The following is a 121,896-nucleotide window of genomic DNA, read 5'->3' as shown; positions in this document are numbered from 1 at the left end:
TTATTTTTTACTTTGTAGTGACATAGAAGTCGGTTTAATTTTTTTGTTAAAATTTTTTTTTCACCCTTTTTAGTGATGATATGCTAACGTTTGTATTAATATTATGTAAAATTGTATAAAGGTGATCATGAATAAAGGTAAGGTCTGAATTCATACGGATTGGACCCACCCGCTCGCAGGGCGCTGCCGCGCCCTTCTCGCTTAGTTTTATATTGTCTTATATGTTCCAACCTAACCTAACCAATTCAATACGAAACACTATAGGCGAGGCTTTATGAGATACTAATTATTGGCTAAGTTAGGTAGGAACAGATAAGTAAATAAATCAAACTAGGTGGTAAAACTCTGCGAGTGAACTGGTCCAATTTACATTAATTCAATAGTTAAGAAAAGAAAAAGGAGTGAAGGTCAAATTTTTCATCATATGTCTCTGTCTAGCAACTTCATTACAACAAATGTATATTCTATATACTTTACATGGGAGGCACGTCTGCATCATCAGGATTGAAGAATTGAAGGTCATATCTTCCATCATATGTCTCTACTCAAAGACCTCATCATATATTCGTAAGCTCCAAATGCCTAACTTGTATGATTGAGGCAGGAGGCACTTCTGCATTATCAGAGTTGAAGAGTAGAAGGTCAAATTTTCCATCATATATCTCTACCTATCAACCTTATTGAATATTCATAAGCATCAAATGGCTAACTTGTATGGTTGAGGCAGGAGGCACCTCTGCATTATCAGAGTTGAAGAGTAGAAGGTCAAATTTTCCATCATATATCTCAACTTATCGATTTTATTAAATATCCATAAGTTCCAAATGCCTAACTTGTATGGTTGAGGCAGGAGGCACTTCTGCATTACCAGGGTCGAAGAGTTGAAGGTCAAATTTTCCATCATATCATGTTAACCTAGATACTCAATGTTCATTTTAAGTTTCATGAGAATTGAGTGGGCAGAAGGTAAGTTGTCATAAAATATGTAAAAAGCAGGGGTAGTGATGATGAGTTCCACCCCATAACTTAAATTCTAATCATCAGAGCATACTAATGTTAAGATAGGAAAGTACCGCGACGAAACTCTCTTTCATATGAAAAAAAGAAAATTAAAATTGGTTAATAAATACTCGACTTATTCAAGTTTATATGAAATCGGGTTTTTCCAATTTTCCGGGAAAACTGGCGGATATTTTCAAACTTCCTCGAAATGGGACCCCCTGTGAAACTAGCCGCATATAATGGTGTATGAATCATATCGATCGGTCGCGGCATCGCGAAAAAATCGCCGAACAAACATAAAAAAAAAAAAAAAAAAATATATATACGGTCGAATTGAGTAACCTCCTCCTTTTTTTCGAAGTCGGTTAAAAAACACACTATATTTTATGTGATATTGATAGGTTAATGAAAATAGTTTATTTGTGCTGAGGGAGAAGGAAAAAGGCATCAAAATATTTATCTTTATTATAATGGTAAGTATTTGAACTTACTTTTATAATTTATTTAATTTGAATCATCCGGTTAATATACAAATATAAAGTAGGAAAACAATTTTTATAATATGAGTATATTACCAATGCATAAGTTTTTCAAATGGATATCACTTTTAAAATAGTAAAAAATAAGAGGCAGTGTGAAGCATTTCTAACTTATTTAAATATATCCGTATTCTTTATGATAACTTGAAACTATGATGGGTATATTTATCTGTCTTTTCTCTCATGGCCAATACTAGTTGCATTTAATGATTTTTATAGCACCTCAATACATTTTAATGAGTACTAGTTTATTATTATAAATAATAAATTATTATTATTATAAATAATTATAAATAATAAAAAATTAAAGATGTCACTCCAAATATTACGTAAAACAAATGGATATATTTTAAATTATGGGTATATACTAATATTTTCGTTTTAATAGTTTGCTGTACATTATCTTATGTATTCACATAGAAGATGACACGCAGACTAACGTAATTTATTTTTGATATTAACTTCAAAAACGATAACACCGATCATCACGCTCGTGTGTGATTTTTGTTGTGTCGATTTTGTTCATCAGAAGATACATACAACGATAGTTTACAAGTTTTTGGTAAATATTATCTCTACAGAGGTGAGAAAGACTTATACGATCCAAATTAGACATGTGGCTTTAAACATCTTATGGAACGCATTTTTCTCATGATGACTCTTTGCCGCTGTAAAGTGATTCTTTAATAATGTGCAATCTACCATTGTCCTGTAATCGATCGATCGATAATAATATCGATCAATTGTTATACCAAAATGAAGTGGAATACAGTTTAGAAAAATTGAAACATTAACGGTTTGGGAAATATTGATATCTCCCGTCAAATGAAAATGATGTCTAGCTATCCTTTAGGGACTTTATTTATTTTATGTTTTTAAGCTATGATGTAATTTTTGACTTAACAACATACTTAACTTAACTTATTTGACTATTGTCAAATATCTTTTTTTTCATAATATAATTCTAAAATGAATAAGTTTAACTATAGGGGAATATTTTTGTGACATGATCTATTTAAGTGTCGTGTACGCAGTTTTCTTATCACGTTTAATTCAGGTTCAGTATATATACATAAGCCTCCATACTAACAAAGTCCGGATTGATAGTATAGGTACATATACAATTCAGAATGTAGTAGAGATATACCAGCCATTCTTACGATATTTCACTTGACCCTTGAAGCAAAATATTAGTAAGAGGTTTAAATAAATTATTTACTGAACGTCAACTTTTTATGTTTTTACAGATTTTAAAACTTACTTACTTACATATGTGTATCGTTATAACTTTATTTGCATTCAGCACTGGGTATTAAATACTATCACAGTTAGTGGAAAAATATTACATTTTATTAGATAACATTTATAATTAACATTATCTGTAGAATGTGTTACTGTGCCAACAAACGAATGCTTGTCGTTGGATGTCGTTGCGTCGATTGTGCAATCGACTGTGTTGTTAATTAACTCTACTGTAACTTATTATTACTACTACTAAATTAATTCAATTCATATTTTCCATAATTTTAAGTCTTATATAAGAGTGACGAAAATATATAACATTTTACTCAAATGTACGGAAAAAATTAAAAAAAAAACATTACTCTCGCCCTTTCACTGTTTTCATTTTTATTTAACGACCTTAGAATTACATTGAAAGATATGCCTTTGATAGCACAAAATTACTTTCCTACTGAGATTCCTTTTAAAATGGGTAAAGTAGTCTCATATTAGCTCGTATAGTGAGATACAGACATATACATAAAAATATTAACAGCAGATGTTTTTGGCTTGTATTTTAATGTGTTGAATTTTTTTTTTGTGTTGGAGGATATGTATTCTACGCGTATATTAGGGAAAGTCAATTTTAAGTCGGCAAGGCAATTTTTGTAATGTGTATGTCAGATATTGATAAGCTTGACCGGGCATTGTACTCTGAACTAAGCGTCAATCTAAATAGCGACATAGTGACAAGGGTTATCATGTCGCCACATTGGAGACGTGTGATTTTTATTATTTTTAAAGTTAATATACTACAAGGTTGTATCTTTGACCAAACCCATAATTCAATTGTTTAACATAATAGTTAATATTATACGCGTTATTATGTTGTCGAGGTGTTAAGATCGTGATAAAAATCAACAACACCAGACGACGAAAAGTCAACATTAGTAAAATATTTAAGGATATCATACACGTTAAAGGCATTATTTAGGTTAATATTATTTAAGACAAATATTAACTTTCATTTTTATGGTGTTGAAACAAGAAATTACGATAAATTTGAGTACGAGTCACATCATAATCATTAGGACTTGAGATCATTTATCGATGCCATAGGCTACTACGAGTACTTAGCAATGTGGTAGCTTGTCTGACGCATATAGTTATTTTTATATCTTTAAGGTGGTATCTTACCACCTCTTACCACCACCACACCGATTTCTGCCTAATTACAGCAATGTTAAGCGTTGCTGTGTTGTGGTTTGAAGGATGTGGCAAGCGTCCAGCTTCGTCCTCAGGGGTAGCGGCGCATCTGTGGCGGATCTCAGGTAGGAATCCCATGTGGGGTTCATTACAGACGTTCATGGGCGGCAGTGGCCAATTACTATTAGGAGGACTGCATGCTCGTCTGCTACTTCTATATTGCAAAAAAAGTCTCCCGTTCAACCAAAAAGATCTACACTGAGTTCCTTTGAGAACCGCTGCATATCAAGAACACATTACACACAGAACTACACCCGTACATTTTAATTGATAACGTGTAAATAAATAACAGATGAACCTCAATTATGTTCCGGAATACATCTGTCATGTTTACAAAGTATTCAACGCCAAACGTTGAAGGTTAATACTCACAAGATCGTTGCTATATACATATATTATACAGATCTTCTTATTTAAGATGTAACACGTAGTCAATGATATGATAATTGTTTGGCGTTACGCGTTTCACGTTTGCTAGTCTCGAATGATCTCTCGACTTAGATACAACGTGATCTGGTGTTTTTTGTGTATTAAAACATGGTCTTTATATTTATAGAATAGAGGTGCGCAAAATATATCACTAAAGTGAAAAGAGAGAGATATATCTTTTGAACTCAGTGATATATATCATTCTTTTAGCTCAGTAACTCACTTTAGCTCAGTAGCTCTGTAACGTTAAAAGCGACATTTTATATCAGTATATCAGAGAATCAGATCAAAATGTTTTGACAACATTTTTGATTCCTATAATTAATACAAAACTGGCGAGAAATTATATATGAATTTCACAGCCAACGCTATTTGTATATCCCTGTTTTCATATTTCTAGCAAAGCAAAAAGATTTTAATTTAGTGTTTAATACGTAATGCATTTGACTCAAATCAGACTCTCTCAGTCAGTCGCTCATTTGACTCATCACTCACTCGCGAGCGAGTATAACACTGTTGAGTTGAAGAAGATCTTATATCCGGAATTGTATGAACTCAACCATGTGACATGGATATAAAGATATAATTCAAAATCGTCGGAGTTGATAACTGATTAGCTCTTTGGTGAAGATATATATCTTTTATATCACTCACTCGCGAGCTACTCAATTCTATTATAGAAGTATGTGATCAGTGATGTGAGAAGAATAGTGATTTTAAATAAGTAACTAATTACTATAATGGTAAGTAATATAATTAAAATTAAAAATTAAATGTCAATTACTAAGTTCCATTTCAATTTAAGTACATTAGAGTCATTGTAAAAAGTATAATAGAAAATATAGACATACTTCTTATATTAAACACATTATACGACACTAATAAGTGTTTTTTATCTATACTTATAATAAATCTGTAGAGAGGTCAATTCTGTACATGAAATATATTTCCAAAATAACTATCAGGCACCCCCTGATTAGGGATCGATACTGATGCCAAAAATGCAATCAGTAAAATTTTTGTCTGTCTGTCTGTCTGTCTGTCCGTATAACCGTTATAGAAACAAAAACTACTCGACGGATTTTAACGAAACTTGGCACAATTATTTTTCATACTCCTGAGCTGGTTATAGTATACTTTTCATCACGCTACAATCAATAGGAGCAAAGCAGTGATGGGAAATGTTGGGAAAACGGGTGAAGTTACTCCATTTTTTAAGCTTTCATCATCGTGTAAAACCTTAATGGTTAAAGCTACACAGAAATGATGTATGACGGAAATGTTCTCCTTAAAATTATATAAAAAATATCCCACGACAGCATATGTCTATCTTTTATGGTTGACTCACAATAACACGTGTAACTCCCGATTAGCAATTCGAAGCTTTCTGATTATATTTGACTACTCCTACGTTTATAGCACTCTCAGTCATCCCTAATTAAAAAAGTTGTGATAAAAAATAAGGGTTGTTCACCCTTAATTTATTTTATTTATATGGCAACACAACGTTTGCCGGGTCTTACTTATTAGACACAGAATCGGGGCTGTCTATAAACAAGTTTATATACCTTCATAATTATAATTCAATCAGTATTCCTATATATTGTACCTTTATGATACTAGCAAGAATGTATTTATTTATTCTACCTATATATCCTTATGGCCAATAACATAGGCACAGGGTTGGCTGTGTTTGAGTTCTCTATATTATAGTACCTACCTGTTTATATTTAAATACAAACAAAATAGTTATCTTGATTTATTATAGACAGACTTTATTTACTTGTCGAAGTATTACACTGACAGGCTACCATCACACTTATGTGTTCATTGCTACCGTATTTTTCACGTTCAATGCAAACTTCCATGTATTAGAAGAAACGTAAAATGTTAACTCAGTTGGGAATGTTGGGAATGAACTTCCCATCAAAATTAAGAAAGGCTCCTACGATCGCCAATTTCTCGTTAGTGGTTTTACTTGACACACATTTGAAAATATTCGCTATTTTCCTTATGGTGTTTCCATTCAGTATAATAACGTTATCTGTATTCCACCATATATTTGGTATTCTCAATTACTTAAATATCAAATTTTTCAAACATCTATTTGCAACGGAACACAGTAAAATCGTTAATTACTTACACTTGATCGAATTTTGGTCTAAAGTAGTAGACTTAACATAAATTTGACAAAATTACAAAGATCTATCCGAGTGTATTGCTTTATTATATACTTAACGTTAACTTTTAATTTTTGCAGGTTTACGTGGTACTTTTATTGTTTACGGGGCTCATATGTAGCGACGCAGCCAACGTTTTGGTTATCAATGCTTTTACCGCTAAGTCCCACTACATTTCAATCAGGCCGGTTGGACTAGAATTAGCTCGAAGAGGCCATAATGTTACTGTTATTACTGCAAATAAGGAAGATAATCCCCCGCCGAATTACCATCAGGTTATGGTCGATAACAAATTTCTTTGGGATGTCCTAGGTGAGTAATAAATTAAAAACGTTTAATTGTACATAATATATAATAGGACTCAAAAGATGAGCTCGAAAATGACAGTGTTTCTAAATATTGCAAATAAAAAACAACTATCTGCCCACTAAACTACTTTAAACTCATCAAAACCTTTTTTTAGGTACTGGAAGACCAAACATATTTTCCTTCGTCAATAAAACATACGAAGAATTCTTGACCGACGTTATGTGGACAGGCGGATACGTTTTTACCGAAGTTGTATTTAATTCTGCTTCAGTCAAAGAATTTCTTAAGAAAGATAACAAATTTGACTTAGTTATTAGTGAACAGTTTATCCTAGAAGCTTTAAATATTTTAGCTTATAAGTATAAAGCGCCACTAGTACTGGTGGCAACAGTCGGAAATTGTATGAAGCACAATCTAGTAATAGGCAATCCATTACAATTTAACACGGTTATACATGAGTATTTGGCATTGAAAAATTCTGCAAGTCTTTTGGGGAGATTAAGAAATATTTATGCCACGGTGTACGAATATGTATGGTGGAAGTATTGGTATTTGGGTAAACATGAAGCATTAATAAAGAAACATTTACCGGATTTAGAGGAACCGGTACCAAGTTTGTACGAAGTGCAAAAGAATGTTTCATTATTTTTAATAAACTCACACTTTAGTTTTGATACTCCCATGGCATTGTTGCCAAATCTTGTAGAAGTTGGGGGTATGCATCTTTCGCGAAGCGATGCCGATCTTCCAAAGGTAAATTTTACAATATATTATACATATTAACATTACTAATTTTAATACCATTGCGTAAATTAAGTATTCTTGCTTTTGAAAGGCAAAAGAGGATTTCAAAAATATTTTTATGTACTTTATGCTGCGTTGTGTAAAATATTTAGCTTCTCCATTAAATACTTTCAAGTTTCCCCAAAAAATTATAATATAACGAAGTCAAAAATAACTTACTTTTCCTTCAATCACAAGTTACTCAATTTGCATTAAAATTTGTAATAAAGCATTTTTAGTAAATGCATATGCACGTAATTCCAGCTTCATAAATGTTACTGAAATCTGCATTAACATTTGCAAACATTTTAGCAGTTTAGTGTCAAGCCAATATACTTAAAAATTCTAACATTTTTCCTCTATTTAAATAACAAAAAAAAATATCAGAACCCGACAGTGTATGTAAAACACAACTAATATATTAGGGGCTTTAAAGCTTGTAAATTACTCGTAAAACGTAAAATATTAAAATATAATTTATGGTTATTGAGTATTTAATAATATTTTAAATTATAATTCAATAGATATATTGATTCTAACATTCAAATAAAGGTTATCATTGTTTTGTTTTAAGGATCTGCAAGATATTCTTGATAAATCTAAACATGGAGTCATCTATATGAATTTTGGTTCCAATGTTGTAATTTCGGAGATGGACGAAGACAAAAAGATTGCTTTCTTCAATGTCTTTAGAAAACTTAAACAAACCATACTTATGAAATGGGAAGAAGATGTAATTGAAAATAAACCAGACAATGTTATTGTACGAAAATGGTTCCCACAAAAAGAGATATTTGGTACGTATTCAAGGACGTAAAACAATTTTACAAGGAAAATAGATTTTGTCGATATAAAGTACAGTTAATGTAGTCATGATACTCAAGATAAACAATTTATAAATAAACGATTAGATAGAGTCATATGAAATAAGTTTTATCTCTTTTATGGTTGACTTATCATGTTTCAAACACGTTAAATGGCCTCTAGGATGTATGTATTGAGTTTCACGTTGAATACAGGTTTAGATGATAAAATAAGAAAATGGTAGATGAATTGTTTTAGTATGGATCCAATTATATGATTCCCGGAGATGACTCCAAAATATTCTTATGAATTAGGTATATTTATACAGATTCATACCGAATTACAATTTAAATTGTAGTGGAATTATCTTCATTAGTTCATTTTCTAACTTTTCTTAATTTTCTGTAATGTTTCTCTAAATTACAGCACATCCCAACATCAAGGTGTTTATATCGCATGGTGGATTAATTGGAACTCAAGAAGCACTCTTCCATGGTATTCCAATTTTGGGAGTACCAGTTTTCGCCGATCAATACAACAATTTGGAATTGGCAGAACAAATTGGATTTGGCAAAATTTTAGAGTACAATGATATAAATGAAAAAACTCTCGGAAAATATTTAAATGAAATGCTGAATGATGATACTTACAAGTTGAAGGCTGAAGAGGTTTCACAGAGGTTTAAGGATAGACCAATGTCGTCATTAGATACAGCTATGTGGTGGATAGAATACGTCATACGCCACAAAGGAGCAGACTTTATGAAGAGTAAAACTAGAGATATGAGCTGGTTTAAGTACTTTATGTTAGATATTTATCTCGTAATCATAGTAACAATCGTAGCACTCATTAGTCTAATGGTAATTGTAGTGAAAACTTTCAGAAGACTTTTTAGAGTCCAGGTCACAAAAAAATTAAAGCAAAAATAATGTTGGTAGATTTTAATGTTAGCTTTACTAGTATAACTAGTAACAATTTAATAGACGCAAATAGGAAAACAATGTAATTCTAGTGTAATACCGGTAATCACCATGTTTATTTTCAAATAGGTGATATTTCAAGATGCATTATCAACAAGATGTTACCACCGTAGTAAGAATAATTTTGCTTTATTAAACAGTTTTCTATAAGTTCGTCTATGTACAAATGTGAAGAAAAGTATTATTGATTAACGCTGTATATTAATGTTATGTATATGTTTCTTCAATATGTTGTTGTCTGTTTGTTTGAAGACTGACAAATTTACAATAGTCCTTATTATTATTTTTTATATGTTTATTTGAGAATGGTTGCACAATATTCATATCGTATGTTATAATAGGTGTTTCAGCATTGTTTCTATATAATAACAATTTGGGTACAGTCATACTAATGAATATTTCATATTTTCCATCGACTTTTAATACATAATCCAATATCTGTTTTGCATATTATTCAATATCGATAGAAGAAACACCTGGTTCACATAAGAATACTTCTGGAAAACGAACATTAACATTTATAAATGTTTGTTCTCGACATTAAAATCTAGGTATTGTGTAGGACTATTACTTCCCTCGACATCAGTTAGGTACAGATCGTCGCCTATGTTGGCCACTAGCTTACTAGAGTATTTCGAGATTTTGTCACTGGCTTACTATGTGTTAGTCTAAGTATTAGCATACTGTGAGGGATACATAAAAAATATAGCTGTGTTTTGAGTGCCTTTTTTAAAATGGTAAGTAAAAATAAAAGTGTAATGAATAATATCGTTCCATAAAATATGAATAAATAATTAAACAATGCGGGTTATTTCGAGTTTCATTGTATTTTTATAAGATTGAGGTAGCTAACATTAATCTAGTTCATCTATTTGAAGGTGGTAGAACCCTTTGTGGTTCGACTCCGTAGGCACCACCGCCACATCTATTTCTGCCTCATAACACCAGTGTTAAGCGCTGCTGTGTTCTGGTTTGAAGGGTGTGGTAAGGGAGACATACTTTTCCGAGGCGTTCCAGCTTAGTCCTCGGGGGTAGGGGCGCATTTGTGGCCGACCTCCGGTACGAATAGCTAATCCTATCTGGAGTCGATTACAGATGTTCATGGGCGACAGTAGCCACTTACCATTAGGTGGACTGCACGCTCGTCTGCTACTCCATTTTATAAAAAAAAAGAAAAATCTTAAGGTAAGCGGTCAATACCGACTATGGACAATGGACATCTGTAATTAATTCCAAATACGTGGATTATGTAATTAATTCCAAATACGTGGACTATTTGGAGCTGATAACAGATGTATTGGAACTTATGCAAACTTATACTAAGATGATACCCTCAATCCTCAATTGATCAATTGGCATACATAGACACATCTGGAAAGTCCTTTCAGTGTGATTAAAAGTTCTATCCAAACCAGTTGTTACTATCCAAGTCTAAATATACAGTTGGTCTAAGCCCCTCTCAGTTAAAGAAGAAACCAATGTTATTTACCTATAATTCACTTAACTGTTTACTTCCATTATTGATAATTAACAATTTTTGCTTACGATAAATATCAATTTTCGATTTTGATCCACATTAATACTTAATAACAAGTGCTAAAGATTTTAATTTTAAAACACTTAATTAGTGTTTTGTAGATGCAGATGTGTTTCTTAATTATTATTAATAATTCGAATTTTGTTTGATTTAAAATTAGTAAGGTCGGTTATGATTTCAAAGAATCAAGTAAAGTTATTAAAATAAAATTAAATACTTATTCGTTTATTACTTAGTTAAATACCAACTAGTTTAATAAAATAATAATAAAATTGATTAAACCATATGTTTTAAAACGAAAACCTTTCACCAACCATGAAAAAAAAATTGCGCGACCTTAGGTACATATATACTTTGGCAACATTGTGCCATAATCAAATCTTAAATCGACGTTGTTAGTCACAATGTTAGTGGCTGTTGACTTGAAATAACAGCCTTTTCAATAAGTGTCGGCAATAAAAATTTAGTCGTTATTGTGAAAATTTGCAAATATTAAAAATGGTAAGTAAATATTCTGATATCAGACAATACTTTTACTAATAATTTAATAGCACTAGTCAATAATATATTTTGATTAATTTATATTTTGAAGATCTGTCTTATCTTATACTAGAAGTTGATATACGTAAATAAACAATATGAATAGATGAATAGTAACTGTAACCACGCATTATTGATTTGAATAAAATATATTAGCTATCGTAGTACTTATTTGGAAATATCGGTATGTATGTGTTTTGTTTTACTTTATTTTTAAATTATACATAATAAAAATAATCTGTGCCAATTTTAAGTGAATTAATTAAAACCAGGTAAAATACTTAAAAAATACTTTTCAAATTTGAAGTGTAATTTAAGTGTTCTTTTTAAATTATGCATTTGTTTCTTTTTCAGATTTATTTTCATCTTATTTTAATATTCACGATTATCGCAAAATATGCTGACGCTGCCAATATTTTAATAGTTACTCCCTTTTCGTCAAAGTCTCATTACATAATGCTTAGTCCAATTGGTTTGGAATTAGCAAAAAGAGGTCACAACGTCACAATCATAACATCAATCAAACAACTAAATCCTCCACCGAATTATCATCAAGTTATGGTGGAGAATAAGGAAATATGGGATGTTATGGGTAAGTTATTAGTATGTAGCATCTGTATGTATTTGGATATTAGTGATATTGTTGGTTTTATTTTTTTTAATTATATAGGAGTAGCAGACGAGCATGCCACATAAACCATGTATAACCTTCCAGATTCTCGTTATGCTGAATTATTGCTATACGAGCTTTTGCCCGCGGCTTGGCTCGCGTTACGAAGTAATATTTTCATCCCCTATTTTATCCCCTTGGGGGTAGAATTGATCAAAATCCTTTCTTAGCGGATGCCTACGTCATAACATCTATCTGCATGCCAAATTTCAGTCCGATCCTTGCAGTGGTTTGGGCTGTGCGTTGATAGATCACTACGTCAGTCAATCACCTTTAAGTTATATATATTTAGATTTACTTACTTGTTTTCTATCTATGTCTTTTTTGCGAAGGTCAATAACGTATACCATATACTAACTTTTTTTAGGCATACGCTAAAGTTGTTTAGTCAAGTTTAAAAATCAGAAGACCTTGACATTTATAATATGGGCAAAAAATATAAGGTGGACCATAAAATTGTTCACGAATTTAACATAGTACCACATACCACGAGTTTAACATAGTACATAGTAGTGAATTTAACATATTGTGTAATAATACATAAAGGATACTCATGATAAGTTATTGAAGGCCAATGTTTCGACCTAGTTATATAAATAACACTTTTAAAAAAAACTGCAGTCCATCTAGTTCCAATTTTAATGATACACACATAAATAACGTTTTCTACACTCACAGTCCCACACTAGGTTTCGGTGTATCGTGGGTGCCATGGACACACACAGATACAGATATAAAAACACCCAGACCCAGAAACAGAAACCTAAAATCATCATTTAGATTTCTGTCTGGCCGGGAATTGAACCCGGGACCCTTTGCGCGACAGACCGGTATGGCGACCGCTCCGCCTCGTGGGTCGTCAACTGGAAGTCAAACGATGTTTTGAAGGAGACTGGTGTCGTATTTTTCCTGAGGCTGACCAACATTATGTATAATAAGTAATAGTACAACAATTGGCACATATTTCACTAAACGTAGATTATTATTAATTACTTTCCGTGTTTGTGGTAATTTACCAATGTGTGAAATGGCTCTCGGGATTATTGTCACCAAAATCGTGACCAACATAGACTAGACTAAGCAGTTGTTTTAATTCTATACGATAAAAGTCGTCAAGTTAAACTATTTATGACTTCTAGTCTTGACTGAGACTTGGTTGTGTTTATATGTTTTATTCCAAACTGTTTATATTTTAGGTACGAAAAGGCCCGTTATCTTCGATATGACTCGGAAATCCTTTGAAGAATTCCTCAACGAGGTTCTGTGGAACGGTGGTTTGGGTTTTGCTGAAATGGCATTGAAGTCTACTCACTTACAGGAGTTCTTGAGGAAAAATAATACATTTGACTTAGTCATAAGCGAGCAATTTTACCAAGAGTCTTTGAATATACTGGCATACAAGTATAAAGCGCCCCTAGTACTCATCGCAACAACAGGCATTTGTATGAAACATAATTTAGTTGTAGGCAATCCCCTGCAGCTTAATACGATAATTTTCGAAGCTTTGGATTTAAAAGACCATACAAGTATTTGGGGAAGACTAAGAAATATTTATATCACGGCGTATGAATATGTGTGGTGGAAATATTGGTACTTAGGTAAACAAGAGGCTCTAATGAAAAAGTATATACCCGACCTAGAGGAACCCGTGCCTAGTTTGTTCGGAGTGCAGAAAAATACTTCTTTACTTTTAATCAATACTCACTTTAGTTTTGATCCTCCTATGGCCTTGTTGCCAAATATTGTCGAGATTGGTGGATTGCATCTTTCACGAAGTAATTCAAGTCTTCCAAAGGTAACGGTTTAATTTAATTTGATATTAAAAGGGCTGCTATATTCTATTATTTTCGTGATTTTATTGAAAATATGTATAGACAAGAGTAATCACTTACCACCAGGTGGACAAAATACACGTTACTTGATAATCCGAAAAAAAAAATATTTTCAGGACCTACAAGACATTTTGGATACTTCGAAGAACGGAGTAGTTTATATGAACTTTGGTTCCAATGTAGTAGTTTCAGAGATGGATCAGCAAAAATTAATGGCATTCTTCAACGTATTTAGAAAACTTAAACAGACCGTCCTTATGAAATGGGAAAAGGATACGGTGGAGAATAAACCAGATAATGTTGTGATACAGAAATGGTTTCCGCAGAGGGAGATTTTTGGTACGTTTCAATTCCGCAATTTATATTATAATATACATATATTACTATCTGACCTGGCAAACTTTGTACCGCCCCAAAATCTATTTATCAAATATATTTCACATAAAATATAGCCTATGTTACTCGTAGATTATGTAGCTTTCGAATGGTGAAAGATTTTTTTTAAATCGGTCCAGTAGTTTTAGAGCCTATTCATTACAACCAAACAAACAAATAAAGTTTTCGTCTTTATAATATTAGTGTAGATATGTCTTTACATACATTCATTATTTTTCCCTTCATAATGCAGAAAATTAAGATGAATGTCTCTAAATGCACCTTTGATCTGAATAAATCATCAATCATCTTTTTACATTCCAGAACATCCTAATATTAAGGTGTTTATATCTCATGGTGGATTAATTGGAACTCAAGAAGCGACTTTTAATGGAATCCCCATATTGGGAGTACCAATTTACGCTGATCAATACAATAATTTGGAGTTGGCGGAGAAACACGGGTTTGGAAAAATTTTAGAGTATCAAGATATAAGTGAGGTTACACTTGGAGAATCTCTAAATGAGATACTTAATGATGAATCTTATAAACGTAATGCAGAAGAAGTCGCAAAAAGATTCAAGGATAGACCGATGACTCCGTTGGAAACGACTATATGGTGGTTAGAGTACGTCATAAGGCACGAAGGAGCAACCTTTATGAAGAGTGAAGCTAGAAATATGAGTTGGTTTAAGTATTTCATGCTAGACATTTATGTTGTAGTAATAACAACAATGGTGGTAGTAACTTATCTAATGGTTTTTGCGGTAAAAAATATAACACGATTATTGGGATTCAATTTTAAAACGAATTCAAAGAAAAAACGATCCTAAATTTAATTTTAGATTTAAGTTTTTGGTGAAGATGCAAAGAAATCCCCTCCAAATCAAGGTATTTCCCAATATTTATTGGCGTCTTATAATACCAATTTTATACTTAATACTCATACTGTTCGCGATTTTCGTTATTTATAAATATTGTAATGGAACAAATATATGTTGATGCAGTAATTGAAATATGTATAATAAAATCTTTTCTATATGCATATACATACTTACGTATTTTTATATCACCAATCACCATGAACATTAAAATTAATTAGCAGTATAATTATACGAGTACAGTTATTATTATTAAAATTGTTAATTGGCGCTATAATAACATTTTGTGTAGGTATGATTTCGTAATTATTTTGTTTTGCAAGGAATATTTCCTTATAAATCAAATTTAACAACACAAATAGGTACATACTGTACCTACATACATACTGTACCTATTTGTGTTAATATACTGTAATAGCAATATTTGTCCATGTTTAATTAAATTACATATACCAAAAGCAATTATTAAATTAATAAATTAGCTAGTTTATCACTTTAAGGAAGGTAATTAAGGCAGTCATTATTGCCAGACTAAAATTCAGTAGCGAAGTTATAGGACTAGTGACTAGTGCGGAAGGAAATAAATATACGCTTAAAACTATTTTAATGTTCAAAACATTATTTTAATGCAAAAAAAAAAAACAACATATTTCGGTATTTTGATTATGTCTTTATTCCGAAAATAACTGTTGTAGAATATATTATGTATGTCATAATAATTATTCGTATATAAATTACTTAATCATAAAAAGTAAAATTTCGTAACTGAAGAATTATTTTAATAAATTCAAGACTATTTCATCAGAAACTAAATCAATAGGCCCGTTACTTCCAAATTAGCGGCATTATGCGTTCTGACATAAATATGTGCAACCCGGGAACAAGAAATTGCGCCACTGCAAACAGAAGGTAGCAGGTAGCAGTGTTATAGTCAGATCGAGTTCAGTGTAGTCAGAACTGCAATACCGGTCATTGTCGCCTTGTTTTAGTTTATCACTGGCGTAAATATAGTGTATATTTCATACAGATTGGTATAATATCTAAAAGTGCATTTTGAAATGGTGAGTGTTATTCAGATATTCATAATTTCACTTTATACTGAGTAATTGTATTTCACAGCTACAATAATAATGTAAATACCTAGATTACTTGAATTTATTGAATGTTCGTTTAAACTTAGTATTGTAAATAAGATATCGATATCGATAGATCAATATTTATCATGAATCGATATTTATGCTAACACAATATTGTCAATAAAAGTTCTATTATACAGCATAGACTTTTCAAATGTGCGTGAACAGCCAAATCCGAAAAAAAGAATAGCTAAGTGGTTAAAGAATTACGGGGTTAAAGAATTAAAAAAAAACCTGCACAATATATATTTTTTAAATAATCTATTTATAATTATATAATAAATCTATTCCCTAGCCTTTCGACTGGGGTAATAGATTTATTAAAAGGGTTTTTACCCTATCACTGCATTTTGAACATATACCAGTATACCTACAATTAATACATAGTTGTAATCTACGTTACAATTGTCAATCTAATGTGTCCACTGTTTACAAATCATGCTGTTATCGAGGAAAAAAGCACTTAAATACGTCGAAAGTTTTTTCACATTTCTGTTTTACTTATGTGGGTGAATTAGAATATATTTTACAGTGTAAATTACTCGTCTTTTATATGTGGTTCAAAGTTAAAATTTATGTAATATTGTGTTGTATAAAAATAAATGTATTGTTGACGTGTTTTACTTTATTTAAGGTTCCTATGGTCAAAGTTTATTGTGCACAATCAAGTTTAGTGTGTAAATTCACTAAATGTGTAGATTGAAGAAAATACATTAAATTTGATTGTTGATTGACTTTCAAAACTGATTGATGATTGATTGATGTACAATAAACTATAAACTAAATAAATCATAAACTATAATGTTTTAAATTTGTTTCAGGCTAATTTGCATCTTATTTTAATTTGTGTGATCGTCGCAAAGTTTGCCGAGTCTGCAAATATTTTGATGGTTATTCCTTTCACGTCAAAGTCTCATTATATAATGCTTAGTCCGATTGGCTTGGAATTAGCAAAAAGGGGTCACAACGTAACAGTCATTACAGCACTTCAAGAACGGAACCCCCCACCTAACTATCATCAGGTATTGGTTGAGAATAAAGAAATATGGGACGTTTTAGGTACGTTATTAATGTATCAGATAAGATTTATTATCTCCGTACGATATTATGACTAATATTAGTTTCAAAATGATCACCAAAGCCACTGAATTTAAATTTGTGAGGGCGATTGAAATGTCGAGCTCTCGATTGGAAATTTGCACAATGGTAAAAACCCTTTCGCCTATGGACAGCTGCAACTGATTCCTATAGAACAGGAGTTTTACATACAACCGATCACAAATGGGTTGCTACTCTTGAGCTAGTGTAACCATCTTAGTAGGTAGATGGTCGTCTTATATGTAAGTCATAATGGAAGTCAAATTGATTGTACAACACTTAGCGGTTATGACGTACATATTCCAGTATTACAAGTTTGCGGTAATTTGCACATTTCGTATGCTTTTCAAGATTGGTGTTATCAAACTCTTGACTGTCAGAGATAGCTGCCGATGATTTGACAATATTCATTCTAATATTATAATCCTGTTTATTTATTTTATTTTCAAGTGTTTATATTTTAGGTACGAAACGGCCTGTGATCTTCGATATGACTCAAAAATCCTTTGAAGAATTTCTCAACGAGGTTCTATGGAGGGGCGGCTTAGGTTTTGTTGAAGTGGCACTGAAGTCCCCTCACTTGCAAGAGTTCTTGAAGAAAAATAACACATTTGACTTGGTCATAAGTGAGCAATTTTACCAGGAGTCTTTGAATATACTGGCATACAAGTACAAAGCGCCTCTAGTACTCATCTCGACGTTAGGCAATTGTATGAAACACAATTTTGTTGTGGGCAATCCCTTGCAGCTTAATACTGTAATTTTTGAAGCTTTGCCTTTAAAAGACCATACAAGTATTTGGGGAAGACTAAGAAATATTTATATCACGGTGTATGAATATGTATGGTGGAAATATTGGTACTTAGGTAAACAAGAGGCTTTGATGAGAAAATACATACCAGACTTGGAAGAACCTGTGCCTAGTTTGTTTGAAATGCAGAAAAATGTTTCCTTACTTTTAATCAATACTCACTTCAGTTTTGATCCTCCTATGGCTTTGTTACCAAATATTGTAGAGATTGGTGGTATGCATCTTACAAAAAGCAATTCAAGTCTTCCGAAGGTAATCAAATTTAACATGATGACAAGTATTAGTGGGCTGATTAAAGCGCATTAATTATTATTTGCCTAATGTGGCACTATTGATAATAATACAGACCACTATGTCTGTATGGAGATTTTAATACAAAAATAGCGTTTATGGGCCACAGTAAACACATGGCTCACATGCTTTCTGTACAATAAATGTTTGATAAATAGAAATGTAAATAATTTATGAAATTGTTTTTAGGATCTACAAGCAATCCTTGATAATGCGATGGATGGATTCGTCTACATGAATTTTGGTTCCAATGTAGTCATTTCAGAGATGGAGGAAAAAAAATTAATGGCATTATTTAACGTATTTAGAAAACTTAAACAGACCGTGCTAATGAAATGGGAAAAGGACACGTTACCGAATAAGCCACAGAATATTGTCATGCGGAAGTGGTTCCCACAGAAAGAGATTTTTGGTATGTTTCAATTCCATAATATGTTATTTGTAACCGATACGCCTACATACATTACTATAATTCTATTTCTTCTTCCAAACAACGAAAGTTAAGATGAATGTTTCCGAAAAACGCTTTTGATTTAGAAAAATGTTATTAAACTATTTCTCATTACTGTTTTTTAAATTCCAGCTCATCCCAATATTAGGGTGTTTATATCACACGGTGGACTAATTGGAACTCAAGAAGCAACATTTAACGGAGTCCCAATCTTAGGGGTACCAATTTATGCTGATCAGTACAATAACTTGGATTTGGCGAAGAAAAACGGATTCGGAAAAATTTTAGAGTATGAAGATATAAATGAAGATAACCTTGAAGAAGCACTAAGCGAGATGCTCAATTATAAATCTTACAAACTGAATGCAGAGGAGATGGCAAAAAGGTTCCAGGACAGGCCAATGACACCATTGGAAACAACTCTATGGTGGTTAGAATATGTCATTAGGCACAAAGGGGCAACCTTTCTGAAGAGTGCAGCGGGAAACATGAGTTGGTTTAAATATTTTATGTTAGACGTTTACCTTGTAGTAATAACGACAATTGCAACACTAATCTGTCTTATACTTTTTGTGGTAAAAATTATAAGAAAATTACTGGGAATAAATATTAAAATTAATTTGAAGAAAAAACAGTCCTAATAAGAGTTCCTTATGTATGCAAAAATACTTAAGTCCCGCGATAGACATTTTATTTGTACTTTAAATAGAACGAGATAGAAAATTGAAAGACGCGATGGAGTCAAATTTAAAAATGATATATCAACATGTGACACCGTAAACTTCCATACCATGGAAATACTTCAAGGGCACTGACAGAAACTATTTCGAATCCTTCAAATCTCATTGTCTCTTCTTCTCTTATTATTTGTATTATAGTGTGATAAGCATCAATTTTCTCAAGCGTATAGAATAAAATTTAATAACGGGTAAACTTTGTGAAGAACTACATACATGTGAAAATGAGAAATATACTTACATAAATATAATTTTACAAATATATTCAAATTGTTTAATTATAGTATTATTTTAATTAATTTTTTTGTGTTATTTTTATAATAATAATAATAACATGGTGTGTTATTTTTATAATAATAAGTGCCCATTTATATAGTCACTGGCTAGTATGATTGTACGAGTTAGCATAAAAAGAAAAAATACGTGTGGCACTCGGAGACTGCCGCGGTAAAGCTATTACATAGCATTTTTTATGCTATGAAAACGCTCAGAAGGAATTCCAGAAATACAATACATTCTTCCATAATCATCAACATTTACATTAATACATCTTTATCCGCTATTTTATCACATCTCCATTATATAAGACATTGCAAATATCAGCTATAAAATATACTTCACGCAATTTTAAGATTTCCGCACGGATTATAAAAAAATGTGTATTACTGCCATCTGTGTTCAAGTTGACGAATCAAGGTTATCAAATAAAATAATAAGGAATGTAGAATAATACTTTATTCAATTATATCCATATTTTTCTATTGACAGTCAACAACTCGGTTGCCTGGGGACTTGATATCCATCAAAGGTGTTATTAATTTTCGTTACGAAATTTCTCGATTCGGTCGCCGCGCTCAAAGCCCGCGATAAAAGCTATGCAATAGCTTAAAAAAACGCTCTTGACGTTTGAGTTGTATTAAGCGCGGGAATAATAAACTTGTAAAATGGTTTAAGAAATAGTTTTATTCTATTACAAATAAATAAGTACATTTTTCAGGATATTTTTTAAGGTCATATATAAAATCAGGGAGTTATAAAATTAATAGCGATAAATGATAAATTGATCAATGCCGAAATTCAATTATATTCAATCTTGTTTTTGAAACATATAGTATTACACTTACGATTTATATTGCTGCGTCCTAATTTTTATCGAGTGCTCTGGGAGCAGTTTCTCTTAGAAATAACGGTAAGAGTTTTTTGCCATTTTAAGCATAGTAGTAAGTGTGCAAAGATTGCAAAATATTTTCTTAGTATAAAACACTTAACAAAGAGTTTCGATAACAAGCGACTTGGCTTACTTGAAACTGTTAGCCATTTTCTCTGTAGCCGAAAACTACAAATTTGGAGTAATTTATTTTTAATGATAATTATCATATAAAGTAGTTATTTGATTTCATGTTTTTTACTGTATTTTTTTTGTTAATTGTATGGTGTTATCGTTTGAAATAAAATGAAGGTAATAAATGTTTGTTTATTATTATTATATTATATATAAAATTCTCGTGTCACAATATTAGTTACCGTACTCCTCCGAAACGGCTTGGCCGATTTTTACCAAATTGTATATGCATATTCAGTTGGTCTGAGAATGGGCTATCTATTTTTCATACCTCTAAGTGATAAGGGTTGTTCACCCTTAACATTTTTTTATTTATATGGCAACACAACGTTTGCCGGGTCGCCTAGTTAACTATAAAATATCCCTCATGCCCTGATCAGTATATAAGTGTTAATGGGGGAGACTTGGATCGATGTATAGTGCATGCATGTCTCGTATAGATGTTCATGCATGTTTCAATAGAGAAACATTAATCAAAAATATCCAAAAATAGTCAAACTGTCCATATTTTCATTTGGCCATCATCATCAGTCCTTAGAAAATCACTGCTGAATTAAGGGTTTCATTATTATTTTTTAATTTTATCACCATATTTGTGCGTATGTTTGCTTAGCAAAGGATAGTGATAAATCCTATAAAAAGTTTAATTACCTTAAAAAAACAATTAACTTTAATAGATCAACCGCTTATTTGCAAATAAATTACTCTAATGCATTACAATTATCTAAATTAGTTTTATTGTTGGTGGCAATGAACTGAAATTTATTGGAATAAATAAATTAATTCCTAAAAGAGACCTAACATAACAAAAAACATGAATTTGAATAAATAAAATTGATAAGGTAATTGCCATTTGAACAGTTGAAATTGTTAAACTTCAAAGTATCTGTCGAATTATATGGATTACGAAAGCTGTCAATAGAATAGGCGCTATTTTTTACAAATAAATATTTTACAAAACATAGACTATGTCGGGTTGGTAATAAAAATGTATGTATTCTATGTATTATAATCTTACAAGAAAATTATTATTAAAAAAACTAGATGAGACAAAAAAAAACATAAATAAATAATATGGATTGGAATTAAATATACTGATAGGCATAGTTAACATTTAAATAATATAGATTTAAATAGAATTATGATTTAAATACAATATAATTTCCTTTGTTGATTAAATTGAAGAACGATTTATTAGTTTTTTCATACAAACTTGAACGACTCTTTCTGGTCTGGTAATCCTCTTGAATACAACATAAATATTGACTAATATTTTTAAATTATAATATCTGAAAAAAATACCATATAACGTATATTATTCACTTTCGCAATTACAAATAAAAACGCGTTAGAAGTACACTCATGAATCCGCACTAGGATTCCTTGTGTCAAGGTTCTCATGGACATTTACATAGATGAACAGAACAGAAATTTAAATCGGATATCTTGTCTAGCCGGGGATTGAACCTGGAACCCTTTGCGCGTCAGGCCCGTGTATTACCCGCTCCGCCACACAGTCAAACAGATAATCCGATGTCATGACGTATTTATATATAGTTCCATGACGCTGCAAATGTTTTGCACATGGAAATAAATAAGCACGTTGAACGATAATAGGTCTGGGAATGACCTGCTGGTTCAACGTAATAGCGCAAGTATGCTTGGAAGGTTTTGAGTTCCGTAGTAATAATTAGAATTTCTTTTGTGTTGTGCACTTTTTGTGATGGGTAAAAATGTAAAACTCGCGTCAGGACACGTGACCTGATCGGAAATTCGTAAGACTGTCATGTTTGTGTACGATAGTGCAATAAATGAATATTGTATTTTACCACATAAATGATAGTACTTTTTATACTACTAATTAAAGCAATTCGTGCAAAATTATTCCTTAACCATACCAAAATATAAAAAATGCAGAACGTTAATATTCAAGCTTTCACTTCTGCCGGCACTCCTGTACCCTTACCACGAGTTTTTACGTTTTGACCAATATGACTGTTTTGGTATTTGTTTACGTATTTGCCCGTACAATTTCTAATCAGCGCCCCTAGCGGATTGTGTCATAACTTGGAAATTGTATGGGCCAATACGTAAACAAATACTAAAACAGTCATATTTGTCAAAATGTAAAACCTCATGGTAAGGGTACTCGAGTGTAACCCGTTGATATTTTTCTCTTGTGTAAGGGCTCGAACACAAAACTGCGATGCGACGCGATGCGAATTCGCAACGCAGAAAATTGCGATGCGAATTGCTGCGATGCGATATCATGCGGCGTAGTGTCTCTCAGGGTGACCAACAACAACAACCACTGTGCGATGCGAATCAATTCGCAAGTTATTGCGATGCGTCGAGGGAGCTCGCAGATTTTTGCGATGCGACGTCGCATCGCAGTTTTGTGTACGAACCCTTAGCCAGTAGTAGTGTTTAAGTGTTAGGTAGTATTTATACGATTTATACGCCCAATGACACAGCTCAGCACGCAGGGGCCGGGTAAAGCGCTTGCCTAATTTTAGACGTTACACTTTTTACATTCCTATAAAAAATATGAAGCGTTCCGACTTAATATTTTTTCTATCAACAACATTATAGAGTTATCCTTATAATACATTATGGTATGTGAAATACTATTTGTATTAACAGAAAAAATATTAAAGTGGCTATGTAAATACAATTTAACAAACGGTACAGACCTTAGGAAAGAAACACATCTGTAGCCCACCTCATTGCCCCTGTAGTTCCGGGACCAGAATAGGGCCCTGTTTGTCGTAAGAGACAACTGAAAGAGAAGGGTTTCGGGCTTACGGACGGCAAGAGTGGGAGCTCGGTCCGTCCGGCAAGAGACCCCGGGAAGGACCGTGGTACGTGTGGTCGCATACCGTCGTACACATCGGATAGTGTGCTGAGCTTCAGGCTCACCTGCACGAGGCCAGGGCAACGTGCTCATAGGACTACGGTTGCGTTCCTTTCAAGATCCCAGAGTCCCCTATTTGGAGTACATTGCGCATAATGCACTATGCAGCGACCACTTACCCTCGGTTAAACTGCATGTCGATTTACTAACTTAAGAAAAAACAATGTAATATATCAATAATTATATATTACTAAATAATTCTACTGTGTATCCATCCCTAAGATGTCTGATATGTATTCTGTGGCGAAGCGGAACGTCTAAATTGATGGAACTCTGAAGGCCGTCTATACTACATTATATTTAGTTATTTCAAAGCAGTGACTTGATCACTTATAAACCAATCAGTTGTCCATGGTATCCGATCCGGTAACATCCAATATTTCTGTATCAGTTATGAAGGTTAATTAAAATAATATTTTGAGTTAAAAATATTTAAAAAAATATTAAAAATGGTAAGTATATCAAACTATATTATATTATATTATTTTCTTACATAACATTTGCTTGTAGAACAATTGTGTAATTTTATTTTATAAAGGAGAATGCCCATTCTTGGTACTGATTTTTCTCATGCGTCAAAATGAAAGTAATATTAAAATTATTTTTTGATTTTTTTACATAATTTGTCGATCAGAATAGTTTCTTTGAACAGGGGATTCCATTTAAGACAAAATAAGACGAAATGTTGATTGTTGTTCTTAAAAATTAAAATGGCGGAATTTTATACTCGGAATTCAATAAGATCTATTAGTGTTTTGACTAATGATTTTTCTCATGCATCAAAATGAAAGTAATATTAAAATTATATTTTGATTTTTTTACATAGTTTGTCGATCAGAATAATTTCTTTGAACAAGGAGGTTCCATTTAAGATAAAATAAGACGAAATGTTGATTGTTGTTCTTAAAAATTAAAATGGCGGTATTTTATACTCGGAATTCATTATTTTAGGTTTTTAGGATTATTTTAGGTTTTTTTACCTACTACCTTTAAAAGTAAATGGAATATGTTAATCGAACTACATTATAGGTACCTACTATCAGTTAAAACCGACCATCAATCTATCGTCGGATATTTTCGATTTTGAGGTTATGTAACATTTCGGTAAATAACTTCAGAACCCGGGTGCTGATCTAAAAAATAATTATTGGTGGTAGAATTTGGTTAATTATACATCGTCCACAACAAGATTCAATTTGATGCAACTCTGGACGGCGGTCCATACTTTCATGGGCATTGTCCTTTATAATTTTTTTAGAAGAAATATTAATATAATTTTTATAAAGAAATATTTCGTTTTAAATTAAATTGAAAATATTTAACTAAGCTCAAAAGAGATATATGCAATTTATTTTATTTCCTGTTTATTCATAAAAATAATTGAAAATAAATATTGAAGATATTTATTGTACGTAGAATTGCGTACAAAATTCAAATGTGATTATTTCACTTATTCATTATTGTCTTTAAATAAAGGAAAATAATATGTACAAACATAAACAGTCGAAAATATAAAGGCACGAAAGAAATTTTTTTCTGCGATTATATGTATTCATTTGAGTTTTGATTAATATTTTCTTCCTGAAAATAGTTAATTACTAATTACATTTGTCACTTTATAATGTGCAAATAAAATTATAATTACATGTCATAGCATAATTAAACTAATCCACTTAATGATATGATAATAATATGATAGTTAATAGTTAATTTAACACTGTTTTTGTTATGATTCATATTACAAATATAAATGATATACTTTAATTTGTTATGGCAATCAGTTAGTTGGTTTTGGGTTTGGTGGAGTTGATTTTATAATGAAAATATTATATTATAACTTATTTAGGCTTGTTAAAAAGATAAATTAAGGTTTTTAACCTTAGAGGCAGCAATTTATTAATACTTTGTATTTTCCCCAGACATTGATTGATTATCTCAAAGTAATTTTGAATGCAAGAATGATTTTTTGTTCTTTAATTTTAGGCGTGGATTTTCCTGATATTTTTATTAAGCTTAACAATTTCCTGTGAGGCATATAATATTTTATATATAGTACCGTTTACATCTAAATCTCATTATATAATGTTAAGGCCTTTAGGCCTAGAATTAGCAAGAAAGGGTCATAATGTCACCGTCATAACGGCGAACAAGGAAGCTAGCCCTCCGAGAAATTATAGAGAAGTTATGGTTGTTAATAAGGAAATTTGGGAAGTTATCGGTAAGTTTTTTTTAAATATTATAGATGTAGCAAGGTCCCATGCAGCCCATCTATTGGTAAGTGGAACTACCGTCCCGTACCTGGATACTTTTAATTGATAATTGATGTTGGATAGGATTAGACTCCTACTTGAGGTAGGCCACAGATCGTTGCTCCTAAATGATTAGGTAGGAATGCTTGAAAAAAATAAAATAAGATGTAATCATTATCATTTATTAACAGTCGTCCTTGATGGGGGAAGTTTAAAATTATTCGACAAGAATTGGTCATTAACCCGTACCTTCAACAACCGTCCCGTATTTGGATGCAATGTGTTTAATTGAAGGTAGTAGAACCCTTTGTGGTTCGACTCAGGGGTTGCAGCGCATCTGTGGCCGACCTCAGGTAGGAATATTTAATCCTATCTGGGGTTGATTACAGATGTCCATGGGCGGCAGTAGCCACTTACCATCAGGTGGGCTGCATGCTCGTCTGCCACTCTTATATTATAAAAAAAAATGTACTTCAGGCGATAAGATGAATGATGTTTCAAAGATATAATACTATTACGATCTGTGTGAAGAACCAATTACTATATTATTTAGGATTATATGTTTAATCAAATAGAAAAAGTTATAAACCAGTGATCAGAGTGTAGCTGCCTGTGTAAATATTTAATATATGCATATGAGGCTGAGCAAAAAGAAGACAAGAACTTTTTTGTAGAGATTTAATTTCCTACAAGATTATGAAAACGGAAATTAGAAAAAAAAATCTAGATGATTTCAACTGAAAAATTAAAAAAAAGTTTTTTTTTCAATGCATTTTAAATGGGAAAAGGGACTACCCATTCTCAATTTTTAAGATATCAAGCTCAAATTTTAGATTTTTTTGTCTATCAAGTAACTTTTTACATGTATTTACTAAAAAAATATTTTTCTGACTCAGTCTAATGTGTTCCCTCGATTGTGGAAATCTTAATTATCGTAAGTTAAATCGATTTTGCAACGTTACTTTGGAGAAGGCTTAAGTATTTCATCTTAACGCCTTACAATAATGGTGTACAAACACAATAGGTAAGAAAACGGGCAAGTACGTGGTGCTAACAATTACTCAAACGAAAGTGTTATTAAAACAATTTATATAATTTGCATATTTCAGGCGGCGAAAGACCAAACGTATTCACAATGGTCGATAAAAGCGCTGAAGAATTTCACGACATAATTTTTTGGAGGGCCGGAAGTGCTTTTACAGAAGTAGCTCTGAATTCTAGCGACGTACAAAACTTTCTGAAGGAAGATAACTCATTCGATTTAGTTATCGCTGAACAATTTTTCCAAGAGGCATTGTACGTTCTATCGTATAAATACAAAGCGCCTTTAGCGCTGGTGACTACTTTCGGAAATTGTATGAGACATAATATTTTAACGGGAAATCCTCTGCAATTGAATACGGTTGTATCGGAGTTTCTCGAAATAAGGGATATGTCGAGCTTTTGGGGCCGATTGCGAAACATGTATTTTGCGGCATATGAGTATTTGTGGTGGAAATATTGGTATATGGCGAAACAAGAGCAGTTGGTGGAGAAATACATGACAGATTTGCCAAAACCGGTGCCCAGTTTGTATGAAATACAGCAGAATACGTCATTATTTTTAATGAATAGTCACTTCAGCTTTGATACGCCTGCTGCGTATTTGCCTAATTTAGTGGAGATTGGCGGACTGCATCTGTCGAAAAGCGAATCCAAACTACCTGAGGTAAGCGTCCTGTGTAATGAATCCTTAAAACTAGTATACAGTTCATCTGATGTTGATTACTGTCGGACAATGATATTCGATGAAGTAGATCATTATACGAGCATATCTTATCAAACGATGTAACCTGTTAAAAATTGAATAGTGTCAATCCTTGTTCTTGTTATTTTTAAGTTGTTATTGGAGCATAAATAATAAAATCTTATATATAAAATTCTCGTGTCACAATGTAAGTTACCGTACTCCTCCGAAACTGCTTTACCGATTTTCACAAAATGTTATATTATGCATATCAGTAGTTCTGAGAATCGACTAGGCGCTGCTGTGTTCCGGATTGAAGGGTGTGGTAAGGGAGACAGACTTTTCCGAGGCGTTCCAGCTTAGTTCTCAGGGGTAGCGGCGCATCTGTGGCCGACCTCAGGTAGGAATATCTAATCCTATCTGGGGTTGATTACAAATGTCCATGGGCGGCAATAGCCACTTACCATCAGGTGGAATGCTTGCTCGTCTGCTATTCCTATATTATATAAAATAAGTTAGTCTTATATATAAAATTCTCGTGACACAATGTTAGTTACCATACTTTTAAGCCGTTTCGGAGGGCTTTACCGATTTTCACCAAATTTTAAATGCATATTCAGTAGGTCTGAGAATCGGCTACTATCTATTTTTCATACCCCTAAGTGATGAGGGTTGTTCACCCTTAATTTTTTTTGTTTATATGGTAACACAACGTCTGCCGGGTCAGCTAGTTAATATATATATTTTGGCTCTTGCAACTCACAAGGCAAGGATTTTTACATGTGAAGTGTCGTTGGATTCGTCTAAATTGTGGAAGTCATATATTACTTCCTTTTCAGTTTTTTTAAGTAGTTTTTATTTTGTTTTTATAATAATTATTTATATCACGGCGTGCGTAAATGGACGTTTTACGCACGCTTCGCGTGCGCAAAACCCCCATTTCCGACCCCGTAATATAAAATTTTATACAACACGCGGACGAAAAATGTTTTTCTGACTCGTGTGATTGCAGTCCTAATGTACTATTCTGGTCCATGTTAAAGAGGAAAAAACATGAAACGAATTGAGTTAAACACACATTATTAAATACTAGGACAAAGCTGTCATAGTCATTGTAACAAATTGAGCATAATTGTTGGTTAAAGGAAATATCATAGGTAGAATTACCAAACGTAATTGTAATCGAAGCAAATCTTTATGTAAAATACTCTGTAATTGTTGTCTGATAATTTACAATATGTAAAACCAGTACAATAAAATAGCCATTAACTAAGTATTTTAAAGTAAGTTAAACGCTAATTTCTATGTAAATAATATTTTGTAACCGAAATTTTGATTTTTGAGATGCTGATTTTGATGCTGATTATAATTTGCAATCTACATAAACATTAATTCAGGATTATATAATTAATTCTATAGCTATAAATATAAGGCCTTGACACTTTTCTCATCATTACTTAGATTCAGTTATATTTAAATCATTATGTATATCGCATATAGTATATGGTTATATAAGTATAGTCCGCGCCGAACTGCTAGTCCGCTCTGAATATAGAAACGAGTCGCGTCGAATAGCAAATTGTAGATATTAGCGGGACCTCTCCTGCACCCGTCCGCTGCCCGTTCTCGCCCACGGGTACATAGCTGCGTTAGTATGTCCTTAAGTTGCTACGGTATATACGCTTGTAGTTGTGCGCAACAACTTCAGAGACGACTAGCAGTTTGGGGCGACTATAACATAACTATAAATTACTTCATTTCCAAAATATACTCGTATGTTAAATCATTTATTTTATTTATTTATTGTACACCTTAAACTAAGGGTTACAAAGGATAAACTTAATGCCTAATGGCATTCTCTGCCAGATTCTATTTATGTTTTATGTTTTAGGATCTTCAAAAAATTTTAGATTCCGCGACAGATGGAGTTATTTATATGAATTTAGGATCAAACGTACGCAGCGCCGAGTTACCGGATGAGAAGAAGAGAGCATTTTTGAATGTGTTTCGAAAATTAAAACAAATAGTAATATGGAAATGGGAGGATGACAAATTAGAAGGCAGACCAGCGAACTTAGTCACCCGGAAATGGCTGCCTCAAAAGGATATACTGGGTAGGAGTCCCTTTATTTGAATTAATTAGGGTTACATCCAATTACTTATTGTACGTTAGTTGTGTTATTCAGCTCGATGGCCCAAATGTACCTTGATGATTTTCTCAATGTATTTTTCCTAACACTATGAATATATTTGTATAGGATAAAGATGTTTAGGTAATATCTAACGTTTACGTGACCTTTAAGACGAGTAATCAGAAACACATTATTTACACATTATTATTAGGTTAGGTTATTCAGGTCATTTGATAATTTCTAATAACATCCACTAACTAAGACTGAGATTCAGATTACGCTACTCCTACTATACGCTATTTTAAAGTCGGATAAAGTGTATTAATCTGAACTTGACCATCGTGATATATACTTAAACCCTTTTAATTTTGAAAGAATCTCTTATAACAATTCTCTTTTTTTCCACGAGGAGATTATAAAAGGCTTGATATACATATACTTAGAATACCTACAGTAAAATATTACAATGATTTTATTAATCTATTGACGCTTATAGTTACCTATGTAACTACGAGTATGCTTTAATATACGAGTAGGCTTTAATATCAATAATCTATTCAATATATTATATTGCAGCGCACCCGAACGTCAGGGTGTTCATATCTCATGGTGGGCTGATCGGAACGCAAGAAGCAATCTTCAATGGAGTTCCGATCGTCGGTATTCCAATTTACGCGGATCAATATAACAACTTGCTCCTTGCGCAGCAAACTGGATTCGGTACAGTGTTGCTGTACCACAGTATTAATGAAAATACCGTAGAGAACGCTCTTTTAGACGTCCTTTACAACGAATCCTACAGGATCAAAGCAAAGGAACTTTCAACCCGGTGGAAGGACAGACCAATGAACCCCCTAGACTCAGCTGTGTTTTGGATCGAGTATGTCATAAGAAATAATGGCGCGGATTTCATAAAAAATCCAGCGCGGAATTTGAGCTGGATTGCGTACAGTATGCTGGACTTGTACGTTTTTGTGGCAGCGGTGTTTTTATCATGTGTTTGTCTTGTATATATAATTATTAAGTTTTTAGTCCATGTACCTAAACATTACAAGATTGAGTTTATAAGATATAAAGAGAAAAAAACATGAACAAAAAAACACCAAAAGAAGAATGAAGGTGATTAGAACATTAAGCACTTATAAGAGTTTTAGGCTGGGGTTTACCGAAGTAAACGATTTGACTGTAAGTAGATTAATTGTATGGCAAAATGTACATTATTGTGATAGGTAACTACAGCGATGCCAATCTTTTCGGTGGAGTTGAAGGATGCGGTAAGGTAGATCCGCTTTTTCAATGCGTTTCGCCTTAAGCTTTTATTTTGTGGTTTCGCTCGCTGGAATAACAACGCATTCGTGATTCTGTTCTACATAAAATTAAGAAACAGATATCTATTGTCAGCAGGTTGAGAGGCTGTGTTCTATTAGAAATGCTTCATTCAAATACTATTTCGATTTTTTGTATTAAAGTTTACATTATACCTGTCGGATTTATTTTGCTTGTTTTTGTATATAAATAAATTAATTAAATCATAAAGATATACAATATTAATTAACATAATTCCTTTGTCTATTAACAATGAGTACAACGTACAAGGTCAACAGACTGAATGAAATATGCCCTTTGTGTCCTTTAGTATATTTTATGTTATCATTATTGTCATATTCATAGGATATGCATATCATTGACATGTATTAAGTTAGTTAAATCCATGCGATGAAGGTAGTACATAGGTATGTACTGTAACACTATCAACAAAGGTCTACTGTCTTTTTAAATAGTGTAAGAAATGTGGTAAGAGACGATCGACATATCGGACGTGGAAATGAGCAGGGACTAATGATCTATCGATTGGTGCGTAAGCAACCTAAAATAGATTAATCACGAGATTAATCATAATTAATACTTGATCTTGAAGGAGGAAAGTAGGTGTTATTGTAAAATCATATAGCTATTTCTTAAGCATAAATATGCGTGGTGGAGTGTTTTCGTTTACTACGTTAGTAATTTGTAAGCGTCCCGATATGTATAAGACAGCTCAGTTATCTTATGAGATTAAGTTATCAACTTTTCTATTGTATTTAACAAAGTCACACACAAGTTGCGTCAATATCCAGCTAGAGTGAGCCTCGCGTACTAATAAATGAAATTATCTAAAACAACGTTAACTTTAAGGTTTGAATACGCTCGAGGGGTAACAGCAAATAACCAGACGTCCACTGAAAGCACAGACAACCACGATACATAATACCTAAGACTGGATTGTATAATTAGACAAATATTGATCTTAGCACTGGTATTTGGACAGGGGCGGAAACTTTGTCCGGAAGGGGTTCTTTTAATATGAGACCATGTTATGAATTCCAAATATACCAACATTAACGCTAGCCTTGTTAGTAAAGTTTATATTTTACTTAATTAACATGTATCGTGTGAAAGTAATAGAATCGTTAACTAAGAAATCTTGTGTTACAAGGAAGAAAAAATTAAACGCCAAAATAAATTACAAAAAGGATATTTTACAAAGTAAGGGAAGGCGGCATGTTTTATAAGAATTTTGGCATCAGCAAGTACCTCTGTAATATTAATAAAAAATTGTATATTTCAAAATGATTTAATTAAATTAGTTTCGATTGACTTTTGACGCTATACGACCGCCTTAAGGCACATTAAGATTTTAATGTAGAATTATAAGTAGGTAGAATATATTTTTAGCGTCCGATATTTTGCAGATGATGTTTTAATCACTATTTAAAAATAGATTACCGGTCTTGTAGACTTGTTTTGTAAGAACTTCAAGGTCAAGTTAGGCCTCCTAAAATTATAAAACTCGTATCTTTTCGCAGGCAAAAAATTGGTATTTTTACATCTGGTACATTTGGTAAATATATGTTTGTGTATTGTATTCAGAGTATCTAAGTTAGTAAATCTAATTAGGTATAATCGTAATCCATGATTATCTTGCAGTTCTATTATTAAAACTTGAGCATCATCGCATTTAATATTCGTGTCCAATGCCATATCACTAATAAGATAATATTAAATGACATGACAGTTTTGAGACAGTAGTTTTCCTAATGGAAGTAATTACTGCACAGAATCTTCTTTACATAAATTGCTTCAATGCTTTGAAATAGTTTAACGACTGCTGCTGTTTTTTGTTGTGGGCGAAACCTTTCATAGGTACCTACTCGATAACATGGGTGTGATGCGGGGTTATATGGAACTTATACCGCATAAAATTCCCCCAGTGGTCGTCCTCGACACTACCTAGGACTTTGGGACTTTCCAAAGGAGCCCAACCGGAGTCTACTGAGCGAGTTGCCCCGTCGAAAAAACATATATCCTATGATAACAACAAATACTCTCGTCCATCCAGCTCAACTATTTTCTAAAATACAATAACTATAATAAATAATATTCAGTAATGCATAAGCGCTGGAGCAAATACAACAAAAAACATGTCAATATCAATCAATACGAATAAATGTAACTGAGTACGATGCGAATATTGTAAAAGGTGGCAAACTTGTCGATAATACTAGTAGCGGACTTACATATTAGGTAAGACTAGTACCCTGCCTTATTATGAGCACATTATTAAAATTCTTTTCCACATTTAAGTGTGGTATAGTCTATAAAATTATATTACCATACATTAGTTCGCAGATGAGATAAAAGCATTAGTCCATCGACGATAGAAACTATTTTGAGATTGTAGAATCTTTAAAGGTTATTAGTAAAACTATCGATTTTTTTTTGACGGCATTTGAGCATTGGGTAATATTACGCAATGTTATTATTATAACATATTATTTAGCTGTCATTTAGTGTAATGCTATGGACAAAATGAAACAAACAATTTTGAGGTTGTAGCCTATCTCATTTAAGGTGTTTCCTTGCAGGTGTTTTGCTTGCAGTATATCTGATGGTAAATGACCACTGCTACTATGTGCGTTTGTAGTCAACCCCAGATAATACAGGAGCTCTATCTGAGATTGGCTACAGATGCGTCTCTACCTCTGGGGACTAATTTAAAACGCCTCGTTTGTACTGAAACTGCATAGCCGGTATTGGACCATCGTACAATAATCTACAAGTTTATTACCGCAGGTAAATAACCTTAAATAATGTCATTGGAACATAGTCTGATTATAAATTATCGACGGGTAGCAATTTTGAGGATGTAGCCTATCTCATTAGTGATTATTATTAAAACAATAGTTTCTGCCGTCTGTGTGCAATGTAACACGAATTTATTCCGACAGATTATTTGTCATAGTTCCACAGGAAACAATCTATATTTATTTTTAAGTTGTAGCCTATCTCATTAAAGTTTATTATTACGAGTAAAACTACAGTTTCTGCCGGCAATAGGGTATAGTTCATACCATAGATATATTACCCTACGTCAGTAGGATAATATATCTATGGTTCATACGATTTTAATTACGACAGATTATTTGGCAAATGACATAAGCGTAGTTCTTTGATGACATTAGCGACCATTGACAGGAAACAAACTATTTTGAGGTTGTAGCCTACCATATTAGAGTTTATTACTAATTATTTTAGTTATTGCTAACCGTAGTATCTATCGACGTTGGGGAATTGTGCAAACAATTTAATTACGACAGATTATTTGGCAGATAATATAATTGGAGCGTAGTTCGATCGTTGACAGGAAACAAACTATTTTGAGGTTTTAACCTACCTCATTAAAGATTATTACTACGAGTAAAACTATAGATGTTTCCTGTCGGGGTGAGTTTTCTGTTTCAAGTTTCTGACGGCATTGAGGCATAGTGCATACAATTTTAATTACGACAGATTATTTGGCAGATGACATAATTCAGCGTAGTTCGATCATCGTCTGGAAACCAACTATTTTGAGGTTGTAGCCTACCTCATTAGAATTTATTACTTAAATTATGAGTAGTGTCTGCCGACATTGGGGCATTCTGCATACTATTTTAATTACTACAGATTATTTGGCAGATGACATAATTGGAGCGTAGTTCGATCGTCGACAGGAAACCAACTATTTTGAGGTTGTAGCCTACCTCATTAGAATTTATTACTTAAACTATAGTGTCTGCCGACATTGGGGCATTCTGCATACAATTTTAATTACTACAGATTATTTGGCAGATGACATAATTGGAGCGTAGTTCGATCGTCGACAGGAAACAAACTATTTTGAGGTTGTAGCCTACCTCATTAAGAGTTTGCAATTAAAACTTGGGAATCGCGCGGCATTCAGTGAGGAATTAACGCCAATGCGAAATACTTGGAAATGGAAGTCAGAGTTGAAACAACGTGAGAGTAATTTTCTTCATTTTCGTAAACGAGTGCCTTGTTTATTCTGTAACCCAAGCAATTTATATACGTAAATTGTCCATTACATCACCTTGTTGCCCCTACCCTTTGCTTGACTTCGAATTATTGTAGTTTCGGTCACTGTTTCAGTAAAATTCAGAGTCGTTCTAAGATTTAGAAATTGCAGGTTTAATAGCAATGTGAGTTAATTACATTGCTATTAAACTTGCTATAAAACATACTCAGGTTTAATTTTATATCTTGGTAACATTCAATACACATGTTAAAGGTGTTAATCATTAAAAATTGGTAATGAAATGAAATGAAATGAAATATATTTATTTTGGACGCTCATATTGGACACGCTGTGATCAAACGAAATATATTGAGCGCCAACTTCAGAAATATGTACCAAACCAACATTTATTTCAATTATGTTTTACTTTGTAGTGACATAGAAGTCGGTTTTATTATTTTTTTTAATAAAAAAATGTTAAGGGTGAACAAACCTTATCACTTAAAAAAATAGATAGTAGCCGATTCTCAGACCTACTACATATGCATATAAAATTTAGTTAAAATCGGTATAGCCGTTTCCGAGGAGTATGGTAACTAACATTGTGACACGAGAATTTAAATATAAGATATTCCCATCCCTTACCATTCTGTTACAGTTTAAAGTATCAAACCTTTTTATTAGTAAAACCTAAACCTAAGGTGGTAGAACCCTTTGTGGTTCGACTCCGGCGGCACCACCGCCACACCTTTTTCTGCCTAGTAACAGCAGTGTTAGGCGCTGCTGCGTTCCGGTTTGAAGGGTGTAAGGGAGATAGACTTTTCCGAGGCGTTCCAGCTTAGTCCTCAGGGGTAGCGGCGCATCTGTGGCCGACTTCAGGTAGGAATATCTAATCCTATCTGGGGTTGATTGCAGATGTCCATGGGCGGCAGTAGTCACTTACCATCAGGTAGACTGCATGCTCGTCTGCTACTCCTATATTATAAAAAAAGATATATGTAATTTTATACTTTGCTTCACTTTTATATTTTATATTTCCATCCCTAACCTTTCTGTTACAGTTTAAAGTATCAAACCTTTTTATTAGTAAAACCTAAGCCCTGAAATTTACGTAATAATTTCGTATGCGTATCTGTAAGCGGAATTAAATAGAAATCAACTCGAAAGCCTTACACGTGACTTGAGAACTAAGTAGGAACACCTCGTGTACGTGCCTTTACACCCATTGTAGAACCTAAACAACGTGAAGATAAAAATATTTGTGTGTTAATATTCTTTGATTTATATGTGTAGGATTTAAATTCAAAATTTGTAAGATGTTTTATAGATAGAGCTTTGATAAGATTCGCCGCCTTAAAATTGAATGTAGCCACAAAATGCTAATTTGTCAGATTTTTTTTTAATTCTTGACAAATAAAATACATTTTAAGAGTAAATTTACGAATACATAACTAAAACTGCGTAATTTACATAATAAACAAATAATTATTTCAATTTTTTTTTACACAACTATTTCAATTCTCAAAACTGGTTATATTTTCTTGTTAGAAGTGCGAAATCTTTACTAATCTATGAGATAGAGATAAGATTTTTATAAGATTGAAGTAGCAAGGGAACATGCAATCCACCTGATGGTAAGAGGTCCATGTAAATTGGCCCATGGACATGTGTAACAAACTATGAAGACCCGATCTTAAGTATGATTTTATCTTATCTAGAGTTGATTATAGATGTGCATGAGCGGCAGTAGCCACATACCATCAGATGGACTATACACTTACTACTGCAAAATTATAAACAAAAAATATATAAAAAATATTTTATTAACTATTTTTCGAGCATTTTTGTTACAAAAACAAAAACGTTTATAATAATTATTCACCGTCGTATTCGCAATTTATACAAAATGCAGGCAGTAAACACTATGGCAGTGTATTTATAGCTGGTGCATAAATAAACCGTGTCCTGATTCTGAACTGGCCTTATAGCGGAGCTTTTTCATCCACTGCGCATACAGGCGAAACTTTGCCACACTTTATCATTACTAGGGTGTCTACGTTTTGAGTTTAACTGGACCGCCCCGTCTAGTGTCGGACTAAGGCCGGGTCTGAGGCCCGGGCCGGAAAGTTGAATGGAGGCCCCCAGTGTAAAAAGTTCTGTGATTCGGTGACCTTTTTTTTGACTGATCCACATTTCATTGATTGTTTGGATCTGATGGCCTTTTTGTTAGTAACTGTGTTTGGAGGCCCCACAAGGATCTGGGGCATGGGGCGGACCGCCCCTTCCGCCCCCTCCCCCCCTTATGCCGCTAGAGGTCCAGACTTTCAAATACCGGTTTAATAATGTGAGAATAGTAACTGCACTAATAGTTTGTTTATTTTTGTACATACAAAATGAAAGAAAGAAAGTTTTCTTGCATTAAATAAGACGTTAACACATAGACACACATTATGACTAAATAAAAATAGAGCGAGAGTCTTACCTATCTTTATTACAGATGAGTTACGCCTGAAACAAACAAATTTGAAACTTTTCATCCAAGGGTATATGCCAATAAAAATAGAGAAATAACCCATAGCTGTTACGTTCTCTTACACAATTTAATTTGAGGATTTAAAACACATTTTTTTTATAATATGGGAGTAGCAGACGAGCATGCAGTCCACATGATGGTAGTGGCTACTGCCGCCCATGGACACTGTAACCAACCCCAGATAGGATTGGATATTCCTACCGGAAGTCAGCCACAGATGCGCTGTTATCCTTGAGGATTAAGGTGGTACGCCTCGGAAAAGTGTGTCTCCCTTACCACACCCTTCAAACCAGAACACAGCAGTGTTTAACACTGCTGTTAAGAGGCAGAAATAGGTGTGGCGGTGGTGCCGCCGGAGTCGAACCATAAAGGGTTCTACCAACTTCATAATATAAAATAATGTCACTTAATAAAGTATTAAGCGTTTATTAGTAAGCAAATAATCGTAGCTTAACTTGCAATTTGTACAAATATGTAATAAAAATAAATCCCGGTTTTGGTCTAAAATCATGTGTCCCCTAACCATAATAGTTCCAGGGGAATTGAATGGAGAATGTTTTGTGTGAAGTGTTTTATGCAAGTATTGTTTATGATACATAGTTTCACGAAGAATATAGTATGATGTTAACTCTAATTAGGCAATTTATAAAATACTAGTTTATGGAGGATTTTAGTCAAATAACGAACTTAATTCTAATAATATAAAACAAATATGTAATAAATAATTTAAAACATTATCAGAAATAAGACAGCTAAATAAATACACTCTGTATAAATCATCAGCTTATAATAAAATTACTTGTCAATTGATTATCATTAAATACAAAAGCCTACCAACGCTTCGCGCGGTTCTTCGTTATGGAGAAGAGCAAGAAGCTCCACAACGCACACTAATCCAACCCATACCCAATTGCTTCAAAATAATTAACTGATTAGCGAATTAATTTTAGCCTGTGTCACTCACAAGATTTATACAATTTCAACGATACCTCATTATTTTAAACTCCGTTCAGTACTTTGCGTTGTAAGGTTTGCTAAAAATGAGACATACATACAGAAACACACACAGACACACACCCATACATACCTACACATATACACATAGGTAGGTACGCGCAAAACGTTACCCGGCTAAAATATAAGTGTTATCTTCGTTAATACGAAGCTTGGATATTAACGATATCGCATTTTTATAATAGTGCTTTAAAATAATAAGTCACTCATTTGATTACTACAGTTCAAACACAGATGCAGTGGGGATGTCAAGTGGGGATGATATCATGGCGGCGCTCGAGTAAACAGAGAGCGGCATTCTGGTCGGAGACTTCAGCAAGAACAGTTTAATAACGGGGATATAGTTATAATACCTCTAATCACTAGTGTGTACTTACTTACGTGTAATTGTAATCACGTTACTTCGAACCGTATATGTGACTATATTTATACATGACTATCTTCAAGAAGACGTCGATTATATAAGTAATATTCTTTCTAAAAAACGTTCTCAATTGAAGGCCTATTATTGAACCTACAAAACCGGTGTTCTACTTTGTTATTTGGCCCATTGTCGTTGTTTCATCAACCGATGTGATTGTTCTTTCAAATTTTCTCCATCACGCCCCTCGAGAAATTTCCTTTGTAACAAATTTCGACATAAAATTACCAAGTTCGCTGTAATGGGTTCAACTGAAATTTGTTCTAACATTAATTTTGTTTTGTCAAAACTTTGACTGTACGTAACATTGTGTTTTTTATTTATTAGAAGTAGTTAATGAATCAACTTGTTAATTGGTCACAGCTCCTTATGGACATGTGTACACATACGCACATACACACATGCAAACACAAGAGCTTACACACACATACGCGCAGACAGTCGTTCAATAATTCGCGTCCTGGGGGGCTCACCACCATATTTTAAAAACCATCATAGTTCAGGAAAGTTTTATTTCAATATTGCAACAACATTTTTTTTTCGTACCACGACATCCTTAAAACAGTATGTCTTATACTTAATAGTCCATATCCCTTTGAATATGAATCTCGTAGTCACTATCCCAGACTTATGCTCATCGTCAAGGAACGAAACGAATATCTAAATACTTTTACAAGGAAATTATTTTTTCTTTCTTTCATGCAAGATCCTGGAGCTAATGCTTTATTAATTATATGTAAAAATGATGGTATTTTAAAAAGGAGAATTATAATTATTAAAAAAAAAGACAAACCCACTGAGTTTCTTACCGGATCTTCTCACCTCTCGATCTCGCAATTGTAACTGACAATTTGTAAGTACCGCCGTTGGCCTATACAAATAAATATATTTCATTTCATTTTATTCATTATTTCAGTAACATTTAACTGTAAAGGAAAACAGTGTAAGGAAACCTGACCTGAGAATTCTTCATAATATTTTCAAAAGTATGTTACTATAAAGTCCTAAACAGTTTGCCAGCGTGGAGGATTACTTCAATCGTATGTAAGAGCGTACCAACAATGTAACAGTAATAGTTTGATGACGGTGAAATGTATTTGCAACCGGAATATTCTGTTAAGTAATTCAGCATAGCTTACTCGGCATTAATGTCTTCTACATATGCAACAGCTACATTTACATTCCGTATGTGATTATGGGGTGATTAATAGTCGAGTGTCTTTTCGTTTTGATCAGATCAATTCGGCTGAAGTGCTTCGGATTCTCCGAAGGCTAATTATAACAGATTGCCTTATTGTAATCGATCCATAGCTTTGTAAGGGTGGGTTGCCTTTGTGAGCATCTGCCTATCTAGGTAGGAGTATTTTTCTCTTTGAATAGGTACATATCTGCCTTACGAATGATGTAGGTCTCATACCGACATGTTTGCGTTGTTGTATTGGTTTCAAGGGTATGTTTTGTATGGAGCACAGTTGAAGGTGGTAGAACCCTTTGTGGTTCGACTCCTGCGGCACCACCGCCACACCTATTTCTATCTAATAACAGCAGTGTTATGCTGTAACAGCCATTTTGCCCAGCTCAGGCCATTTATCATAATTATAAGCGTTGTAAATTAATTTATTGGTTTAATACGTCCTACACTAAAAAAATACAGTGCAAACGGGTGCAAACATTATTAAAGGGTGAAAAGAGGTGAAAAGTCGTCAAGGATAAATAATCTATGTTTAGGCAAAATCCTCCTATTGTTCCTATTTGTTTTTCGAGGACGAGAGTCAGAAAAGTTATTTGTACATTTGTTATGAGAAAAAGAGTGACAAAAATCTAAAATAATAAATCATTAAACAAAATAAAATTAATATCACTGTGCGCCTGATAAGTTAAAAAAGCAATATTTTTAAAACAACATTGCCTTTTTGTACGGAAGGCGCTTTCCAAATCGCTTTACGCTAACCGTATTTTCACCGGGTAGGTGTACCAACTTAGCGGGTACTTAGATTATCTGGTATTTCTGGCTCTCAAACTACACGACTATTCCATTTATGTTTGCTGGGGAACTTACCGTGATGTTCTAATTTGGGAACGACACTCGGGGTTGTGATTTTATAATGGGTTCTACCGGAATATTTTGTACTCGCAAAACTTTCAGGTGACACTTTAAGTGGAGGAAATTTAAATTTGAACACTATTTTACAGTAAGTTTGGTTATACTGTTGCTATATTTATAGTACCTAGTAATATTTAATTTTGTAAGGTAATAACAAGTCAAGACTCACTAAATATAAGGTTTACGTAGTTAGTTTTACTATTATTTTTTTGTGGAGTAGGTACGTAATAAAACTCAATAATATTAATAATTGTCAAGACTAATATTAATATTGGCACTTGATTTATCATAAGTCATATATACTTATTAATTATTCATAAGTACCTATGTGTCGAAGTTGTTAAAATATAACAAAGTACCACATAAGTACTTATTCCTTAGATAATTAAACCAATAATTATCTAAGACTTATTCCGTCGTTAGGTGCACGCTCTGAGAGAATTAGTTTCCTTTATACTTCGAATTATCCGTGTTGAATACCACGTACGCTGAATACGACACACTCAAGTATTGCCAAATCTCAACTCATTCTAACCTCAAAGAAACAGGATTACACATCAAAAACACGAAACAAGGAAGATTCCGTGTCAAAAAGGTTTTGTTAATATAAAACGTTTTTTACTTCTGAGGAACAAAATGTATGCAAATAAGTGATTTGCATATGACTGAGGATTCACTGGGCCATTAAAAAGTGTCGTGGCTCCTATGTACGAAGGTTGAAGTTAAAGTGGGTAACGGATCCAAGGACCAGGCGGCATTTTAGGACTACGTGCGACATTTTAAGACAAGTCGTATTGATGACGAGTAAATGTAGCGAATGAAAGGCAACAATAAGTGTATTTCAACCAGATACCTTCGCTATTTTTCTTTCTAGAGTGAAGCAGGCATTTCGGTGGAAAGGTGTGGTTATTTTTATATCAGGCGACTTTCCAGTTTTTAGGAATGCCAATGCACCTGTGATTGGTTTAAGGTAGGAGCCTTCTATATAGAGTTAGTTATAGATGTCCGTGTGCATTGGTGACCACTTACCATGAGGTAAACTCAAGTAAAAAATGTAATCATTTTAGTGACCGCCTCTGACAGTTACAGATGTATCAAGTAGATTTGATTTATAAGTTATTTTATGAAAATATACCTGATTAAAGGTGGTAAAGTAGAGCCACTATTTTTACCTAATAACAACATTTTCACACGCTGTTCTGTGTTCTGTTCAATGTTATAAGGGTGTTGTCAACCATTTACTGTCACACAATAGTCCACCGCGCTGGACAAGTGCAAATCAGTAGACGGTACATCATACACTTTTGTGATAAGTATAAGGCACATTCTATACGGAGATTTCATTCATCTATAGGCATCAGAGACCACCTATTCGGTAGACATGCTCGTTCGGTACTCTAACTTAATAAAACATTCCTGGGATTTCAGTTACTAGTTTGCGGTCGAACAAGCACAGTGTAAAGGACTGAAGGATCCAAGAGGTGCCATTAAAGGTCTAAGACCTTCCGTCCTTACTCGTTTGTCATGCAAATAGAGAGTGAATAATTTATAGAAGACTCATCCCAGTTGTGTCATTACATTGTTGGGTATCGTGGAATAAGACGGAACCTTGTCGCTGATTATTAAAGCCTTGACGCCAAAATTCTTTGTTGCAATACTTGAGTTAGTTTACAGATCGCAATGAAATTTATTGGGTGTAAAATGTCATGATAGAAATTAATTTTCTTTTGAATTCTTTTTTATTGTAAATACACCCTTTTAATGCATTTTATTTTTATTCTTAACTATGTAGTTTTTGACCGCGGCTTCGTCCGCGTTTAAAAGAAAATAATATGACATACTAACATACATAAAACGGAAAATTCGTACTTTCATTGGAATGACAGTGGCACCATCTGGCGAAAATTGGTCGTACCAAATCTGAAACCTTTGTGGGATCATGGACAACAACTTTGCTAAAGATCATCCCTTGATCAAATGCATAGTTTGCGATTCAATCCTTACTAATATAGATTAAAATAATCGACTTTTTGGTCCAAAATTTCGATTCTCCGATTAATTGATATTTGATTGCCATCTTTAGTTCCTGTGGGACTTCCGGGATAAAAACTATCCTATGTCCTTTCTCGGGTTTTAGACTATCTTTGTACAAAATTTCATTAAAATCGGTTCTGTGGTTTAGGCGCGAAGAGACAGACAGACAGAGTTACTTTCGGATTTATAATATTAGTAAGGATGTATTCAGTACCTATGTATTATTAATGTCGTTACTTATATAAAAGTAAATAAAGTACCTACGTAATGGTATAGTCCGCGTAAAACTACTAGTCCGCCCTTAATATAGAAATGAATCGCGTCGCCGTAGCAAATTGTATGACTATACCTGCTCGCAACAACTTCAGAGCGGACTAGCAATTTGCAGCTAGCAGAGCGGACTAGGTACTCGTATATCACAATAATTTTATTTCTATGCGAAAATGTGATACCAATTTGGAAAGCTGTTCACACAAATTTACAAACTTTTAAAGAGGGACTTTCTTTGAGTTTTCACTGTTGAGAAAATGGTAAAAATATAGAAAGATTAAGATAAAAATATGTATGAAAATCACGTTTTACAAATGTGTTACACTGCAAAGAGCGGAGCGTCGTAGGTCACGTGATCCCGCTAGTTAGATTTAATACAATTTTGTTTGGCTTGCAGCAACAAAGAATAACGTGGAAATGTTTGCAGCAAGCTGAAACCTTGTTCGCATTCATAACGCTGTGGTTTTTGCCCTAGGACGTAAGGTATTCGTACTACTACAGACGAGGAATCAGAAAATATGAGAAATAGTAACATAAAGGTTTGTATACTTATTGTCAGATAATATTCGGAAACCTTTTTTGCATTTTTAACCAACTTCTCAAAGAAAAGGTGTTGCGTTTTTAACAGTATTAAAGGTCATAGTAGTATTAAATGTAGGTTTACAACAACTTTTGTATCTATATATATAAAAGCGAAAAGATACTCACGTTCAAAACGTATTAATCAAGGTTTTGACTAAACTACTGAAGCTACAATCATGAAATTTGAAATATAGCTTCATTTTATAATGTAGATGCGCACTAAGAACGGATTTTTTGATATTCCACCGTTAAGGGGGTTAAATGGGGGTTGAAAGTTAGTATGAAAGTCCGTCAGTTTTAAAGCAAACTGGATGAAAATTGGTATTTAGGTTTCTAATTTAAAGTAATAAAAATCTAATCTGAGGGTTTTTCCAAAATCAACCCTAAAGGTGGTTAAATAGGGGTTGACAGCTTATTTTAAATTTTGCCATTTTGGAAGCCAGCACTATGAAAGTTAGCCATTGCTTTACTGGTTAGATGTTATAGAACTTTAGTTCTACCGTTTTTGGAAAATCAACCCCTATGAGGGTTAAATAAGGGTTGTAAGTTTGTATGGAATTCCCCCAGTTTTGATGTAAAGTCTATGAAAATCGGTATTTGGGTTTTCGATTAAAATAATAAAATACCTATTTCAACATTTTTGGAAAATCAACCCTTAAGTTGGTAAAATAAGGGTTGACAGCTTATTTTAAAATTTGCCAATTTGAAAGCCAGCATTATGAAAGTTAGCTATTGCTCTACTGGTTAGATATAGTGAACTTTAATTTTACTGTTTATGGAAAATCAGCCCTTATGTGGGTTAAATAAGGGTTGTAAGTTTGTATGAAAATCCCTCAGTTTTGATCTTATCTCTATGAAAATCTGTATTTAGCTTTTTGGTAGAAAATAATTAAACACCTATTTCACCATTTTTGGAAAATCAACCCTTAAGTTGGTAATAAAGAGGTTGACAGCGTATTTTAAAATTTGCCAATTTGAAAGCCAGCACTATGAAAGTTAGCCATTGCCTTACTGGTTAGATATAGTAGAACTTTAATTCTACCGTTTTTGGAAAATCAACCCTTATTTGGGTTAAATAAGGGTTGTAAGTTTGTATTAAACTTTACGAAAATCGGTATTTGGGTTTTTGATAGAAAATAATTAAACACCTATTTCATTGTTTTTTGAAAATCATCCCTTAAGGTCGTTAAATGGGGGTTGGCATTTTATTTCAAACTCCGCTAATTCGGAAGCAAAAACTAAAAAAACTTTGATTTGGCTTTCCTGTTGGAAATAATAGAACTTTTTTAACACGATTTATGGAAAATCTACCCTTAAGAGGGTAAAATAGGGGTGGAAAGTTTGTTGGAAAGTCCGCAGATTTTGAAACAAAGTCTATGAAAATTGATATTCAGCTTTCTGAATGAAAATAATAGAACACCTATTTTACCGTTTCTGGAAAATCAACCCTTATGTTCGATTAATAGGGGATAGAATTTTATTTTATAATTCGTTAATTTGGAAACAAGGATTGTAAAATAAGCATTTAGCTTTCTGGTTCGAAATAATAGAGCTTCTTTAACACCGTTTATGGAAAATCTACCCTTAAGAAGGTAAAATAGGGGTGGCAACTTCGTTTAGAAGTTCGCAATATTTTACGCAATGTCTATGAAAATTGTTATTTGGCTTTGTGATTGAAAATAAAACGACACCTATTTCACAGTTTTTGGAAAATCTACCCTTAAGGTAGTTTAATAGGGGATGGAATTTTATTTTAAAATCCGTTTATTTGGAAACAAGGACTGTAAATATAGGATTTAGCTTTCTGGTACGAAATAATAGACTTTTTTTTTTATAATATAAGAGTAGCAGACGAGCATGCAGTCCACCTGATGGTAAGTGGCTACTGCCGCCCATGGACATCTGTAATCAACCCCAGATAGGATTAGATATTCCTACCTGAGGTCGGCCACAGATGCGCCGCTACCCCTGAGGACTAAGCTGGAACGCCTCGGAAAAGTCTGTCTCCCTTACCACACCCTTCAAACCGGAACACAGCAGCGCTTAACACTGCTGTTATTAGGTTGAAATAGGTGTGGCGGTGGTGCCGCCGGAGTCGAACCACAAAGGGTTCTACCACCTTCATACCACGTCCTTTAACAACGGAAAATGTACCCTTAGGAGGACAGAATATGGGTAGAAACTTTGTTTAGAAGTTCGCAGATTTTAGAGCAAAGTCTATGTAATTTAGTATCCTGCTTTCTGAAACTAATAGAACATCTATTTCACCGTTTTTGTAAAATTAACCCTTAAGGACGTTTAATAGGGGATGGAACTTTATTTTAAAAACCGTTAATTTAGAAGTAAGGACTGTAAAAAAATGCAATTGGCTTCGTGTTTGGGAATGATAGAACTTTTTTTAACACCATTTATGGAAAAACTACCTATAAGTAGGTAATATAGAGGTTGAAAGTTTGTTTAGATGTAAGCCGATTATGAAGCAAAGTCTATGAAAATTGGTATCTTGCTTTCTGGTTGTAAATAATATATCAATTATTTTTCCATTTTTTTTAAATCAACCCTTAAGGTCGTTAAATAGGGGTTGGAACTTTATTTTATAACCCGTTAATTTGAAAGCAAACACTATGAAAAATTATCATTAGACTCAATGAAGCATCTGAGTCACTGTTTTTTTTTAGATCAACCCTTAAGACGGCTATAAAAGGGTGTATGCATTATGTCTTTCTGTTTACACATCTGTTTCATCATTTTTAGCATCTCAACAATCAACCCCATTAGGGTACTATAAGTAAAGAAAGTTTCTTTAAAAACCGTTATTGAAGTTATTTCCTTTGGCATGTCTGGAAATAGAACAGAGTGCAGAGAGGTTTAGTGTAGGGCGAACACGGGCCACGGTCCACGGGTCCACGGGCCGTCGTAATACATATTTTTAACACGGGAATGTATTGCGCGTGCTGAAGTGTAGAACAGCTGTAATTTAGGGTTCGGTACCAAAAGGATAAAAACGGAACCCTATTACTAAGACTTCGCTGTCTGTCCGTCTGTCCGTGTGTCACAGAGCTCTATCTCTGGAACCGTAATAGGTAGACATTTGAAATTCTTACAGAGGATGCATAACGGTAGCCGCTATAACAACAAGTACTTAAAATAAAAAAAGTTGAAAACAAAAAGGAGTCCCCATACAACAAACTGCTATTCGATATTTATCCAACTAACTTTTGAACCGTTAGAGGTAGACAGTTTAAAGTTTCACAATGTGTTTACTTTAATGGCTGCTGCAATATTAAACACTAGAAATAAAAAAATGAATATTTTGGTTGTACGGAACCCTCCAGGTGCGGGATTGACTTGCATTTGGCCAATTATTAGCAACGTGAAGACCCGCGGGCCACAAGGGAAAGTCGCGGGCCACACACCACCCGTGAGTGTCGGGTTGCCGACCACTGGTGTTGAATATTAGCTTTCAGAAATTTGCTGATAAAGTATTTATTGATGCATATGTACATAGGAATGTTTTTGAAATTCTACTAAGGAGGTAAAAGAAGTGTTATATGTATGTATACAGGAATCTTTATACATACATATAACAAATACACGACAACGTGGACGGGTGCAATTTTCATTTATGATAATGCATAAGTTTATTCAAATGGGCCTACATTTTGGTATACCAATTAGGTACATCGCAACTACTTTGGACACACTGCGTGCCAACATTTTGTCCTGCCGTGGGGTATGGTTGTGGTTATACGTGGATTAGTGATGGTGATGTGGTAGACACATAGACCTTGGATTAAAATTTTTGGCTAGAACAGGGCTACAGTACTACAGGCAGGGGACCTGTCGTACGAGACTAAAGGGGGACTTCTGGAGTTGCGAGCGGCAAGAAAGGGAGCTCTAACCGCCCAGCCAGAGACCCTGGATAGAACCACTGTATGAAAGGTCCCATAAAACATGGACGGTTCCTATGGAATAGTGCAAATTGTAATTAGTGTATCCTACATGAAACTTATGTTTTAAAGAAAGTTTCATTACAGTCCACTAATTAGAGTTTTAGTGTATGTTTCTGAAGAAAGCTTGACCAATTTAGGTACACAGTGACGAAAAAGAAGCTTTCATTAATGAAATATTAATGAACCCTTTAACAATTTTAACGATAAAGTATAGCGTTAAAATTGTTAAAGTACAAATTTACAATTACAGTTATTTGTATGTCATATCATATATTTTAACGCGGGCGAAGCCGCGGGTTCTGCTAGTTGCAATTATATAAATTTGTAGCTTAATTTTAAACTTATACAACATTTTAAAACTTATAAATATTTGTAAAAATTATGTAGAAGGATCAAAAGCGCATAGAATTGCTTGCTTTAAAATAAAACACGGCACAGTGTTTGCTCGGCTATAATTAGAGCACTATTTTGCTCCTTAATACAATAAACAATTTATTGTATGTATTTAGGTGCCTTCTTTTTTTAATTTTCGTTTTTGGTTACAGTAAAACTAAGCATAATATAGTTTTTTTTTAAATAAAATGCGTGACGAACATTGAATATAAAATTCTTCTTTAGTTTTTAGTGACGAAAGTACCTAAAGAGGACTGTCTGTTTACGGATGGTTCGTGATATTTTTTGGAGGTTTTTCTTCTGCCCGTTGTGTAATACAAAATTTTGAGTGCGACGTGTAATTTTCCCGTCTTCCGCCTCTGTTGACGCTAATCTTACTACAGCCATGAAAATGTACGTGTTTAAAGAAATATGTTACTTTTTAAAATGTTGAAATGAATTTATTTACGAAAAGTTGTTCTAGCTACAATGAAAATTGGCAAAGAAAGGGATTGGCAAAGAAGGGGTTGTAAACGCCCCACCCTCACATGACAGAAAAAAAAACGCCCTAGGCTTGGCATACCAACTTAGACAAATATACTTTTAGAGACTTTAGACAACTAAGAGGTTAAGTTAATGATAAATAATGACCTAATGATAATAGAATTAATTACGTTACATACGTGCCTTGTTGAGTATAAAGAAGTTTTAAATACCAATACTCATTAAATAGTTTTAGGTGCATCTAAAGAATTTGTTTTGAGCCATCTTATTAAGCACTAGCTAACCCGGCAAACTTTGTACCGCCTCAAAATCAATCTATCAAATATATTTCATATAAAATATAGCCTCTGTTACTCTTGGATAATGTAGCTTTCGAATGGTGAAAGAATTTTTAAAATCGGTCCAGTAGTTTTTGAGCCTATTCATTACAATCAAACAAACAAACAAAATTTTCCTCTTTATAATATTAGTATAGATAATGTCTGTGTTAGGCGCCTGTGCTCGTTCGTAACTAAAAATATATATTTATTAGAAATAAACCTAAAAATAGGTAGGTACCTATTGCGTACAATATTGCAAATTGAAATTATAGACATATTTGGCCGGGGATCGAATCCAAAATCCCTCTGTTTGTCAGACCGGTTTAGCATTACCACTTTGCCATGCGGGTTGTCGAATTTTCATGTACCGACTACGTTAAAATTTCATTTTATTCCCCAACGCGCCTAAAGGAGAGTAACTTCAAAAACCTAAAGAAAACTATGCAACAACTGCACTACAGTAGAATGTAAGCAGTTTTTAACGATGTCCCGTACTCAAATAACTTTCAGGGAATTTTTGCAACGAATTAAACTTTTTCTCGATGTTTTTGTAGTTGGCAATTCAGAAATTTCGCCCGACTGCTGGTGGTTTTAACCCATTCGCATAATAAGGGTGGTTTATATTCGATTTTTTCATTTCTTTGTCTAACAGTGATCTTGTTACGATTTTTTTTTATTTTTGTGTGATTATCTGCCTGTTGGTAGAAACGCTGCTTAAGTACCGGGTTCAATTCTTTACAGGGAAATTATTAATTTTTATATCATATGTTTTGGTTGTTGAGGTTTACTTTTGTATAAAAGTTTCCTTAATGGAGATAAATTAATCATACAAAAAATAAATTCAATAATGCTATTAATATAGGCTTACTTATTAAAGTTATGTTGATATATTTTTGTATCCATGTGTTTTAGCACTTATCTACTAAACCATTACCTATCTGAATGCAAAGTTTAATCCAAATTGGAAGAATCGTTAAAGTTAACCGTTTCTCTATCAGTCAAGGCAGTCAACTACATAGAGAATTTGATGTATAAAGTTAAAAGATTAAAGGTAATTAAAAATGATAAATACATCAATTATTTTATTTTTTATCAGACGCAACACCATATAAAATAATAATGCGATAAGGATAAGATTATATTCGGCGTAACGACAAAATAATACTTATCTAAGAAATAATACATCTAATATTGCATTACTTAATATAGGCACTATTTTATTTCACACTCAATTACGATTGTAACATTTTCTAACTTCTGCGATGGACTACCCAGCATGAATAAATAAAGACTTAGTTTTAAGACACGTATAAATACGCGATTTACATGTCTTCCTAGCCGAGAACCGAACCCACTACCTTGTTAGTTTTACATTGTTTTCCTTCATCTACGTTTACATAATATAATTAAATCACACAAGCTTATTTTAAAAGGTAAAATCACTTTTTAAATATACGCAGCAATGTTTTACAAGATTTGCCATTCCTGATAAAATATATGCTGATACACGATTTAATTTAAAGCACTACCAAACAGCTGTTATCAGTAATTTATCGGGCGTTCTTTGGTAGATAAACAACTCTTATATAACGCACGCGTCTTTGAGTCCTATTTACAAAAGTGTAAGTTAAGAATATTATCAACTCAAATATGACACAAACAATGCCGATAACACACCCACACACGCGAATAACGCGTTCTACACGTCACGGTGTTGACAGAGTGAACATAGCCGCGGATCCAGTTCGGTGGCTATTTTAAGACAGTCGGCTGTCATTAGGTCACTGGCGAGGTTATTTACGCTGGAAAATAGCAATTCCAATATTCAACAAGTGAAAACGTGTGATAATAATGTTTAATAGAGTTTGCATTTAGTGTTTAGACCTAATTTACGTTGCTTGTGAATAAAAGACTATCAACCAAGTTATAAAACTTCTAAACAATTGACTTTTAACAAGTAACACGGGAAGTATTTTGTTATTAAAATGGCAGTGCCGCTTACTAAATTTTCACGAGCATATTCTCTCCTCTGTAACTACAGTAATTTAAGACTATTGTCAACAACATGTTCAAACAACTCTAAAGTACAGTTTAACTGGGAGGACCCTTTGAATTTAGATAGACAATTACAGGACGATGAAAAGGCGATCCGGGACTCATTGAAAGTTTATTGTAACGAGAAACTATTACCGCGGATAGTGGAAGCAAACAGAAATGAAGTGTTTGACCGTAAAATTTACCAAGAAATGGGTGAGTTAGGTGTCCTTGGATGCACGATTAAGGGTTACGGCTGTGCTGGAGTCTCGAGTATTACTTATGGACTGATTACAAGGGAACTAGACGGATTAGATTCGGCTTATAGATCAGCAATGAGTGTGCAAAGTAGTTTGGCTATGGGATCCATTTATATGTATGGTTCGGAGGAACAAAAACAAAAATACTTGCCGAGAATGGCAAAAGGTGAATTAGTAGGATGTTTTGGTCTAACAGAACCCAATTATGGTAGCGATGCTGGAAACTTAGTAACGAAAGCAAAGTACGATGCTAAAACAAAGACATACGTGCTTTCGGGCTCCAAGACTTGGATCACAAATGCACCGATTGCAGACATTCTAATAATATGGGCAAGAACTGAAGACAATAAAGTACGAGGCTTCATTGTTGAGAGAGCGCAAGTAAATAAAGGTTTAGATACGCCTAAAATCCATGGTAAATTTTCTTTGCGAGCATCGGAAACAGGCATGATATTGCTCGATGAAGTGGTTATACCGGAGGAGAATTTATTGCCGAACGTTGTAGGCATGAGGGGTCCTTTCGGATGTCTCAATAACGCTCGGTATGGGATCGCTTGGGGCGCTCTCGGATCCGCCGAAACATGTTTGCGAATTGCTCGACAGTACACATTAGATAGGACACAATTCGGAAGGCCGCTCGCTTCTTACCAGCTCATTCAGAAGAAACTGGCGGACATGTTAACAGAAATAGCTCTCGGATTTCAAGCTTGCGTACAAGTGGGTCGGTTGAAAGACCAAGGCTTAGCAACTCCAGAAATGGTTTCTATGATTAAGAGGAATAATTGTGGGAAGGCGTTAGAAATAGCAAGAGTCGCGAGAGATATGCTAGGTGGTAATGGAATATCTGATGAGTATCACGTAATTAGACATGTTATGAATTTAGAAGCAGTGAATACGTATGAAGGCACACACGACGTTCATGCTCTTATACTTGGAAAAGGCATTACTGGCATTCCAGCATTTTAATAATTTTAATCTATAGTCTGATATGAAAAAATGCTTTTAATAAATGAATTATATATTTTAGATTATACATGTTTGTTTTATTAAGTTAATTAACTTTCATTTATCTTTGACACCATTATTCAAGATTGCAAAATCTTGTGAAGATTTAGAATATTAAAATTATGTTTAAAATGTTAAAATTATAAAATAAAAGCAAATAGAGTATTGGAGGCGCCGGGTATCGATCCCGGTACCTCTCGCATGCTAAGCGAGCGCTCTACCATCTGAGCTACGCCCCCTCGTGAGTTGAAATTTGAAAATGTCTATCCAAAAGTATTCGACACAGAAAATAAAAATATATATTGCATTTTCATGGCCAGTCCTTCGATCACTAAAGGGCCAGTCGCTATTAATTTTGAACGAGTTGATTTCGATTATACGGTATACATATTTTATGTATTGTAGTGCATACCAGATACTGTTCTGTGCTTGGTCTTTATTATTATAGTTTTATTATTCTACACAGGTAATACCTAAAGATAAATATATAGAAATGTTTTGTAAGAAACTCTGGAAGATGAATTTGCACACCCAAATTTACTTTTTTCGATAGCTTTTCGTGAAAAACTAGCTCGATTTTATGTTTATAGAGAATTGCCACCATCGGACATGATGACGAGGCCATCATCATCATTTTTATCAGTATAATTTAATACTATACTATCTAATGCTTCATGATTATTGCTGCAGAATGAGCAAGATTTCGATTACATATGTATATCGATTGGATACTATAATCTTAATCCGTTATGAAAACTCAATCCATCCATTTTCCTACCAACGATCAAAAGTATATTCCTAGCATCGAGTAATTGTCAAATGTCGATCTTTGATACGCAAAACATTGGATAGATTGATTAATAATTACGGGCGTTTCGGGCTTTGAGTGTAGAGCATATCATACATTTTGCTGTGCTTAGGTTTATAATTTTATGCTAACTTACGTAAGAATTTGGTAGGTAGGTAATGGTAGGTAAACTGAAGGTAGTAGAACCCGTTGTGGTTCGACTCCGGCGGCACCACCGCCACACCTATTTCGGCCTAATAACAGCAGGGTTAGGCGCTGCTGTGTTCCGTTTTGAAGCGTGTGGTAAGGGAGACAGACGTTTCCGAGGCGTTCCAGCTAAGTTAAGTTAGGTGGACTGCAAGTTCGTCTGCTACTCTAATATTATAAAAAAAATGCTACTAGGAAACAAAGCAATTACAATCTACTAGACTAAATAATGATTTCTTATAGAGAAAAAAGGAAAATGTACTAGTATATTTTTTATATTTTCCTTATGGTTCGGTTATATGTTATTGATAAGAGTTGCTGTAATTACACAAATATTACTTCCTCTATAGAGAAGTATGGTGATGTCCACCCTATATCCCTTTATCACTTATCAAGTGTTTATTGTTTCATAGGTGTTAGGCTGCTTCAGAAGGATTATACCGATTACATTTATATTCTATCGTTTTCCGTAAATATTGTTGCCTAAAATGGTTAGCAACACTAGATAAAGATAAAACAAAATTTCCAGTAACTGAGGTAGGTACTTATGTACTTATATATGTACCATGATAAGTCATGTCGTTATTTATATGGACTTAGAATTCATTTGCTATATTTACTTATTCGTATATTTGTTAAAAGTTAAAATTGTTAAGGTATCTAACATTATCTTGTATACCAAATATTATAACTCGTGTGTACCATGCACGTGTGTACCAAACACACGAGTATCTAGTTGTATTTGCTTTGGTATTGTTAATTAAGTAATGTATAATATAAATCACAATTAGCTATTTACTTTATATTATTTTATATTTTTATAAGATTATTTATATAAAATAACTGTATACTAGGTTCGCCATAATGAGAAATCTCTTGCTGTGGGAAAACTTGTTTGATAAATAAAATTAAAATAAAGCGTTTCAGCCTATTCCTCTGGGATAGCAGACTTCATATATCTTTCTTCTTTTTATTAAATACATATTATGACAAAAAATATTAACAACATTTCGTGTGTGGGTATTTAAATAACAATATTTTTTATAAATGAAGTGCAGTAGAAAATATTACATACCAGCCAAATTCGAGCTTTTACTTTCATTAGAAGATTTAATTCAATATGGAAGAAATGCGCCTTTTAATACTTTTTTTTGTAGAATCATGACCTATTAAGACCAAGAAGAAAAGTAAACTGAATCTAACGATGAACACTAAAGATCCGATTCGCTTGAACAGTATTTAAGCAACTTAAAAGCACTAGCACTTTAAAGCCTATTTTCTTAATAAATATGAACTTGAATACGAAATCTTACATGCTTACATAGTATGAAATGAGGAATATCATCACACTATTCGTACTAAAATATCACTTTACGTGCACGAATGATACCCTTATTGTTTATGGGGTATATAATAAGCTCTTTTAGTTTCCGCATGGAAATTGTCCTCAATAGAGATGAGGATAACAGAAAATGTAACATGTATATTGCGTGGAATGATATGTTTATTGTTTATATCAGGAGACGTAAGTACCTTTACATATGTATAATATTGTACAAGATGTACATTTAGTGTAGGGATTAGAGAAGCATCAAGCAATGTACTCGTATGTTAATGTTTTGCCTACGAAACATCAAAATTAATAATAAGTAATTTGACAATTTTAGTAGTAGTAGGCAGAAATATCAAATTTTAAATTTTTGTAGAAAACAATTTCAAAATAGTAAAGGACGTAAAACAATTACTAATTTGAGATAATAAGTTTAATATATCTAACAAAATATTTCAGGTTAGGACGTTTGATCTCATCTCAAAATATTAGTACATAAATAGCGATAAACAAATATTATCAGTAGTTATTACGTTTCAAATTTACTTATAATTTAATTTCTAATACATATTAAATACTTATACATACTTTCCTAAATTCAAGGTTAAACTTAATCATGTGCTCAATACCGAAATCATTTACATCAATTAATCTATGATATCTGATATCTACATTATTTATGCCATAAGCAATTATAGATAAATTGAACCTAATTTGTATAACTGAACGCGAGCGAATAAGTTACTCAAACACATACATTTCAAACACATCGTATTAGATATTCACAAGTATGCTAAGCTTACGTAATGAACATAGCGTCGAGTAAACGAAAATCCGATCAGTATAGTTTGCGTTGTTGTTATTAGCTCAGTATTTAGGTTAGTTTTTATTATTCCGTCAAATTAAGATAATACAGTTTTGAAGTAGATTTTTGGTCATTAAATGCCTATATTATCTAGTTCATTGAACTGCGTTTACAAAAGATAGCGCTAAAAAGATAAAACCATCGATAACTTTTTATAACCTTTACTGATTGTAAATGTTTAAACGAATGTGTTTTTATTCAATTCAAAAAATATAGTGATATACAATGGCTGTTATAAGTGGTAAATTTTCGAGAGTTTATTCTTTACTCTCTAATTGTGTTAATTCGAGAATGCTGTGTACAACAAGTTTGAATAACGTTCAAGTGAAATTTAATTGGGAAGATCCTTTGAATTTTGATAGACTGTTACGTGACGATGAAAAAGCTATCCGGGATTCTATAAACGTTTACTGTAACGAGCGCTTATTACCGAAAATAGTAGAAGCAAACAGAAAGGAAGTGTTTGATCGCAAAATTTACAACGAAATGGGAGCATTAGGTCTTCTTGGATGCAGTATTAAAGGCTACGGCTCTGCTGGAGTGTCAAGTGTTACATATGGATTAATCGCTAGAGAACTAGAAGCTGTGGATTCTGCTTATAGGTCAGTTTTTACTATACAGGATTTAGCGATGGGGTCCATTAATATGTATGGTTCTGAGGAACAAAAACAGAAGTATTTGCCAAAAATGGCTAAAGGAGAATTAATTGGATGTTTTGCTTTATCCGAGCCTAATTTTGGCAGTGATGCAGGCGGATTAGAATCCACAGCAAAATACGACTCTCAAACGAAAACATATATACTCTCAGGTACTAAAACGTGGATAGGATGTTCACCTATCGCGGACGTTTTGCTTATATGGGCAAAGACAGAAGATGGTAAATTAGGTGGGTTTATTGTTGAGAAAGCTAAAGTAAGAAAAGGTTTAGATACGCCTCCATTGAAAGACAACTTTTCTCTACGAGCAGGATCATTCGGCATGGTAATACTTGATAAAGTGGTTGTGCCTGAAGAAAATATACTACCAAAAGTTGCAAAACTAAGAGGGCCGTTTGGATACCTTCATAATGCTCGCTATGGGACTGCCTGTGGTGCCCTCGGTGCCGCCGAGGCATGTTATCGAATCGCCCGACAGTACACGTTGGATAGAACACAGTTTGGAAGACCACTTGCATCTTATCAGCTCATTCAGAAGAAGTTGGCTGACATGGCTACAGAATTATCTCTTGGATATCTGGCGTGTATACATATCGGCCGGCTTAAAGACGAGGATTTAGTTACACCAGAGATGATATCTATTCTAAAGAAAAATAATTGTGAAAAAGCTCTTAGTATAGCGCGCACGGCAAGAGATATGCTAGGAGGTAATGGAATATCTGATGAGTATCATATCATCAGACATGTACTGAACTTGGAGTCTATAAGTACTTACGAAGGGACTCATGACATACATTCGCTGATATTGGGCAAAGCTATTACTGGAATTCAAGCATTTCGTTAATAAAATAAAGTACTTGAAATGAAAAATTAAATGTTTATTTATTTTGTTAGTTATTGTTAATTATACTTTGGTACCTAATAAAACCTTGATTGCAAATAATTTGGTTAAAAAAAGTAAATAAAAAAACCTTGTGAAAACATGTGTAAAAAATTTGGAGGCGCCGGGTATCGATCCCGGTACCTCTCGCATGCTAAGCGAGCGCTCTACCATCTGAGCTACGCCCCCTGATATAAAACCAGTCGAAAATATTGACCTGTCGTCTATTTTTTTAGTAACAAATGGAAAGGGTATTATGAATTACTTACGTAATAAAAGTCTAGGTTTAGAAATCCACCTATTTTATAGGTCTTTCACCTAGATCTTTGATCATATATATAGTTGTGTAATCAATTGCAAGTAGAGCAATAATTGTAACTATAATATCATAAAACAAGACTAATTTGAGTAGGTACTTTATAATATTTGTAAATGAAGGTATCCAAAGGGAAAATAAACCTTTAAAATTTGCCCTTAAAAGTAAAACGCAACAGCACTACATAGATGACGCATAAATAGGCAAGGCGATGGTTTCATAGTTATGAAATTAGAAACATTGCAAAAAAGTTTCTTATACTAAAACTTATGAATAAAAATGGTTGCCTGTAAAGTCGGTTTTACGGGCGAAGATTTTACGTGACAACGTCTTTTTCTCGGTAGAATATTTATTGATATGAATATAATTAAATTGCACAATAGGAACAAGGAATTGAATGAAAATAAGAATTGCACAAATTTTAACTATAGAAATATATTTTGTTTAGTCTCTAGTGCTGCGCGCGCGGCAGACCGATCATAGTTGAGTGGGAGAGAGACGCAAGGCATTCGGCGGGCCTCTCTCTCGTTCGGTGACTCATCGTAACGTTACCGGGCGTTACACTTTTTCATAAGTGACTCCCAGCCGCAACCTAATTTAAGACGGTGTCACGTCAAAATGAATTGTGTATATATCTATGTAGATATGTAACCAAATATTGATGGAAAAATTTATCAGTACCTACTTCTACGTGAACAATTTCACAGAGTTATGACATGTTACGTCTTATTGTGTAATCAACTGGTTTTAATCTTTCGTATATTCAAGGCTTAAGATTTATTTTCATGTAATTTCGTTGATACCTAAATACTTCAGGTAATGTTTTAATATTTTATGGAAATATATGTCTAGTATATTTTTGAGGAAAAAGTGATAAATAACATTCAATAGGATTAATTCAACGTTATTTTTGTAATTTTTGGATCTCAACGCATTAAAAACTGAAATAAATAATATTAAACAGAGCAACATATTTTTTAAATATATGTTAAGATTTCTTAAGCACATAGTAGGTACTTAATTATATGTAAATAAGATAGAATAGGTACTTGACAAAGTTGTAACATATCATGATACGTCATCACGATAATTACGCAAATCAACAACAACAAAATGTTACAAATAATAAAGTACGTTACATACATTTATATTACACCTATTATTATGAATATTATGCATTCCTCCTCGACTGTTTACTCCGAGTAAGGCAAGCGTATTTAATCCCCTTTATGAAACAAAAACAATTTTGTTCTCGCGACAAACGAAACAAACGCCTGCTATAACAAACCGCAATCTCGCAGCCCGTTGGCATATTTATTTTAATAACGTGGTAACACGCTGAGACGCTTTTCTTAATTTAGAATATACTTATTATTGTTTTGTAAATTTTAGATGGAAGTTGTTTTAGGGTTATGTGGACCCTTGATTGCTGCATGAGTATAAGAACACCTTATGTATCTCTAGAAGTCAACTCGCACTATATACTTAAACAAAGACATTCAACTATATAGTAGCAATAGACTGGACGCAGAAAAGTGTACTACACTACTACTCTCTATTCTAGTGTTAAGGATTTGTAAGAAAGATGTCGTTAGATGCATGGGGTGATCTAATATACTCGTATTTATAAGTATTGTAGGATCTATGATAGAATTTGAAGTTCACTTGAAAGAAGTGGATTGCGCAGCGCACGTGTTTAATGTTATCAATATCATGAAATAAATACTATTATAATAGATTATACCAAGTTTATAAGTCTACGAAGTAGTTAGTAGTTGTAAGTCTCTCTGTTTATAATTTTTTAGTCAGATTAATTAAAAAGAGTGAATATTGTTACCTAAATAAGAACCTACTTTTAGAAATTAATTTAATTCAAATTCATTTTGAAGCGATCTTATTTTTATGTTTCGTGTTTAAGCGAAATATATTAATTAATAATTTAATCAAAACTATTGAATCCTAATTACTGGCAATGAAAGTAAGACATAATGCAGTAATCAAAGCTAATGGAACATGGGGTTAATTAGTGAAATGATAGTGCGTACAATATCGACGTTGCGAGCACTATGAACCTTTCACATAATGATTCGCTAATGAATTATACTAGCGTTGAGATGCTCTGCTATAGTGTATTATTTTTCTTATAATATAGGAGTAGCAGACGAGCATGTAGTCCACATGATGGTAAATGGCTACTGCCGTCCATTGACCTCTGTAATTAACCTCAGATAGGATTAGACTCCTACGTGAGGTTGGCAACAGATACGTTGCTACTAAGGACTACTTGAGGACTAAGTAGGAAAGCCTCGAATGAGGAGTCTCCTTTACCAAGCCTTTAAAATCTGAATACAGGTTAACACTACTGTTAGGCAGAAGTAGGTGTTGCGTTGATCCCGCCGGAGTCGAACCACAGAAGGTTCTACCACCTTCGATTAATTACTCTGCTTCACATCTTTGATTGTTCTGCTACAGTGCACTTTGATATTTATAATTGCATTTTTCATAAGATTGGAGAAAAACAAACATCATGCATTCCATTTGATGGTGAGACGTCACTGCCTTCCATGGAATGATATGGAATGGAATCATATGGAAATATGTCATCAGCTCCATATCAAACTAGAACCTAATTGTTATATTATTGAGAAAAATATTTCAAACAATTTTATTATATTCAAATTATAACTGAGAGTAATGACACTTTCCAGAGAGTGCGGCCAATACCTTATTTATACAACACTAATGCTGGCCGATTTAGCTATTAGGCGATTATTTCAGACCTCATAAGTGGCAAAGCATCAGTAATTGGTTTCAGGTACAAAGCCGACTTGACTTAACATCAGTACCCTTAGTATGAGTTTTTATGTTTTTATAAAAGTGACAGTTTTTGTATTTGTTTACGTATTTCTGATAAAATCCGCTAGGGGCACTGATTGTTAATATATGGGCAAATACGTAAACAAATACCTACCAAGACAGGCATTTTTGTAAAAACTCATACTAAGCGTAAAGGTTGCGCTTGAATGTTACAAAAAATACTGAAGGTAAAAATTTCTTTGGACTAGAATTTTGTCGTAAAATATTTGCAACGGTTTTGGTGATTTTGTGCCTGAAATTTGTCTGCATTTTCCATTACATTCGTTACGGATACGAACACCTGTGAATACATTAAACAAAATGAATCATTAATATCTATGGATAACATATTATTATTAATTTTATTTCGTTCCTTCTATATTATGAGTGTTATCTCTATTTCTTCTTCTAACAGAGTGATATTTAAGTTAACTTTGGCTGCAAATCCGTAATAATAAAACAATACTGTAACTGAGGAAGGGGATTACCCGGAGAGTATGGGTTTTCGAACGTATGTACATATATATGGATTATGGTTGTGAACAGCCCAAACATGTTTTTAACATTTGAGGTGTCGTTAGATTTGTCTAAATTATAAGAGTAATTGTGGTGACAACAACTAAATATAATGCTAAAGCTAATTCAGACACACATTTTAAGGATGACATTTTGAAAATCCACCAAACTATGACCATTAGTAAAACCGAAGTCCAAAGTCTATAATTCAGCAGTTGTATATCACAATTAAGTGATGTATGTTCTAATACCCATTAGGTAACATACGTATGTGTCATTTTGCTACTAAATGGAGATAAGGTGTGTTGTTTGCAATAATATACCCATTTGGAGAGGTGCCGCCATAGAGAGTTCGGTGCACTAGCACAAATCCTCTGCTTTATTACTGAAACTTCTGAATGATAAAGAATCAATGAGAAATTGACTTTGTTACTATGCCTTTATTTTATACGTGTAGCGTATTAGCCGCCAAGTAAGCAGTGTAGTGGTTAAAAACTCGGCATCGTGGAATCCGAGGTTCAAGTCCCAATACATCAGAGTTTCAAAATTATGTGCTTAAGCGCAATTATTATGTTCGTGAGGAGTTAGTTTGATAACAGGTTACTAACTTGATAAAATGTAACAGATGAAATTTTAAATTTGGGGAGATACCATTACACCTATTTCTCCGCTGAGTTTCTCAACTACTAGGCAGTGATAGCCTAGTGGTTAAGAAACACGGCCTCTCGATCCTATTTTGAATACAAACAATTAAAACTGTTGAATAAATAACCAAATAAAATTAAATTTACATGACGTACACGACGTATGACGTCAACGTATTACACAAGATGACAGCAGGCCACGGGAACACTTCTATTTGCCGGTTATTTTTCACGAAACTTTTCACATTCCAGTTAGAAAAGTGGAACAGTTGGATAGTTTAGGTAATTTGCATCTCCCTCGCCAAATCTGAATTACAATGGGCTACGAAAAGCAATTAATACTTAAAGTAGCCCGATTTCAGTTTAAAACTGGGTGCTCTTTGGGATTGTACGTTATGCTAGTGGGAATTTAAATGTTCTTTTTGTTTGATGTCGGGGACTACTAGATTAATTGGTCTTGGTTATTACAGATATATTTTTCTTTTAAGTAGGTTATCTATTTAGCTCTGCTCTCATCTACTTATTGAATATCTCACTGTGATAATTGACTCACATGATAATGTTTGATTAAAGTTTTTTATACTCATGTAGTCACTGAGTTTTTTTTTCTATACCGGGATCGCATCCGGAACCCACTGCGTGTTACATCGGTATGCGGGCTGTCTAATTCTTTAAAAACATACTTATAATACTTTTTCTCTATGCGAATTTGCAAGTAGCTGAAACTGTGTTATTAACTTTTTCTACATCCTGCTCATAGAGCATTGTACGTAGATCATTAAAAACACATATTTTGTTTTCTTAACGCCTGAATATGTTTATTCATTAATAAATAGGAGTATATTAATGGCTACAGTCTCAGAATAATATGACTTTCTTACGGTCAGACAAGACATAAGGTGTTTTCTAATAGACTATGAATTACTTGTAATATTTCAAAGTATTTTACCGAAAAACCAGACGAATTTAAAGTTGTTTTAAATAAAAGCACTATAAATCTATTTTACTCCAAGAAATTAAGTTTAAACCACAGTGAATTCAGATTGCAAACAATTTAAATTCAGCCACCTACAGTACGTTTAGGAGGTATTAGCATTTCACCACAGAACTAAGCCTTCTAAAATGGCTGTTTGTTTCATTTTACCCATAGCTAAGTAGCTATTGTTCTGGCTTTTACAAATTAAATAATATTTTCGTTTGTATTTTATTGTGTAGTGATGTCTAATGGAGTGTAGACTTGGAAAGTCCAGGGTTTGATGGGGGGTCCAGGGGTACTTGATGAAGAAAAATGGGTGATTGTGTATTTGTGTTTATATGTGACCAAAATATCAAAGGCATATGCAACATACGAAATTCTTCTTTCAGGCGGTATCATTTTAATTTAATTAAGCCAGTGAAGTCCACCGATTTACACTTCAAAACCAATGACCTAATATTTACTTTTGCCGGATACATTTATATTAATCCAGACATTAACATTTCTTATCACCTTAGAGTATTTTCGATGTCTAATTCAAACCTATACATCTCTGTACCCAATTCAATTCGGATAATTAAAATAAACAATAAATTTTCACGTAGTAACACTGAAGTACTCCACAAAGTTTGTTCTATACGAGTTCTCAGCTTTGAAGTACAGGAATATACACGTTGTTTCAAAAGCAATTCCTACAACAACTTAATCAACTTTAATGGGAATGTGAAATTGCGTTTACTGGAAGAAATTCTAATCATATTGTTGTAAGTAGCTTACTTATTCGATATAAATAAAATTATAGACATTAATTTTTGAAAGTAATAAAATAATAATAAATCTGTAATATAACTCAAAGGTAACTGACTGACATAGTGATCTATCAGCGCACAGCCCAAACCACTGGAAGGATCGGGCTGAAATTTGGCATGCAGGTAGATGTTATGACGTAGGCATCCTACCCCCAAGGGGATAAATAGGGGATGAAAATTCTTCGTAACGCGAGCGAAGCCGCGGGCAAAAGCTCGTCTTTAATATAAAACTGAAACTTGAACACCCGTTCGTTTAATTTTAGTTTTAGTTAAGTTTTTGTCTGTACTTTAGTTGAATTACTTACCTACCTACTCTAATGTATTCTGATTTCATAGATGAAATCATTAGAGTTGGTACTAGTGCAAAAATAATGAATGATCTACTTTTGATCTACAAATTAGTAAAACTTTTGTCGACTAATAAACGTTAAGATATATGAGAAAAGCAGTCTTATTAGAATGATGGGTATTCCAGATATACATCTAATATTTCAAAATGATTATATGAAAAATTATATAAAAAATTAATAACAGGAAGTTCGAAAAATAAAGCAAAACAACGTGAGAAGACCTATTCTGTATGTAGTGTATCACCTTGTGGGTAGTTTGTCTCGAGCGCATACGACACGGAATGAGAGCGGACTGCGTGGGAAGTCATGCTAGACCGTCGGTGAGGACGGGCGTGTTGGTGCGTCAGCGAGCCAAATGGGGTTTAAGTGATACTACTATACCGACGTTGAGTCGGGAACACTACACTATATTCATAAGAGTTTATTACAATTACTCAATGTAATAGAATTGCAAGTACGAAAACTACAAATACACTTTCGGCTGGCGTAGATTTCCTAAAATTTCTTGATATCCTTAAATTATTTAAATCCTTCTCACTTGCAGAGGAAACACGAGCCCATTGGAATAGTAATGGAACAAAGTGGCTTGATGATGGACACAAGTAACATTTTAGTAGGTACTCCGTTTGTGATGCTAGGTGCTCTGGTGACGAATTGTAACCTCAAATGAGGTTGTCTCGTATTTAACCCACTTTGACCGCAAGAGGTGCTTCAAGTGGTTAGAATATGTTACTGGTAGGAAATTGCGGTGCTAGGTCTACTTATTTATACCTAGAGGGGTTATCTGAACGTTTGCGTATAAGAGCATTTACATAGAATGATTTTATTATTTTTTATTTTGTTGTCAATGTATTCACCGATGTTTAGTGATGACGAAGAGGCTTTGATTCGATAAGATTAATTTATAAAAGCATTAGAATTTTTTTTTAATGTGGAATGTTTCGACATCTTAAATTAAAATTAATCATAGATTTAAGGGGAAAAATGTATATAAATAACACTATTTTATATTTTCTGTTTGGATGCGTTGTTACGTACGTAACGTTAAAAGTTTATAATAGTTCTATTTCATTTGTAAGCATTTTTTTCTCTAGAGTATAAAACCGATAATAAAAAATGTGGGTACTAACTGTAGCCTATAGATATCTCTAACTTTAAATAGGATAGTAGTCCTATTTGAAACCTACTGAAGTAATCAGTACAATTACATAATGCGTTGTTTACACCTACAATTCCATTATATTCGGTAATTTCCGTTCAAAGTTATATCATTTACTGATAAACCATTGACCGATAAATGCATTGATGTACTCGTAACAATGTATTATTGTCGCGAGGAGAATGTAAACACACTTCACTGTACGTCTTCCTTAATCCAACAAGTGTTTGTATTAGTATCCGTGTGTTTACGTATATTTTGATATAATATCAGTATTATAAATTACTTAACTTCATTCTTACAGATACAATAACTCTTATTTACGCATGATAACAGAATCATCTTATGTTACCATGTAGATATTATTCTTGCGTGATCAAAGATAGGATTTTTCGTGTTATAGTAGGTAATAGATTTTTGATTAAGGATTGCTGTTAATTTTTATTAAAACTTTGATTAATATTTGCCGACTCGAAAAGGATGTAAAATAACCGAATCTTATAGTAGGGATTATTTTTCGCAGAAGCTGTATGTAGCATCGCTTTGTTCTAGTTTTAATGATAAAGAAATATACAGTGTTCAATACATATAAGATATGAAGGGTTCTAAATGAGACCTCATGACAACTATATGACTAATTAATATGACCCAGACGGCGTGCTCGTTAAATATTTTACAAGCATAAAATACAAGCACAAGCATAAAAGCCAACCATAAAAATAATCGTTGAAATCCCCGAGAACCTACAGAATCTCTATAATCAGCGTTGCAGAAGCGTATCTAATTTTCTCCACTTTATATAAGTGTTTGAGTTAATCGCTATTAAACTACAAGTATGAGGATTCGTACTGGAATTTAGAACTTCATTTTAACCTTATAAGAGTTTGATTAAATTTTGCATTATACTTTATAGTTAATCTCGAAGATATAATAAATTATGCAAAAAATAAATTTAAAATAGAAATAGTAAGTACTGTAGCTATTTGGTACGAAATATCTGGTTGTGATCATTATTGTCTATTAGTATTAGTAGTATTATTGTATATTAGTGTATTTCATTGTGCACATTATCTACACTAATATTATAAAGAGGAAAATTTGTTTGTTTGTTTGATTGTAATGAATAGGCTCAAAAACTACTGGACCGAATTTAAAAATTCTTTCACCATTCGATAGCTACATTATCCACGAGTAACATAGGCTATATTTTATATGAAGTATATTTGATAAATAGATTTTGAGACGGTACTAAGTTTACCAGGTCAGCTAATATAATATAAAGACATAAGATGGCTAATTCTACTATAAGAGAATTTACAATTTTTCGAAAATTTTAAGATCTCCAGCGGTCTATAGATATGCCTGGGATCGATTATTAATCGCTGATCTTCAGAAATAAGCAGAAAGATCGTGAGCAAAAAGAGTTCTTCAAAGATGATGCATTGGCGGCTATTCTGGTGTTGCAAATTATCATAGGTGACGGTGACTGCTTTTTATTTGAAGGTGATAGATCCCTTTGTGATTCGACTCCGGCGGCACCACCGCCACACCTATTTCTACCTAATAACTGCAGGGTTAAGCGCTGCTGTGTTCCGGTTTGAAGGGTGTGGTAAGAGAAACATACTTTTCCGAGGTGTTCCAGCTTAGTCCTCAGGGGTAGCGGCGCATCTGTGGCCGACCTCATGTAGGAATATCTAATCCTATCTGGGGTTGATTACGGATGTCCATGGGCGGCAGTAGCCACTTACCATCAGATGGACTGCATGCTCGTCTGTTACTCCTATATTACGTCTGTAAAACGTAAAAAAATCTTGCAATTTTGTTCAGTCATTATCATCATCATCATCAATCCATTACGGTCCAACCAGCCAGGGGTCTCTTCTCTGAATGAGAAGGTTTAGGCCATAGTCTACCGGGCTGGCCAAGTGCGTATTGGTGGACTTCACATACTTTTGAAAACATTTTTTTCTTTTTTAGATTCCTCGGGTATGTAGGCTACTTTGTTCACTAAATTCAATATATAAATACACGGAATAAATTATATTTTGGATCAATAAAATATATTTTTCTGCTTATATATTCAGGTACATCTAATATTTCCTTATTTCCGTATGTTTTTCCTTATTGTGACTTTTTCATTTCAACACTGTATTTATGTATACAATTATTCTATGATCTGATTTCTTCCGATCCTTCGGATACTTTAAACCCTGGTTAATCCCTGCTAAGTAGGGAGGTAAATCAATACTGCCCTCATTAGAGGAGTGCCCTCACCCTCTTTAAGGAGACACCCGTCGACTTCAACGCAAAGGTTATAAGTTCCCTGTATTTGGTATAAGTAAAAAGTTATTTTTTTTAAGTCAAGAGGGATTTTTTATTTGTACATCAGTCTCTACTTTAGTTAATTACACCCAAATTTAATGCTGTCCGTGATTTCGAAATTGAACGTTTCTAAGTTTATTCGTAACAAATTGAAAGTAGACAATATCTTTTTAAAATTCTAATTGCGTTCATTAGTTAGAAGTAAAAAATAACTACTTAGGTCTTTATAAGAGGAAAAGAGTGGTATATAATATTTGAAAAGGAGACTCTTCATGTTTTATCTTTAAAACTTAACTGCAATGATTATAAAACCAATAACCTGAATATTTCGATGATACCGATAAACAATACGTAAACTAGCAAAAGGATCCATTTAAATTATAACTAAGAAACTATGTCTTAGAAATTATTTTATTATTTTTACAGCAGACGTGTCTAGTTTGCTGTAAAAGTGCAGTATTCACTTATGAGATAACATTGGTAAAGTTTTTGCGTATAAGTGATACCAGTGCGGCAATAGTTGAAAACTTAAAAGATTTATATGCTCGGGTTCCGTTGCAGTTTCAGAATGAGAAATTTGTTTCATACCGTCTTGTATGATATTACTAAGGTGAGCTATTGATAATTTATTAGAACGAGATTTAATGTTATCAATCATGTAGATTAGCATGTTTTAAGTAATGTAAATAGATGAACAACTGATATAAGAAAGAGTTTAACAATATTTTTGACGGATAAAGTTATGGATTTTTGCGGTGTGGATATACGGAATCAATACCATTATACTTACAGAATTTAAAGGTATTATTATGAAAGTAAGTAAATATAAGCCATATACAAGGTTTTGTTTAAAAAATATTAAGAGTATGCAAATATATTGGACATAGAATACATTAAGAACATTTAAAAAAAAAAGTGAAAAATCCATACTTACGTTACTTAAAAAACTTGGGTTTACAGAACTCTAAAAAACTAGTGTTTGCGTGAAAACATAGCCTTGGACGCGCGCCAGGAACAGGATGGCGTCACTCGTGTTCACCGCCCGACAATATCTGGCTACCGGGCACTCGGCGCGCTCGCTCGGAACGTGTTTTACTGTCCCACTGAATATTAACCACAGTTATTGACTCTGGATGTTTGTTTTTGTAATGGTACGATTATAAAGGCTTAAGTGAACTTGCAGACTACCTGGTAAGACACTCCTGCTGATGGAGGTGGTTCCGACGTATGTATGTAATGTACTTATTCTATGAAAAGTTTTGCCACCTTAAAAAAATCACACGAGAATTATATTTTGTAAAAATTTGATTCACAGCTCGACTATGAAAGCCATGTTCAATAATGTTTAGAGTGCCCAAATAATAAGAGCTGAGCAAAGTTGTTGCAAAAACTACATAGATTACACTCTAGTAATTTAAAATCTTTCGTGTACAGAATTCTGAAAACTGGTGTTTGTATAAAAACATAGCCTTGGACGCGCGCCAGGAACAGGATGGCGTCACTCGTGTTCACCGCCCGACAATATCTGGCTACCGGGCACTCGGCGCGCTCGCTCGGAACGTGTTTTACTGTCCCACTGAATATTAACCACAGATATTGACAATGGACGTGCGTTTTTGTATTAGTACGATTTTCAATCGTAAGCGAGCTTGCAGACTATCTGGTAAGACATTCCTGCTCATGGAGATAGGCATTTACGCAAAATATTGTGTGAGTTAGAATTAGTCGTGCAGGTGGTGACGATGTATGTATGTAGGTACTCATTCTACGACGGGTTTTGCCACCTTTAAGAGAATCAAAAAATAACTATATTTTTTAAAGTTTTTATCACAACTAGAAAACAGAACGCTAGAAAAATAGTGTTTGCGTGAAAACATAGTCTTGGACGTGCGCCAGGAACAGGATGGCGTCACTCGTGTTCAGCACCCGACAATATCTGGCTACCGGGCACTCGGCGCGCTCATTCAGAACGTGTTTTACTGTCCTACTGAATATTGATACTGGACGTATGTTTTAGTATACGATGTAAAAACGTGCTTACAGGCTATCTGATAAGAAATGTTTTTTATTATGTGCTAAAATTAGATTTTAGCACATAATCAATTACAAAATAATATTGTTTTATACATTAACTAGCTAACCCGGCAAACGTTGTCGCCATATAAATAAAAAAAATGTTAAGGGTGAATAACCCTTATCACTTAGGGGTATGAAAAATAGATAGTAGCCGATTCTCAGATCTACTGAATATGCATATAAAATTTGGTGAAAATCGGTAAAGCCGTTTCGGAGGAGTACGGTTACTAACATTGCCACACGAGAATTTTATATATAAGATAGCCGTTTACCAGTGCCTCGTGCAACGCGAGTTTCATAAACACATGTAAAACAAATACACAAACACCTAAACCCATGGCTTGAATCTAAAAATAACATATTTGATCAAAGATTGAACCCAGAACTTTCTGCGTATTAAATGTTGGCATTGTATGCTGACAGTTGCAAAGGCCGTCTTTATTTATCACAAAAATAACTGTCAAATAAATTATTGTTTTAATTTCTAATTTTTTTTTCACACACAATTATTTCCTCAAAATCTTAAATTAATCTCCTGAAAAGTGGTGTGCCACGTCTTTCAGCGAGGGCGCATCGTTAGCTGAAGTGCTTTTGTCTCGAGGGTAGCTTGCTTGTTACCCTTGGGCCCCGTGGCCGTGCTTTTTATTTATTCATTACGTGTGTTTTGCTTGAAAAGAGAATGGGGGATAGAGACCGTCTTTTCTGATGGCTATTTTAAGATAGCAACGACAAGGTTACCTCTTTCTTAACGTTTCAGACTAGCAGATTTTGCTCATGTTGATAAATGTTGACAAGATTAATCAGTTATATCTTACTATACTTAGTAAAAGTGATAGTCATAGCTTAGTGGTTAGAAATCTAGCATCTTAATCAGGGGGGATGGGGGGTAAGAACCCCAGGCGCGCACATGTTTTTAAAGGTATTATAAACTACTTGGTTAACTGACACTTTTTAGAGTTTGAGAATGTTTCTTAATAATAACTTCTTACTTTGTTAAACTAATTGAACACTAAGTAATATGTTTATTTAACATTCTCTCAAACAAAATGAATTTTATAAAAAGTGTACTCTGGAAATAATATTGTAATTTGTAATAATAAATAATATATTGTTAGTAAATTTGTCTGTTAGCATCCCATATTTTTAGGTAATTAATTGAACATTGAGTCCAAGTTGATAATTCCATAAATTACGAGTAATATGTACCCACTTCTGTAATACTTCACACTTAAAATGAAAAACAAAGAAAATAATTTGTTAGTAAGTTTCTTCTATTATAAGTTATAACTTATAGTTAAGGTAAAGCATAGCTGTCTGGAACATAAAATTGTAACAAGTTAACTAACCATAAAATATTTGACGTAAAATTAATTAACCTTTTTCTTTCTTGTGCTTGGAGCTTGTAATAGAAAATTACGTCATAGAATAAAGAAGTTGATATTGCAGTTTACCTAACGATAAGTGCGTCTCATAGACGTTTAACGGATTTCTATACTCATTGCCATATGATTCCCTGAGTGGTTACGCTGACAAGTACCAATACGAGTAAGAGTATACAAGTATTAAAATCCAGAATACAGATTAAATTCATTCAGATGTTTGCCTCATCAAAGCTAGATTGGACATCAAAGCCATAAACCTCTTCCAGACAGATATGGCTGTACCAGGCGGGACGCCGTGGCTGTCACAGAATAAAAACGGGGTTTACCCACTTATCGGCTAGCTAAAGGGTCTAAAAAAAGTTTTCAAAAGTATGTAAAGTCCACCTACACACTTGGCCAGCGTCGTGGACTATGGCCTAAATCTTCGCATTCTGAGTGGAGACCTGTGCCCAGCTGTAGGACAGTAATGGGTTGATGGTGAAAGGGTCTAAAATTCTAATAGTGTCTAAGAATACACAAAGAGAATCATATAAATACTGAATTGAAACAGCGAATCGTCTAAATAATCATTGTATCAAAGTCGTCTCCAAATGAATAAATGAATAACCTTCCTCTTTGACGCTGCCTTGATAGTCAATTCTTATAAGCTTAAACGAATTACTTCCTAGAACATTAATAATTCTCTTGGAAAATCAATACCGAAACCCACATGTCTGGGTATCGTGTGGAAGCAATTTGAACACCTCTCTGCTACTAAACGTTATTTATGGTAAGCCGGCCACTCACAGGATTGCACGCTTACTGCTCCAAAGGATAGAGCACTTCGACAGAGCATTAAAGGAAGAGGAAAGAGGTTGGGATCCTTAACTGTGTTTTGAGGTAGGTAGTTAGAAATATGTTTTTAATTTATGAAGTAACTTAAATTCATTTTTATTCTATATAATATATGTATATAGGTATATATAGAATAAAAATGAAACCCAAATGAACTCTACATACATATGTAGAGTTCATCATTATTTGAATTTGTGTATAAAAGTGTTTTCACCATAGATATATTATCCTACTGACGTAGGGAATATATCTATGGTTTTCACATTATCATTCTAATGTATCAATGGTAAATGGCCTGATCTATATATAGCTAAGCCGTGTTTAGCTAATATTTTTATAATATTCAAATAATATTTAAATTAGAATAGGACAAATAAGATACCGTGGTTCATATGAATAATCTAGTTTCATTTATTATCTCTATATCATGTAAAATTAACTTTAGATATTCGAAATGCATATAAGCTCCGTTTTTTGCGAAATAAAGTTTTGGGAATTTACAGTACAACTTCATATTGGATTGGGCCGACGGGACTCTAGTAACATAAATAACTGCTATCATGCTCTATATAAAAAGGTACTGAAATTTTACAAACGGTATCGTTCAATTTAAATATCCAAGTCTAAATAACTCTTCTCACAATTCACAATAAAACGGAGGGAATTCTGGGAAGAGGTATCATTATCTGGGCTGTAAGATAGTCATCTACAAATTTAATGGCGGCATTACAAGAACAAAGGAGCAAATCAAAGTAAAGGGCTGTCCCGAAGTTCTTTTAACTCAAAAGTCTTTCAAGTCATAATCTCATCCGCAATTTATCAGGCATTATCGCAGTCACCCATACCTTGTTAATTGGCTTTTGTCATTTGGATTGGATAAGGGAGCTTCGGATCTTGCTATCTAGTTTTGATTAACGTTTAAGCCATTTATGTACTTTACTACCGAAAATTGGCTGTTCTGAAAGAAAATTGTAGAGTAGTATAGTATCTTCGATGTTTTTAAAAATTCTGATAGATATGTTTAAAATCTTCGTGTTGGAATTTATGGTGCATAGTTTCTTTCTTTAAAAAGGCAAAGTCATTTCATATTGATTTTAAATTGTCATACTTCTTCATATATACCTAACGATCGCACAAAGATTTATGATATTGTGTTGTTACATTCGACAGGACTCAAAAGTGCTCCAAAAACGTAACAACGATACAACATGTCAGCCTATCAACCTAGCTGCTATTTCAAAACAAAAGAATTCAATATTTCGTATCAAACCTGAAAAACATTTATAGTATCATTTTTGGGGATCAATGAGTATATCTCTAGTGGAAATCTGGAGTGATCGTGTAAATGGGCAATACTGGCAACATCTATACGTTGCCCCGCCCTCTCCCTGTTCGATACCCGACAACGCTCCACTCGATCGAATCCAATATTTCCTCGGGCTCTCGACAAAATTCTGTTGTGGAATTGTTTTCGTGTATAGCGTGTGGTACTTTTATTTGCACTTCAATTATAAAGCTTTGAAATAACTTTTTGGAGTACCTACGATAAATGATAAAGTTCAATTTGCAATAAAGGGGCATATTTTTAGGGTTTTTATTGTCGCGCGTGCTTATGTTCGCACGCGCGTCCTGCCAGCGCTCGTGCCACTTGTTTCGTACGCTCATACTGCATATGCATATGGCAACATAGATAAGTAAAGTTTACTCACTCCTAACAAGAAAATGTACCCAGTTTTGAGAATTGAAATAGTTGCGTAAAAACCTTTTGCCACGTCTCCGTGCTAAAATGTCCTTGAAATATTTGAAATAATTATTTATTTATTACGTAAATTATGCAGTATTAGTTATTTATTCGTAAATTTTCTCTAAAAATGTTTTTATTCGTCAAAAATTCAAAAAAAGAACTTACTAAAATAAGCCGTTTGTGGCTTCATTCAATTTCAAAGCGGCGAAGTATCATTACTAATCTATGTATGGCAAAGAAACAATTACTAAATTCATTCTGAAGCAGTGACTGAATTCATATTGGGACGCGTGTGCGGGCGTTAACGCACTCGACAGGAAAAGCGTCCTCATGTCATTTATAAATTCCCAGTTAATATAAGGAGCAAATACAATTATGCCGATGAGATCTAAGATATTATTAGTGTAGTTTTCAAATATTAATTTTATTCGCTGTGTTTATCAACATCTATGCCCGTTTTTGAGGGAGGTACAAAAAAGCTTATTAATTATTTGCTAACTTATTTTGTAAAAATTTGGAATCAACAAATTTAATTAAATGAAAGTAGTGCATTAGAAATTTAGGAGAAATACATAATTGTCTATATAAAAAGTTTGGTACGCGAGTTTTTTGACGTAATTAATCTTTTATTTATCAATCGAGACTATTTCGTCGAGTTTTTCGTCCTAGATTCTTAAATTCAATTATATTACTTTAACATTTTCATTAGTTTTGCAGTCGTAGGTAACATCTGCAAAGCGCCTTGGACCAATCAGTTTGTAATCAGGAGACAAAATGATTATGTTTTCGGTTAATATGGATTAATTCTGAATCGGAAATTGCTGCCTGCTCTCTATGTTTATTTAATGAATGTATCTTACTTGTATTAATAGTGGGGTCAGTGACGTGTTTGCTTTTATAATAAACTTTTTTATGTTTAAAGTAGCATATGATTAGTAGTTCATCTGATGGTCAAGGGCTACCTCCATAAATGGGTATGTAACATATGTAACCAATTTCATATTTAAGAGCGATTCTACCTGAAGCCAATCACAGAAGCAATGTCCCTTCTGCGGAAGATAGTTGCAGTATAAGAAAGTTAGAACTACTCAAGTAACTTTAATGAACATACATAAGGAAAAGAAAAATATAAATGCAGACAATAACAGGCAAACATTGTTTTTTTCACTACGACTATACCTATAACGAATCTCTTACTGATTATACCTACATATTGGGAAAAGCCTACTAATTAAAACTACTAGTAATAAAAACAATGATCTGTTTTGTTTCTGTTTGTGTTTGTTGTTTAAACAAATTGAAAATGCTGTAAATGTACATTTAAATCAACTAATACCAGTTAACATTCATTAATTTTTGCTTATCTTATATATAAAATTCTCATGTCACAATGTTAGTTACCGTACTAGGAGTACGGTAACTAACATTGTGACATGAGAAACGGCTTAAACGATTTTTACTAAATTTTATATGCACATTCAGTAAGTCTGAGAATCGGTTACCATCTATTTTTCATACCCCTAAGTGATAAGGGTTGTTCACCCTTAACATTTTTTTTTATTTATATGGCAACACAATGTTTGCCGGGTCAGCTAGTAAGTATATAGGCAAGTTTTACTTACAATTTATTTTTAGAAGCAGGCGAAGATCCTGTACTATTTGAGTTACAAAATGACCTTATAAATATTACGTTCGCTTGTATGTTTCCGTACGTACTATTGATTCGGCAGCATCTGTGTATCCTTTCGATCAATCGGGCGAGATTGTAATCAGGCAGGAGCTCACGGGGTCATAATGGCGTGTCATTACGTTAATACATTTTAGGGAACTTTGGGCTCGCAAATTATTTAGCGTTATTCCCCTAAAGTTGCTTCTCTTTTTAACATCCTTAATGTTTATTAAGGACTGATAAGGTAATGGCGTTAAGTGTATTTTAAGAGGGTCTTCCGCTCGTTAGTAATAAATCTAATCAATCTTAAACAATTATTGACTAACACAGTTTGAAATACTTTCGTTACTAATAATAACTAGTAATCAGTAAACAGTATTTATTCAATAAATACTGATCCGGTCAATAAATACTGAATCAGTATTTATGTAATATGTAATAATAAATCTTTATATATATATTTCTTATCTGCGTGTGTATGTCAGTGAACTTCTCCAAAACGACTGGACTGATTTTGATGAAATTAGTTGTGTGTTCAAGGGGACTTGAGAATGGTTTAGATTCACAATTTAGTCCGTGGGATAAGGTTTTTTGATGTGAAACATCTAAAGCCGCACGTAAAACCGATTTCTGGCGTGGCGACGCATGCCGATGCCGCTATACGATGGTATATATATACAGTCTATATGCAGTAGTGTGTACGGCGTGGCGACGCGTCGCCATGCGCAATCGAATTCAATAAATAGTCATCGTTATCTGGAAAAAAATCGTAATATTTTATTTTATCATTATGACATATTTAGTTCCTATCACAATATGTTCTTTTCTGCATATTACTTTTACAAAATAATGTCGATGTTTCACATCTGCCAGGCGTCCCGTGACGGCTCACATTTTTTTAATTAATTTTTAATTCGTAAGTAGTTACAGAATAGGAAACAATGCATTTGATCAAGTGATGATCTTTAGCAAAGTTGTTGTCCAAGAGCCCACGAGGGTTTGGGAGTTGGTAAGGCCAATTTTCGACAGATGGCACCACTGTCATTCCAATGCAGGTACAAATATTCCGTATTATGTATGTCATAATATTTATTTAAATGCGGGCGAAGCCGCGGGCACCACTAGCATAATATAAATTTATGTCATAAATACTGATTACTGATAACATTTACGGACGAAGAAATGTTCCATATCACCAATTTTCAATTGTTTATTTTATTTTTAGTGTTTAAGTAAATCATTTATCGTACATTCATACGTGACTATTTGAATACCTTTTACGATTAATGTCATAAACATCCCTATTTCCTATAAGCAGACCTCATTTTATTCTTAACTTTCATATTTTTATTACTATATTTTTTTATAATATAGGAGTAGCAGACGAGCATGCAGTCCACCTGCTGATAAGTGGGTATTGCCGCGCATGGACCTCTGTAATCAACCCCAGATAGGATTAGATATTCCTACCTGAGGTCGGCCACAGATGCGCCGCTATCCCTGAGGACTAAGCTGGACCGTCTCAGAAAAGTCTGTCTCCCTTACCACACCCTTCAAAAAGGAACACAGCAGCGCCTAACACTGCTGTTATTGGGCAGTTGTTATATTATGGGCTATAGTAATACATACTCAGTGAAAATGTCAAATGATCTATCACGATTCCAAAGATAGAGCTCTGTGACAGACGTACTAACAAGGCCTAAGAATTAAGGCCCCGTTTTTACCTTGAATACGGAACCCTAACATTTACCCAAATCTGTATTAATTCATAAGTATATCTGTTAATAAAGATCCTCCTAGAATATATACTCAGTTATGTTAATTAGCTCGACGCGACCGTATTACTAATTTATTATGTTAATATAATAACCTTTGCACAGAGGCCACTTCAGTACCTATTACGGACGACAACGGCCTAAGAATTTAAATGTAAATGTTGATTAATGTAACTTGTGTATGTAATTAAGACTATGTAAATAAGACATTTTATTGCAATAGATATAAGTCCTACGTAATAAGAATAGATATGTAAGAGTAGGATAGCAATAGAGTGTAAGCATAGAATTGTAAGAGTAAGACAGGCTATGTTAGAAAGGGACGGCAATAGGACGCGGTTGCTGACTGAGCCTGCGCCTGTTGCGGTACCCAAAATAAGTACTTAAGCTCGCCCTTTTGTATGGAAAAATCACTCTGCGTTTGAACGCCAGACCGAGCAGCCCCGCCTGCTCGCGCTCTAGTGTTTCCTAACCCAGAATTTTCTCTGGCCTTTCGGCCGGTTCTCGCCTACTCGATATTATCGATAGCGGTCCGTGCTTTGTTTATTGCCAATTTATTGGGAATAAACAAAACTCACGTCCCGACGCGTTTGAGTTGGTGGATACCTAACGGTGCCAACGAAACCAGCTAGCGTTGACCCGGTGCGCTTCTCAGACCTCTCGGCCTGAGAGAAACCGGCAGACCCGATCCCACTGCACTTGGGCTATCCCAAGGGTGACGGTAGCAGTTACTTTCCCTTAGGGGTAATTGCATTTCCCTCCCCCTCCCCGTTAGCTCCCTGCCTCGGCAGGGAGGCATCCCAGGTTACCATGGCCTACATGGTAACAGATAGGTTTTTCGAGGCTCTGTCCTCCCTCTTGAGCAAGGAGCTCAACCGCCCATTTGACTCAGTCAAACTCCGCTCCCTTTGCGAGCCCTTAAAATCCGTAACGGATCCCCTGTCCGTTACTGATTCACCCGCATCCCCTGATGCCACCCCGAGACACGAGATGGACTTCGATGCCATCTCGCTCAAACGCCCCGCCTCCTCCGACGAATCGTCGGAGCACACCCTCATCACCGCCCCCTCCTCCGACGACGACCAGGGTTTCACCCCTGTCAAGTCGAGGAAGACCAAGAAACGACCGGTGAAACGCGTCGCTAAGGCGACAAGTGAAACCTCTTCCGAGGCCTCTTTCGAAGCCACCCCAGCCCCAGCGGCCCCCGCTCTGGCCCCCGTGCCAAAAGCCTCCACTCTGGCCCCCGTGCCAAAAACCTCCACCGAGCCCCAGAGCTCAACCCCCGCGGCTAAGCCCGCCAAGCCAGCCACGCGCTGCGAACCGGCACTTGCCAAGTGCAAACCGCCCCCACACATTTTCTTCAGAGATAAGTCGAAATGGTCCGACTTCTCTAAAACCCTAGTGGAAAAACAGATCCACTACACCAAGGCACGTAACCTTCGCGACTCTATTCGCGTTTCATGCCCCACCACCGAGGACTTCAGGAGCCTCATTAGGCTCCTAACTCACCTTCAACTCCCGTACCACACGTACGCTTTAGAAGAGGACCGCAAAATCAAAGCGGTCCTTAGGGGTCTCCCCTACGAGCTTCCCACCGACGAAATCCTAACGGATCTAGTCAACCAAGGGTTCCCCGTGGAAGGTGTACACAAGTTGTACAACCGCAACGTGGTCAAATACCCTCTAGCCCTGGCCATTCTAGCCAAGACCCCGTCCTCCAAGGACATTTTCAAGGAGAAGGAGCTCACAATCTGTGGCCTTTCTGAGATCAAGGTGGAACCGCCTAACAAGCGTGGCTACCCTGCCCAGTGCCACCGCTGCCAGCTTTACGGCCATGCAGCGGCGAACTGCACTGCCCCCCCAAGGTGCGTCAAGTGCCTAGAACCCCACGCCACACGTGAGTGCAAGAGAACTCGTGAAGACGAGTCCCCTCCTGCCTGCGTGCTATGCACCACTTCAGGGCACCCGGCTAACTACCGTGGCTGCCCTAAAGCCCCCCGTCCCGCTCAAAAGAAGGTTGCTAAAAAGCAGCCCTCGAAAGCAGGCCCACCTCCGGTCAATTCGACCAATTTCCCGCGGCTAGGGGCCTCCAAAACCCCAACCGCTCCCATGAGTTGGAGGAAAGTCGCACCCGCGACCGCCCCACCAACCCCGGCCCCTAAGGCCACTCCCACTCCCCGTCCCACCCAAGACGCATCGGTAAGGGAACATATCATGTTCCTTAAGGACTGCGTTAAGGGCGTGAACCTCGACGAGATCATACTCGTCTCGCAAAAGATGCGTAACGCCAGCCAGGCGGAGCGCATCGCAATCTACTCTGAACACCTAGCGTTGTTCAAGTCCATTCAATGAGTAACGTTCATACTCAACCCCTTCATCCCGGTCGTCAAAAACCTAAAGGCGTCTCGCTTATCTCCTTCAATGCACGAGGTCTTAAGCCTTGCATTCCCGAACTCAAAGAGTTCGTTCGCAACAGGGATATCGACCTGTTGCTTGTTCAGGAAACTTTCCTCAAGCCCTCCCTTAAAGGCGTAAGTCTCCCCTCTTACGCGCTTGTACGTAATGACAGAGCCGACGACAGTCGTGGCGGAGGCACTGCCATCTACTACAAGAGATCCTTCCATTGCACCCCTCTGGAAACACCCAAGCTCACCAATATGGAAGCCACCATATGCAAATTAGGCATGACAGGACACCCGTCCCTGATCATAGCCTCAATTTACCTCCCCGCCAATAAAGCCCCTCTCCAAAGCGACTTGGAGGCCCTCCTCTCGCTCGGAGACTCTGTCGTACTATTTGGAGATTTCAATTGCAAACATACCGTTTGGAACAGTCGTCTGACTAACACCAACGGTAAGAAACTCTTAACCATCTCCCGCGCACTGGACTTTGATATCTTCTCTCCAACAGCGCCAACCCACTACCCCGATCGGGAAGATCAAGAACCCGACGGGCTGGATTTCGCACTCCTTAAAGGCGTCGCGCTCAATACAAGAGCGATCGAAACACTGGACGATCTGGGCTCAGACCACCGTCCAGTCTCTCTACAGTTAGGTCCCTATGATCCAACTCCCCATACCTCCTCGAAAACCTTCACTAATTGGGAAGGGTACGAGAAATCTCTCACCTCGGCCATAGAGGCCCCCGATTCACCGTATACTATTCCCCCAGACTACCTTGTTAGCTCGGAGAAAATAGACAGTACGGTGAACTCATTCACCCAGCTAGTTCAGACTTCGCTTCATGACAACGCAAAGGTGGTAGAGGTCCCGAACCGCAAACTACCTCGCGAGGTCAGGAAGCTAATCCAAACTAAAAACGCAGCCCTCAGATGGGCCGCCAAGTATCCCACCCCTGTCCTTAGGAGGCGCGCTAACGCCCTCCAAAGGAAAGTCAGATCCCGGCTAGCCGAAATGAGGGATTCCAACTGGAACTCTCTCATGGAGGATATCCAACCTTCTCATAAGGCATTCTACAAAATCGCTAGACGATTTCGTACCGAAGCCTTCTCAAGCACTCCCCCTCTCACGCGTCCCGACGGCAGCATAGCCTTCGAAGACGCTGAGAAGGCCGAATGCTTCGCAGATAGCATCGCTGCGCAGTGCTCCCCCAGCACTCAACCGTGCGACCCTATCCACATTCACAAGGTGGAGGAGGAGGTCCTTAAAAAGATCTCTCTCCCTGTCACCTCTGCTCCCATTAAAATCACTACAGACGAGGTCCGGACCGTCATCCGCGGTTTGAAACCTCGTAAAGCCCCAGGTCCGGATGGTATCTCCAACCTGGCGCTCAAACACTTCCCCGAGCAGGCACTGACCCTTCTGGTCATTATCTTCAATGCCTGCCTCGATCTCAGCTTCTTTCCAACAGCCTGGAAGACAGCAACAGTTATCGGTATTCCCAAGCCTGGGAAACCGAAACATATTCCCTCCAACCACCGCCCCATTAGCCTCCTCAATGCAATGGGCAAGGTTTTCGAACGGGTGATCCTCGTTCACATAAGAGGGCACCTCTTCCCAATAGATGCTCCCCCACTCATCATTCCTCACCAATTTGGCTTTCGCCTCCAGCACTCGTGCCCCCAACAAGTCCACCGCATTGTCGAGTACATCACAAGCGGGTTTTATCCAAGACGTAACAAGACACTAGCAGTCTTCTTCGACGTCGCCAAGGCTTTTGACAAAGTCTGGCATGGAGGACTGGTATACAAGCTATACCATTCTGGTCTTCCTGATCGCCTAGTCCGCATCGTGGCTTCCTACCTTCAGGACAGAACCTTCCGCTACAGGCACGAAGGTATCCTCTCTCCCCCACGCCCCGTAACAGCCGGAGTCCCTCAAGGCTCAGTGCTCGCTCCTACATTATTCATATCGTACTCCAACGATATTCCTATCCCCAAAAATGGGGTGCAGCTCTCACTCTTCGCCGATGACACCGCCCTTTACATCCAAGGGCAAAAGGAGTCATCTGTCCTCGCCAAACTCCAACGCTCGGTCAACGAGTTAGGAGATTGGTTTAGGAAATGGCGCATCGAAGTCAATGCGGAGAAAAGCTCCGCAATGCGCTTCGACCACAAACGCAGGCGCTTAAACAACCTGCCCTCCGTCAAATTACTTGGGGCCCCCATTCCATGGAGGCCAACAGTAAAATACCTAGGAGTTACCCTTGACCCGGGCCTCACCTTTAGACCCCACGTCTCTAAGGTCACCCATACCGCCCGCTCTTACATGAGCCGCCTCAACGCCATGATTGGCAGACACAGCAAGTTGTCAGCCAGGAATAAGCGAACGCTGTATAAGGTTTGCATTCGACCGGTGTTAACATACGCCTCTCCAGTCTTCGCTCACGCGAATCCCACCATCCTAGACAAACTCCAGGTCATACAAAATCTCTTTTGTCGTCGGGCACTTAATGCCCCCTGGTATGTCAGAAACGCTGACCTCCACCGCGACCTGGAGCTCGCTCCAATACAACAAGTCCTCAGACAATTCTCTGAAGCGTTCTTTGACCGCTCAGAAAACCATTCCAACCCCTTAATCAAGGGTGCAGCGGACTATGCTGCCCCTCTTCCTACCCGTTACAATTGCCGTCGGCCAAGAAATATCTTGACCGACGCTCCTAACAAACTCTCCACCGATGTGGAGAATCTTCTGGCCGCCCACAGGGGCGTATAACTCTCCATAGAGAATCGTCTTCCCGACGATTCTAATCTTATTCATGATACGTTGACACCTTCAGTGTCATCTATCCAGCGGTAGCTCTCTAGGGAGCGCCGCTAGCGCCTCTCGCTCCGCAAACGAGAGGTCGCTATCCGATGTCGGCTGTACGGTCCCCTTGGACGAATGCCTTAAAGGAGTTTTTAGTGGGATGGCCCTCCCTTCAGGAGGACCTTTCAGTCAGCCCCACACGACGCAGGCACCGGCCGTCGCGGCCTGTAAGTGCTTGGACGCATTTTTTGCTCCTCCCTCTCCGTAGAGGGTCAGCCCTTTTTCCACCTAATATCCGGGCGCCAAAAAAAAAAAAAAAAAAAAAAATATGGAAAAATGTCCCACCCAAAACCCTCAGTCGTCACCTCAAAACTCCAGTCCGCAGCCACCGCCCTAGGTGAATGGTTTAGGAAATGGAGAATTGAGGTCAATCCAGGAAAAAGCCAAGCTGTTCACTTTGCCAGAAGGGCTTACTACCTCTCTGCCAAAAGGGACTGCTCCCACAGGACCAAACAGGTACTTAAACAAGTATCACTATTTGGAAAGCCCATCCCATGGGCTAAATCCGCCAAATACCTAGGTGTCACACTAGACAGTAGGTTGAACTTCACTGAGCACATCAAAATAACGCGAAATAGGGCCGCTTTCGTACTAGGGCGACTCTACCACATGTTAGGCAAGAAAAGTAAAATGGCACTTCGTCATAAAGTGACGCTTTACAAAGCTTGCGTTAGACCCATCATGACTTACGCCAGTGTAGTCTTTGCACATGTAAAACTCATTGATAGATATCAAAAGCTTCAAAATCGATTCTTGCGCATGGCCACGGGCTGTCCCTGGTACGTGCGTAATGTAGACCTCCATAGAGATCTTGAGCTGCCCACCATCGCTCAATACACGAAGCAACTTTCCAAAAGCTATTTTGATACAGCTATTGACCACCCAAATCAGCTAGTTGTCAAGGCAGCCAGTTACATCCCTGATAAGGATGCAAAGGCTCTACACAGACGCCCAAAACATGTCCTAGGCTACCCTGATGATAAGATCACGTTAGACAATGCCCTCCGGCAAGGAGAACCCCCTCCTCAGCCTCCACACACACTCAACAACAACAGATTCTATACACACCGTCCCCGCCGGCGGAGACGAGGACCCCACTACAGTACAGCCGTCACAAGGTATCCCCGCGTGATTGATCGTCTTTCCCCTGTGCCCCACATTAGCGTAACTGACCTAAGCCGAGGTCCGTACCTCACAGGAGGTGCCCTTGGGTCAGCCGCAATCCCTATCTGACAAGAGGTGGATGGTCAGGACTCCGGCAGTAGCTGGGTCCGCAACCTTCTCTCCCTCCAGCGAAGGTGGACGGCTTAGGGAACCGGCAACGGCGACCAAAGCTATCCCTCCCTTCCAGCCCATAGTCTTCTTGTCCCGGCTGAGCCTAAGGCTCGCCTCTCAAAACCCGGTGAAGCTGTACAGGTCGCTAGGACCAACAGTAAACTACACAAATCGAAAAAAAAAAAAAAAAAAAAATGGAAAAATGTGTACGCCTCGGAATAAAAACAAGAAGAAAAGAACTGAAGATTCAAGTTGGAGTTTTATTTGAAAACCCATAATCTACATTGGTCCTTCGAGAAGCCGGATTTAAAGAAGACTCAAGATGAATACGCCGATCGCAATGAACACAAGGGGTCGTGTTCGCTCCGAATCGGGGTACAGCGAGTCAGAAGCAGCCCCGGGCGCTAAGGGTGCGCCAGGGCCATCGCTACACCGAATTTATGAAGATTCTCCGCAGTCGCCGTCGACGGTCGCAGGAAATTCCCAAGAAAAAAGGATGGAGCACTCTCCGCCAGAAGGGGCGAGAGAGACAGCACCAGCGACGTCAACGCGGACGTCCGTCATGGGGCCACCTGCACGACCAGCTAGCACGCCACCAAGGCGTGAAACTTCATCGCCGGTGCGGAGACCTACATCGCCGGTGCGGAGACCTACGTCGCCGGCACACACCGCTCGCAGTAACACTTCAAAGCGAAGCATCGACGCACGTATGAAGATGGCACAATACGAAGCGGAGAAAGAACTCGCGGCTATAGAAGAGAAGCGGCTACTTATGAAAGAAAAGCTAATCAAATCGAGATTAGCCGCCGAAATGACTGCAATCGAAGCCGAATCTGAATATGCGGCGAGCTCATGCAACGAAAGGGTACAAGACTGGGTGGATAGAAGCATGGAACAACCAACGGCGACGAAATACAGGGAAGAACCGGAAGAGGTTCGCCCTCCCGTTAGTAAGCAACGGGGGGAGAACGCGAAATTCCAAGGCATTCAACGGCTAGCCGACACCTTAGAAAAACTAGTCGCCTCAAGACCGTTGCCTCGCCAAACAGCGGAACTACCTATATTCACGGGAGCCGTCGCCGAGTGGCTACCGTATAAGGCCGCCATGGAAGATTCTACAAGACTCTTTAAGTTCTCTCCAACGGAAAATCTCCTTCGACTGCGAAACAGCCTGCGAGGGGAAGCGAGAGAAACCGTGCTGTCACAGCTATTCACCGCATCTAACCCAGATATCATCATGCGCACATTAGAGATGAAATATGGAAGACCGGAATTCATAATAGATCGGGCCATGGAAGAGCTCAAAAAGATCCCGAAATTAGGGAGCGCGAGCACCGATCTGTATGAGTTCGCGGTGAAGATTCAAAATATTGTCTATACGATAAAAAGTATAGATAGAAGAGGCTACCTACGAAACCCGCTACTCGTTCGAGACGTAATGGACAAACTGAGTCCTCATCTCATAAGCAAATGGGCGGAGTACGCAGCCAATAACGAAGCACGCATCATGGAAGATAATGAAATGATAGTACTCTCCGAGTTTTTAATGGCCGAAGCGGACCTTATGATAAGGTACACCCACACAACGAAGCGAAGCGTTCCGGTACCCGTCAGAAGAGAAGTAGCACCAAAGCGGGTTGCTACCAAGGGCGTATACACTGCGGGGGAAAGTCAACCGGAAGAAAGAAAATGCTTCATATGTCCAACTGGGGGACACTACACTACTGAGTGCGATAAACTCAAAGCACTCGACGTCAACGAGCGATGGAAGTGGGCAAAGGACAACAAGATGTGCTTCAAATGCATGAAAAGGAAGCACAGCAGGTTCACATGCAAAGCCAAGGCCTGCGGAGTCCACGGATGTACCTACCAACATCACGCGCTACTACATAAAGAAAAAGTAACGGAGTCTACGACTACAGTGAGCACTCCGGACGACGGCAGGGAAGACGAAGCAGCCGCGCTAGTAATGAGCGTCACGACAAGGAGGTCGCCTATTACATCAGTACTGCTCAAAACCTGCGAGGTGAAAACTCAGCGGTCCACGGGGGGAGGTAAATACGTACGCCCTCCTAGACGAAGGGTCTACTGTGACGCTAATAGACGAAGAATTAGCGAAGCAACTCACTAACGGCGGACCGAATCGACCTCTGAACATAAGGGGTATTAACGATCAGAGAAGGATCGACAGCGAAGCGGTCAAGGTTCGTGTCAAAGGGGTACACGAACAAGAAGCCTACTTAGTGACAGCCCGCACAGTAAAAGGACTACAGCTACATCACCAACGCGTACCGCACAACTTAGAACGGTACAAGCACCTGCGAGTTGTACAAGATAGCATCAGTAAGGGAGAAGCTCGACCTCGCATATTGATAGGTGCCGACAACTGGCATCTAATAATATCGCGACAGCTGCGCGCCGGCAAGAGAAATGAACCCGCCGCGTCGAGAACGAAGTTGGGATGGGTACTGCACGGGTCGGTACCCAGGAAATCGATTTATCAAGACCAGGCGGCCGTACTTCACATCTGCGCGAGCGACGTCCAACTACAGAAGCTCGTCGAGTCACATTTCGACGTGGACTCGCTTGGCGTATCGACTAAAGAAAAAATTAATAAGCATGAGAAGAGAGCCAACGACATTTTCGAAGCGACCGCCACAAGAAAGGACGGCCACTTCGAAGTGGGTCTGCCCTGGAAGATAGATAACCCCACGTTCCCAGATAGCTACGAGTCTGCCCTTAAGAGACTACACACGCTCGAGAAGAGGATGACTAAGGAGCCGGCGTTTAAAAAGGAATACGCGGCTCAGATCGCTAACCTTATACAAAAGGGTTACGCGGTGCAATGCGACGGCAGCGAAAGGGATAGCAACGTAAAATGGTTCCTGCCGCACTTCGCCGTCACCAATCACAACAAGCCGGGAAAAGTTAGAATGGTCTTCGACGCGGCGGCTAAGGTGAAGGGAGTCTGTCTCAATGACTTCCTACTAGAAGGACCCGACCTACTAGCTTCACTCACAAGAATATTGTTCGGGTTCAGAGAAAAGAGAATCGCCGTCACAGCGGACATCGAAGAAATGTTCCTTAGGGTTAAAATCAGACCCGAGGACCAACCGGCACAGATGTTTTTATGGAGGGACAAGCCTACGGACCCTCCGAGAAGATTTAAAATGGTCTCCATGATATTCGGAGCCAGCAGTTCGCCATACCTCGCTCACAGCGTAAGAAACCGCAACGCCGTCGACTATGAAAGTAAATACCCAGAGGCGGCCACGGCGGTCAAGGAGCGACACTACATGGACGATTACCTAGACAGTTTCCCATCTGAAGAGGAGGCTATTAAAATGGTGAACGAAGTTACCTACATCCATCAACAAGCGGACTTCAACTTAAGAAGATGGAACTCAAATAGCAAGAGAGTTTTAGCTAGCATACCCGAAGATAAGAAGTCTGAAAGCGCGAATGTAAAGTTAGCAGCACACCAGAAGGAAAAGACATTGGGGCTGCGCTGGGACCCGAGCTCCGACACCCTCACCTTCAACACTGACATCAAGAGGGTTCCCGATGAGGTCAGACTGCGGTTGAGAGCACCGACTAAACGCGAAACCCTAAGCGCGGTTATGTCGGTGTACGACCCACTGGGGCTTATCAGTCAATATACGATCGTCGGCAAGATGATATTACAACGCTTGTGGCTCAAGAAGGTTGATTGGGACCAGGAATTGCCATCTGAAGACGCTAACCTATTCGACGAGTGGATAAGGCGACTCCCAGATGTCTCAGCACTAGCAATACCGCGGTGCTATAGCTACAACGTAACGCCGGAAACTCACATCGAGTTACACGTGTTTGTCGACGCAAGCGAGCAAGCCTACGCTACGGTGGCCTACTGGAGGATCGCACACGGCGATCACATAGAAACAATACAAGTAATGGCCAAGGCGAAGGTGGCTCCACTGAAGTTACTAACCATTCCGAGACTGGAGCTCCAAGCTGCGTTAATCGGGGCACGAATGGCTAACACTATAGTCAGGGAGCACAGCTGTTGGAAACCCAAACGAGTCATATACTGGAGTGACTCCCGCACCGTCCTTCAGTGGATAAGAAACGAGACGAAAAAATACACGCCGTTCGTCTCACATCGCCTAGCTGAGATCGCCGAGCTCACACATACAGAGGATTGGCGATGGGTGCCTACAACACTCAACGTAGCCGACGATGCGACCAGGCTTCAAACCGACGGGATCGACAGCCGGGACCGGTGGTTCACGGGACCGCAATTCCTACGAGCCACAGAAGAGCACTGGCCTACGGAGAACGGGGAAGGTGAAGAGACCGGGGAGACGTGTTACACCGTCTCAGAAGAGGACTCGGACCGCAACGACTCATTACCCGACATTAGAAGGTTCTCCAGTTACCTGAAGCTTATAAGGGCGACGGCACTTACTCAGCTATTCGTCGAGAAGCTTCGATCTAGAGACAAGACTCTACACTTAGAAGTGTCACACTTAGAAGCGGCCGAACGACGGTGGTTTCAACGCGCGCAGCGGGACTCCTTCAGCGAAGACTTAGCGCGGTTAAGTCACAATCAGCCGCTACAACGACACAGCAAATTTAAAAGGCTCGACGCAGTATTGAACGACGGGCTAATAACCGCAAGAGGCCGTATAGGTGCGCTCTATTCTACAACGCACTCTAATGAGCCGGTAATACTCGACGGGCAGCATCCCTTTACTCACCTGCTTGTCGAGCATTATCATCGCCGGGCGGGACACGCGAATAACGAACGAGTCGTCAACGAGCTCCGTCAACGATTCATCATACTGCGCTTGAGGCCTACAGTCAAGAAAGTAGCACGAGCGTGTCAATACTGTCGCGTGTACAAGGCGACTCCGACGACACCACCGAAAGGAGACCTACCTAAAGTGAGGTTGGACTCGGGGCACCGCGCCTTCACCTATTGTGGCGTGGACTATTTCGGGCCCCTAACGGTGACTATCGGACGAAGACACGAAAAGAGGTGGTGTGCACTATTTACCTGTCTCACCACAAGGGCCATTCATTTAGAGATCGTCCAGTCGCTCTCTACGGACTCAGCTGTTATGGCGCTGCGAAGGATGGCCGCCAGAAGGGGTTGGCCGCGCGTCATATACTCCGACAACGCCACTAACTTTAGAGGGGCCGACGTCGAACTGAGAAATACATACGGAGCATGGATCGCAGCACTACGGGACTACGGTCTGCAGTACAACACCGACTGGCGTTTCATACCGCCGGGGGCGCCACACATGGGAGGAGCCTGGGAGCGCTTAGTGCGTTCAGTAAAAACCGCACTAAGCACCACGCTCAAAGAAAAGTCGCCAAAGGAAGAGGTACTGCAGACGTTAATCACCGAGGCCGAGTACAGCGTGAACGCGCGACCGCTCACGCACGTCTCCGTGGACCCCGAGGACGAGGAAGCACTAACGCCGAATCACTTCCTCATCGGCTCATCGACGGGGCTACCGCGGACGGGGCCATGCACCGAGGCGGACCGCAGCACGTGGAGAAGGGCGCAGGCACTGGCGGACCAGTTCTGGCAGCGATGGCTGCGAGAGTACCTGCCTACGCTCATTCCGCGGGGGCCGTCCAACGCACAGGCGTCACAACTGCGGGAAGGCGATCTCGTAATTGTGGTCGACTACGCCTTACCCCGCAATACCTGGCCGAGAGGAGTCGTCGAGCGAGTTCACCCGGGACCTGATGGCATCGTCCGGTCTGCAGACGTCCGCACAAAGGGAGGTGTGTTCCAGAGGCCAGCGACGAAGCTTGCCGTCCTTCAGATGGAGGAGGCTTCGAAGAATCTACGCCGGGGGGAGAATATTACGGACGACAACGGCCTAAGAATTTAAATGTAAATGTTGATTAATGTAACTTGTGTATGTAATTAAGACTATGTAAATAAGACATTTTATTGCAATAGATATAAGTCCTACGTAATAAGAATAGATATGTAAGAGTAGGATAGCAATAGAGTGTAAGCATAGAATTGTAAGAGTAAGACAGGCTATGTTAGAAAGGGACGGCAATAGGACGCGGTTGCTGACTGAGCCTGCGCCTGTTGCGGTACCCAAAATAAGTACCCAAAATAAGTACTTAAGCTCGCCCTTTTGTATGGAAAAAAATCACTCTGCGTTTGAACGCCAGACCGAGCAGCCCCGCCTGCTCGCGCTCTAGTGTTTCCTAACCCAGAATTTTCTCTGGCCTTTCGGCCGGTTCTCGCCTACTCGATATTATCGATAGCGGTCCGTGCTTTGTTTATTGCCAATTTATTGGGAATAAACAAAACTCACGTCCCGACGCGTTTGAGTTGGTGGATACCTAACGGTGCCAACGAAACCAGCTAGCGTTGACCCGGTGCGCTTCTCAGACCTCTCGGCCTGAGAGAAACCGGCAGACCCGATCCCACTGCACTTGGGCTATCCCAAGGGTGACGGTAGCAGTTACTTTCCCTTAGGGGTAATTGCATTTCCCTCCCCCTCCCCGTTAGCTCCCTGCCTCGGCAGGGAGGCATCCCAGGTTACCATGGCCTACATGGTAACAGACAGGTTTTTCGAGGCTCTGTCCTCCCTCTTGAGCAAGGAGCTCAATCGCCCATTTGACTCAGTCAAACTCCGCTCCCTTTGCGAGCCCTTGAAATCCGTAACGGATCCCCTGTCCGTTACTGATTCACCCGCATCCCCTGATGCCACCCCGAGACACGAGATGGACTTCGATGCCATCTCGCTCAAACGCCCCGCCTCCTCCGACGAATCGTCGGAGCACACCCTCATCACCGCCCCCTCCTCCGACGACGACCAGGGTTTCACCCCTGTCAAGTCGAGGAAGACCAAGAAACGACCGGTGAAACTCGTCGCTAAGGCGACAAGTGAAACCTCTTCCGAGGCCTCTTTCGAAGCCACCCCAGCCCCAGCGGCCCCCGCTCTGGCCCCCGTGCCAAAAGCCTCCACTCTGGCCCCCATGCCAAAAACCTCCACCGAGCCCCAGAGCTCAACCCCCGCGGCTAAGCCCGCCAAGCCAGCCACGCGCTGCGAACCGGCACTTGCCAAGTGCAAACCGCCCCCACACATTTTCTTCAGAGATAAGTCGAAATGGTCCGACTTCTCTAAAACCCTAGTGGAAAAACAGATCCACTACACCAAGGCACGTAACCTTCGCGACTCTATTCGCGTTTCATGCCCCACCACCGAGGACTTCAGGAGCCTCATTAGGCTCCTAACTCACCTTCAACTCCCGTACCACACGTACGCTTTAGAAGAGGACCGCAAAATCAAAGCGGTCCTTAGGGGTCTCCCCTACGAGCTTCCCACCGACGAAATCCAAACGGATCTAGTCAACCAAGGGTTCCCCGTGGAAGGTGTACACAAGTTGTACAACCGCAACGGGGTCAAATACCCTCTAGCCCTGGCCATTCTAGCCAAGACCCCGTCCTCCAAGGACATTTTCAAGGAGAAGGAGGTCACAATCTGTGGCCTTTCTGAGATCAAGGTGGAACCACCTAACAAGCGTGGCTACCCTGCCCAGTGCCACCGCTGCCAGCTTTACGGCCATGCAGCGGCGAACTGCACTGCCCCCCCAAGGTGCGTCAAGTGCCTAGAACCCCACGCCACACGTGAGTGCAAGAGAACTCGTGAAGACGAGTCCCCTCCTGCCTGCGTGCTATGCACCACTTCAGGGCACCCGGCTAACTACCGTGGCTGCCCTAAAGCCCCCCGTCCCGCTCAAAAGAAGGTTGCTAAAAAGCAGCCCTCGAAAGCAGGCCCACCTCCGGTCAATTCGACCAATTTCCCGCGGCTAGGGGCCTCCAAAACCCCAACCGCTCCCATGAGTTGGAGGAAAGTCGCACCCGCGACCACCCCACCAACCCCGGCCCCTAAGGCCACTCCCACTCCCCGTCCCACCCAAGACGCATCGGTAAGGGAACATATCATGTTCCTTAAGGACTGCGTTAAGGGCGTGAACCTCGACGAGATCATACTCGTCTCGCAAAAGATGCGTAACGCCAGCCAGGCGGAGCGCATCGCAATCTACTCTGAACACTTAGCGTTGTTCAAGTCCATTCAATGAGTAACGTTCATACTCAACCCCTTCATCCCGGTCGTCAAAAACCTAAAGGCGTCTCGCTTATCTCCTTCAATGCACGAGGTCTTAAGCCTTGCATTCCCGAACTCAAAGAGTTCGTCCGCAACAGGGATATCGACCTGTTGCTTGTTCAGGAAACTTTCCTCAAGCCCTCCCTTAAAGGCGTAAGTCTCCCCTCTTACGCGCTTGTACGTAATGACAGAGCCGACGACCGTCGTGGCGGAGGCACTGCCATCTACTACAAGAGATCCTTCCATTGCACCCCTCTGGAAACACCCAAGCTCACCAATATGGAAGCCACCATATGCAAATTAGGCATGACAGGACACCCGTCCCTGATCATAGCCTCAATTTACCTCCCCGCCAATAAAGCCCCTCTCCAAAGCGACTTGGAGGCCCTCCTCTCGCTCGGAGACTCTGTCGTACTATTTGGAGATTTCAATTGCAAACATACCGTTTGGAACAGTCGTCTGACTAACACCAACGGTAAGAAACTCTTAACCATTTCCCGCGCACTGGACTTTGATATCTTCTCCCCAACAGCGCCAACCCACTACCCCGATCGGGAAGACCAAGAACCCGACGTGCTGGATTTCGCCCTCCTTAAAGGCGTCGCGCTCAATACAAGAGCGATCGAAACACTGGACGATCTGGGCTCAGACCATCGTCCAGTCTCTCTACAGTTAGGTCCCTATGATCCAACTCCCCATACCTCCTCGAAAACCTTCACTAATTGGGAAGGGTACGAGAAATCTCTCACCTCGGCCATAGAGGCCCCCGATTCACCGTATACTATTCCCCCAGACTACCTTGTTAGCTCGGAGAAAATAGACAGTACGGTGAACTCACTCACCCAGCTAGTTCAGACTTCGCTTCATGACAACGCGAAGGTGGTAGAGGTCCCGAACCGAAAACTACCTCGCGAGGTCAGGAAGCTAATCCAAACTAAAAACGCAGCCCTCAGATGGGCCGCCAAGTATCCCACCCCTGTCCTTAGGAGGCGCGCTAACGCCCTCCAAAGGAAAGTCAGATCCCGGCTAGCCGAAATGAGGGACTCCAACTGGAACTCTCTCATGGAGGATATCCAACCTTCTCATAAGGCATTCTACAAAGTCGCTAGACGATTTCGTACCGAAGCCTTCTCAAGCACTCCCCCTCTCACGCGTCCCGACGGCAGCATAGCCTTCGAAGACGCTGAGAAGGCCGAATGCTTCGCAGATAGCATCGCTGCGCAGTGCTCCCCCAGCACTCAACCGTGCGACCCTATCCACATTCACAAGGTGGAGGAGGAGGTCCTTAAAAGATCTCTCTCCCTGTCACCTCTGCTCCCATTAAAATCACTACAGACGAGGTCCGGACCGTCATCCGCGGTTTGAAACCTCGTAAAGCCCCAGGTCCGGATGGTATCTCCAACCTGGCGCTCAAACACTTCCCCGAGCAGGCACTGACCCTTCTGGTCATTATCTTCAATGCCTGCCTCGATCTCAGCTTCTTTCCAACAGCCTGGAAGACAGCAACAGTTATCGGTATTCCCAAGCCTGGGAAACCGAAACATATTCCCTCCAACCACCGCCCCATTAGCCTCCTCAATGCAATGGGCAAGGTTTTCGAACGGGTGATCCTCGTTCACATAAGAGGGCACCTCTTCCCAATAGATGCTCCCCCACTCATCATTCCTCACCAATTTGGCTTTCGCCTCCAGCACTCGTGCCCCCAACAAGTCCACCGCATTGTCGAGTACATCACAAGCGGGTTTTATCCAAGACGTAACAAGACACTAGCAGTCTTCTTCGACGTCGCCAAGGCTTTTGACAAAGTCTGGCATGGAGGACTGGTATACAAGCTATACCATTCTGGTCTTCCTGATCGCCTAGTCCGCATCGTGGCTTCCTACCTTCAGGACAGAACCTTCCGCTACAGACACGAAGGTATCCTCTCTCCCCCACGCCCCGTAACAGCCGGAGTCCCTCAAGGCTCAGTGCTCGCTCCTACATTATTCATATCGTACTCCAACGATATTCCTATCCCCAAAAATGGGGTGCAGCTCTCACTCTTCGCCGATGACACCGCCCTTTACATCCAAGGGCAAAAGGAGTCATCTGTCCTCGCCAAACTCCAACGCTCGGTCAACGAGTTAGGAGATTGGTTTAGGAAATGGCGCATCGAAGTCAATGCGGAGAAAAGCTCCGCAATGCGCTTCGACCACAAACGCAGGCGCTTAAACAACCTGCCCTCCGTCAAATTACTTGGGGCCCCCATTCCATGGAGGCCCACAGTAAAATACCTAGGAGTTACCCTTGACCCGGGCCTCACCTTTAGACCCCACGTCTCTAAGGTCACCCATACCGCCCGCTCTTACATGAGCCGCCTCAACGCCATGATTGGCAGACACAGCAAGTTGTCAGCCAGGAATAAGCGAACGCTGTATAAGGTTTGCATTCGACCGGTGTTAACATACGCCTCTCCAGTCTTCGCTCACGCGAATCCCACCATCCTAGACAAACTCCAGGTCATACAAAATCTCTTTTGTCGTCGGGCACTTAATGCCCCCTGGTATGTCAGAAACGCTGACCTCCACCGCGACCTGGAGCTCGCTCCAATACAACAAGTCCTCAGACAATTCTCTGAAGCGTTCTTCGACCGCTCAGAAAACCATTCCAACCCCTTAATCAAGGGTGCAGCGGACTATGCTGCCCCTCTTCCTACCCGTTACAATTGCCGTCGGCCAAGAAATATCTTGACCGACGCTCCTAACAAACTCTCCACCGATGTGGAGAATCTTCTGGCCGCCCACAGGGGCGTACAACTCTCCATAGAGAATCGTCTTCCCGACGATTCTAATCTTATTCATGATACGTTGACACCTTCAGTGTCATCTATCCAGCGGTAGCTCTCTAGGGAGCGCCGCTAGCGCCTCTCGCTCCGCAAACGAGAGGTCGCTATCCGATGTCGGCTGTACGGTCCCCTTGGACGAATGCCTTAAAGGAGTTTTTAGTGGGATGGTCCTCCCTTCAGGAGGACCTTTCAGTCAGCCCCACACGACGCAGGCACCGGCCGTCGCGGCCTGTAAGTGCTTGGACGCATTTTTTGCTCCTCCCTCTCCGTAGAGGGTCAGCCCTTTTTCCAAAATAAAAACAAAAAAAAAAAAAAAAAATATGGAAAAATGTGTACGCCTCGGAATAAAAACAAGAAGAAAAGAACTGAAGATTCAAGTTGGAGTTTTATTTGAAAACCCATAATCTACAGTACCCTTACCATGAGTTTTCAAAACATCCCACAATTTTACGTTACGTTTACTCAATCCATTATTCTGTTCCGTTTGCTTCAGTAGACTGAGTAAACGTAACAATATGTAAGTGCTCAATTTTCAATTTAAATTTTTTTCAATTTCAATTTCTTTATTTGCATAAGGATAAGGTACATAAAATGATCTTAATTTATAAATTACATCGTCTCTTATTCTACCTTTATAAGGTGTGCAAATTATCATTATATTGTTACAAAATAACATCATTATTACAATTAATTTATTAAAATATATTATTGTTCAAATAGCTAAAAAATATATATTAAATTTGTATGTCAATCTTACTTATTTCTAAATATTCATTTGTGGTATAAAAACATTTATTTACTAGCCATTTTGTCAATTTTGTCTTAAAAGTATTATAAGTCAAAAGTTTTAGGGTTTCGGGTAATTTATTATAACATTTAATGGCCATGCAGTGTACATTGTTTTGACAAGTGACGATAAACTTTTTGTTTCCCTCACATGTTCGCAAAAAAGAGAGACAAAACATAAAGCGCCATTTTGTCAATTTAGACATTTAATGTACCGTACTGATACTATAGTTCTGATACAATCCGCTAGGGACGGTCAGGTCAAAACGGAAAACTCATGGTAAGGGTACAGTTGTACGGTCGAAAACGTTAAACGGATAAACATGTCACCGACTCATCAGAGATTGGGATGTGTTCCATCGCTGACGAGGGATCAGTAAACGATGTGGGCGCGTAACATTTGTTTTATAATATCAGAGTAGCAGACGAGCGCGGTTCACCTGATGGTAAGTGACGTCAGTATTTAATCCCCGATAGGATTAAATATTCCTACCTAAGGTCGGCCACACATGCGCCACTGCACTGACGACTAAGCTGGTACGCTTTGGAAAAGTATGTCTCCCTTACCACACCCTTCAAACCAGAACACGTCATTATCATCAACCCATACTTTCCCACTGCTGGGCACGGGTCTCCTCTCAGAATGAGAATGATTTGGCCATAGTCCATCGCGGTGGCCAAGTGCGTATTGGTGAACTTCACATACCTTTGAGATCTTTTTTTTAATCTCTCAGATATGCAGGTTTCCTCACAATGTTTTCCTTCACCGTTTAAGCAAATGATAATTAATTTCTAATAGGCACATAGTTTTGAAAAATCAGAGGTACGTGCCTGGGATTTGAACCGCGGACCTCTCGATCGAGATGCTGAGTTTCTTAACCTCTAGGCTATCACGGCTGCGTAATAACCAGAACACAGCAGCACTTAACGCTGCTATAATGAGGGAGAAATAGATGTGGCGGTGGTGCCGTCGGTTTCGAACCACACTGGGTTCTACCACCTTTAATATGAAGAAATTGAGAGATTAGTTAATTATTTCATTTAAACTATTGTAATTCGACTGCTTTTCGAATCCTATACTCGAAAATCATTACCCTCTGCAGGTGTATCCAAGCTGAAGCTGAATGGATTTTAACTTTAACATATGTGATGTCGTTGAATGTGTCTTAATTGTGGGACCTTAGGCTATATTTTTAAGCAGGTTTTTGTTTTTAAATATGTAATAACTAGTTCCGATATTATCTACTGTAAGCAGTAGCAAATATCAAAGGTATTAAATTTTCAAGAAAAATCTATTTCCAAGCTTAAATAAAACAAAAGACAGTCCTACCTATGCACTGATGGGTTAGAAGCTAAAAGGTACAAAATTCATATCACCGCAGTCAACGACGACGGGATTTTTAGCCTTTGATAGGTGTCGATGTGACTGCTGTAATGTCAGTGGCGAATATTGCAAAAGTTGTGCAATATGGCATTTGGGCATACTTCGTCATTTTCCTGTCTGTTATATTATGCGGAGTCTGAATAATTGAGTTTCCGACATTTATAGTGAAAGAAATATTTTTACTTTCATTCTTATTTAGACTGCCATTGCATTCGTTATATATAGGAAAATATTTTGAAGGATTAAAAAAAACATGTACTAATATATAACTTGAATAGAATTAAAATAATCTTAAACGATACCTCCGAATAATTTTAAACCCCGCTGGACGCGGTAACAACGTACCATAAAACAATTTATTCCTTCCTTCATTCATTTATTTATTTGCAGATGGAACATTTTTCGTCTGTCGCGAACCCAAGCGCAGTTTGACAAGTCAGTATATCAGCGAGTAGTCGATAAATTGCACGCTCCACGAATAACAAGTATCCGACCCAACGTCAGCCCTCACATAAATTAAATTTATAATCAACTCCCCTCCCCCGGAATGAAATTAAATTATACCTGCCACTGGTAACTTTGGCAAAACATTTATATTTCGCTCCTTGAAAAACGTATTTCATAAGCTCCATTTCACGACTTCAAAAGAGGGGAACTCACTTTGTCATTGCATTATGAGCGGCTAAGACACTTGAACGTATTTATATGACGTACTTAATTAAACGGCCCTCAGCATTATTATGTTCATCTAGTGAATAATTTAATAATTTATTTGCATTGTGGTAAAGCGTTTAACATTGCAATTATTATTCGTCTAATGCTCCGCCCGGAGCCATACAATAGATTCGGATTTTGAAATTAATTTTGTTTATAAGTGTTCTCAAAGTTAACGATCATGATTTAAATTAACGTCCCTTTATACGCCCTTTACAGAATAATTTATTGAAAGTTATATATCTTTGAGTCCTTTAGAAAATTTCAAAGATATCTGAAGGTTACCCGACCGACATTCGATTAATATTAAAAAAGTAGTCTAAGGGACTTTTTCTTGTCACGCGGGTCCGCACAGGTACTCGTCTCACTAATATGCGCGCGTGGCTAACATGACAGGAAAGTATCGAAAACAAAACATTGCGTGTGTCGTGCACACCAACCATCGCTCGATATCATTGATATAATTCTCTTTCCTATCACGCGGGATTGCATGCGTGATAAAAAAAGGAGCCATAAAACCTATTGTAACTGTAGATGTGTACAGTAGGTGGCATATTGTGGGTTCGCTCTGGTCTACGAAAAAAAGGTCGTTGTTTGAAGGGGGTCCAGGGGTCCCTCCATTATATACAGTCAAACTTCTTATCATCATAGGTGACATGTTTACAACGTTGAGATAGCGGTGGTTAATACCACGAAGTCTCGATATGTTATTACCTAAGGTACTATAACGTAGTATACATAATAACCATTTAAATTTCTATCCAGTAAAGCTAAAATCCACTATAAATATTTTACACTACAAATTACACTAATAAAGTACCGTGCTTGTTGGCAAAGTAACACACTTTAATACTGATAACGGTGACGTTGGAACCAGTGTATACTTGTATAGAGGACGGTAACACACAGTTTATAATATCGTGTGAAGCCTTTGAATATTTTAAATAACATTATAGAGAAGATATTTTATGTTGGAGCATTTTTATTTAGTCTAACTTTGGATAATATTCATAGGAGATGCTTTTAAGGCATAGTAAATTCTTATGTTATATGTTAACAGCCTATCCTTTTTCATAAACTTGGTGCCGTTCAATTAAGGTCGATAACGTTTAACTACTTGTCTAGCCTTGTCATTTAAATTTAGTCCCCTTTAAACCTATTCAGCCTAGGGTTAAGTAGTTTCTTTATTAAAAATTAGCTCACATATATTTCAGCTTATGTATAAAAAAAATTAAATTCAAATTCAATTCATTAATAAAGAGGCTAGTCTATTAATTGAATGGCTAATAAAGCTAGTTCCCGACATGAACCCAAAAAAACTTCATATTATTTGAAAATTGAACTTGCATACATACAATGGAGATATAAAAGAATGGATAAGAATATATAAAATTGTAATTTCCCCAGTGAGATATGTGTGATTCTGTTGTAGGTTTTATTATTTTGCGTTCCGTTACTCGACTTCATATTTCATATTTCAATTTAATACCTAATATTCTGTAACGTATTTTTCTTATGCTTTATATAAGTTCTAACATATTTTTTTGTAATGTAATTATATGCTTTGCAAATAAATGTTAGTGTTAATTTTAATTTAATTTTAGGTGATAGAACCCTTTGTGGTCTCTCTCCGGCGACACCACCGCTCACGTCTTTCTACCTAATAATAGCAGTGTTAAGCGCTGCCGTGTTCTGTTTTGAAGGGTGTGGTAATGGAGACATAGTTTTCCGAGGCGTTCCAGCTTAGTCCTCAGGGGTAGCGGCGCATCTGTAATTCCTCAGGTAAGAATATCTAATCTTATCTGGGGTTCATTATAAATATCCATGGGCGGCAGTATCCGTTAGATGGACTGTATGCTTGTCTGCTTTACTTATACTATATACATATATAAAAGATGTAAATAAATTGTATATAGGCAAATTTAGTTACTCGTACATATAAATAACGCTGTGTATTTTTTGACGTACCATTTATCACTTTTTAATAGCAAGAGAAAAATGACACAAGTAAAGCTCAAATTAAAGTACAAAGAGTAGAAGGGCGTTATTTAAAAGTCCGTTTACTCTTTGTATTTCACACGTGAAGATATTGAAATTGTTTTAAAAATTCCAACAACGTTAACTGGCAAAGAATACTGAGGGAGACTGCAGCCTGTAATAGCGGTGATATTGAGCCATCATACTCTTTTTTAAATATCAAAAGTTGAAATTTTTAATTAAAAGACTCTTTGCGTGCTTCGAAACGACTCCAATTAAAACTATGTCTTCGTTCGTTGAAGGGAACATAAAAGAGTCGAGAGGTCGGCAAAAAGTCAGATAATTGCTCCACTTGTACCCACTGTTTAATTACTATGGCCTGTCAATTTGAATATGTAATTATTGCTTTTTAAATGTGGCTCTTTGTGGCTTTGTGGGTATCGTTCGGTTTTAAGATGGCACTTAAGTGAAGCGGATAATAACAGTGTGAAATGAAAAATTGAGTGGTACGTGAATATGTTTTCATTGGAATAAACGCTACGTATATAGTTTAAAAAGAAATTTGGCTCTCTGATTTTCTACTTACTTCTGTACTACACTATATTCTTGCGAATGTTTCTGACATAGTAAATGTACTACGATAGCGCGCTTATATACACTAGTTATAATCGAAATCTAAGAAGAATATCAGCTTGAAATACTTTTAGCTTGAAATATAGGATACTTTTGGACTCGATTGGTGGTGCTGTTTTTGATTTTTTTGTCGTTAGATATCTGCTCGGCTCTTGTATTTAGATTAATAAAACTAAGTATATTTGAACGATTGCCAAAGTGAACAATTCTTTGTATTATGAATACTGTTGAATAATAAACATTAGATACTATTTTGTATTTATTACAATTATCAGAACAATAAACTTTTATTATTTCTTAACAACAACATTTTGCAATCCATTCTTCATACTAACACGATGAAATTCGCGCTAGTTACTTTACGAAGTTGTCTATTTCTAACCAAAGGCGTGTTCATTACGTGGGCGACAAAGCTCTGCCAACTGTTACAACCTCTGAACGAGTCTCACCCAATCAATGTCTTTCTTTTTATCTAGTGTTCTTTGTTCTGATTCTTATGTTCTCCGAGGATAGTTTACGAAGTCATTTGTGTATAATTTACAATTCAGATTTTGTTTATTAAACCTAATTTTTATATTAGTGTATTTACATGATAATTGATGAAGATATAATAATGATAAACCTTATTTAAACAGTATTGTCTACTATTGTTTTTGCGGGTGGTAGAGGATTTAATGTTGCATGACACACTTCATTAAAATAAATTATGGGATGCTATAGTAACCCAGTATGTACAACAATATCTTACTTCACCTTTGTAGAATTATTATTGTTTACAATAGTTATTTCTTTTTACACGCTTTTTATTAGCTTCACCTGTATGTTTGTATGTTTGTTTGTATGTTTGTAACCGACTTCTTTGGGCGCGATTTTGACCCACTTTAAACGGCCAGATTTCGTTCAAACTTTGTAGATTTATTTCACAATTATACTATTTACTGTTCCTTAATTGATTCCTAGATTCATTTAGATTTTCTACTTTTTAGTTAATTTTATCATAAAAGCGTGTTTTTTAGTTTTTTGAACTATATTTATTACTGTTAACATATCATAACATACCCTTACTAATTATTATCGTTTGTAAAACAACAAAAAATTTATTTTCAACAACAACATTCTGCAATACATTCTTCGTACTAACGTAATAGTAATAAGTATTTGCTTCGCGGTGTTACTTCACGAAGTTGACTATTTCTAAACAAAGACGTGTTCATTACGTGGGCGACAAAGCTCTGCGAACTGTTACGACCTTTGAACGAGTCTCACCCAATCAATGTCTTTGTTTTTATCTAGTGTTCTTCGTTCTGTTTCTTATGTTCTTCGGAGATAGTTCAAAAAGTAATTTCTTCACAATTTAAAATTCAAATTTTGTTTTATAACTCTGATTTTTTATCAGTATATCTTTGCTATATTCTGTTAGAATGTCGGTATGTAACTTTTTACAACCTCCGTTAAGCTCAGTTCTCATTTAAAATTTTAAATTGTTTAGCACTTTGAAATCTCTGGACTTATTTAGATTGGAAAAGCATATAAATATATTATTTGAAAAGTTACATTACAATATACAAAAACAATCAAACTTCTAGCGTTAAATGAAAAATGAAAAAAAAAGTTGTGCCTGGACGGTGTCGCTATGGAACTACTCTTGATTAAAAAAACCTTGAATATCAAACTGAATATTTTGGACAAGTGATTTTGACCTGATTTGAAGACAAATAAGAAATACGTTTTAAGAAAACACAGTTGAAAACATTCAACACACTTATGTTTGCGTTGGCAACAAACGATGTTGTCTTAAAGAAATCTTGAAGTAGCTAACACAAAGCGAGAATTGCCGAGGGTCGTTGAGTTGTAGCGTGTTACACTTGGAGTTTTCTATGATAGCCAGTTACAAGGTAAATTTTAAAATCAAAAGTAAGGCCCGCCACTCCTATGAACATTTTGTAACAGCAGTAATTAGGAAGAAATAGGCGGCGGAGCCTTAGGATTCAAACACAGGGGATTCCATCACTTTTAGAATACTTGCACAAGAAGGTGGTAGAACCCTTTGTGGTTCGACTCCGGCAGCACCACCGTCACACCTATTTCTATCTAATAACAGCAGTGTTAGGCGCTGCTGTGTTCCGGTTTGAAGGGTTGTGGTAAGGGAGACATACTTTTCCGAGGCGTTTCCAGCTTAGTCCTCAGGGGTAGCGGCGCATCTGTGGCCGACCTCAGGTAGGAATATCTAATCCTATCTGAGGTTGATTACAGATGTCTATGGACGGCAGTAGTCACTTGCCATCAGGTGGACTGCATGCTCGTCTGCTACTCCTATATTATAAAAAAGGCGTTGTCTTCAGGAGATGATGTCTAAGGTGCTTTGCGAGCTGATTTGGCTGATCTCAGGTAAAATTTAAATTCAGTTCATAGACATCATCGGTGGTTCTAATTTATGGAAAAGGTTCTAATTTATTTATTTGCTATGGAACTACTCTTGATTAAAAAAACCTTGAATATCAAACTGAATATTTTGGACAAGTGATTTTGACCTGATTTGAAGACAAATAAGAAATACGTTTTAAGAAAACACAGTTGAAAACATTCAACACACTTATGTTTGCGTTGGCAACAAACGATGTTGTCTTAAAGAAATCTTGAAGTAGCTAACACAAAGCGAGAATTGCCGAGGGTCGTTGAGTTGTATCGTGTTACATGGAGTTTTCTATGATAGCCAGTTACAAGGTAAATTTAAAAATTAAAAGTAAGGCCCGCCACTCCTATGAAAATTTTGTACCAGCAGTAATTAGGAAGAAATAGGCGGCGGAGCCTTAGGATTCAAACACAGGGGATTCCATCACTTTTAGAATACTTGCACAAGAAGGTGGTACAACTCTTTGTGGTTCGACTCCGGCAGCACCACCGTCACACCTATTTCTATCTAATAACAGCAGTGTTAGGCGCTGCTGTGTTCCGGTTTGAAGAATTGTGGTAAGGGAGACGTACTTTTCCGAGGCGTTTCCAGCTTAGTCCTCAGGGGTAGCGGCGCATCTGTGGCCGACCTCAGGTAGGAATATCTAATCCTATCTGAGGTTGATTACAGATGTCTATGGACGACAGTAGCCACTTGCCATCAGGTGGACTGCATGCTCGTCTGCTACTCCTATATTATAAAAAAGGCGTTGTCTTCAGGAGATGATGTCTAAGGTGCTTTGCGAGCTGATCTGGCTGATCTCAGGTAAAATTTAAATTCAGTTCATAGACATCATCGGTGGTTCTAATTTATGAAAAAGGTTTTTAAAAACTATTTTTAAGCTAATTAAATGTAGGATTGTACATTTATCTAAATATATACAATGTGTATTAATTATAATATATCGGAGCGTATAAAGGCACCAGTTGAAATAATTTATGTAAAATATTTCCTTCATTAAAAAAAAAGCCATAAGTTAAATAAGGATGTATATTTTTCCTGTTGGGAACATAGCATGATAATAGTATAAAAAAGGCCAAGTGTGTTCCGGAACACCATTCAAGGGTTCCCTAGTCAACATTAATATTCACTTTATTGGCAGCAAAAACAAGTCTCATTGTATTTTGAAAGACATTGAAACACAAACTTATTTTTGCGGTTCCTAGTCAAAATAGCGTGAAATCGAAAATAATTACTCAAAAATTACAAAAAATACTATTGTTATTATATATTATTGTATTTGAGCCAATTACATAAAATTATTTTGTGCTATATTAATTCTCATTTTCCGTTTAATAGTGGAAAAATATATTTTTTTACACTCATATTTTTACTAATTTAAGATTGTAGACTCAAATTAACAAAAATACCTAGGTATACATCTCGTACATTTGTTTAGAGAGATAACCCACAGGCTTAAGTGTACTTTATATTTCCATCCCCAGTTCTTGTGGAGTGAAGGATGTATGGAGTGCCACCCCTAATTATTTTTGTTTTCGAAAACTCACTACATCACATAACGGTTTATACAACACAAACTTTGTTTATTCACTGCCATTACATTATAAAGATGGTCAATCAAAAGCACAGACGAACAAACGTAAAACGTACAGACAATCAAACATACATATTGATAAATTTGTATAGGTACCCTGTTATAGTATTCTTTGGTACATACAGACTATCAGATAGATGAGATAAAAATCTTTAAGATTAATTTTACAATTCAGTTACAGAACCCTAAATGGGACCGAACCGTAAACAAAAAGCTCCACATTTTGATGTTTAAGCACAAAGAAAGCACGCGTTTGTTTTACTACCCTTATCTATTCGGCCCTCACTTTGTTCGTCATACGGGACAAGGGAATGAGCTTCCTTATCTAAATATAAGCCGTGTCCATGTTTGTCCTTTGACGTCCGACCATGGTGGATATGTTTGCACGGGCGAGGAAACACGATGGCAAATTAGAAAGGTTTTATAAACTTTACATTTTGACGACGTATTCGTGTTCAATATTTTGACGTGTAATCGTCGTCTACTCATTACTTTTACTGCTAGACATTGATTTTCTCTCAGAGTGTTAGAAGTAAGGCCGTAGTCTGCCACGCTGGCGAAGTGCGAATTGATATTATTCACATATCCTTGACAACTTTTTTTATAGAACTAATAGGCGTGTAGGTTGTAGGTAGCAAACATAACTTTAAAAAATCAGAGTTGTGTGCCTAGGATTTGAACCTGGCACCTCCAGATTGGTGATGGCCTTGATCATAAATTTATACATTAATATAAACGATGATCACTTAAACTTGCAATAGAAACAAGTATTACCACTGTGTTAACGGTAAATAAAGATATCCTATAATAACTGTCCAAAGGATATGGATGTGGTCTGTCGTTTTATTCTAGTACTAAATATAGACCTAAGATGATTATGTCGTAAACTAAAACCACATTCTTATCAAGCGAGAATTCTGATTTATTTTTAGGACTCCTTGATTAAGATGTGAGGTATCTCTCCATTGTTCTAATATAGCGCGATGGGGCGAATGCACGAATAATTGATTGTACTCGTAAGTGTGATTAGGGATACTCGATACCCTATGATCCAATTGTTTGACTGCGGAATTGTCTAATGAAACGCCGATAACTAATGAAGATTACAATTGAATAATACAAATAATTTTAATAAAAAAAAAATGTAATTTGCTCGAAGATGTGACTCCCACAGTTTAGAAGATTTTAACGTAATAGAAGTGGTATATTTTGTTAAAAACAGTTAAGTCTGTAGGGCCTGCTAAAGAATAAACGATAGGTTATATACATAGTGTATATACATACACTCGAAATGTCCCTCCGTAGTCTGGCATAACACACATAATATGTTTATAAACATTCAATCTTTAAACATATTAACTTGATATAAAAGTGTATATAGAATATGGACAGCAAAAAATCACGCGGCGAAGCGGTCACCATACCGGTTTGACACGGTGAAGAGTTCTAGGTTCGATCCCCGGTCAGACAGATATCTAAAATATGAATTTATATCTGTGTTCTGGGTCTGGGTGTTTGCGTATTCGTCTGTGTATGTATCCATGGCACCCACTACACAGGAAATTCTAGTGTGGGGCTATGACTGTAGGAAACTTTTTTTTAAAGTACCAGGCTCCCATGAATTGATAGGAGCTTCGTTTTCCCGCGGGCTGCGAGTGTAATACCAATGCAATTTTAGTAAATCCGCAAGTACGAAACGGATCCGATCCAATACAACCACGATGTTTCCTTTGAGCGCAGCGTTTGTGGGAAAACGACGAAATCCTTTAAAAAACTTTAATGATATCGCTTTATTTACGTTATCAATTTGTACGGTTATTCATTGGAGATTTAATTTAAAGTACAGTCACGTTTGAGTTACTTTCCTAATTTTAATGTATTTTAGTGGATAACTATTAATATACTATAACGAAAATGTCACATGTACGTATTTGCACATATTATAATTTTAAAGTATTGAAAATCTTATAAAAATCTATTATTAAAATTCATAGCTGAAAACGTTGGTTGATTAACAATACGAGTATATTGCCAGACTTCAAACGATAACGTATATAATCGTGAAAGATAAATTCGGCATCATAGGTATTAAGCATTTAAAATAGCGTACCTTAAACTTCTAAATTTGTTACCGCCCACGAAACTAATGATTTATTAAACCTTTTTTCTTACAAAATTGGTACAAAATATTTTAAATGCCACAATTGTTATAAATTTAATCGTAATATCTGCCACAACATCAAAGAAGTTTATTTTAAGCGCGCACAAAGGTTATAGATGAAAGCTTTTAACAAAATCTGTACAAATATATAAGTAGAATCATTTCAATGTGATACCTCTTAGATTTAAAAAATACTGCCCTTTTCTAAAATATAAGACTTATGCTATTTTGGTATTTGAAATTGAAAGTACCTACGCAACGAGCACTGGAGATTTGTAACTAATCTTAAAAATCTATAAATATAACCATACAATAACTACATAGACTTAAGTAACTTGCAACTTGGCTTATAATATAACGAATGTTATTTGTGACAAGTCTTTTATGCATTACAAAATAAGCAAAAGAGCATATTAAGTCCCTGTGTAAGTGTAACTAACTTATTAGAGGCATTATGGATGCCCCAGATATGATAAGAGTACTATCTGAAGACAGCTGAGATCGGTATACATACAGGTTCGGTATAGACTGTGTGAGCACATCTCGTATAAGTCTCTCATACGTACCTTGCAAACCACAACTCAGCAGCGCTTAACGCTGCTATTATAAGCTCTTACATTGAACATCCAGGAAATCCCATACCGATTCTGAAATGCACAAAGCATTAAACATTGTTATAACATAACAACACGATTACCCTAAATACATACTTGGCAACGTATTGTGATGCTATTCAGTTAAACGTGCTCGAAATGCGACAGTTATCACGTGTGAGTGAATCTCAGAATTCACCGAATGCAGAGGTCGCTGGCGAAATGCAAATGGGATAGTCGTGTACCGCCGATTAGGCGATCAGCCCGAACGTGCCTTGTGACGTATATAAGGTCGATTGAACCTAATCTGGATTATATTTAATTTACTGGGTTCTTTTAACTGAAGGGTGGAAGATTTTCTTTCAATGCAGTAGGTTGGTTAATTATGAACAGTTTGCACATGTGTGAACGTTATTGCACGATTATTTATATTCAATCTATCCAGTGTTTTGCTTCTATAAAGATCGAACAACTATTTATTCACATAAGCAATTGTCAGATTCGAAATTTGGTTGTTTTTTTCGATCTTTTATTGGTAAAATTCTCATATTATTATGGTCATTTTAGTTACAATTCAAATAATCGTCTTGTTATTTGCAGATTACGAATACGGGTGCTATGAAATAGATCAAAGGTAAGTAAAGAAATATTAAAAAATATTTCTTTGAAACTACTTCGCAATAATCCGCTACAAAGATGTATGATGCATGGTTTAAAATATATACCATCATACATATTTGTAGCGGATTGGTGCTAAGTAGTTTTGATCTTAACTTAATAGCATGAATTTCCGCAAAGTAATGCCTGATCATCATCATCATCAACCCATTACTGTCCCGCTGCTGGGCACGGGTCTCCTCTCAGAATGAGAAGGATTAGGCCATAGTCCACCGCGCTGGACAAGTGCGTATTGGTAGACTTCACATACCTGTGAGATTTTTTTTTTTATAAATCTCTCAGGTATGCAGGTTTCCTCATGATGTTTTCCTTCACCGTTTAAGCAAGTGATAATTAATTTCTAATACGCACATAAATTTGAAAATCAGAGGTGCGTGCCTGGGATTTGAACCTCGGACCCCTCGATCGAGAGGCCGCGTTTCTTAACCACTAGGCTATCACTGCTGTCTGCTGCTGCAAAGTAATGCCTGATACAATTAACTATCTACACTTCATAAGTCATGTTCTTTGAAAGAAGCAAAAAGAAGTCAACATCATACATACTGTCTATAAAATAAATAAAAGACAAAACATTTCTCACGATCACTAAGTAGGTATTAGAAATTCAGGAAGTAAGCCGGGTACTATCTCATATTTCATACAGCCAAAAAATATAATTTGTTTCTAAGTGTTCATAAAATATTGAAGTGCCGACCTTTTAAGAGGACGAGTTTCGCGTCTCGAGGATATTAAAATTTTCATATTTCACATACACGCTTATATTATTTACAGCGCAGATGTGAATAGGAATTTAAATTTAAAGAACATTTTCTATTACGTGAACTATTTTTAGAAAGTCGCCTACATTGGCTACATTATTTATATCTGTATGAATTTGAATTATACGGTAAACAATGTAATATGAAGCTTTTCCCACTTCTTCATGTAGTGGTCTTCATTTATTACCAGGAAACCTTAAATGTTTTCAGGGAAGAAGAATCTCGTGTCACTATTTGAAGGGTCGTTTTACTTGAAAACATAAACATTGACAAAAAAGTGAAATAGGCAACTTTTATCTTCATAAAGTAATCTTTATTTAGTAAACTATTTTCAATGCGATATAACCCTTTATGGTTCGAGCAATCAGAGACTCAAGCCAGACTCATGTATTTCCGCTTGTAAAAGCAGAATTAAGCGCTGCTAGGTCGTGGTCCAAACGCAAAGAATATACATTAAATCAAGAAATTCGTACATAGTTCTCATAAGAACTAAGTACGTATATTATTACGTATAGCGAACAACAATTTAGCTGATAAATGAAGGGCCGAACAAACGAATGGTCATACGGATTCCTTTATTCTCTTTGCCTTTAAGGGACGAAGTCTCGAAAATATACGGGTTGAATTTAGAACCCTATCCATCCTTTCGCTTTGAAGCTGAAAACATACTGAAGAGATTTTAAAAGGATAAAATGAAGTGATTTCTAGCTGGTGGAACAATGCGACGAATGCGGAGCTGCTCTTTCTCTTCGACAGAATACTTCTATGTTATGTGCAGGTCACTTTAATTTCGTTTCTAGAAAGGCGAGTACGCGGGTAACTTTATTGGACAAGAAAAAGAATTCGATTTTCAGGAATGTGCACAATATGAACTATTGGGTAGTAGATTTCAGTAAAGTATTCTTTTGACACTTTTGACGCATAACTAGATGTTGTGATAAATCAAAATATTACGCAAAAATTTTAACGACTATTTATATTACAACTGGTTTGGTTGCTTGTTGAAGCTACAACTATAAAATCTTATATCAGATAGTTTATATGAAAAGTTTTCATCAGATATTATAATTTATATTAGATGTTAACAACTGGCATGATGACAGTATTAAAAAATCAAAGAATAAATGATTTAAGAAAACACAATATATTATTATATTTTCAATTAAATAAAAGTATAAAATACTGCAGTCGGTTATCTTGTTTGAAACGCTAATCGGGGCGCGAATGTCGTCATTTTTGGGTATGTCACTGAATTGCTTGAAATTTTGTATGGGATGTTCTAACGTGACGTCATCAACGCACGCCATGACACACGCGAGCGTTTTCGCGCTTAATTAAAAATTGCTACAAACAAATGCTATTATTTTCGTTAATACTGAATTGATTACTGAAATAATACGATTTTTGGAATCGGTAGACATGTACCTACGTTATAGAAGGCGTTTTCAAAATTTGTCATCGTGCCTATTACTATGGATAATATTTCATCATTTTTCCTATTTACCGTTTACTTTAACATTTAAGAACCCCAGTTTCTAGCTACTAGATAGTTTCAAAATAATCACAATAGTAATTATATGCAAGAACACATATTTTACCAATCCAAACTGATTCAGGTGTTACTCGTTCGCTTTGATAATAAGAACAAAGAAATACTTATTTCAATTTCAAATTCAAAATCATTTGAGTTTCTTTGTTCAGGTTAATATTTTCCACACGTCCTCCGTACTCTCGAAACGTATTTTAATAACGAAACATTTTCTTCAAACGAACCGTTCTTAGAATTCTCTCCCTCGCGACGATGTTATTGTCGTGATACAAGATGTTGAATGTCAATTTAATACATATTTAGCTTAAAAAGACGTTACGGTTCGCACGTATGCAGAATAACGAGTAGGGTCCCACCCCACCGCGACCGCCCTTTTGCGAAATAATATATTATTATGTTTCGAGGTTATAAGAGAGACAGAGATTATTTCGTTATTTTTTGAAATTGAAATAACGTTCCGTTTGACATGCACTTTCGATGTAATAAAATTGGACACGCGAGTGAAATTTCATTTGAAGGAGATTTTGGATGAAATAAGAAAATCCAATGGCCTTTTTGGGATTTCTAAATCTCATTCATTTTAAATTGGGATTTGATTAGGAATTTCAATATTGCTTTCAAAATCTTCAAATTGTTTGGTTGGTCAAAGATATAAGATTACTTTTATAGACATATCAGATAAATATAATAAGAATAAAATATGATTTCTTAATATTCTCAAGCTCAATATCCACAACCAAACAAAAACTTCTTTCATACTAACAAGAAAAAACTTATATTTTCTATTTCATCCATAAGTGGCGGTCCTTTAATCTTCTTATCTGTCGTTCCCTTTGTTTTGAAGTGTCCTAGGGTTCGGCAAGGCTCTGTAAGAAGGACCAGGGGTTGATAATCTATATCAGTTTGTGTGCGAAGGGAGGATTGTTAAGATTTATATCTATATGTGAGGAAACTTGCACGTGTGTGCGATTGAATGTTATATTGCTTTGCGGCAGATTTTATGTTTAATCATTATACAAATGATGTAGACTATTAACAAACGTTCACTGGTTTCTACCCGAATGCAGAGGGTAATGTTTTTTCGAGCGTATATATATATATATATATATATATATATATATATATATACAATATGTCCCATTCTTTGGCATGCCTTTTTTCCTTGCTTGGGGAAACCTTCAAAAGGTACCCAGTGTCTTGGGAGCTACAGGGAGTTATGTGGGATTTTTACCGCACTAAAACCCCCCCGGTGGCCACCCTCAGCGCTGCGAAGAGGACTCCGGGATCTCCTACGGAACGCAACCGGAGTCCTCTGAACGCGTTGCCCCTTTGGGCTCCTCCTAGGTGAGCTTCAGGACTCACCACAACGTCTGGTGTATGACGCACAACGCATGGTCACAACGACGGTATGCGACCACACATACCGCCGTCCTTCCCGGAGTTGCTTGCTGGACGGCTCGACCTCCCAATCTTACCGCCCGCACCCTGCAAGTCCCCTTTTAGTCACCTCTTACGACAGGCAGGGGATACCATAGACCTATTCTAGGCCCGGGACAACAGGGACATCTTCGGCAGCCCAAACAGCTTGACTGGTTATAAAGTGTATTCCAAAGAGGACTACACTTTATAACCAGTCAAGCGAAAATTGAGCTTACCCGGCTTACCCTATCAACAAAAAGTAGAGCTAGACAAAATACCTTCCATAAAGAATGGAATATAAATGGAATTTAATTCTATGCCATTAAGTTGCTGAATATTTTGTGTATACACACTACTAGCTTAATTGTAAATTATTTCGTTAAAATAGTTTAAATGACACACACAACAACACTTTTACGGCACACAATAGAACACAAGAACAATGTGTCTACTCACTTAGAAAAAAAATGCAGTGTCAGTGGACGCTTTTTTCAGTTTATCTTATATATAGTTGTTAATTTCTATATATTCTATTTAAGACATTAAAAGCTATTTGAATAAGAGCTCACAAAATATGTTCTCAATGGAAGATCTGGGAGGTTGCTTGAAGTCAGTTCGCAATAAATTCTAAATTAAACTAAGGGTTCAGTCAAGGTCGGCTGCGGTTGACACTTTGAAGCGCAGAATGTAATATCATGTTGGTACGTATGTGAGCTTGCTATGTGGGTTGGGTTGGGAAACTATGAATTTATTAAAAATTGCAATACTAATTACTGTTATTAAAGGTTGTTGTATCTACAGTAGCAGTGATAGCCTTGTGGTTAAGAAACTCGGCCTCTCGATTGAGGGGTCCGAGGTTCAAATCCCAGGCACACATCTCTGATTTTTCAAAGTTATGTGCTTATTAGAAATTAATTATCACTTGCTAAACGGTGAAGGAAAACATCGTGAGGAAACCTGATTACCTGAGAGATTTATAAAAAAAAACTCAAATGCATGTGAAGTCTACCAATACGCACTTGGCCAGCGCGTTGGAGTATGGCCTAATCCTTCTCATTATGAGAGGAGACCCGTGCCCAGCAGTGGGACAGTAATGGGTTGATGACGTATCTACATATTCATTTACTACACATTAGGATCTCTGACTCGTAAGTGGTCATAGACATATAAACTCTAGAAATCTTAGTTCATCATTTGGGTACAGATCTGGCCGGAGATTGAAGCCGGAACTCTGTGTATCAATACCGGTATGGTAACCGCTCCGCTATACGATTTGTCAATGCAGAATATCATATAGAACTAAAATTCGTCCCTTATAACCTTCATCTCTAAATCACTAATTTATTATAAGTGAAAAATTCGGTTAAAGTAACAGATTCTTAACGAGAGTGTGATCGTTTATTTAGGGATTAAAGTAAGTTACTATTATTATGAGAGACTATTTGTCCTATCTTTATATATATATTTCTTATGTGCGTGTGTATGTCACTGAACTCCTCTTAAACGACTGGACTGATTTAGATGAAATTGTTGTGTGTGTTCAAGGGGACTTGAGAATGGTTTAGATTCACAATTTAGTCCGTGGGAAAAGGTTTTTTTAATTAATTTTTAATTCGTAAGTAGTTATAGGAATCGGAAACTATGTATTTGATCTTTAGCATAGTTGTTGTCCAAGAGCCCACGAGGGTTTGGGAGTTGGTAAGACTAATTTTCGACAGATGGCACCACTGTTATTCCAATGCAGGTACAAATTTTCCGTTTTATGAATGTCATATTATTTCTTTAACTGCGGGCGAAGCCGCGGGCAACACTAGTAGGTACAATAATACCGAAGAAAACTTGTATTAAATCCTGGCGGAGGTCATTGGTCAGTCTTTTGCACACAGCTAGAATATAACACACAATAGTTTCCGTACCCATATTTAGAAGCCAGTGGACTCCCAAGAAAAAGACACTTTAAAAGAAAATTTTCTCTCGAGCGTGACAAATGCCACAATGATGCGCCATTTTGAGATTTCCCTCCAGAGAAGGCATCAAGTTTGAAGTAAATCTGGGATATCTCCAGTAATGTCTCCCCTGGCGTTTTCTCCGAACTCGCTGACCGTAAAATTGTAAAAACTACGATAAATCTTCCAGTTTACTTTCTTTAGCCTATCGGGAGATGCGGTCAATACAGTGAATAATATCAATGTATTAAATAAAATGGTGTACAAAAAGTTTCTGATTATGTAAGAACATTTCAGTTTGATCCGGAAATTTAGGGAAATCGTAAGATGGAAGGAAATAGAAGAAGATGTGTATATTTATAGATCATTTTCATATGAATGCACATTATAGATCAGTGAGTCGTACTAACGTCTAAAGTCTCTCAAATATACGAGTAAGACTGTTACCTAAATATACTTATCAGGCTCTCTGAGGCACGGTAACGTTCGTGAAAAGCCACTAGGCCTGATTGGATCGATAGTACGTAGCCTGGTCCATCGTTTCAGTTTAGAACTATAAGATGTTCAGGTCATTATCTTCGCAGCATGTAAATTATTCATAACATATAGGACCAAGATAAGACGGGCCATACTTTTTTTTTTTATAATATAGGAGTAGCAGACGAGCATGCAGTCCACCTGATGGTAAGTGGCTACTGCCGCCCATGGACATCTGTAATCAACCCCAGATAGGATTAGATATACCTACCTGAGGTCGGCCACAGATGCGCTGCTACCCCTGAGGACTAAGCTGGAATGCCTCGGAAAAGTATGTCTCCCTTACCACACCCTTCAAAACGGAACACAGCAGCGCTTAACACTGATGTTATTAAGCAGAAATAGGTGTGGCGGTGGTGCCGCCGGAGTCGAACCACAAAGGGTTCTACCACCTTTAAACTGCTAAAAGTATTTTTATTTTGATGAAAACTAATTAAAACAAAATGAAAATTGTTAAAGGACCCGCTGAGATTAACAACGAATTCAGTTTTCAAAATCACCTGACATCTTACACCTCTTTTAACTTTAAGGGGCAGCGTTTGTTAATTGCTCGGTTAAGTATAACTCTTCACATTAAGCGTTTTGCAGTATCAAAGGTTTTCTTAGCGTAAGATTGAGTTACAAAGCCGGGTGTTGCTACGATTCCGTCGACATAATTGAAAGTTACTCAATCGCTTTGAATATTAGTTAGTGAACTTTTTAATGAAAGAAGCCTTGGCCGAAAATACTTGAAACCTCAAACATGCAAAGCTGCAGAACTACGAGACTGGAATAATGCCTGGGACAGAAAAAGTTTTACGCTTTGAACCCTAGCGAGGGTAAGTGTTTTGCATTTCGACCCACGCAGCCTGCATACCAATGCGTAAAAGGATTGATGTTTGCACAAAGTTCCAGAAAAAATCCGCGCACTACCTTATTATGTTCACTAACGTAAAAACTGAGCCGAGCCCTCAATGTTATAACTACATTGACTTAAAAGGTGAAAGTGTCCTTATCACGCTTCGTTCCACCCGAGGGATAACGACTAGAAACGTCAAATTTATAATGGGGCAGCCGTAAGTACATTACTATACTATATTTTCTTTCATTTCACGCTCCGCTGACAATGGAGCCGAGAAGAAAGACCAAACTATTAACTACGTACTCGTAATGTAAAGGAGCCAAGAAATCATGCAAAAATAGCCTTATTTACACAACACATACTTTAGACGAGGAAAAATAAAAGAGGCTATTAAGACTGCAGGAAGTAAAAGTTTAAGCCAAGTTCGTTCTCTGAAAGATTGGAGGCTTTAGATGCCTTTGAAAAAACTTTCAGGCTTTGTCCGGTAAAATGTTTCGTTCACATGTCATTGTAATCCACGCATTTTTCTTGGTTTATCTTTGTTGCTTTGAGAAAAATAAATGAATACTGTAATGCACTAATTTATAAGTATTTTGAAAATGAATACAATACATAACTATCGAGTGAAAATTTAAAAGATTCAGATATGATCAGAGGTAACCTTTACGCCTCTTAGTAATAACCAATCTATTCAATGCTTTGCCTACCAAGGATCGATATTTGAAAATTTCATCATTCTAGACATTACCATTTTTCGATCGTTGGTAGGTAAAAACAGGATAGATTGATTATTAATAATTAGCGCTAGTAAATAAGGGCACTTTTGCACCACAATCAACTTTTATATAGAAGAGTCAAGAAAAGGACAGAGCAAGAGAGCTATTTATCTACACATGGTTTCGTCAACTTGTCGGTGAACCCGTTTCCATGATTTATTTTTAGATTAACTTTCTCAAACAACATAGAATATTCTTGTCAAAAGACACGCTTTAAATTACATCATAAAATATTACGGAGACTGAGCTTGGGAAGGCTTGCGAAATAATTAAAGGAAGTGTAATAAGGCTTTCGATTTGCATAACAAATTTGGAGAGGTTGTAAAAAGTGTTTCCGGAGGAAATCTTTTATCAAATCAAAGGTCTTCGATTTGTTGGAGGAAAATCTCTTATCAAATCAAAAGATCGCGGCTGAAATCCCGGTAATTGATTTTGTTTTTGAGTGATTGTATACAAATGACTGTTTCTTGTAACGGAGCTTGTGAAGATTTGCAGATGTCCGTTTGACTTAAGAATTTGACAAGCAATTCCGTAAATTTAGAGGTCCTCATTCAATATTACTGGATATATGGAAATGTAAAAAATTGAACATTGAATTCTTATTAAATACTTTGAACTTTAAAAACTACATATAGGAGCCTTCTTTCTATAGTTTTTATAGAGGGCTGAGCTATTTGATCCGGCAACTCATTGGTGATATTCCTAGTTTTGCAAATATTCATAAATAGGCGATGACGATCACTTACGATTAAGGTTATTTTATTCAATTCAAGTCAAAACCAAAATCGAGCGGAACTTAAGGATTTCTCATCAATTAAAAAACAGATACCTAAAAACGCCTCACAGTATCCACTCGACAGTATCAAGTTGATGCAAGTCCTAGTGCTAGGCGCGTTCTGGCGGTGTAGGTGACAGTTGCGTCAGTCGCACTGGTTGACACCTCTTGAGACGAGGAGGTAGACTGGAGTACAACAAGTATCTAAACACAATTCTAGCACTTTACGCTGAAGTTACTGTGTATCCATGTAAGTGTTTTAAGGGTTCCGTATATATACAAACACACATAAACATACTATATAAAATAAAAAATATATATTATTAAGAGACTGAAGAGGTATTAAGAAAATGCTCTCGGACACGTTTTTTAAACACTGTTTAACACCGTTGTAAATTAAGTAAGATGCTGCGGCTATACTATAGTTAATTTACTACAGTTTTCTATGTATAATACAAGTGGAAAAGGATGGAACATGTGTTAAGTATTAGCTGCAGTTGTTAACATCTGCAACAAATCCAAATTAAAAGAATTTCTTTTTGAAGTCGAACACAGCTGCGTTGTTAACCCTAACTCTAAGTTCAAACGAAGCAATATGTTGATGTCAGTTAGTAATAATCATCAGATTGATTATTACTTCTTTAACTACTGAAGTACAAATTTGTCAACTCTTGCACATATTTTCAAATTTCGTATTTAGTTAGACAAATGGCACCATAGATAAATACTAATACAACAAACGGCACATACGGGTATAAGTAAAATAAATGTACCCTATGAAATTTAGAACTACAACACAGCTGTACCCTTCGTATGAGTTTTTACGTTTTAACAAAAATGACTGTTTTGGTACTTGTTTACGTATTTCCCATACATTTCCAATCAGTGTTGATACAGTTCACTAGGGACGCTAAAACTCATACTAAGGATACTGAACATAACAAGGCAACCGTCAAGGAAAAATAGATAACAAAAGTAGGTAGCATCTTTAAATTAACATCTAAATTCGTCTTTGTACACAAGATGATACAATGTGTTCAAGTGATAATGAGGAAACTCAAGCAAGCTTTTAAACAATTCCTAATGAGATACGGCAAACAAGAAGGTCGTTTCATTACATTTCAAGGCGGTATTTCATTCAGGGTAACCGTTCTCTTGAGTACGATCCATCGTATTTGGCGCAGACAATAATTGCTGCTTCGTTACGAGTACGCATTTATTTTATTTGTAAACGTTGATTTATAATGAGATTGTATGAAGATTAAGTAAAATATGGTTTGTTTAAAAATACTTTCAAGAACGATAGATAGATGGTTATTATATCATTGAATAAGAAGTAATTGCTGAAGATGTCGTGTTAGATGTCCTAAGAGGTGAAACGGGAGGTGAAGTGCGGAGAGGAGGTAAGAAGTAGGACTCATTCCCCACTGCCGGCCACATCTCATAGTGAGATTTATTAAGGCCATAGTCGAAGTCTTTGAGAACGTTGGCGCAGTATTCGTTGCGACCTTCATTATTCGTATAGCTTCAGGACTCACCACACCGTCTGGTGTTTACGACGGCCACACATACCGCCGTCCTTCCCGGAGTTGCTTGCTGGACGGTTCGACTTCCCAATCTTGCCGCACGCAACCCCGGAAGCCCCCTTTTAGTCGCCTCTTACGACAGGCAGGGGATACCATAGCCCTATTCTAGTCCCAGGACTACAGGGACATTCTATTAAACACCTAACATCTCCTACACATGTTTCTACCTAATAGCCACAGTGTCGAGCGCTGTTATGTTTGAAGGGTTTGGTGAAGATGTAAGTACATAACCGAAGCGGTTCAGTTTAGTTTAGCAACGCATTAGATACCGATCTCAGGTTTGACTCTAAGCTCACCTGCGGTTGATTACAAAGGTCCATGAACGGCAGTGGCCACTTACTAGCAGGTGGACTGCATCCTCGTTTACAACTTCTATATTATAAAACAATATTAGGAAACAAAGCCATATAAAACTAGAAAACGAAGCCATATTCCGTTCCCGTCCGATGCTTACAAACTTAAGTTGGCTTAATTCTCTGCACTTTGTTCCACTTTTTATCGACACGAATTGCGAGAATTTTACTTCGGTTTGAGAAACCGAACATCTTGAGGGTGGGGGAAATAATGGCACTTTTTATGTGAGCAAAAATTTCAAACAAGTTCCAACTTTGACATCAGCCCGTGAATTATCGCGGTCTCCTCGGGGTCATTTGTGAACTCGAGTCTAAACTCGAGTCTTAGGGTGTTCGAAGTTTGTTGTAGTTGTATCCAGACTCGGTACAGTCTCTACTGATTCAGTAATTGCTATTCTAAGCACATGCTGTAGTGGTATATCATAATAGGAAATAGTAATAAATGTATTAAAAATCTTTTTAAGAACAAGTTTTTCATAACATGCTTTTTAGGGTTCCGTACCCAAAGGGTAAAAACGGAACCCTATTACTAAGACTTCGCTGTCTGTCCGTCTGTCCGTCTGTCACAGGGCTCTACCGCTTAAACCGTAATAGATAGACACATGAAATTTTGACAGAGGAGGCATAACGGTGGCAGCTATAACAACAAATACTAAAAATAAAATAAAATTGAATATTAAAGGGGGTCTCCATACTACAAACCGGATATTTTCGGCATTTTTCGATCTAACTGTTAAACTGTACTAGGAAGACGGTTGATTTTTTTATAATACGTTTACTACTATAACTGGTATTATAATAAATACAAATAAGAACCATAAAACATATTTTAATATACTTATTTTAATTTTATTATACTTTGGTTACGTATAATCGTCGTCCCGTTGTCACCCCAACGCCATCTATTTGTGTGTTATATAACTAAGTATTGTTGAAAATCATAAAATGAATTAAAATAATGAACATTTGGTAGTACGGAAGCCTCCATGTGCGAGTTCGACTCGTACTTGGCGAATTATTTACTATTATTGGTATTCTTCTCAAAAAAACCATTGGATACCCATATGATGGGGGTGCATAAAAACAATTGAATTTAGAATAACGTCACTAAATTCATCACGCAATGACGTTCAAACTACTTATGCAAAATTTTACTTACATGTGGACCAACGAAGCAAGTAAAATAAAAGCTTCTGAGTTTTCAACGGTTGTGATTTTTAGTAGGTGTATTATTAGGGTATCCGGGATCTTTAATTAAATGTGGAAATTTTCCATCCATCCATCCCCATCAGCCTTTAACACGTTGAACGCCATGGCGAACACCAGTTGTCCGACAACGAATTAGCCCTCCAGGCCGCTTTAAAAATAATAAAATGGCACAAATTGATGTTTGTGTTTTATTAGTTTTTTTGATAAATAAGGACAAAAATATTATATTGGTTGAGATTCCAGTGAAAAAATACAGTGTATTGATAAAAAAAACACTGGCGGACACCAGTGATCGCCACGGCCTACGCGGAACACTTATTGTAATTCTAGCGCGCCAAGCCGCGCGGGTCACGCTGTCACTCACTACCCGCGCGACCCACGAGCGTCGCCGGCGCTCCCCGCGGTTCCCGCTAGGCATTTGCGCGCCAACAGTCATTGCTTCAACACGCTTAACGATTTGTATCTTATTTATATTTTAAGAAAATTTAAGTGTCGATGTCGGGTCATCATTATTTTACACAGCTTTATTATTTCTTTTGGCTAAGTTATGCACTGTGGTCTACAGGGCCACGCGGGTCATTCTCTATACATTTTTTGTTCGGTTTAGTTACTGTTGGCCCGTTGGAGACATTTAAATTTAGATAGTGCTGGCGGACACCTGGTGTCCGCCACGGCCTGTAGGACCGACTCATGTGTCGGACACATGGTGTCCGCCACGGCGCACGCGAAATGTCTAGAAATTTAGCGTGGCGTTGAACGTGTTAAGAGTCCACTGCTGGACATAGGCCTCTCCTAATCTGCGCCAGTCCGATCGTGGAAATTTTACTGGGTAATTAATCACGGGCTACTTTTTTTTTATATTAAACATTTTATACGGTTTATTTATTCAGATTACATCTATTTCCGCACAAAATAAAAATGTTTTGGTATGATTTGCCACAGAATCGCTTTCCGAAATGTATATAGGCAAATACTTTTATAATCATTGTAATAAGAACATAAGAACAAAAACGCATCTGCTTAAAATTTTTACTCTATTAATCCTACAATTAAGACAAATCCAACGACACCTCATATGTTAACATTCATCAAGCCGTTGGGGCTGCAGGGTGCACTAAAGAATGAGACATATACAATATACATTATATAATATAGGCGAAGCAGACGAGCATACAGTTAACCTGATGGTAAGTGGCTACTGCCGCCCACGGACATGTGTAATCAACCCCAGACAGGATAAATGATTCCATCCTGAGGTCTGCCACAGATGCGCCGCTACCCCTGAGGACTAAGCTGGAACGCCTCGGAAAAGTCTGTCTCCCTTACCACACCCTTAAAACCAGAACACAACCCTGCTGTTATTAGGTAGTAATAGGTGTGGCGGTGGTGCCGCCGGAGTCGAACCACAAAGGGTTCTACCATCTTCAAAACATACTCGAAAAGCGATACTCTCCGTAGTCGGGTAATAAAAATGCTACATTTCTCATATCACAACCTTAAGTGTATGGAATTTGATAAAATATAAAAATACACAAACAATAAAGATATTGATGTAATCAAAGGAAATTTGATTATACATAATTGCTTGGCAAATAAATCTTCAAACATAATACAAATTTCTACTTCGTATATACGTAACTCATCTTAAATGCCTCTTAAACATACTGAAATATTTTTAATATGGAATACGTTGAGTTTCTAAAGATGGGTTCTGACTTAGAGTATTGCGTGTAATGTAAAACTGTAAAAGATACGAATCGAGTTTTGCTTCAGTTAGTACAGCTAACTCGCCTTAGTGTTCAAAGACTTGTAATGAATTGTACAACTTCAAACTGTAGCAGTTTCAATTTAATATTGAGACTCGTTATTTAGTTACGTAAGATACGAATTTTACATACCGGAATGCGTCCTCCATAACAAAACTATAAAAAAAAAGTTTTAAAATGATTTCACTGAATATTCTGGGTTAAGCTAATGTGATGTTAGGACTGTTTTTTTAAACTAAAGCTAATTTGCTATTTAGTATTTAAACTAGGCCACAGCAGTAAATAGCACATAGGTACAGACACGGAATACATAACATATTCGTAAATACCCCCGGTCAGTACTTAACTTTACAAAATCTTTGTTCGTGACTTGCAACTTTGCTATCCAATATCATTCTCCAGGTTAAAGTACCTACTAGTCTCAACTACTTAAAGCTACATTTTTGATTATTAAGTTTTTCTACAAAACTTAAAATGATGATCAGACTTGACTGCCAATTTAATAAATGTGACATTGAACCTTAGAGAGGTATTTTATGAACGACAGTAAGCTAATACTCGAGTGAGAGCCTGCGCTGAAGACTATCACTAGCTTCTCGATGTCAGCCCGCGCTGACGACTGTCGCTTGTCACTATCAGCTAGCGCTGACGACTGTCGCTAGAAGTCGCTATCACCCTGCGATGACGATTGTCGCTAGAAGTCGCTATTAGCCCGCGTTAACAGCCGCTAGAAGTTGTTGACAGCCCGCGCTGACAACCGTCGCTATAAGTCCCTGTCAACCTGTTCTGACGACAGTCTCTAGAAGTCCCTGTCAACCTGC

The 121,896-nt window shown here is 36.8% G+C and overlaps 4 protein-coding genes, 2 non-coding genes and 1 pseudogene across 8 annotated transcripts; 5 read left to right on the top strand and 2 right to left on the bottom strand.

The window, feature by feature from the left end:
- Positions 1–1,371: 1,371 nt before the first annotated feature.
- LOC140757378 (UDP-glycosyltransferase UGT5-like) lies at positions 1,372–10,324 on the top strand. 2 transcript variants are annotated; one of them, XM_073093043.1, is made up of 5 exons: positions 1,372–1,475; positions 6,718–6,949; positions 7,101–7,699; positions 8,304–8,526; positions 8,960–10,324. In XM_073093043.1, the coding sequence occupies exons 1-5, from the start codon at positions 1,473–1,475 to the stop codon at positions 9,460–9,462; spliced, it is 1,560 nt and encodes a 519-aa protein (XP_072949144.1). In that variant the 5' UTR covers positions 1,372–1,472; the 3' UTR covers positions 9,463–10,324. The 2 variants fall into 2 exon arrangements, with proteins under 2 accessions (XP_072949144.1, XP_072949143.1); XM_073093042.1 differs by lacking the exon at positions 1,372–1,475 and adding an exon at positions 4,523–5,200.
- Positions 10,325–11,430: 1,106 nt separating this feature from the next.
- Positions 11,431–15,514, top strand: LOC140757178 (UDP-glycosyltransferase UGT5-like). Of its 2 annotated transcripts, XM_073092715.1 has the most exons (5): positions 11,431–11,551; positions 11,945–12,182; positions 13,457–14,055; positions 14,209–14,431; positions 14,792–15,514. In XM_073092715.1, the coding sequence occupies exons 1-5, from the start codon at positions 11,549–11,551 to the stop codon at positions 15,298–15,300; spliced, it is 1,572 nt and encodes a 523-aa protein (XP_072948816.1). In that variant the 5' UTR covers positions 11,431–11,548; the 3' UTR covers positions 15,301–15,514. The 2 variants fall into 2 exon arrangements, with proteins under 2 accessions (XP_072948816.1, XP_072948815.1); XM_073092714.1 differs by lacking the exon at positions 11,431–11,551 and having other exon boundaries at positions 11,924–12,182.
- A 722-nt stretch (positions 15,515–16,236) lies between these two features.
- LOC140757131 (uncharacterized) lies at positions 16,237–31,728 on the top strand. Its single transcript, XM_073092666.1, has 9 exons — positions 16,237–16,409; positions 17,306–17,543; positions 18,047–18,645; positions 18,874–19,096; positions 19,268–19,773; positions 26,112–26,346; positions 27,487–28,085; positions 29,995–30,217; positions 30,812–31,728. Exons 1-9 carry the CDS (start codon positions 16,407–16,409, stop codon positions 31,324–31,326), a joined length of 3,141 nt encoding a protein of 1,046 aa, XP_072948767.1. The 5' UTR covers positions 16,237–16,406; the 3' UTR covers positions 31,327–31,728.
- Positions 31,729–51,418: 19,690 nt separating this feature from the next.
- LOC140757376 (glutaryl-CoA dehydrogenase, mitochondrial) lies at positions 51,419–53,004 on the top strand. Its single transcript, XM_073093041.1, has one exon. The coding sequence runs from the start codon at positions 51,663–51,665 to the stop codon at positions 52,935–52,937; it is 1,275 nt and encodes a 424-aa protein (XP_072949142.1). The 5' UTR covers positions 51,419–51,662; the 3' UTR covers positions 52,938–53,004.
- A 138-nt stretch (positions 53,005–53,142) lies between these two features.
- TRNAA-AGC (transfer RNA alanine (anticodon AGC)) lies at positions 53,143–53,215 on the bottom strand. The gene has a single exon. It is a non-coding gene; the product is annotated as a tRNA-Ala (tRNA).
- Positions 53,216–56,157: 2,942 nt separating this feature from the next.
- Positions 56,158–57,669, top strand: LOC140757177 (glutaryl-CoA dehydrogenase, mitochondrial pseudogene; annotated as a pseudogene).
- Positions 57,670–57,817: 148 nt separating this feature from the next.
- On the bottom strand, positions 57,818–57,890 carry TRNAA-AGC (transfer RNA alanine (anticodon AGC)). The gene has a single exon. It is a non-coding gene; the product is annotated as a tRNA-Ala (tRNA).
- Positions 57,891–121,896: the final 64,006 nt, after the last annotated feature.

Source organism: Epargyreus clarus, unplaced genomic scaffold (genome assembly GCF_041222505.1).
Source record: "Epargyreus clarus isolate Ecla_fem2 unplaced genomic scaffold, WU_Ecla_fem_2.2 ptg000004l, whole genome shotgun sequence".
NCBI lineage: Eukaryota > Metazoa > Arthropoda > Insecta > Lepidoptera > Hesperiidae > Epargyreus > Epargyreus clarus.
This window is presented reverse-complemented; position numbering and strand designations above follow the sequence as displayed.

Bases quoted from the DNA above. Each gene is read 5' to 3' on its own strand.
- LOC140757131 (XM_073092666.1), top strand. The intron at 18,646-18,873 runs GTAATCAAATTT...AATTGTTTTTAG, and splicing joins GCAATTCAAGTCTTCCGAAG to GATCTACAAGCAATCCTTGA. The intron at 30,218-30,811 runs GTAGGAGTCCCT...ATTATATTGCAG, and splicing joins GCCTCAAAAGGATATACTGG to CGCACCCGAACGTCAGGGTG.
- LOC140757378 (XM_073093043.1), top strand. The intron at 6,950-7,100 runs GTGAGTAATAAA...ACCTTTTTTTAG, and splicing joins ATTTCTTTGGGATGTCCTAG to GTACTGGAAGACCAAACATA. The intron at 8,527-8,959 runs GTACGTATTCAA...TCTAAATTACAG, and splicing joins CCCACAAAAAGAGATATTTG to CACATCCCAACATCAAGGTG.
- LOC140757178 (XM_073092714.1), top strand. From the start codon at position 11,924: ATGCATTTGTTTCTTTTTCAGATTTATTTTCATCTTATTTTAATATTC. The intron at 12,183-13,456 runs GTAAGTTATTAG...TTTATATTTTAG, and splicing joins GGAAATATGGGATGTTATGG to GTACGAAAAGGCCCGTTATC. The intron at 14,056-14,208 runs GTAACGGTTTAA...AAATATTTTCAG, and splicing joins GTAATTCAAGTCTTCCAAAG to GACCTACAAGACATTTTGGA.
- LOC140757376 (XM_073093041.1), top strand. From the start codon at position 51,663: ATGGCAGTGCCGCTTACTAAATTTTCACGAGCATATTCTCTCCTCTGT.